The 143,364-nt window shown below is 47.2% G+C and overlaps 2 protein-coding genes and 1 long non-coding RNA gene across 4 annotated transcripts; 2 read left to right on the plus strand and 1 right to left on the minus strand.

Moving 5' to 3' along the window:
* Window positions 1–42,107: 42,107 nt before the first annotated feature.
* On the plus strand, window positions 42,108–95,811 carry BOD1L1 (biorientation of chromosomes in cell division 1 like 1). 2 transcript variants are annotated; one of them, XM_058723076.1, is made up of 27 exons: window positions 42,108–42,466; window positions 48,696–48,820; window positions 53,722–53,912; window positions 54,395–55,009; window positions 55,198–55,347; window positions 57,461–57,627; window positions 59,453–59,564; window positions 60,225–60,363; window positions 61,048–61,120; window positions 63,319–69,304; window positions 71,564–71,628; window positions 72,490–72,574; window positions 76,472–76,515; window positions 78,023–78,083; window positions 79,626–79,696; window positions 80,317–80,389; window positions 81,631–81,704; window positions 83,335–83,419; window positions 83,784–83,857; window positions 84,824–84,899; window positions 85,112–85,146; window positions 86,206–86,251; window positions 88,098–88,147; window positions 88,245–88,329; window positions 88,743–88,896; window positions 91,510–91,650; window positions 94,512–95,811. In XM_058723076.1, exons 1-27 carry the CDS (start codon window positions 42,236–42,238, stop codon window positions 94,627–94,629), a joined length of 9,126 nt encoding a protein of 3,041 aa, XP_058579059.1. In that variant the 5' UTR covers window positions 42,108–42,235; the 3' UTR covers window positions 94,630–95,811. The 2 variants fall into 2 exon arrangements, with proteins under 2 accessions (XP_058579059.1, XP_058579060.1); XM_058723077.1 differs by lacking the exon at window positions 91,510–91,650.
* Window positions 45,569–47,686, minus strand: LOC131507814 (uncharacterized). The gene is made up of 3 exons (XR_009259725.1): window positions 47,621–47,686; window positions 46,534–46,628; window positions 45,569–45,900 (listed from the first exon to the last, which is right to left on the minus strand). It is a non-coding gene; the product is annotated as an uncharacterized LOC131507814 (long non-coding RNA).
* Window positions 95,812–115,065: 19,254 nt separating the features above from the next.
* Window positions 115,066–118,320, plus strand: NKX3-2 (NK3 homeobox 2). Its single transcript, XM_058723078.1, has 2 exons — window positions 115,066–116,135; window positions 117,657–118,320. The coding sequence occupies exons 1-2, from the start codon at window positions 115,670–115,672 to the stop codon at window positions 118,193–118,195; spliced, it is 1,005 nt and encodes a 334-aa protein (XP_058579061.1). The 5' UTR covers window positions 115,066–115,669; the 3' UTR covers window positions 118,196–118,320.
* Window positions 118,321–143,364: the final 25,044 nt, after the last annotated feature.

Raw genomic sequence — 143,364 nt, forward strand, 5'->3', positions numbered from 1 at the left:
GGCAGCACCAAGCCCCAAAACTCCACCCTGGCCAGAGTCCCGGGCTTCACTGCAAAGATGAGAATTCAGCCACACTGTGGCAATAAGGAAGAGTCTGGGATCCCTTGTCTCTTGAGTCTCAGCATTTGCTCTTTGCAGACCCCGTCACACCTCTACTTCCTTGAACCTTTTCTCTCTCCCCAGGTGGAGTGACTTCTCTTTGAACGCCCATTTTCCTACCAGGCTCAGTGGCATTTAAGTTAATTTCTTTTATATATATATATACGTATATATATATATATATATATATATACGTATATATATATGTATATGTATATAATATAATTTATTGTCCCAGTTCAACTTGGCGTTATCCTGGCTGATGCTTCTAGCAGAGGCTTTAGGAGAATGAATTGGAAGCCGTTAGCCCTGTTCTTTGACGTCTTTGGATAGGCACGTACTGTTTGTTTCTAGGTTTGGCCAAGCCAAGGGCACTGACAGGTTGGTCAGTGGGGTTGCTGCATAAGCAAGGATGAAGGCAAATTTGCATAAGGCTCTATTAAAAAAAAATCTAACTACAAGACACTCAACAGCCAAACTATGCTGTGAGTAGATATCACCTAATAACAGAAACTTCAGAGCAGGAGACCCACCTGGCCATGGAACTGGCCCCAGGGGATTGTGTTAACCAGTTTCTGCTTGGATCATGGGCATCTTGGGATCCTTGTTCTAATGTCTTCCCATTCTTAGGGAGGAGAGGGCTGGTTAAAAAAAATACACACACACACACACACACAACCACACTTTTTCTCAATCGGCTAAATTATAAGGTGTATTAGCAATTATCCATTTAACACTTTTTAGGCAAATACACCTACACATTAATGAATAATTTGGAGTTAAGAAATATTATTTATCTTTAGTTGGGACGTGCATTCTCAAAATAAAAAACAAAAATTAAACCAAAACCCTTTTTTGAAACATAAGGATCTATGAGCTACTTTGTTGGTTTCATTACTACACAATTTCTGCAAACCTGAGAAGCGTTGCTTCCAAAAACCTGGAAGAACAAGTCATACAAATGCCCAGGTTGGTGTCTCTGATCAATAGACAATCTCTTTGGCAGGGAGTGTCCTCACCGTGAATCAAGCTGTATTTTCCTTTACAGGTTGGGGGCTGCAGATTCTCAGTTTATTCGCAGAGAAGTAAAGTGTCCCAAAATCGTAGATGAAAAGCAGATGTACCGTGAGAGAGGGGAGGATGGGAACAGTGGAGGAGACTTTAGTTTTATTTCCTGAAAGTGGCAGAGCTTCATTCCCTGCTCTTGAACTTGGTCCTGTGGCAACCTCAAGTCGGCCACTTTCTGGGACAGCCCATAGCCCTAGAGAATCAATCTGCCTGACTGAATTTTTCCTCACTAAACAAAAACAAAAAACAAAAAAAACAAAAAAACACCACCCACTTTCTCTCTTGAAACCTCTTACAGCCAAGTGACATAATTTGTCTCTCGCTCTGGAGTCTTTGCTCTGCCAGATAGCTAAAGGCGGTTGAGGTGTCTGCCTCTGGATCTTTGGCCAAGTTCAGATCATATCCCATTCTTCTTCATTCATCATAAATCAGTTCTTCTGGTCTTTTAACCACCCTGTTGTTGTGTTCTAAACTGGCTCCAGGGCAAAAAATCAATGAGGAAAAGTTTGTAAAGTGCTTTAAAAAGTAGGAAATGTAAACATTAAAAATAATAATAATAATAAAAGGGGGTGCCTGGGTGGCTCAGTCGGTTAAGCATCTGACTTCGGCTCAGGTCATGATTTCGCCATTGGTGAGTTCAAGCCCCACACTGGGCTCTGCGCTGACAGCTCAGAGCCTGGAGCCTGCTTCGGATTCTGTGTCTACCTCTCTGCCCCTGCACCACCTGTGCTCGGTCTCTCTTTCTCTCTTTCTCAAGAATAAATAAACATTAAAAAAAATTTTTTTTAAAAGAAAGTAGAAAGCGTGGATGAGCTCATCCCATTACAGAAACAGGGCAGTGCACTTACCCGTGAATCTGGTGGTCTAGGTGTGGCCTTTGCGTGCACAGGAGCTTACTTCTAATAAATTTCACCGTAATCTTCCTGAAGTGGATTGATTCATTTCCCCTTTGACATGTCTCTTATTTTTGAGAAGCAAAACCAAATCATATTTCTCTGAGATATTTGTTTGGGTTGAAGGATAAGGACAGCCCTATTTTTACAGAGGGAGAGATTGTATTTGGATATGAACCTTCTGATGGCTGAAGGAGAAAAAGAAGTAGTCATCAACAAAACAAGACTGGAGATTCCATCAATGGAAATCTTCAGGAAAACAAACAAGCAAAAAGAGAGCATGCTTGAATTAAGACCAAGGAGAGCAAACAGGCCTCGAGTTAAGTTGAATTCTGATCAGTTCTGATCAATTGGTAGCAGCTGTCTATAAAAATGGTTGTAAAAGAATGTGGAGGCAATGTCCAGGGTCGGTGGGAAAGTGTCACGATCAATTAGCAATGTCTTCCCTGAGCATAGAGGAGAAAGACAGAGCCTTGCATGGTACCTACCTGCCTTTAGATGTTAAGAAACCTGGAGGTAGGATTTATAGGTACTCCCCTGACACAAGACACACATTCTCCTGCTGTAGAAGACTCCACATTTTGATTAAAACAGCATTGCATAGGCTCCACGTTCCATACAGAATATGTGGCCCATCAGCTAACATGAACTGCATGACTGTTCCATACAGAGATCTTTGCTAAGCTCCTGGAGATGGTGAGCAAATGCCTTCCACTTGTATTGCACTGAAGTTTACAAACATTTAACATCTATGTTTTCTTTATTTCACACTCCTTTCATTTTTCAACAAGTGTATCTTGTGCCTCCTAGGAGTCAGTTAGTATACTATAAGCTGGACACATTGCTGCCTTGAAAATAAAATATAGGCCCTGCCTCTTGATTTCACATGTTCATAAAGGATAGGAGGGAGGAAGACATAGATATGGAACCCAATTTGGAGATGGGAAAACTGATATTCAAATAGCATATGTAACTCATAAATTGTAATTTTTTAAAAGTTTTTCATGTTTATTTACTTCTGAGAGACACACACCCAGCGTGAGCAGGGCAGGGGCAGAGAGAGAGGAGACACAGAATCCAAAGCAGGCTACAGGCTCTGAGATGTCAACACGGAGCCTGATGCGGGGCTTGAACTCACGAGCTGTGAGATCATGACCTGAGCTAAAGTCAGATGCTTAACCTGCTGAGCCACCCAGGCACCCCAAATAACTCATAAATTTAAAAAGAAGAGGAAAGGAAAGGAAAGGAAAGGAAAGGAAAGGAAAGGAAAGGAAAGGAAAGGAAAGGAAAGGAAAGGAAAGGAAAGGGACATGTGGAAGAATAGGACTCTAGGCAAAATCTCCCAGTGTCATTTCTTTCCATCTACTCCTGGGCTTCTGCTTCCTTGTCTTGTGTAACCCTGATCCCAGAGCTGGCGGCCTCCTGCTTCCCCTGCTCTGGCAACACTGAGGACTGCTTATCTCCTGGGCAACGCTGACATTCTGGGGCTTCTCCAGTGACACCCTCAATGCCACAGATCCCTGATGGCTCCTTCAGAGAATGGGGCCCTAGGTCTGGAAGGCAGAAGAGGGCTTTGCAAGCAAAGCACTTCATCCTCACAGCAACTGCTTGAGTGAGGAAGGCAGACGTCTCCCCTCATTACACATGGGTGACTAATCCTTGTTGCTGGTCAGTGACGTGCCTAAGGTCACAGATTGGTAAGTGGCAGAGTCGGGATTCATACCCACCTCTTCCCCTCCCCACTGCCGAGCTCCCCCAGCTGAAAGCACGGATGGTGAGCTCATGGTGAGTTTCATGGTGAAGCGTGCAAGGTCCTCAGGCACAAGTGGGTGAGGCCAGGGGAAAGAGTGAAAGCAGACGTCAAACCAGGCTAGAGAGAACACAGGCAGACCAGTCTGACAGTCTGACACTGTTTGCTGTCTGCTAGTTTGACAATGTGACCGTGACCCACCCATGCCTGGTCCGTGATGTGTTCGGGGGAAATGGGACACAGCTCTCCGTCAACAAACCCAAGCCTTGTCTGCCATGAAAAGGAATCCTTGACTGTTTCTACTTTGAGGAATGTTAAAAAACCTAGAGCTGAACTCCTCACATGTCCTCTATTACCTCCTGCTGCCTTCTCTTTATGGCCAAAGCCCTCGCTGCCCCTTTGCCTCTTGCTGAAGACACAGCTGGTTGACGTCTCCATAGGGACCCCTCTCCCTCCTCTTTCCTGCCGACACTGGGATTCACTCCTTTGCATCCCATCCTCCTCTGTAAGGCCACGTGCCTCAGATGTACCCCGGCCTCAGCGGGTGACTCCTGCTTAACCTCAGCCAGTCACAGCGGCCCTATTCCCCTTACCTATGTGGACTTAGGAGTATGTCATGCAACTGGGCCGATGACATATGAGGATGAGTGTGCTTGGAAGCTTCTGGGAGATGGTTCTTCACTCTCAAGGGGACACAAGGAGGAAATGCCCTCTACTTCTTCTGGATTTTCTTGTTAATCTAGATGCGATACCTCGAACTGTGGCAGACGTGTTGCAAACATAACGGGACCAGGACGGACCAAGGTCACAGACTAGTTAGTGGCAGAGCCAGGATTCACACCAATCTAACGACACTGCTCTTACCTGCTCTTGACTGACATGTGATGTGTTGAAAGGAAGATGGTTCCTTGTGCTGATTCCCCATCATGACAGTGTGTTTCTTGGGGCGGGGGGACGGGCGGAAGACAAATAAGAGGTTCAGAAAAGGGAGTATGGTCTATAGGGGAATGAGACAGAAAAAAACATAGGAAGAAGAATCACTTTAGTTACTAAATGGGTACCATACAACATCCTCTGAGAGGAAGGAAGAAATAATAGAACTTCTGAAAATTTTTTTGGTGGTTGAACTATGTTTCTTGAATAGAAACCACTCAGAAACTAGACCACAGCGATCATAGCTTCAGTAGCATGAACACAGGCCTAAAGGAAATGAGTCACTGCCCAGGAGGCCACTGTCATGTGCACATTTGTTGATTTTGCCTGCTCTTCATTGTAGAACAGGGGTCGGCTAAGTGCAGCCCTGTGACCAAGTCAAGCCAGCCCCCCGTTTTTATAAATAAAGTTTTGTTGGGACACAGCCAAAGCCACTTGTTTACATGCTGTCCATGGCTGTCTTTGTGCTAAAATGTCAGAGGCGGGTAATTGCAGGAGACGCCGTATGGCTCATAAAGCTGAAAGCACTTTCTATCTGGCCCTTTACAGAAAGTTTGCCACCCCTGATGTAGAAGGAGGAGAACTGATTGGACAGGCTGTGTACAAATTATATATATATATATATATATCATCTACAAATAAGATTTGGTAGCTGACTGCCTTGCTATAGCAAGGACAGGATAAAGAGCCTTTGCTTTTTGCATCTGGCTGATCTCTGTTGATTTCCACAGAACTTAGAGTCGATTTAATTTTAATGAAAATTAAAAATTAAAGAGGTAGAGTCCTTGCCCACGGTAGCTCACAGGTTACATATACTTTAACGGTGAGATTATTGCCATTGTATATATATCATGTACAAATATAGACACATACATGGCCAACCAAATGTAAAACTGACTCACATAAACCCATATGAATTCTGACCCACAATCCACAGCAGCCATCTCAAGAAACCAATCCATGACCTATAATAACCAGCTCAGGAAACCAACCTGTTACTACAAGTCAGGCTTGTGGGAGGGGAGACCATCGTCTCCAGCACCCAGGCCAGGCCAAACAATAAATCCTATAACAATCAACCCTAGTCAGGGCTTGATGAACGACGGACAGCTTTCCTAATGTTCATCCTCACTTGCAACAAAGGACAAGAAAAAGCCAAATACACATCCCATCCAATCACACAGGGTGCCTGGCTTCTAAATATCCTGCCTGCAGCTTCCCTGGGCCCACAGCCTACAATCAGGACATACCTGAAGCCTTCCCTGTTTTCCACTAAAACGCTTTCCCTGCCTGCCTTTCAGTCTTTGCCAAAACCCAAGTGATGGTGGCTGACTTTTTTGCTATCCCAAGTTCAGAATAAATAGCCTTTGCTTTCCCCATTTGATCTCTGTTTATTTGGCTGATCTCTGTTTATTTCTGCAGGGCTTGGAATCAAAGAATCGGAGTTTTAATCCTGGATCTTCCACTCATTCCATACATGACATTGAATAACTTGCCTCACCAGTTAAAAAAAAAAAAAAGAAAGACGAGGCGCCTAGGTGGCTCAGTCGGTTAGGCGTCCAACTTCGGCTCAGGTCATGATCTCACCGTTCGTGAATTCAAACTTCATGTCGGCTTCTGGACTGACACCTCAGAGCCTGGAGCCTGCTTTGGATTCTGTGTTCCCCTCTCTCTCTGCCCCTCCTCTGCTCGCACTCTGTCTGTCTCTCTCTCAAAAATAGGGCACCCATTGGGATGACCACTGGGTATTCTATGGAAACCAATTTGACAATAAATTTCATTTAATAAATAAATAAATAAGTAAACATTTTTAAAAATTAAAAAAAAAAAATAAGGAGGCGGCATCCCTACCCATAGTAGCCGATAGGCTACAAATATTTTAAGGGTGAGATTATTGCCATGCTAAAAGTATGTATAAAGGACAGAGGTAGCTCTGAAGAAGGAGTGACAGGTTGTATCTGGGTCATATATCTAGTAATTGCCCGGCATTGATTAATCAATAATCATTGTTATCTTTGGCCACTATTAATATAGTCATTGTGAAAATATCAATCCCCTAAATTCACACATTTCTTCCTTTCCAAGCAAAACTGTAAGCCACTCATTTCAAAATATGGTGTAGTCATTTGTTTGAAAATCCAATTTCATAAATGGCTCATCTGTTAAAGGAATATTTTAATGGATCTTGATTCAAACCTCACTCAAACCCTCTTTTCTAGGGTTGCCATTAGTGGAATCAGGTGAGTTTGTCCAAAGCACTGTCGGTTTGTTCTGTGGGTGCTTAGAAATTTCCACAAATAATACACTTCTGAGTATCTTGGATGTCTTTAATCTTTTGTAGAATACCTACCTACTCGATGTATGGTGTACAAAACACAAGACCAATCGTACAGAACCTCCACTAAGATCTCATCAAGGGCCTTAAGTCATATTATCATAGTTTCATTTTCCATGAGCCTTCTATGAATGTCCTTAAAAAATGTTCATTGTTAAAAGAGGCTTTTAAAGACACAGTTTCCACTAGTTAAAAAAAGCAATACATGAATATTTATTTGGATTTTTCAGCTTTAGCGTGAATGTTACGTGACATATAAGCAAAGCCTAGCTTGGAAAATATCCCGGTTTTTCCTACTATATGCAAATGGAAAAGTACACTGGACACGTATGGGGAGTCCTGGTAACCAGTCTGAAATCTACCCCTGACTAAGCTCTAGAGAGTAACATTACAACTTTGGATCACTATTTCCTGTCTTCTAGGCTATCACAAAGGTCCTCTTCAAGACTAAACAGCTATCATCAGTCAGCTCCATGAATTTTAAGAAATACTAGCAGAAAATGACATTGTCCAGACACTCAACAGGATGGTTTCCATCAGGTGGAAGCTTAACCTCACAAAATTTCAACAATGTTCTCCCTAAGGAGCATTGGATTCAAAGTGGAACCTGGGACGATTTCTGTCCAGGTGGTGTTCCCAGATGGAACAACACATAGCAGCATCAGCATGGATGATTGAAAAGGTCGATGTGGGAAAGGCCTTGACTCAGCCACTCATAGAGCAAGGGCTGAGCTAAGTTCTAGGGATTTGGGAGTAAGCAAGACACTGCCCCTCGAGATGCCACAGCAAGTGAGGAGAGAAATGGTTTGCAGATGAAGAGAGACCATTGACTTGGCTCTGATTTCATTGTGAGACCCATTTAGTAAAGAAATGGATGATTCTTGTTATCATCCCACGCAGTATGGTGGTTACCAGTAATAAGTCTAGAACCATGCTTCCAGGGTTCAAATCCCTCCTTTGCCAGGGTCCAACTGTGTGATCTTGAGAATTACCTAAAAGTCCTCTGCCTCAGATTTTTCCTTATCCATAAAGCATGTGCAATAGTAATTAATACCTACCTCATGGAGTTTTCTGGGGATTAATTAGGTAGTATACATAAAGCACTTCATATGATACCTAATTGTAAGCACTTTGCAAGTATTGGTAGGTTTTAGTTCCCATTTTATTGAGCATTGTCTGAACAGTGGACATGCATGATGACATTTAGTCCTCACTAGGGTAGGTTCTAGTATTCTCACTTTATAAAGAAAGTGAGGGAGGGAGGAAGGATTAAAAAAAAAAAAAACTTCTGGAATTTTGCAATCTGCCAATAAGACCTGAAGAAAAGGATATTCTCTTAATTTTTTAAAAGTATTTCCTCCCAACGTCTAGGGTCTAGTCCGGACTATTCTCTTTTCTCTTTTCACTGGAGCTCATAAACTCTATGAGGTCATGTTCAACCTTAAAGGAGAAATCTCATCTGGCTCTCTCATACAATTCTGTCATTTCTACTTCACCAGCCAATTAATAACTCATAATTAGGTCCAGAGCTGAAATTCCTTAGTCACTGCCCCCTGTGAGGGGCAGTTGTCCGCAAAACAAGACAAAAATATGGCACACTTCTCCACTCTCAGCCAGATAAAGCTCGCAGCAGTTATCTGGAGCGGTGATGTGAGCCCCCATTACTACAACAGCCTACCTCTGAGCACTTTGTGACCTGGGTGAGAGAGACATCTGGTCACTTCCTTCGAGATTCACATGGCTCTTATTACACCTGTACCAGCAGCCCTTCCATGCATCTTTATTTATAGCCTCACCCTATTCTCTGCTGACCTGTTTTCCCTCTCATGCCCTCATTTCCATCAGTATGTCTATGGGTTTTTTTTTTAACACAATTACCTCCTCACATAATAGGTATATTACTCATTTTAGTATGTACCAATATTGAATTCCAGCTCAAGTCTTGATGATTCTAAAATATCACATTGACCGCATTTTGTCATTAGTTTCTTTTCTTTCTTATAATCTGCCAATTTGTATGGAGATTCTGAGACCCTAATTCCCACCTCCTTTAAAATCGTTTCTTCCCATAAGTCCCCAGACACATTCTGCATCTCCATTCTTCTCTCTGACTCATACTTGTTATCGGCCAAAGCAATTATTTCCATGAACGTTTCTCCCTTCCCATCTGTATTAGTTTCCTAGGGCTGCCTTATCAAAGTTCCACAAACCCGGTGGCTTAAAATGACAGAAATGCATTGCCTTACAGTTCTAGAGGTTAGAAACACAGAATCAAGATGTCCACAAGGTCGCTTCTTTCCGCAAGTTCTACGGGACAATCCGTCCTGTGCATCTCTTCTAGAATCTGGTGTTTGCCAGAAATCCATGGTGTTCCATGGCTTGTAGAGACATCACTCCAATCTCTGTGTCTTCACATGGCCACCGTCTTTGAAGGGTACCAATCACTGGGATGAGGGATACCCTAACTCAGTATGGCCTCATCTTAACTAATTATATCTGCAAAGATCCTATTGCCAAATAAAGTCATGTTCACAGGTACTGGGGTAAAGACTTCAACATATGTTTTTGAGGAAACACAATTCAATGGAGAACATCATTGCTACTCACTTCAGATCCTTGTGCTTCAGTCGGCTGAACTACAGAACAAATAGCCTATTCTTCATCCCCAGGGATGGAGTCAGCCCAAGGAGTCATCACCATCTCCTCCTGAGCTCAGGATGCCAATCCCATGATGGAACCCCATGTACACAGCCAGCAGTGCCCTTCCCAAAACTGCCACTCCCTTCCAAGATCGAAATACCTATCTGAAAAAATAATGAAACGCTGCCTATATTCTCCACCTTCCTGGAAACCCTTCCCTGCCGATGCTGTTTTTCCAGACCAAATTAAGAGGAGCTGATAATGAGGTACAGCACGCCCTTGACCACCACCTAAACATACCCATCATGAAGACAACCGGTTGCCTTCAGCCAGATTGGATGGTAAGAATGAAGACTTTTATCAGACAGACCTGGTTGTAGGTAAATCTTGGCTCTGCCATTTACCAGCTTAACTCCAAGTACCACAGAGTGTGACCATGTTTGGAGGGGGGCCTATAAATGGTGATTAAGTACAAAATAGAGATTAAAGGGGGCCTTTAAATAGTGATTAAGTACAGATTGGTGGGCCCGAACCAATCTGACTGGTGTTCTTATAAAAAGCAGAAATTCAGAGGCACAGAGAGACATGCACACAGAGAAATGCCCTGTGAGAACAGAGCACAAGACGGGCATCTGTAAACCAGGAGCCCCTGCCCACACCTTGATCTCAGACATCCAGTCTCCAGAACTGTGAGAAAAATACATTTCTGTTGTTTAAGCCACCCAGGAGCCTGTGGTATTTGGCGGGTTTTTTGTGTGTGTGTGAGGTAAACTTGACAAATAAAAATTGAATGTATTTAAAGCGTATCCTGTGATGTTTTGATATATGTATATATACTGTGAAACAGTTATCATGATCGAGCTAATTAACATACCCGTCGCTTCACATAGTCACCACCTTTCTTGTGTGGTGAGAGCACTTCCGATCTACTCTCTTAACAAACGTCATGTGTACAATACGGCATTATTAACTGAAGGCACTGTATTGCACATTGGATCTCCAGAACTTATGCATCTTCCATAACTGAAACTTTATACCCTTTTACCAACATCTCCCCATTTTCCCTACGCCCCAACCTCTGGAAACCACCGTTCTGCTCTCTGCTATTATGAGTCTGGCATTTATCAATTCCACATGTTGGTGAGATCTGTGATTGTGTAGCACTTGTCTTTCTGTGTCTGGCTTATTTCACTTAGCATAATAACCTCCAGGCTCATCCATATTGACATGAATGGCAAGACTTCTTTCTTTTTTAAGGTGAATAATATTCCGTTGTGTGTATATATATATATATATATATATACACACATACATATATACATATATATATACATACATATATACATATTTATGTGTGTGTGTGTATATATATATATATATATATGCATACAAATACCACATTGTCTTTATCCATTCATCCATCGACAGACACTTAGGTCATTTTCATATCTTGCCTATTGCAAATAATACCGCAATGAATCTGGGGATGCAGATATTGAGATGGTGATTTCATTTCACACACATATATATACACATGCATATATATATCTACACCTAGAAGTGAGACCGTTTTTTGATTTTTTGACAATCCCGCCCCCCCTACTGTTTTCCATAGTGGCTATACTAATTGACATTCCCACCAACATTCCAGTTTCTCCACATCCTCGCCAGCATTTATCATCTTTTGCCTTTTTTGATAAGGGCCATTGTAACAGGGGAGGTGATATGTCACTGTAGTTTTGATTTGCAGTTCCCTGATGATTAGTAATGTTGTGCACCTTTTCATATACACACTGGCCATTTGTATTTCTTTTCTGGGAAAATGTTTATTCACATCTTTTGTGCATTTTTAAAATCATGTTTACTGTTTTGAGGCTCGTGGGTGGCTCAGTCCGTTAAGCGTCCAACCTCGGCTCAGGTCACGATCTCGCGGTTCATGAGTTCAAGCCCCGCATCAGGCTCTGTGCTGATGGCTCAGAGCCTGGAGCCTGCTTCAGATTCTGTGTCTCCCTCTCTCTCTGCCCCTCCCCTGCTCACACTCTGTCTCTCTATGTCTCTCAAAAAAACAAAAAACAAAAAACGTTAAAAAACATCATGTGCATTGTTTTTATTTTTTAAACTGTTAAGTTGTTTGAGTTGCTTCCATGTTTGGGATACTAAGCCCTTGTCAGATACATGGCTTGCTGTGCTTTTGCCTTCTTCCCCCATCAATCAAACTCCAGTGTCTTTCAAACCTTGGCTAAAATTCTGCCTCCTTGATAAAACTTCCAGTGACAGTCATCGGCCCTTTCTCTGCCACATCCCACAGGCCGGGAAACAGTCTGGATCCCCCTCAGCTTGGCTTCTCTGAGTTGCTGAGAGCAAGGCCCCACTGATAAATCCTGTTTGAACTGAAGGAAAGTAAACATGAATCTGCAGCCTGGAGTAGAGATGAGGTGTGCCAGGACATTGTCTACTTAGGAAACAGCTTTATGTTGGAAACGTGGGCAAAATTCAAAACAGGAAACCCTTACAACTGGAATTCCACATCCAATTGCATTCATGGGGAAGGAATTCTACCAACCCCTCTAAGAAACATGAATCCCCAAGGGCACGGTGAGGGAAAAGCCTTCTTGTCCGGTCCCCAGACTCTCAGCCTCTCCTGAGTGAAGACATGAGTGGCCTTTCTAGGGAACCACAGAGAAACTACAGTCCCAATTGTCCCCGCGGGACTGAAGACCCAAGGCTTAAATGACTCTGAAGGGTAATTCAAGTGAAATTGAAGAAAGTCTAAGTGTTTCAAGAGACAAGTCGCACAAGGCGAAACTTCAGCGTGCACTGCCCGCAACACACACAGAGGTACTGGGGACCCAACTCTGAGGCAGGGCAGCCAGCAATGGGCATCATGGACAAGAACTGGACCTCATAACCACGTGGCCCCACTGTTTACTGACAGTGCAACTTTGGACAAGTTACTCAAACTTTCTGGACTTCACTTTCCACTTATCCAAAAATAGAGCCACGTAAGTTAACGTTGAATTCTTAACCACACCTGGATAGACACTGTGCCAATTGCTTTCCATGCAGTAACAGGATTGAATGAGTTAACGTGTTTAAAGGTCCTGGTTCAGAACGTGACACTGGGTAAGCGCTTATAACAGTGGATGGTGGCCATTGTTGCCGTGAAGACAGATATTATCTCTATAGTCTATGATCAGATGGATTGGTAGATTTTCCTTTTCTCAGAAAGTTCAAGCACTGGCTTTGTCCCCTGCCAGCTGTATGGCCTTGGCTAAACTTCTGAAGCTTTTCAACCTCCCTGTCTCTGATCTTCCAAATGTGCCTAACAGTCTCTGCTTCCCAAGGTCTTCGGGATACCCAGGTGGGATCTGGATGTGAAGGGTCTTGAAACAATGTATTGTGTGCATGGATGAAATTATTGTGATTACCACCCCCACCAATCTGCCCAACCTCACAGAAAGTGGCTGTGACTTAATGCTTAAGGGAAGAGAATATGTAGACCAGACCTCTCCATGGGGAAGTGCACAGTGGCAAGCTGTGACTCCATGCTATATCATCCTAGAGCTCTCAGCCCTCTAAATTTAAAGGCCATCGATAGGCCACACCCTAGCACGATCAACAGAGCAACAAGGGGGCCAATGCATTTGGCCAATCTCTCTGTCCTCCCCATACTTGTCACACCACTCTGGCTGCAAGGAGGGCCAGTCTACTTAAAGGTAATTATGATGATGATGAATGGCAGGATAGCCTCACCAAACGATGGTAGGGTGAAAGTGGAGCAATTAGAAAAAGAATTATGGGATGCCCGGGGGGCTCAGTCGGTTGAGCGTCCGACTTCAGCTCAGGTCACGATCTCGCGGTCCATGAGTTCAAGCCCCGGATCGGGCTCTGTGCTGACAGCTCAGAGCCTGGAGCCTGTTTCAGATCCTGTGTCTCCCTCTCTCTCTACCCCTCTCCCACTCATGCTCTGTCTGTCTCTCTCTCTCCGTCAAAAATAAATAAACATTGAAAGAAAGAAAAGGAATTATAGATTTTAGGGACACACAAGAAATGTGCACTTCCAGCCCCTGCTTAAGCCGTTCCCCTGTAGTCTTTCCTGATCATGCTGTCTAAAATATCCTACCTCTCCCCACGACTTTCTCGCTCTGCGCCTCAGTCTCCCTTTATTAAAGGAAGGTAATAATTATACCTCTTTTAGGATGACAGTAAGGGTTAAATGCACCATGCAGGTAAATGTTCGCAACAGGTATGCTACGTGGTCTTTCATAAATGTTAGCTTTCATCAATAGTATTAGTATTTTCATCTAATTGCTATTTGATTCTAGCCGGTATATTCTGAAAGCATTATCTTGGCTTTCCACCTCTTCTATGTGGTCGTTACCTGACTTCCCCACTAGGTCTTAACCTTTACAAGAAGGGGCCGAGGCCATCTGTGCACTAGGTGCCTAATAAATATCAGTTGGTTGGACGAGTAAATGATTTAATGAGTGAATGAATAGACAGGCAACCCCCACACTCACCAAACTCATCTCTCATATCCTGACAACATATTTGTAGAATGCAGTTTCTTATGTAAAGTTTAGGCATGAAGAACCAGTGACTCTGAAAAATCGATTTGTCCACATAGGAAGGTGGGTGAGCAGTTGGCTGCAAGACCCACCGATTGATCACTGATTGATTTATCCAGACTTGTGGTCATTTGTTCCACAAATATATCTTAAGTCCCTGCCCCGCACCATGCAATGGGCTCCCCAGCCCCATCCGCAAGGGAAGATGTCTTTAAATCAGGGCTGCACCCTGGTTTTATTTTTTTTTTAATGTTTTTTTATTTATTTTTGAAGGAGAGAGAGAGACAGAGCATGAGCAGGGGAGGAACAGAGAGAAAGGGAGACACAGAATCCGAAGCAGGCTCCAGGCTCCGAGCTGTCAGCACAGAGCCCGATGCGGGGCTCGAACCCACGAACTGTGAGATCATGACCTGAGCTGAAGTCGGACGCTTAACCGACTGAGCCACCCAGGTGCCCCTGCACCCCAGTTTTATAATCTCAGTATACACATAGGAAAGCAAGACTCAGAACAAATCTCACAGTGAAGAGGAGACAAGGGGCCACAGTCCCCCAGGGCACCCCCTCCCCCTCGCAGCATCTGAAGCACAGCTGAGTCTTTTCTCCCTGTGACACCTGATTTCCTCATCGATGACTGTCCTAGCCAGAGCTACATCATCCCAAGGACAAGGCCATCAGGGTTCAGCTTCATGAGCCTGCAAGTGTAGCTTTGTTTGTTCTGGTGGGGGCGGGGGAGGATGTTGATAAGCATCACCACCATCCATGGCTTACCGTTCATTTCCTAATCAGTCATCACATTTTGTTCAAGCTCAGTGCCGACCTATCGTATTTAACGCCATGTTCCGCAGCAAAAAGCTACTGCTTGGGATTACTTAGCAAAACCCACCAGCTTCTGTCCTTGGCTGCTGCAGCAAGCAAAAGAAACTTAGGTTTTCAGGATATTTTCCCCCTTGCGGTCTAGGGGTTTTCATTTTGTTCAGACACTATGTCCCCCTCCTATTCCTTCTTTCCCTCCATGGTGTGAAGACAAGTCAAATTACTTAAAGCAGGGCTACCTTTGGCTACTGTCTGGACCTGCTCTCCCTGCTAAAGCCACCCCTCATGGCACGCACACACGCACCCACGTTATTAGTCAACAGAACCGTGGGACCTTGGGCCTACATTTCATTTCTCAGCCTACATTTCATCAACTATAACATGGGGAGATCGGACTAGGTCATCCCTTCCTGTTCTGAAATTACACAATTCCAATTTTGCCATGATTCTCAAATGATGACGATAGAGTCCCAAATTGTCTGAGATGGAAGATATGTTTAGAAATAATCCAATATGGGAGCGCCTGGGTGGCTTAGTTAAGAATTAAACTTCGGTGCAGGTCTTGATCTCGAAGCTTGTAAGTTCCAGCCTCCATCAGGCTCTGTGCTGACAATGGGGAGCCTGCTTGGGATTCTCTCTCTCTCTCTGTCTCTCTCTCTCTCCCTCTCAAAATAAACAAACATTAAAAAAGAAAGAAAGAAAGAAAGAAAGAAAGAAAGAAAGAAAGAAAGAAAAGAAAGAAAGAAGGAAAGAAAGAGAAGAAGGAAGAAAGAGAGAAAGAAAGACTCCATGGGGCACCTGGGTGGCTCAGTTGGTTGAGTATCCAACTTCGGCTCAGGTCATGATCTGGCAGTTTGTGAGTTCCAGCCTTGCACCGGGCTTTGTGCTGACAGCTCAGAGCCTGGAACCTGTTTCGATTCTGTGTCTCCCTCTTTCTCTGCCCCTCCCCCGCTCGTGCTCTCTGTCTCTCAAAAACAAACATTAAAAACAAGAAAAAGAAAAAAAAGAATCCAATATGGCATCCTTGTACTTCAATCATTTTAGTGCCGTTTCATTATTTGCCACATCTGCATACCACCTATCCTATGATTTACCCAACTATTTTTCTTCAAGTTGACTTTATTTCTTAAAGGCACATATTTTAAAGGGACAACTTACCACTACCATAGACCGAAAACCGTAATCCCTTGCTGTAAATAGAATCATAACTAAAGGAAAGTAAAACAAGCAAAGAAAATTCTAGCTGGGTATGATTGCCCGCCCAAGGACACCAGCCAGTCGCGTACACCTCTCCGTTGAAATGGCAGCATGGCTAGTGTCGAAAGGTTACTGACGTCATGCTTGCACAAAGGGCCATTTCTCCTGGCCCTGCTCCGCCTCGAAAAGGGCCACAGCTCTCTCCCAAGCTGTGCTGGTGTACTATTCATCACAGAGCCTGGACGCCGCACCACCCAAGATCAATCTCACGTACTTCACTTTGGGTAAAATGTCTTCACTTTTGGTCTTTGCCCACCATTACACTTAGTTCGTGCAACGTTCCAAGGCGTCTGTGTCTGCGACTCGCCCACCTCCTTCACCTGCGGGCACTGCCAGGGAGCAGGGATAAGGAAGCAGAAGCAGTTCAAAACACGCACGAGCACGAAACGCTCCACAACAGGTTGCAAACGGTGCACCGCCTTCTCTGGCGCTTCCCCAAGTCCGAGGCTCCGGGGGTCTCTGACCTTGGGCCGTTCAACGTTGCTGCCTTTTTGAAAGGAATCGCCGCCAGTGCACCACCAAGAACAGCTTCCACTGAGTATCTGGGGAGCCCCTGGGGTGGCTTCCCTTTCCCCCTTTCCTCTTTCTAGAGACACCACGAGGAGGAGGGACAACAGGATAGAGACTGGGGGGCAGAGGCAGTAAGGAGAACACAGGGGAGGCACTGCCTTCATTTATTTAGATGGTGCGGGGGAAAAGACACTCCGGTGTTTCCTCCTTGGACGCAGTCTGGCATCCGCTTCCGGTTCTATCATTTCTCGGCAGCGTAGACTTGGGTAAGTTTCTCCCTCCAGAGCTTTGATCTCCTTTTTTGCAAAATGGCTCTGAACGCACATACTTCTGTGGCGAAGACGTCAGGAGTTCTGGCAGGTACGGGGCCAGGCAGGCACACAGATAAACACTCGTTCTGTTCCTCTTTCCGTTATTCTAACTTTGGCACCATTTCTGGAGATGCAAAACGCGCCCTGTCTATATCGGTTTGTTTGTTTTGCCTTCCAAATCCTGGGTCTCGTCTACAAAGTAAAACAAAGTGAGAGACAGAGAGAGAGCACGTGCTGTGCATTCTCATAATTTAAGGGTTTTCTCCTACGGCCTGATGATGGAAAGGGATGGGTGGGGGCCAAGTGGCTCGACAAGGGAGCAGAGAAGAGGGAAGAAAGACTTTACACCAGCAAGCCCAATAATCAGTCAGCCCCGTTTGAATAATCAGCAGCAGCCTGCTGGAAGCTCCAAGCCCCCAAAAGGTTTTCGGGATGAGAGAGTAACACCATGAATCTAGAAAATGTGGTGCGTTTTGTGCATAGATTTGAATTAGAGGATTCGCGGTTGGTTTTGCATCTCAAGTCGGGGAGGTGGATGGAGGCATAAAGAAAAACAGAGAAACACTGCCCCCTGCTGTCGATACGGTAAATAGCATAGATGTAAAAAATTTCCACTCACGCCCTAAATGTTTGCAAAGGATTCTCTACGTGCGGATATTTGAATTTTACGGAATGCCTTCTCCCATCTGAAGCTATCCCTCAAAGGTTGCAAAAGTGATCATAGGACAGAGGCCTGCTTTCTTTCCAATGATTATATTTTCACCGGACATTTTGCTGTTTCTTGATCTGAACAGGAAACGCATTGACATGATTTTTAAATCAGAACACTATAAAGAAAAGTTATAAATTGAAAAAGTCCCCATCTTGTGGATGCCCTCCTTACCCATGCCCAGATGCTTTTATTCGCTCTTTTATGAAAATATAAGCAAGCGTAGCTGTATAATCTTTTCTTCCTTCTTTCTCATACAATAGGTACCTACTCACCACTATTCCGCATACTGCTTTTGTCACTGAACACCATATCTCAGAGATGTAAGCTTCCTTGTTCTTTTTCTCACTAAGCATTTCAAATATGGGGAGAGAAAACACACACTGCCAGTTGGCAAACCATACACGTTGGTAGAATTACTGCAAAATGTGAGTGATTTAAAATGGTTGGTATAGACATAACCTTCGGCCCACATCACCCACAGGCGAACACGGTCCATATTGTCCTTGGTAATAAACTTGTCGCCTGCTTAGATTTGCATCCTGGTGCTCCTGCCAATGAGCGCCTCTCACCTTGGTGCCCACTGTGTTCCACGCCAGAAGAGAGCTTTGTCGCTACTGAACTTTACAAGCTGGCGCTCAGAACTGAAACGGCTTTATGCACCAAGATTTCTATTAAAAACCCAGGGTGAAGAAGAAAGCCTTTCGCTTCAGCTGAAAGGCTCTCATAAAGGGCAAAATGGGAAATACAAACACCACTGCCTTTTTGCTGGTTGGATACCACGGCCATCAGCACCTCCTGAACGTAGCAGTGGCAGCCGGCTTTGGCTTGTCGTGTTCAAAACAGAAAACGGTGCCTCCAGCACAGACAGCAAGGCAGTGAGACTGTCAAGGTCAAAGAAAAACCCAGTTATCTATAACAAACACTGACCGTACAATTAAATTATACTGGTCGGAAAAACGTTTGATCCCCTACAACTGGCCTTTCTAGAAAATGCACCCGCAGATCAGTCTGTGCAACTGATCAGCATCCAGCCGACCAATTTCCTTTTGTCATCCTGCATCCTGCAACATGTCACTAGTAAATTCGTTGGTGCCCACCTACATTTCCTTGGTCCCACCCCGGAGGCCACCGGCAGCTTCATTGGGAGTTCCCACGTGCACATGGATATCTTATCATCAAGGAATTGCTTCTCTCCACCCAAGGGCTTTTTCTGGCTACAGAAGTGTGCCCTGGACAGTCCAGGCACGCAAAGCAGGACAGAAGTGCCAGGACGTTAGGGTCCCCATACAGCAACGCTCAACCAATGACAGATGGAAATTGGGAGATACATACCATAAATATCCAGCCCCCTTGCCTCTTGCTCGAGCAATGCTCAAGCGTGTGGTACCCAGACTCTCAGAGAGACACCAGTACACTTGAGCCCCAAGTGCCCACAATAGTGAGCCACTCGTTAACACATCCTTTATTGGCTTTTTTCCTTCTCCATTCTCTTGCTTTCTTCCTAGGATCACCTCCTATGACAATCTGGATCCAAACAGGAGACAGAGACCACAAACTAACTCAAACAGAGCACGCTTAGTACAAAGAACCATTAACTGTGATAGAGTAACCGCCAGATACAAGAAAACTCTAGAAAGGCGCCCTGTGGCTTAGGAGGGGTGCCCATGGAAGAACCAAACTTGCGAGGGGTCCAGACATCTTTGGAGGTGTAACTCTGCCCACTGGATAGCAGAGAAGTCTGCTGCTTTGGCCAGGCTGGGGCTGGTCCAGAGGCACTGTAAGTACAAGAGACCACACTCCAGAGAACGTGTGAGAAAGCGGACAACCAGCGACCGACCTTAGGGTGTGGAGTCGGGAAGCCAACAGGGCCAGGAGTCCTTCAGAGAATACGTCTGTCTATGCCCCAGGCTCTGGCTTCTGCATCGAGGGGGCTGCACAAATGTCATCACCACCTTTGCCACATTACCAAAGGACCACATTTTGGCCTGTGGCTGCGGAGGGCCCCACTGAATGTTCTCACACCCCTACAGTTGAGCCCCCTCTGGTACAAAAATGGCAGGAGACCTTCCTCTTCTGCAACAGCCCTCCAGCGCCCTCTACTGAGAAGCTTGACTCCGTGCTCACATAAAATGGAAACACTTAAGGGAATTCCGTTACCACAGAGCATAGATTGAAGGGCTGCCTCAGAGCTGAGAAGCAATAAGTTAATCACACAGCCTCCTCCCAAATAAACTATGTGCATCCATATCCTTGTCTCAGGGTCTGCTCTTAAAAGAGCCCAAATCAGACTTGATTTCGATCTTGGCGCTGTGACCTCCAGGAAGGAACTTAGTGGCTTACGGTCCTCACTTTCCCAATTGGTAAACAGAGGTAATAATAAACAATATCCACCTCACGAGGTGTCGAGAGAATGAAAAAATGAACCACGTGCAACTCATCCGAAACAAAACAAGGGCTCAAAGATGTCATTATCTGTCTTCCTCCTTTTCAATCCAAATTGCAGCCCTAAGGTTTCTTCTTAGTTGTCAGGATGCTCAGAGATGCCCAGCCCAAGACGTTTTTGTTCATGAATGTGCCTCAAGACAGCTTTCGTGGGGAAAGGATTAGAAGGACTGGAAAAGGAATTTTTTTTAATGTGTATTCATTTTTGAGAGACAGAGCAAGGGTGGGGGGGGAGGGCAGAGAGAGGGAGACACAGAATCTGAAGCAGGCTCCAGGCTCCGAGCTGTCAGCCCAGAGCCCGATGCGGGGCTTGAACTCACAAACTTCGAGATCATGACCTGAGCCAAAATCAGACGCTTAACCAACTGAGCCACCCAGCTGCCACCCAGAATTCTCTTGAGAGAATCCTAAGCAGGGCTTAGCGTTTGAATCCAATGCCAATTCTCTAGTTCCAACCCTGAGATCATGACCTGAGCTGAAATCAAGAGACAGGTGCTTAACCCACTGGGCCACCCAGGGACCCCAAGGTAAATGTTATTTTTAATCTCAACTTCCCAAATGATGAAACAGAAACTCAGAAAGATGAAGCAATTTGCCTAAGATCAGAACTAGGATTTGAACCCAAGTCGACTTGACTCAAAGACCCAGCTCCAGCCACAACTGTGGACAGAATCTTCATTTAGACCAAGGAGTCACAAGACTGTGGTCCACGCCTAGCTTCCAAGTCCCTGTATGATCGGGGGCAGTTCTTCCTTTCCCAAGATTTCCCCATCTGTAAAATGAGGGTGTTGAATGAGAACCGTGGTTCACATGGGGGTAGTCCCAAAGATATTTTGGAAATTTGGGGGGGATGGTTGGTATTGTGATAAGAGGGCCCCCACTGGCATTTCATCGTTGAGGACCACAAAGAGTAGACACTCTATGTGATGCTTGGGACAATCCTATTCAATTCAGAATATGTGTCATGCCACAGAATGTTCCAGTAGTTGATGAAGTTATCTGAACCCAGACCCCAGCTCCATTTTACATAGAGAAAGCATTCTCGCACAGTTTTAATAGACAGTGACTTTTCCAGAACCGATCAAAGGAAGATTGTATTTTCCTTTATTAGAAATATTACCAAGAGCGGGTCACCATTTGGAAAATCACATCACCAACAACAGTGCAATTCAAGGCAGGAGTTAAAAGGCCATCAGACGTCTCTCACTTCATTCTGCATTTGTACTGATCACATGTGTAGTTGTGTCTGTGTGTCTCATTGTGTCCTTCTGAGGCAGTCACCCTCAGGCATTTGTATACTGAAATTCTCATTACCTTACTATGAATTATTTTCTTTTATTTTTTTCCTTTGAAGAATAGTTAGAACATCATATTGATTAAAAAGAACATACATGTGTAGACAAGCTGTAATATCTATGAACTTCATTTCCAGATAAATAAAAAGGCATTATAGAATATTTGTTTTTAGAGGCTCAATTGGTTAAGCATCTGACTTCAGCTCAGGTCATGATCTCGTGGTTCGTGGGTTCAAGCCCCGCATCGGGCTCTGTGCTGAGAGCTCAGAGGCGGGAACCTGCTTCGGATTTTGTGTCTCCCTTTCTCTCTGCCCTCCCCTGCTTGCACTCTCTCCGTCTCAAAAATAAATAAACATTTAATGAATTAATTACTAATTAAATATTTGGTTTAAAGGGGGGGCTCTGGGCAAAGGGAGAGAGGTTCTGACCTCTCTGTTCACTGAAACAGGACAGCCCCAATACAAAGCCAAAAAGCAAAATGCACAATATGTAAATATTTTCATGTATTCAAAGACAACCCATTAGCACCGACTCAAAGCCAGAAACCGCTCTGGGTTCCAGGGTTGCAGCATAGACGGAAAAGACCTAAGCCCGTGACTTTATGGAGCTTCCACTGGAAAAAGCAAAGGCTCATATCGACTGAAGTTAAATAGTCACCCAACCCGTGGTCCAGTAATTCCATTAGTAGTCACACACTCAAGGGAATTAGGGTATATGTTCACCCAAAGACATTATGAGAAAGCTGACAGCAGCTTTATTCATAATAAGCAAAAACTGAAAACAATCCAAATGTCCCTCAAGAGAAGAACAGATAAATAAATTATAATGTTTTTGTACAACGGATAAAAAAAAAAAAGATAAAGTACTAATACGACATGATAAATCTCAGAGACATTATGTTAAAGAAGCAAGACACAAAAGCAAAATTATGAAATGCCATTTTTATGAAAATAAAGAACAGTCAAAATTAATCACTGATGGTAAGTATCAGAATAGTGGTTATCTCTAAGTGAAAAGGTTTTCACTGGGCAAGCACACAAGGGAACCTTCCAGAAAGGTGAGAAAGTTCTGTGCCTTAATCCAAGTGATGGTTATACAAGCTGAACACCTAAGATTAGTGCACCTTGGCAAACCTTAAAGTACTTAATTTTACCTCAGGTTTTTATTTTTTTTTAAGTTTATTTATTTATTTTGAGAGAAACAGAGATGAGGCAAGTGGGGGAGGGGCAGAGAGAGAGAGGAAGAGAGAGAATCCCAGGCGGGTTCTGCACTGGCAGTGCAGAGCCCAACGTGGGGCTTGAACCCGCGAAACCGTGAGACCAGACCTGAGCCGAAACAAAGAGTCAGACGCTTAACCGACCGAGCCACCCAGGCACCCCATTACCTCAGGTTTTTTAAAGGACTCTATTTGAACACCCCAATTTACCAAGTTAGTAACTGCAAATAAAAGGCCTCTGGAATCAGAGAGATCTAGGATCAAATCTCATTTCCACCATTCCCTACATTGTGAGAACTGGAGGCACATACTCGGCTTGGCTGAGCCTTCATTTCCTCATTTATAGAATGAGTACGGGGCGCCTGGGTGGCTCGGTCGGTTAAGCGTCCGACTTCGGCTCAGGTCACGATCTCACGGTCCGTGAGTTCGAGCCCCACGTCGGGCTCTGGGCTGACGGCTCAGAGCCTGGAGCCTGCTTCCGATTCTGTGTCTCCCTCTCTCTCTGCCCCTCCCCTGTTCATGCTCTGTCTCTGTCTCAAAAATAAATAAACGTTAAAAAAATTTTATAAAAAAAAATAGAATGAGGACAATAACTCAATCCTCTCCAGTTTGCTGAGAGGGTTCGAGACATGACACCTGTAAAAGCTCCTACCACTGTCCTTGTGCTCAATAGCTATTCATTTCTTCTCCAGGAATGTTACGCTCCATTAGCTTTGACTTCCCCAAAGGAGAGCTGTGTCAGTGGTGGCACGTGTGGGATGGGCACGTCCCCCACTGTCCCCTCCTGAGCCTGAGGACATGACTAACCAATGACACTCCTGTTCCCTTCTGGGCCCTAAAATCCATCTCCAAGTTTGTCTCTGAAGCTGCAGGTTCCACGAGGGCTGGCACATGAAATAAAACCTATGTGCCGTCCTGACCTAGGTCAAGTTCATCTCTGCTTTGTCTGTAGCATCTAGTACAAAGACTTGTCGAGCTTGCGGAAAATTATAAAAGAACTTTATATCTATTTAACATCTAAAACTCAACAGACTCGGACCAGGGTTATATACATACACGTGGAACCTCTTAAATCCTCACAAAGATTTTGTGAGAGAAGCACGATTCTTGCCGAGTAGTCAAAGAAAGTGATACCCAGGCTTATTGAAGTAAGGAACACCTGTCTCCAGGTCATAGGTGGCTAAGCCAGGTTCAAATCCAGGTCTGCCTGGCCCAACGCCCACGGTGTGTCCACCACGACGTGCCACACTTTGTCAACAGCAGAAAACCAATGCGCGTCTAACATTAGACAACAGACAATCGTGGACGAATCATTCAGAATCCAGAATGAGGAAAATACACACATTATGCCATTAGGAGGGAGTTAAAAAGAGAATATAGGAAATGATTTCGTGACAAGAAGTAGGTAAAAAATAAGTGAGCTCTGGTGGTATAAAGGAGCAGCACAGAATCAATGGTCTGCAACACTAACAATTCATTGGCTGCTGTTTGCGCAGACTCGCTTTTGGAAACAGGAGGGCCTGAGGTATTCTGCTAATGGAGCAGAGAGCCCCTTGGCTAATCTCAGGTGAAGCACAGCTACACAACTCTCCACAACACCGCGCCTCTTTTTCTTGCTTTCAGTTGGGTCTGCTTTCCTGCCAGTTTCATGTGTCTCATCAGAGACGGAGGTGGGACAACAGAGCTGACTCCTGACGAAACAGAGCTCTTGGCTGGGGAAGATGGAGAAGAGCCACCCAGCACAGTTTTGAATCTGGAAATGCATAATGTAATGCCCTCTCTCCTGGAGAGGCAGAGGAGACAGGAGAAAAGACGGGGAGGGGTGAGAACGTCAGAACGTCAGAGCCAGGAAGACCTGCAGAGGCCATTTTGCCCATTCCAAATATCAGTCATGACCGCCATATTCCTATGGCATCGGTACTATCTTTGGCTTATTCTCTTCCTTCAAATAAGTCTGCTTACTTGACTACATTTACCCTCATCTTGGACGATAAACAGTGAAATTAGACACTTCATGTGCTCGTTATATTTTTCCTTACAGATATTAAAATAAACATGGTAACCAGGAAAGCTAAAAATGTTCATCCAAAAACATGATGAGATACCACCTCACACCTGTTAGAATGGCTATTACCAGAAAGACAAGAAATAAGAGCGGGCAAGGATGTGGAGAAAAGGAAACCCTTGTGCACTACAGGTGGGAATGCAAATTGGTGCAGCCACTATGGAAAATGTATGAAGGATCCCCCAAAAATTAAAACTAGTGGGGCACCTGGGTGGTTCAGTCGGTTAAGTGTCTGACTTCTGCTCAGGTCGTGATCTCAGGTTCGTGACTTCGAGCCTCCTCTGTCAGCACAGAGCCCTCTTTGGAACCTCTCTCTCCTCTCTTTCTCTGCCCCTCCCCCACGTGTGCTCTCTCTCAAACATAAACATTAAAAAAATAGTAAGACACACTTATCATGATAAGCATTGAGTAATGTATTGAAGTGTTGAATCACTATATTATACATCTGAAACTGACATAACACTATATGTTAATTATACTTCAACTGAAAAAAAGAAAGAAAACATCAAATATAGAACTACAATACTATCCACCAACTCCATTTCTGGATACTTATCTGAAGGAATCAAAACCACCATCTCACCAAGGTATTTTTACCTTCATGTTCATTGCAGCATTATTTACAAGAGTGAAGATGTGGAAATAACCCTACTGTCCACTGATGGCCAAACCAGAAAATGTGGTAGGTATATACAATAGAATATTATTCAGTCATAAAAAAAGAACAAAATCCTGCCAATTGTGACAACATGGATGAATCACGAAGGCAGTACGCTAAGTGAAATAAGTCAGAGAATGACAAATACCGTACGATCTCATTCATAGGTGGTATCTAAACAACACGGAACTCATAGATAGATTATATTGGTGGCTGCTAGAGGCAGCATATGCGGGATGGGACAAATAAGTAAAGGTGGTTCCAAGGTCCAAACTATCAGATATGAAATAGATAAGCCCCGGGGATGTAATGTACAGCATGGTGACTGTAGTTGATATGAAAGGTGCTAAGAAGAAAATACATCTTAGAGGTGCTCATCACAAGAAAAAAAACTATGATCATTGGGATAACGGATGGTAACGAGACTTACGTGTGGATCATTCTGCAATCCACACAGTATCAGATCATAATGCTGTGGACCTGAAACTAATAGAAGATTATGTGCCAAGTGGATCTCCAAAAAAAAAAAAAAAAAAAAAAAGTCAGCCATCTAACACATGAGGTCAACATGTATCCCTCTAGTGGGGCATGCACCACACACATATGGACAAAATATTGATAAAATTGGTTGGATTCTAGCCTTTTTTTTTCCTCCAGTAGCAGAAATTTAGTGGTACTAGGGGCCCCTGGCTGGTTCAGTTAGTAGAGCATTTGATTCTTTATCTCGGGGTCGTGAGTTCAAGCACTTTGGGCATAGAGCTCACTAAAAATAAATAAATAAATAAATAAATAAATACTCCAAGTTAGAGAAGCAAAGAAATTCCGTGGTAAGAGGGGAGTTTAAGGGACCCCAGCCTGTCCTGTACATAGCACAGAGCCACTCGGAGGACAGTGGCCAGGAAGCCAGCCCTTTAAGTATCCACATTGCTGCCACCCTGTCCCAAGCCCCTGGCCGCCCCTTAGAGATCATGCAGTGTGCAACGAGCAGCATTTGAAACATTGCTCTAGCCCTGGCCTCTTGTTGGACAGAGGCGGAAACTGAGGCACAGGGAAGAGAGCGGATGACAAAAGATTGCATGTGAAGTTACTGCAGAAAAGAGTTTGAGCCCAAGGCCTCTGACACACATCTGACAAAGATCTGGAGATCTTTGTGCTACCCCGTGCCCTGGAAAAACTTCCACCCTGGGTCAGAGATGACACATGGCCTGCCTCCTCCTCCTCTCTCTCCACAACTTCTGGTCTGGAACAACCTTTGAAGTGAGAGAAGAGGCAATCTGGGCCAGGAAGAAAGGCAGCAAGGTGGCGTTCTGACAACCACGGCCAGGGTGATAGTGCTCCGAAAGCTCTTTGCACTGAGAATGTAACGCTGATGCAGGGCACTTGAGGGGAGCAGACACAACTCAAACGCAACTTGGGTCCCCTGTTCTCCCTTCACAGACATTTCAGTTGATTGAAGCATCTACAAACACACCCACAAGCAAACCCCAATCCTACTCCAGAATCACTGAAGAATAATTTGGGACAGCTTCCACGCCTCTGCCTCTTTCCTCCGTCCCCTCCCTGTTTCTTCTCACCCCATTCCTATCGGGCCATGCCCCTCCAGCATCCTTTCTCAGGATCTTTCTTTCTCAGGGGATCTCCAATCTTTTGCCTGGAGAGCACTCCAGCCCCTGCAGATCTCCCCACTCGTCAAGCTGCTCCACAGAAAACAGGCAGCACAACCCACACCTGTTGGCGATAGAGTCATCCTTCCCCTGAAGGCTGGAGGTGGGATCATAAATGAGGAAATTTTGAACAATCTTGTTCTGTCCACCAGATTTTAGCTCAATGTAAGGACTCATTTTCCAGAACCAGAGATGGAGACAGCAAATAACACAGCACCCATAGCCTGCATTTCAGTGAAGAGCCCCATCACTCTTCATGTGGCTTCCCTCACTGGTGATACTGTGAGAACCTAGGGTCATGGAGTCATACTGGTCAGGGGCTGGGACCACTACACTGACCACTGCATGGGTTGTAAGAGGAGGGGAGATAAGTCCGTCACCGGGTGCTCACTGTCCAAAGGGGCAACTCTGATTAGATGCCGATTAGCATAACTAACTAGTAACAGAGATAACAATAAGACATTACAAGTTGCTCTTTCCACATCCTTTTCTCAACCACCCTGCGAGGTTGCCATTCACATCAACCCCATTTACATGAAATGGGTTGCCCGGAAGAGACTGAATCCTAAAATTGGTTGAAACTAACAAAACTACCATCTGGGCTGTGTTCTGTGGTTTCTCATGGTAAAAATTTGAACTTTCATTTGGGGCAAGTAGTCCTTTGTCTTGGAAATGACCATTTCAATAATTCCTCTGAGTTATACATATGCAAAGTAAGTGCAGTCCTGCCCACCAATATTGGGAAAGGGGCTGCTTTAGTGGAGAGGAGGCTTGGAAGGAGCTTATGTTTAGAAGAGAGAGGCTGATAAGTGATCATGGATCCTCTCTCCTACATTTATATATATATATATATATATACACATACATATGAATCTACTCGGTGGGCCAAGAATCTTTCTGGGAGCAGAAGGTGGCCATTTAGCCACTAATTACATTTATTAGAACGCATCTGATGGACAAGGGTGGACCCATCTGAGGCCAGAGAGCGAGATGAAAAAGAAAGATCTCCAAGAGGAAATTCATCAAGAGGGAGAAATATGGACTGAGCAACCACTGCATAGGTTGTTGGAACAGATTGTCCCGCTCTGAGCAGTGAGTGAACGATGTTGTCACTCATGACACCACTCTCTGGTTACGGGGCTGTGCCCTAGAAAACGTGGTTGCTCCTGTGTGACATGGAAGACCTGACATCTGATGGGCGTGGTCCTGGCGACCCAGGGCAAATATAGGGGAGTATCCGTAACCAAAGGTAAACCAAGAGAAGGACCATGGTCCATTGTTCTGAGCAACCACCGCAGCATTTCTGCTGCCCACAGGGCCTGCCCAGCTTCAGCATGGGGATAAGGATGCCAATTATCGTTCTTCTCCCCTGCAGAGCACCAATGGGGAGTCTTGGGTGCCTCATGAAAGGCCCCTGAAGACAAGGGGTGGGGGCAGGTGAACAGACTGCACTGCCTGCTAATCTGAACAGGTGGAGGACTGCAGTCACAAAGTGACCGTTCCCGAAGGGAGCTCGTTTTGCACTTCTATGAGCTGCTGAGGTCCAGGGACTTCCAGGTTATGAGGACATGGGCCAACTGAGGCTTAGACAGGCTTACTAAGAGGATCTCAGCAATTCTCCACCTTCACTGCTCACAGAATTGTCCGGGAGCTTCTAAGACGGACTGATGCCAGGGCTGAAACCCAGTCCAATTGAATGAGTCTTTTGGAGTGGAGCCAAGGAAGCGGTGATTTCCGAAAAGCTCCCTAAATAGGTCAATCTAATGCGTGGCCGGGTTGTGAAGTACAGGACTAACCCAAGATCGAGGAATACATGATAGAAAGGGGGAGAGAGACCCCCATTTTATGGATTAGGAAGCTGAGGGCCAGAAATTCAGATGAGTAGCCCAAGGTCATTCAGCCAGTCAGGAGCAGAATCATATATCAAATTTGGGTCTGTCCGATTGCTGATCCCACATTGATTTTACTCTATCATGTCACCTTCAGACTCTGGAGAATGAGGAAAAAAAGGGACCAAGACAGACAAAATAGAACAGAAACACCCTCCAAAACTTCAGCTTCCTGCCTGTTAAAAATATCTTTGCGGCACTGCTAGGAATTTACCCAAGGGATACAGGAGTGCTGATGCACAGGGGCACTTGTACCCCAATGTTTATAGCAGCACTCTCAACAATAGCCAAATTATGGAAAGAGCCTAAATGTCCATCAGCTAACGAATGGATAAAGAAATTGTGGTTTATATACACAATGGAGTACTACGTGGCAATGAGAAAGAATGAAATATGGCCATTTGTAGCAACGTGGATGGAACTGGAGAGTGTTAGGCTAAGTGAAATAAGCCATGCAGAGAAAGACAGATACCATATGTTTTCACTCTTATGTGGATCCTGAGAAACTTAACAGAAACCCATGGGGGAGGGGAAGGAAAAAAAAAGAGGTTAGAGTGGGAGAGAGCCAAAGCATAGAGACTCTTGAAAACTGAGAACAAAATGAGGGTTGATGGGGGTGGGGGAGAGAAGAAAGTGGGTGACGGGCATTGAGGAGGGCACCTGTTGGGATGAGCACTGGGTGTTGTATGGAAACCAATTTGACAATAAATTATATTTAATATAAAAAAGAAAGAAAGAAAATAAAAACATCCTTGCATTGAGTAAAAGGCGGATTTTTGCACTGTGACACAAAATACTCCTGTATATCAATGAAAAGCCATCCGGGCCAAAGCATCAACATATTTCAAGAAAGGTTTCTTTCTACCCATTTCTCTGTAGCTGAACAGGTTGTCAAGCCAGGAACACTAGAGGTATCCCTGGGGGTGGGTACTGAATGAAAGGGTATGTGGCTGGGGCGGCTTGAAGTACCCCAGAGTCACGCCCGTGCCTGGGCTCCCAGCCACACGGTGCACAGGCAGGCAGAGACTGCCACCTGCTGGAAGAGATGGCACAAGCCAGGCTGGTTCCAGGGTTGCAGACCTCGCCAGAGATGGCGGGGAGGGGTGGCCTCTGGGAACTAGCACTTTACAAGCGTTTCCAGGGCAGGGGGTCCCTGAGTGTCTGTGAATACCTGGTGAATTTCAATTAGAGCTTCATTTAGAATTTCAATTAGAGCTATCATATACTGAAAGCTTACAATGCACCAAGTTCTAAGCAAAACCTTCCATGGACACCCTTTATTACCCACCCCCCCAACCCCAAATGTCACACGCAAACCTTGGGGTTGGCAGTATTCTCTTCCTTATAGTGACGAGGAGACAGGCCTAGAGATGTGGATAGTTGACTAGCTCAAGCCACAGGGCAAGTGGCAATTAGCTGGGTTCAACCCTGGGGCCAGGGAGTGGGGGTGGGGGCTGATATTGACACTCATTTGCTCTTAGGAATGTGGGGTCTGTTTGACTAAGGAACTCCTGGCAGAGTATGTGATGGGGGATAATGCAGAAAGGAAATGAATGCCAGCCAAAAACCTGTCCTGGCAACTGTCCCACTGTCTTTCCGTGTCCTCTCCTTGGTCTGTAACCAGTCGGAAAACAAGGGTGAACCAAAAGGCACTTGAGTGACATACTGGTAAATATTTAAACACTGGTTCCGGCGGGGGGGGAGGGGCAGGGAGAAATACCCTCATTTGTGGCATTTTCCAACTTCTGGTATAAACACTTCACTGTGACCAATTTCAATCTACCAACTTGGCATCAACTACTTCGCAAAATTACCTGAAAATTTAACATGAGCTTGTTGTTTGAACTGGCTCCAGGACACCTATGGAAGCAATTCCATTCTAAGAAAATATTTGTTAGTTAGAAGTAGGGACTCTTCCATCCACCAGTCCAAAATCATCCAGAGTGTCTTAGCATCCCTCAATGATCTCATCCAGGTTTCTTCTCACGAGGGCTAATGCGTAATTTACTTCAGTCTGGCAGACCCACATTGCACACAGAACACTAATGACTTCAAGCTCTGGGTTCCATGGACTGAAAATTCAAGCAAGGGACGTTCTAGACCAGAATAGGTTTCATGAGTCAAACTGGAGAAAAAATCCATCCAAGACAAGATTGGGTTCAGTTAGTGAAGGAACAAATTTTCTTACAAATGAAAAGCAGAGTGGGAATAGAGGTGAACTACATATACCCTATGTCTATGAAATATACATATGTATAGTATATACGTATAAATATATATGCATGTATTGTGTGTATATACACCACCTATGTGGGGGAGAGGAGGTCACAATGAATCAGTCTTTGAAAATCAATATAAACTTAAATCATATTGGGATTTCAATAAAAGAAAAAGGAGTATGGAAACCAGGGATCATCCTTTCCCTTGGGCTCAGATGTGCTTTGCTGCTTCTTAGAACTCTGGGTTAAGTTTGGTGTTTCTGGGAAGAAGTACGTGGAGTGCCTACCTGTGCAGGCTTTCGGAAGCAATCTGTGGCATTGATCAAGTTACTTAACATTTGTAAGCCTCAGTTTCCTTGACTGTAGAATGGTGATATTTGTGATAGCTTCAAAACAGTTTCTCAGATGAATTGTGTGAACATTTATCCACATTTTATTTCATTGTTAGGGGCGAGAGAAAAGACGTCGGAAAAACCAGTTCCAAGGTTTTATTTGGAGAGGAAACAAGTGTGATTTAAAGAACACTATCCGACTAGAGGTTTAAAAGATGAATGTGTGGCTTACAGATTACTAGGATAGCATCTGGCTTAAAAGAGCATTCTACCTTTGAATATCTGGTTAAAAGATATTGGGTGCCTCGAAAGAATGAGAGTTAGCGGAATGGAGTCAAACTAAGTCCCCAGAAGGACTCTAAATTGAATCGAAGTCCATCAGAAAAAAAAAAAAAAAACAAAACACCAGTGCTTTATCAGGAATGCTAGATCCTTCCCAAAGGGGCCGAAAATCACATCAACCCACCACGTTCTGCCCCGGATAAAATTTGGAATGATTTCCTTTCATGGTAACCATCACATTGGGCTGGCATGAGGATTAAATGAAATCGTAATAGCAGTTAACAAATACTGAATGTTTAGCCTGTGCCAGGACCGGTGGTGAGCCCTGTACATCCATTAGGAAATCATGTCATTTACTGGTTTAAAATTCTCCAGGGGCTTTTCCATGCACTTAAGACAGAACACATTTCCTATCCTTGATGTCAAAGCCCTACATGATCTGATTCGATCCGCTACCCCTCTACCCCTTGCCTAATATCCTCTAGCCCCAATGACACTATTTCTTCTCCTCAAACACATTAAAGCTGATTCCTGCCCCAGGACCTTTACATGAACTGTTCTCCCTGCCAGGACTGCTCCTCTTCATGTTCTTATTGCTGACTTCACTAGGACATTCAGGTCTGAGAAAGACTGGACCTAAGCTGCTCTTCCCTCACCCTCTAGCCTATGGCTCTACTTAATCTGCAGGGCACATATCTCTGCCTGATATTTTACTCATGTATTTGTTTGTTTGTTGACCAGACCAAAGGTTTGTCTGTCTTGCTTATCTGCTTTCTCTTGCATATCAAGAACATTTCCTGGCATGTAGCAGGAGCCCAAAACATACTTGTGGAATGAATGAATGACCTCACTCAATCTTCTCCCAAGCCCTACGGTAGCTCTCTTATTCTATTTAACAAATAAGAAAACAAGGCACAGAAAGGTGGAACAATTTGCCCACAGTCATGAAGCTTGAAAACAGTGAAGCTGAAATGCACACCCAGATGTGGCTCCAAAGCCCCCAGGCTCTACCCCTTCATCGTCATGCCTGTAAATATAAGCTTCTTCACTTGTATATTGTGATACATATTACAGTTAGTCTAGAACTCTGCCCTTGCTTTAAATTGGTTCCCCTGCTTTCTTTTTAGATGTTTATTCCTTTTTGGAGAGAAACACAGAGCATGGGCAGGGGAGGGGCAGAGAGAAAGGGAGACACAGAATCTGAAGCAGGCTCCAGGCCCTGAGCTGTCAGCACAGAACCCAAAGTGGGGCTCGAAACCACAAACCGTGAGATCACGACCTGAGCCAAAGTTGGACACTTAACCGACTGAGCCACCCAGGTGCCCGTGGCTCCCTGCTTTCATTAGTCAAAGGGCTAATGTACTATTTTATGTAAATCAAAATTAAGGAAAATGCCCACTTCAGGAGTGAATAGGCCTATAATTTTATGACTACACTGTTTCTGTGCCTGACCTTGAAAATTAGGCTGCTTAACAACTTACTCAGGCCTTCCAGCCCCTCCCCCTGCCCATCCAGTGTCTGTTGTCTCTTTTAAAACCAGGTTCAAGGCTGCTTTCCTACAGAGTGTTTCATGGATTAACTGAGCCCAGCCCAGCACTGTTCCATATATGTACACATCCATTTCTTCCATTTTGCCCTCATTTTTACATGATCCAACTGCACTGATTTTATTTCAAATATGTATTATAATTTAAATCAAGGCTTTAAATATATGCACTGTATGTGCATGACAAGCACATTTTGTCTTTACAATGAGCACTCCGGCTCTCTGAGAATGGAACCCATGCCCACTGGGCTTCCTATCTTAGGCAAATCCACATTGGGCCAACAACCCAGTAGAGAACAGGTGTTCAGGTGCCTATTGGCAGAAAATGTGAATATATAAATAAAAATGCACTTTCTTCTCCATTCCTTGTTGACATGTCCAGATTTGGGGAACACCACAAACGCTTTATTACAAAATTCACTGTTTAACCAGCATTGTAATTTGTTCAACATGTTTACCACATCAAAGTATTTATTTCCAATAACCTAAAGTAGTAGAAATTCAAGTTTATGTTCAAGCAAAAACAATCTTGACAGCTACTCAGGCTTTTATTATTATTTTTTTTTAAACGGTTACCAGAGTCTCACCTGTTAATCACGATCTCATCCTTGTCACAGAAAGAGCGTGTAAAACACCCGGACGATCGCCAGACTTACATCCAAAGAAGCGTAATTGTTGGTTTGGTATTGTCGAAATAATTGCTGATGAATATTTTTATGCCCTTTTCTTTTAAGAAGTGCGCATTTGTCTTCTCTTGTCCCAACTAACTTTGATTATCTCTTGAGGCATATGGTTCAACCCCACGGAAATCAGTCTTCAGTCAGATCTTTGTAGCAAGAGACTTCCTGCCTTTAAAGAGATGTCCCCACCCGATCCACGGCCCCCCTGAGTAACTGCGGCCCTGAAGTGAAAAGAACAATTTGTCTGGCTGGCAGATCACATTTGTACGGACGCCTCGATGCTTGCCAGCAGCAAGGAGCAGGAAGTGCCGGGCTCAGGTTGTTTACAAAGGGGTGAACACTGACCGATGCTGGTGTTCATGGGTTCCCACTCACATGCTACCATTTTGCACCAGCCCTTCCCATTCTCGGTCTCTCCCGTGACCACAGAAAGGCATGCTCCATATTAAACAACAGGACTTTTCTTAGGATGTATTTTGGAGTTTGTTTTACATCATCAAATGATGAATAAGGACAAGTATAATTGGGCTGCAGGAACGTGGTGGATGCAGGCTGGGCCTTTGTGTTCTCTGTGCTTTCCTCTGTAGGTTAGCAAGATTTTTTTCCCCCCAGAGACCGGCTCTGACCATGTGCGAGATGATCTGGTGGTTGACTACTCCAGACATGTGTTTACCGTGTGGCCACCAGGAAGGGATACCAAAAGGGACTTCAAAAGTCCCAAAGATGGTTCTAATTAGTGCAGCTCGAATCAGGGGCTTATCTCTAGATTGTTAGCTGTTGTCGATAAACTTCTAGATTTTCCTCCTTGTCTACAAAGAACACGAGTCACCACTGTAATCAGTGCCACTTGAATTTAAAACCAATAAAATTGGCCAATAAAATTGGAGGTGACCTGAGATAGGCCAGTGGCCACCCATACTGCCCAAGGCAATGACTCAGTTCCTTCACCACAGTGTGGGCCCTGCCTTCAGGCTTGCAAGGTCAGAAGGTGAGTATCAGTACTTAAATAATGGATCTGGACCCCAGATAGTTTCACAAGTAAACCAAGCTCTTAGAGCTTTATGCATAAAAATCATTCAGAGGACTGGAATTAAAATAAAAACTTGGAAAAAAAAAAAAAACACCTTGAAATCATTCATGGGGAGAGACATAACCAAGTCAAGAGCTTCCCATATTTGCTGAACAAATAGGAAGCTAAATATGTGTCCCAAAGGTTGCCTAAGGATCAGAGTCTAAGAGGAACAGCTAAGATCATTTAATTGATCTTTTTTTTAATGTTTTATATATTTTTTCAGTTTTTATTTATTTTGAGATAGAGAGCATAAGCAGTGGAGGGGCAGGGAGAAAGGGAGAGAGACTCCAGGGCTCGAACCCACAAACGACGAGATCATGACCTGAGCAGAAACCAAGAGCTGGATGCTTGAACCGACTGAGCCACCCAGGCGCCCCAAGATTCTCTAATTGATCCTAATGGCTGATACCTAAAGGCTGAGGGGGTTCAGAAGAAGCGTCTCCAAAATATGTCCCTTTGGCATGAGGATTATCTTAGATTTACTTATTATTATTATTATTATTTTAAAGTTTATTGTCAAGTTAGCTAACATACAGTGTATAGAGTGTGCTCTTGGTTTCTGGGGTAGAGTCCCCGTGATTCATCGGTGACACACACACCCAGTGCTCACCCCAACAAGTGCCCTCCGACATGAGGATTATCTTGAACTAAATTTAGGTAGCCAAAACCCAGCAGATTTAGGAAAAGCTCTTTATCTCCACCTCAGCTGCCTAAATTTACACTGGAAAGGGAGCCTATACCAGGAAGAGAACAATTACCAGAAGACATTTATTTTTTGATGTTTATTTATTTTTGAGAGAGAGAGAAATGGAGCACAAGCAGGGAAGGGACAGAGAGAGAGGGAAGCACAGAATCCGAAGCAGGCTCCAGGCTCTGAAGGTGTCAGCACAGAGCCCGCCCAGATGGGGCTCGAACTCACAAACTGCGAGACCATGACCTGAGCTGAAGTCGGACGCTTAACTGACCGAGCCACCCAGGCGCCCCAGAAGACACTTTTTTGAATTCAGCTTTTTATTGAACACGTTACAAAACAGGTTTGGTCAAAAAGAGCAAAGCCCATCTCGCCATCAGACTCCTCAGATTCTTCTTTCTTTGCTTCCACTTTCTTCTCTTCAGCTGGGGTAGCAGTGGTAGAGGGGGAGGGGGCTCCTGCTGGTGCAGCACCAGCTGCTGGGGCTGGTCCCCCAGCCCCTACACTGCAGCTGAGGCTCCCGATGTTGACATTGGCCAGGGCCACTGCAAATAAGCCTAGCCAGAAAGGTTCAACGTCTATACCGGCTGCTCTACTGAGGGCATTGGTCTTCTCTGTGGGGGTCATCTCCCCACCTTGCAGATTAAGGACGGAGTGCAGGCAGGTAAGCATGGCCTCAGCTTCCTCGGAAGGACCGATCACTTTAGTGCCAGCTGAGGAAAGGGGCTAGAAGATCCCTTCTTACCTAAGAAACTTCCCTGGATAACAGGGCAAGCTTTGTTCTCCAAACGTCTCTCCCCTTCCCGTGAATAGCCTTCCTTCCCTTTGTATCCCCAGACCCCTACCAGCCTCTTTAGCTAGGATGTTACAGAAGCCTGTTACCTGGCTGTCCTTTAGGTGTCACAGGTTTGCGGCCCCCGGATGTGCAGAATTACACTAGTTTTTCTCCTGTTAATCCTGTGCAATCTCCATTTGGTTGTTTGACCAGCCAAATAACCTAGTGGGGAGGAAGGGAAAATTCTTCTGTCCCGACACAGCAAATATATACTCTCCACGGAGACAATGCTGATTCCAGACACTGTAAATCCCTCCTTTTCAGAAACTTTGTCTGTCATCTCCCCTCTGAAAATATTCCTTTTCCAGAGGTAGAATATTCTCATTACTTAAGTATACAATTTCTTGCTTATCATTACTATTTTCTCCTCCTCCTCAGAATTTCTAACTAGAATTTCTCCCTAGATTCCACTTAGACCTGGATTGGATTTAGGGTATTCAGATAATATCACATAATTTCTACAGATCTTCCTTTCATTTCTGCGTTTCCTCGTTTCATTCCTGGAGGTGTGACTTTTCATGTTCAGGGCACCATGTACCTTCTAGAATATTCAAGGAACATATACACAAACTAAAGCTATTTTAAAAATAAAGAGAGTCTTCTTGACGACTAACTCACAAATGCAAAGTTCCTTTCCATCTTTATAAGCACATAAAGGAATATTTTTTATTTCAAGCCATCTGCTATGTTACCCCAATTGTCAAAACAGCCAGCAACTCAGTAACATTAACAGATACTGGCTTCTTAACTTCATAATAAATCTTACTTTTGTTAATCTGATTACTGTCATTACCAGAAGTTTAAATCTTAAAAGCAAAGAAATATGAAAAAAGTGACGTTACATGCATTAAAGGAGTATTTTCTTATAAAAAAAAAAAGTGTTCAAACTAGAAAGCAAGGAATAAAAATATGACAAAAAGGCTATCGCTTAAGGGAAAGATAAATGGCCATCAGAGTTCACAAATGTAGATGAGACAATTCCTATTTTAGAGTTCTAGGTTGGTATACCCAGCACCTCCCTCCTTCAAGACCAACAGCAATTTCCTCACAAAGTAGCAAATCTCCATGTGTGTTAATGGACAGTTTAATGTTAACTGATGGGCTACATCACAGAATATTTCTAACAGAAATGAAATAAATATCCCATAATAAATGAACACCTGTTACATCCATAGTGTGTGCCCAGCACCATACTAGAGACCTGGTTTTCTACCTTGATTATATTCTCAGTTATGGAGTGACTGGAGACTGAAACAAAGGCACACTCTGACTCTTTTCCTTTAGAGCGTGTCCTTTCCTCAACAAGGCATAGCTTCCCCTTTCTCTCTCTATCCAAACTTCTTCCATTTTGTTTTGTTTTGTTTTGTTTTGTGTTTTTACAGAGAAAGCACACCCACTGGGGCACGAGCAGGGGAGAGGAGCAGAGGGAAAGAGAGAAGCTTAGGCAGGCTCCATTGGCGGAGCCCTGGGTAGGGCTCAATCCCATGACCCTGGGATCCTGACCTGAGCAGAAATCAAGAGTCGGACACTCAGTCGACTGAGCCACCCGGACTCTCCAAAACTCCACCCATTCTTAATTAATTCACTTCATCTGGGCTGCACAGTACAAACCACGGTCATTTATAAGACTTGGCTTCCCTGCTAAGTAGGCATTATCTCCTCTGTTGGGAGAAGTACCTTGTTACCTAGTGAATGGCAGAAGTTCTGGAATACAGGCTTCCCAAATGGAAAGCTTCACCACTGCACCTTTGCGGCCTCCTTCCAGCCCAGGGGTTTGGCAGACGTTTTCTATGAAGGGCCACATGGTAACTAGTCTCAGCTTTCCCAACCGCACAGTCTCCATCTCAACTCCAACCTTGCAGTGAAAGCAGCCAGACATTGGAAACCAAGCAAACCCAGTGGGCGTGGCTAGGTTCCAGAGAATACTTAATAAGGACAGGTAAATGGGACTAGGCCTGTGGTTTGTCTATCCAGTGTTTCTCAGACGGTGATCCATCAGCATTTGTTGCAAACACGAGTCTCAGGCCCTGTCCCAGACCTACCAGATTAGACTCTGGGCCTGGATGGGGCCAGCACTGTGTGCTCACCAGGCCTCCAGGAGATTCTGGTGCATGCTCAAGTTTGAGCACCACTGCTAATCTTCCTGACTACCCACACAGGATTCTCCTATCACGTAAAGTATGAGTAACTAAAGTGATGGGTACATCCTACTTCACCAGAAAGTGTCCCTTCCCAGCTCTCCCCACCACACCCCACATCATGATTTCTCTCCTCTGGAGTTCCTGCCCCAGTATCCCAGGGCCCAGCCCTGGTTCTCAGTTGCCATCACTGCTATCTTGCTGTGCTAGTCCCACCCTCCACTGTCCTACCAGCTAGGACTCAGCGACCTTCTCGAACTCTGCAGCTCCAGCATATGCTCCCACAGCCACCGTTGCCAAAGCACCTCTACTCTTGAGCACTCCCAGACTGGCAAGGAACAAGGAAGTTTCCAGCGCCTGCCAGCCAAATGCTGCCCTGGACAACCAGCCCTCTACCTGACCGTCTCCCCTCTGACACCCCATCTCCAGGTCCTGACTCTGGAGCAAGGGGCAATTCTTTGAAGTTCCTTCCAGAGAAGAAAGCACCCCCTGCCCCCCGCTTCTCACATTCACGTTTTATAACGCTCTGTGCAACGGCCACTTCTGTCTTTACTGGGTATTTTATATACTACAGCCGAAATGGAGGGCTGGCTGTGACTGCGGAGCTTGCTGCGGGGAGGCAAGCCACACATCCTTTCCTCTCCCCACAACCTGACAAAAACTGTTACAAAAACTTCGTGGGTGGGGCCCCTGGGGGGCTCCCATCATGATCTCATGATCTCACAGTTCGTGAGAGTTCAAGCCCCCGAGTCGGGCTCCGTGCTGACAGCTCAGAGCCCGCAGCCTGCTTTGGATTCTGTGTCTCCCTCTCTCTCTGCCCCTCCCCTGCTTGCACTCTATCTTTCTCTGTCTCTGTCTCAAAAACAAATAAACTAAAAAAAAAATACAATAAAAAAAAAAAAAAAAAACTTAATGGGCATTTGAACCCCATCTAAAAACGTGTTCTAGTGTCATTGAAAAAGTGAACTTTCAGGGTTTTAACTGGGCTTTGGGTGGGTGGAGGGTCATTTAAGAAATGATACTGGTCTTTTTGGATCATCTGTTTAAATTATAATCAGTTCTTACATAGAAAATATTTAGGATTTTCTAAAATGTTCACAAAACAAAAAATTTAGTAGCCAATGAACTAATTTATTTTTAGTAGCAAAAATGCCTTATTATTATTTTTTTTTTAGGTTTGATCACTATGACTGACTATATTCATGGAGTTTTGCTGAATTTTTATGGATGATTCGTACTTAGTTATTCCCCTAAAGCTGAATAAGTTTGGTGATACAAGCACCCATACATACCAAATGCCATGCCTTTTATCATACTAGACACACTTAATAAATAATATAAATATATTTAGCAAATTATATTGCACTGTTGATAACTAAGGGAAACATATTTGCATCTTATTTTCACTAATTTTGAAAATGGATAAAACAATTGTGTCTTACGCTATTTTAATCTTTATTGCTTTTAGTAAATCTTTTACAATTCATTCAATGACTTTTTCTCTCCGCAGTCTTCATTACAATCCTCAAAATGCAAGACACTTTATTTAAACTGAAACAAGGAAGTCAAAGTGTTTCTCACGGAAAACTAAATCCAATTTGGCTGGTTCGATGGTGAAAACGGGTGCTATTAATTAGGGTATATGACAAATATTTTCCATGCTTGACAAAGTTTCAACTGGAATGAGCTGTATAATTAGCTGCAAAGTCTTGACAAAACAAAACCGAGCTATCCGATAACAAAACAAAATTTAAAAAAAAATTTATCTGCAGCCACTTATGAAAATGAACAATGTCTAGATTTTCCCCAAATTTTGAGCGTGTCAGGTTAAACAAGATACATCTCACTGAAAAAAAAAAAAAGTCTAATTCATAGTCATTTGATATGTTGTTAAGCCTATTTGTTATATTTCCCAGAAACTGAAAAAGTGGAACAATAAGGACTAGATACACAAATTCTTTGGCAAGTCGGGTGGCTTTCAATTCTTTGCTTTCAACAAAATTGAAGGAGGCTGAATTGAGTAAGTGAACTCATAAGTCATCAACTCTAATTTCTTGAGATCAAGAATTGAGTGACATTGCTATAGTAAGACTCCATTCACAGGTATGTACTTGTTTATATGAACACGGCTTTTCAGGGCGTAGAGCTATAAAAACTAGAAATAACAACAGAAGTCATGCTCAGCCTTCCTCCTTCCAACAATGAAGCGTGTTCATCCACAGACAAATGAATTTGTAAAAACAACGGTATCCGCTTAACCAAGATGTATTTTCCAATAAATTTTGCATTCTACTAAATAATTACGAAAATTTGTTAATACTAATTTCAATTTGTGTACTAATAATTTTAAAAAATAGATTAGTCTAGAATCGGGCGATTTGCTTGCTGTGTAACCTTAGGCAATTTACTTAACGTCTCAAGGGCCTCCGTTTCCTGATTTGCAGACCGATGACAGTACTAAGACCTAGTAGCTTAGTGTCGTTCCAAAGACTGAACTAATTACTGCATATAAGAAGCTTTCAGGGCCATGCGGGGCACACAGTGCTGCATGAGAGCTACAGGAGCGTTACCTGTTCCTATCAAAGTAATCCATAACAAACCGTTAAAACTAAAAGCCTGGGGGCTTGTCTTCACGGGCAGGAAGGTGCTGTTGGGATGGAGCGAGTTCCAGACCACAGGCACATTCGGAGTAAGAGGGGGACGCCCACGGAAAAACCGGAGGGAGAGAGGGGAAGAAAGACAGGAGGCGGCTGGAGCTACCTGCTTGGAAGAAAACTGGGCCGGATCGTAGGCTGAGCGAAGACGGTTGGGAGAGTTTAGAGAAGCACTTCCACCTACGGTTCGCATTACAAACGACTATGGATCTCGACTGCTCCGTGCAAGAGAAGCAAGGGCGTCAGGCCTAAATGCCACCGCGCAGGGAACCCGGCCGGCGCCGCGCGGGCGCCCAGTCGGCCCCCTGGCCCGGAGAGTCGCGTGGCTCGCACGCCCGACCACCCCGGATTCCTGACCTTGGCCTTTGGCCCCGACGCCGCGGCTCGCAGCGCCTGGTCGCCGCCGCTTCCGCCGCAAGCGCGCCTCGCGAGGGCGCCCGCGGGCGGCCGGAAATGGCCCCTCGCGGCTCCCGTCGCCAAGCCTCCGTTGCTATTGTCACCTCCTTCCTCTCTTCCCCTGGTTCCCTTTCACTTCCGGGGTTGCTCTGGATCCGCTGGTTCCGTAACAACATCCCGTTGGCTTCCCTCAGGCGGCGGGACCGGTGCAGCCGCCGCCTCCCAGGAGCGCCCGCCCGCCCGGGCCCGCGCCTTCCCCGGCCCAGGCCTCCATGGCCACCAACCCGCAGCCGCAGCCGCCTCCTCCGGCGCCGCCGCCTCCCCCGCCGCAGCCGCAGCCGCCGCCGCCGCCGCCGGGCCCCGGGGCTGGCCCGGGTGCGGCGGGCGGCGCGGGGGCCGGCGCCGGGGACCCGCAGCTCGTGGCCATGATCGTGAACCACCTCAAGAGCCAGGGGCTCTTCGACCAGTTCCGCAGGGACTGCCTGGCCGACGTGGACACCAAGGTTCGGGGCGCACGGGGGCTGCGGGGGGAGGACCCCGAGGGCCGCCCTCTGGGGCAGTGTCCCGCACTCGTCCGTCGGCCGGCTGCGCCTCGACTTCCCCAGCTGGGGCCCCTGCTGAGCGCGCCTCTCCCTCCCCAGGTTCCCTGGGCAGCCGCTTCCTCTTTGAGCGGCTGCTAGGGGCCGGGCACTGTGTGAGGCTCGGTGCGTTCATTCATTCGCCGATCCTGTCGTTCGTTTAACGGGCTCGTGTTAATCACCTGCCCTGCTTAGACGCGGGGAGTATGGTGGTGAGCAAGACTAAGTCATGGTTCTTCGAGAGACTCGTCTGGAAACACTAATGCTAACAGGGCTTTCATCTCTGGTCTTTTTTTTTTTTTTTTTTTTTTCGTGGTTTGCTTTGTATCCAAGTTATTTTTGCGTGCTCTCTTGAAGATTTTTGGGCGGGAAGGGTCATGTCTGTGTCCTTTGGAGGAATTCAGTGATTATGAATCAAATTATTAGCATTGTGCATTGCTGGTCACTGTGTGCGTGGGTGCAGAGGTAAGGAGGCAGAGCCGGTCGGTGGAAAGGTGGGCTAGAGAGACTGAGACTCTTGTTTCCACCGCTGACTGCCTGATTAAGGTGGCTCAGGCCAAATCACTTCTCTGAAGTGACAGGGGCCGGGGGATAGGGAGAACCAAGCCATTCAGTGAGGAAAGGTTGGAGGAGAGGTGACAGCAGGTATTGATTGAAGTGGAAGAAGGACAGGAAAGAAGAGAGTTCTGGAGAGTAATGGGAAGAGGGGAAAGGTCAGCAAGGTGCTTCCTTGTATGGAAAGAGTTAGGGGCTGGGAAGGGGAAGGATTTTGTACCAAATGTCAGAGTGAAAGGGGGTGGTGGCGGGAGTGAGTACACTTTGCTGGTTCTGCAAAGAATGAGCAGTGGACAACCAGGATAGAGCAATCAGTGAGGAGGATGGAACACAGAGTCTGGAATTCTGGAAATGATTGAAGCAGGAAGCTTCAGTTGGAAACAGTTAAGAAATTGGGGTATTTGGCTTATATCTGGTTGGGTCCCTCAGATTGGAGTTTGCACGGGGTAAGGGTTTTCTCAACACATTCCTCACATTTTCTGAGGAACCTCATGTCTTTGAGACAAGGAGTGTTTGCATTCTTACACGGATTTTTCCTTGTGACTCTGTCCACCAGGATTTGATGGAAACTGCACACGATTCTGCTGTCTTCCCTGGGAAAACCCTCTGGAGAATCTGGGGATCTCTGATCCACCATGTGGACCAGAAGTAGAATGTGCTTTTTCGGGGTGTTGGGGTTTTTACACCACAGAGAATTCAAGATACTTGGAGATGTTCATCTGTGTAGGAAGTATATAGTTTTCTCACTTTGTTTTAGGGAATATGCACAGCCATCTTTTTGAAAATAATGTCTGTTGCCCTTTTTTAAAAAAAAAAAAAAATGGGAGATGAGACAGATCCAGGTACGTGTTATGTAGATGACGCTGGTTATTTGTATCGGGCAAATAGAGATTTCACTCTGCTGTTCTGAGAAACCACATCTCTATGTTACCCTTGTGCAGGCACATTGGAAACTTGACTATGCTAAAGGGGGCGCTGCAACACCTAAGGCTCAAATTTTTCTTCATCCCCCATCGCCACTAAATGTTATTGTTATGTGTTTGTAATGCCCCTGCCAGATCCTCTCAAAGTGGAGCCTGAAAACCTTTCTTGGTGGGAAGGAAGGGAGGACGGTTGCTCGGACAATCTAATGAAGCCAGGACCTTCTCCCAAGAAAAAATGTACATGTGCATATTAAAGTACAACTTTTGTCATTCAGAAACGGTCGACTGTAGGCAGTTACATGTGGCTCAGCCTAATACCCAGTTGCAAGGAGTTCGGGGGCCGCAGAACAAGGTCCCTTGTTTTAATGTTGGAAACTAGAGAACTGAAATAATACCCCTTCCCTGACGGAAAAGGATGCCTGTGTGCAGCGGAAATTCTTTCCTCACCCCTCCTGTGCTTGCTTTCTCCCTCTGTCTTCACTCCTGATGCCTCCCCTCCTCTCTTTTTCCTCCTTGTCTTCTACCTCTGTGCCTCCTGGTTCTGGTTCTCTTTCCTCTTTCCGCCATGAGTGTCTCCCTCTTCCTGTTCCTTAGCTTTACTAACGATTATGCAGATTTTAATCTGATTTAAAGTGTTTCTTCTTGTTGTGTAGCATTTTATATCCTTTTTCATATATATGTATATACATATACATACATATGACTTAAGTTTGAAAGTCTCAAAAATCCTACAGAAGCCAAGGTTTTCTTTTGAGCCTAACATTCCTCTCCATGTGATGAGTGGGTCAGAACAGACGTAAGATCCCCTGTTCATGCAAAGGAGCATCACTTTTAGGGAACCGTCGAATCTGCTCTGTAAGAACAACTTGTAATTGAGACCATTTGTGGTATGGTGCTTTTGATAATTGAACCCTGAAGACTGACCTGCTTTATGTCAAACTCTGACCTGCAGTACAGAATCTATAGGGTTATAGCAGTAACTGGCTTGTCAGTCGCATGCATATTTAAGAATCAAGACATTTGACACCTATCAGGAGCTCTCCAAGAGCAAAGCCACCATCCAGCCCAGTGTGGTTAAAGCAAGATGAGGAGTACGAAAGTCCGCTGGCATTCCTGCGGGCCCGAAAACCCTCCAGACTGCCCTGGGGTTATTGATGGCCTCTAACCAACCAAGAGAGGGATCTGACCTTAGCAAACCAATCAGCCCTCCTACCCAAAGAATGAGAACCTTAGTCATCCCAAGATCTAACTAAGGCTGAGGCTCCTCTGCTGTAGATTCCTAGTTCTCAGATCCCTGCCGTTTCTGACCCCTTGGCTCTGAGGTCACCCTGGAGAGTGTGAAGAGGGAAGATCAAGAGAGGCCTGTCCTTCTGTCCCAGGCAGAGAACTCACCAACCAAATAAATATGGCACCTTTCTCCCCAGGTAATAAAGGCCAAGTTTTGTATACTTTCTCGGTTACAAGTGGCTCCTGGTCACTGTGACTATTGCCTCTTTTTTTTTTTTTTTTTTCTTTTTAGATTTGAAAGGAATATTGAAGACAGAGTATATAAACTTACTCACCCAACACATATTCAGTATGTACAAAGCACTGTTCAGATGCTAGGATACAGCAGTGAACAAAACCTCCCTGCTTTTATGGAGCTTGCATCCCAGCAGCGAAAAGCAGACAGGGGATAACGTGTAATAGGTTCTGTGGAAGAAATAAAGCAGGGTGAGGGTGGAAAGGGTTGCTGATTTGTTTTCAGTAAGTTGTCCGGGGAAGATTTCAAGGTGTTACTTGAGCTGTCCCTGAAGGAACCGAAGAGACCATCCATCCAGCTGTGTGGGGCTCAGTGCTCTAAGTAGAGACCACAGCCAGTGGGAAGGCCTGAGGCAGGACCTGGTGAGGGAGAAAGTGACAGAAGATAGGAGTGGCCCTCCGTCCCCCCTCCCTTCATGGATCTGGCAGGCCTTGGACGCCATTGTAAGAAATTGGCTTTTACTGGAGCTGAGAAGCCATTGGCACCTTCTGAGCCTAAGGACATGGTCTGACTCCCCTTTTAGATGGGTTGGGTTTAGGTGAGTAATTATTAAGGGTGTCCCCTTCACACTCAGTCATGATGTAGTTTGGACAATAAATATATGATTACCCTAATTTTGGAAGATTAACCTGAGCCACTGTGTGAAAAATAGACTTCAGGTGGGCAAGTGGTCAGAAGTAGGGAGATGGGTTGGGAATCGAGAGAGGAGATGAGAGCACCTTGGACCAGAGGGGTGGCGGTAAAGGGGGTGGAAAGTGGTCAGATTCTGAGTGTATTTTGATGCCACTGCGGACAGAATTTGCCAAAGGTTTGGAGGTGGGGTGGAAGAGAAAGGGAGGAATCAAGGATGACTCCAAGGCTTTTGAGCAGAGCACTGGAAAAGGAAGAAAAGAGGAAAAGGAAAGCTTCTCAGAGGAGTAATGGGATCCAAAATATTGCTGAAGTCACTAGGCTTTTTACTGAAAGGAGAATGTGGCAACAAGGAGACTTACCTGTTGTAGTTCAGATTGGAGCTTGTTTGGGGCAGCTAGAGTGCTGAATGCTTTGTGATGATGTTTGAGTCCAGTGGTTCTGGGATTGGGGGATACTGGAGACAAGAATTATGTTTTAGAGTCAGTGGGGAGAAAGAATTCGTTTTAGTTCACGTTGATTTTGGATAAATGGAGAGGGATGTGAGACGGGATCTTGAGTGTCTCTTGTAGGACAGGAAATAGGAATCAGCAAAAGTCTGGAAATTGGGAGGGATGAGGGGGCATCACAAAGGGATGAAGTCTTACCATCTGTGCCTGAGATAGGTATCTGGCCATCTCCGCGGACAGCTACTTTTTTAATTGCTTATCTGCCAAGCAGTGTGAGAAGCTATGTGGAAACAAAGATGAAGGGAATGTGAGGACCCGGCTTCCTCTTCAGTGGAGAGATAAATACCCCCCTCCCCAAAATACAGTACAGGGCAAGCATTGTTGGAAAGGGGGTATGTACACAGGATGGGAGGAACATGGGGGAAAGCCAGGGGTGACATCACAGACGAGGGTGAGCTCTGAAGGCGAGAAGTTTGCCAAATAGAGAGTAGAGGGAATGGTAGGTACAGAAGATTGAAGGCGTGAGAATGTTTCACTGGACTACAGGCTTTGAAGGGTAAGGTTAGGAGCCACAAACAGCAGATGAAGCCATATGGCCATTCAGGGACTCTCACTCCACTACGTGAAAAGCCACGTGACAGACCGCGAGTGGTGGGGGTGGGGGGGCAGGCTCTAGGAAGGAGGGGTGCAGTCCTGATTGGGTGGTCAAGCACTCCTAGGCATGTCCTTTTAAGAAGTGACATACGGGGATGTCACAGTCACTTAAGTCTGTGCCTGGATGGCACAGTCACTTAAGCGTCCGACTCTTGATGTTGGCTCAGGTCACGATCTCACGGTTCTCTCGCGGGTTGCACGTTGGAGTCCAGCATCGGGCTCTGTGCTGACAGTGGAGCCTGCTTGGGATTCTCTGTCTTCCTCTCTCTGCCCCTCCCCTGTTCTCTCTCTCTCTTTCTCTCTTTCTCAAAAATAAATAAACTTAAAAAAAAAAAAAGTGACATACCATGTGTTCTCTCTCCTGCTTCCCTTAACTTAGGGGTTCTCAGCCTCAGCACCGTTGACATTCTGGGCTGGAACGTTCTTTGTTGTTCGGGTTTACCTGTGCACTCTAGGGCACTCAGCGGCATCCCTGCCATCAACGCACAAGATGCCAGTGGCAGCTCCCTGAGTCGTGGCCACCGAAACTGTCTCCAGACATTGTCTAAAGTGCCCTGGGGTGGGGGTGGTGGAGGCAGAATCGCTCTTGGTTGAGGACCACTGCTTACGTTAGGTCGAATGCCTGGTTGCAGTGTTGGTTCAGCCCGGTTCCACTCCCCCGGTACACATCTTCATCACCGTAGTTACTGCCTCCTTTCCGAAGTACATCGTGTGTCTCTTTACTCTCTCCCTGTCGGAAGATTACTGGGCAGAAAGCTCAGCCATAGCGTATCCCTCTGCTCACGTGCAGTGGGTTCCTGTCCTCAACCCCATAATCCCAGACGTCTACACGTCTGGGATGCCCTCCAGCCCGTGGCTGCAGGCTGTCTGCAACCTCGTATCTCTGCTTTTTTATATTCTCTTCCCCCACCAACTTGGAGCTCCCAGATGCTCCTGACCCCACATTTTCTCATCCACTTGTACTGCTTCTGTTGTTGGCTGTATGTGCAAGGCCTGCCTCTCCGATGACCAGCTGCTTTGTGAAACTCGGAGGGTCCAACCCAAATGCCATGTCCTCAGCAAAAACTTATTCCTCTGCTCCCCTCCCTTTCTTGGCTCCAGATCATCTGAAGCTAATCTAACCCAGATAGTTCCTTGTATCTGATTTTCGAGTCCTTTGTCTGTAGATGAGAGGTATGTCTTTCTTCTTTGTGTCCTCCTATCTCCAAACATCTTGGCTTTAACAAAATAAGCAGTATTTGCATGTCTCAGTTATCCTGAAGCAGGATGGTCCTAAGCTGAGAAACTTCGTGGCCACATTGATGCTGTAATCTAAAAAACGTTAACACTGTTAAGCATCCTCAAATTCCTGAGACTTAGAAATATTGATATTATGTAACACTTGTGATTTATAACATTTGTCTTTCCCCCCCACTTCCCAGCCTGCCTATCAGAACCTGAGACAACGGGTTGACAGCTTTGTTGCGAACCACTTGGCAACTCATACATGGAGTCCTCACCTCAATAAGAACCAGCTGAGAAACAACATTAGACAGCAGGTGCTCAAGTAAGTCTTCCAGACCCAGAGACCCTAGGCAGGCTTGAAGGCGTCAGTCTGCTCTGTGGAAGGCAGAGACCATTTTGTGGAAGCTAGATGTCGTTTTATCACGTCTGGTTGGCTGTTTCGAGGATGGCGCAGTGCAGTTTAGAGGGGGCTCAAATCGCTTCACGTTTCCCCATGAATTTTAGCAGTCTGACTTCTGCAGACCTTTGGAAATACCTGAAGGACCAGGATGCCAATGTGACTCCAGAAACAAAATACTAGGGTATAATGTTAATTGCTGGTAAGTGCCAGAATACCCCATAAAGATCAGGCTTTATTATTCTGCTTTGATAAGTAAAAAAGGCATTCTAGATCACGGCAGTTAAAATAATTTCCCCTAATTTGAGGCCATGTCTCCTATCTTCTAATACGACTCCCCTCTTTTTTTTTTTCTTTTGCACTTTACTGTGACTTTTAAGTCTGCTTCTTAGTGATGATATAGCCAAAAAAAAAAAAAAAAGCAGGAAAGTGTGTTTGGACCTGTCAGAGCCATTTTGGGTAAGATAAAGAGAATGAGAAGAGCTGGAGTGTTTAGAGGGACCTTTAAAAAAAATCATATTTGTTCCCAGAAAAGCAGATTTACAATACCATCTTGTTCTTGAATATAAATATTTGCCAAGACAGGAAGACCCGGACCTCGTATCCCTGCGTCACCCTCCCCGCGGAAGGGGTGACTGAGTTATTTAAAGAGTGCCCAGTCTTCCTTTCTTGACAAATATTTACGTTCAGGCTCATCTTTTAGAAGGAAATGTGACTTTTAAACAGTTAAACAAATTCATCTTCTACCTCCCACCTCTTCAAACCCTCTAGTCCGGTAGGAACCCTGCAAGCCTACCTGGTGTGCAGGCCCCGGGGAAGCCCCACAAACAAAGCTTCACACTCTGACTCAAAGACCCATTTAGCCACACGTAATACTAGACACCTGGAACCTGGGGGCCCTGACTGTCTCCTACTGAATAAGAGAAGAGGGAAATTTAACAATAGCTTTGTTGTCTGCATTTTAAAGGATGTTTGCGAAACCTATAAAACAGTCCCCGAGAGGGCAAAAGACGCCAGGGAAGGCTGCAGAGTTAATACCTGATGGGAAAAGCCAAAGACTTTCCTGAAAACCCGAGGGTCTGTGGCTGCCGACATTTCCAGGCTTTTCCGACGAGGAGCCGGAATAGCAGGGGGTGGGGGTGGGGCAAACCTCGGGGCAAGGTCGGGGCCTGCCCTCCCTTCTACAGAGCACTCCCCGATTACAGAGGGTGGAGCTGCCCCCCTTTTCAAACCAGCCATTACATCCCTTTGAAAGCATAGAGTTTTTACTGGGGGGGTGTGGGGGAGGTGCATTCTTTTTTTTCATACGTTGAGCCACCGAAGTCATAGGCAGATTTCCTGGCATTGTATTTACCCCTCAGCAGGCAAAACCTATCAAGGAGGGAAGCAGTCCTTCATTCTTTTCTCACCCCTGTAAAATCGAAAGCACTTAACAAGTCGTAATAGCCCCCTTATAAGACATTTTCACAGAATCCTGCTTAGTGAGGGGTTGCTGTACATTTCAGTAAAGGGTTCTTGTGACCACCAGCCTGGGTCTTGGGAACTATCTTCTAGAGACACTTAAATTTCTTTTTTTAATGTTTATTCAGTTTTTGGGAGAGAGAGAGACAGAGAGCGCACGCAAGCAGGGGAGGAGCAGAGAGAGGGAGACACAGAATCTGAAGCAGGCTCCGGGCTCTGAGCCGTCAGCACAGATCCCGACGAGGGGCTCAAACTCACAAGCCCTGAATTGTGACCTGAGCCGAAGTCTGGCGCTTAACCGACTGAGCCACCCACGCACCCGTCTTCTAGAGACATTTCATAACAGGACAAACAGCTTCCCTTGGATAATTTAGGAATTGCTCTTCATAGACTAACATCTGTAAATTCTCTGCTAGCTATGTTATTTATTATTTTTTTTTTAAATGTTTATTTGAGAGAGTAAGAGAGCATGAGCTGGGGAAGGGCAGAGAGAGAGGGAGAGAGGGAATCCCAAGCAGGCTCCACGCTGTCAGCACAGAGCCCGATGCGGGGCTCGAACTCACAAACTATGAGATCATGACCTGAGCCGAAATCAAGAGTCAGATGCTCAACCAACAGAACTACCCAGATGCCCCATTAATTAAAATATTCTCTTACTGAGTAAAGTTACATATCACTTGAGTATATCATTTTCAAGCTTCCTTAAGGAAAGATACCACAGTATTTAGTTGTCCAGCTATTGTTGTAGAGAGGGACCAGCCCCTATACATAAAATTTCAAACAGTTTTTCCTACAAAGACTTTGAGAAATATTCAATTGACCATTAGCCTGAACCATCTACAATTCCCATTTTTGTAGGACAAAAATACGGCAATTTCAAATGGTTCAACTTAATAATTGATCTTCGGACTCAGTGGTATTTTTTTTTAATGTTTATTTATTTTGAGAGATTGCGAGTGGGAGAGGGCAGAGAGAGAGAGAGAGAGAGAGAATATCCCAGGCAGGCTTCATGCTCAGTGCAGAGCCCGACGTGGGACTCGATCTCACAACCGTGACATCATGACCTGAGCCCAAATCAAGAGTCAGAAGCTTAACCCACTGAGCCACCCAGGCACCTCTCAGTAGTGTTCTTTTTATGCATTCGTTTGAACAACAGAATCTAAAATGCCAGATAGCTCTAAATAATGATCTTAACTGAATAGAATTTGAAAGGAAAAGGAAGTAGCTTTAATCAGGAAAATACTACCTACTGGCATTTCGGCTTTGCCCTTGAGTCCAAGGCTGTAGCATCTCCCTCTGGTGAGGCTGCTGTGACCACACCATACTAGAGTGGGCCCACTAAGAGCGGTGTGTTCATTAGGATGGCCCCCACTTTGATTTAAGATCAGAGCTGACCTCGCGGGAGACTAGACTGAAATAGACGAGGGCCTGGAATAGAGGCAGAGAAACATCGGCTGCAGCAGTGATGTTAGGGTGAGTGGGTTTTATTTTTTTTAAATTTTTTTTTCAACGTTTTTTATTTATTTTTGGGACAGAGAGAGACAGAGCATGAACGGGGGAGGGGCAGAGAGAGAGGGAGACACAGAATCGGAAACAGGCTCCAGGCTCCGAGCCATCAGCCCAGAGCCCGACGCGGGGCTCGAACTCACGGACCGCGAGATCGTGACCTGGCTGAAGTCGGACGCTTAACCGACTGCGCCACCCAGGCGCCCCTGAAAACATTTTTAAGATTGCTTGTCCTTGTTTCTTTTACACCTGCTACATGTTAAAGGCACCTCTAAGGTGTAACGATGTGTGCAGGATTTGCATTTTTTTTTTATCTTAGAACTTTAAAAAGCAGGTTACCTACTTTGTCCGGTGTTGACTCATTTTTCTCTATGGCCCACATAAGTAGAATTATAGTATCACAAGGCTGCAAGGTACCTCAGGAAATGGAAATCAAATCCATCCTCCACTCAGAAAGAGCTGCACTCAAAAATAGCATTGTCAAGTGTAAGGAGAGATGGCTCCCCCGTTCTGCGGAGAGAGCCGAGGCCTAGAATCTGGAAGAGACAGCCCCCGGCTCATCCAATACTGTCCAGAAACATTGGCTCCTCGGGTGGTTGGTTTTGTTTTGTTTTGTTTTAGCAAGAAACGAGGTGTAAGTGCGTTTCTTAAAACAAATCCACATCCTCTTATTTTACTCACGCTTTTGTGATTTTCTGCACATTTCAGTCTGTGTCGCCCCCTTTGCTCCTCCCGTCTCTTGCGTGTATTTCTCTCAGCTCTTTCCTCCTCTTTGCTTCTATGGAAATCAAGGCTCAGTGGAAGTATCTTCTCTTTGTGAAGCATTCCCAGATCACCTTAAACATATTTAATACTTCTCCATTCCCCTCTTTCCTAGAGTAGACGGTGTCTTATAGTGCCTGCCCTCTGGTATTTTAATCATGTCTGTCTCTCCCGCCAGACCAGAAACCAGGTCTGATTTGTAACAGACCGATCCCCAGCATGGTGCCTGTTATGGAGAAGACACTCGTAACCTGATTGTTGAATGAATAAATCATCAGTTTTTACAGCAGGAAGATAATGTAATAAAAAGAAAACGAGAAGTCTTAAGTTTTTCTTTATTTTTCTGAAGTTTGCTTTCTTTTCTTTGTTTTATAAGCTTGTTGAAATTACACTCTGTATATGTTCTTCAGTTTTCCTGGAGATTCTCATATTTCTAAAAGGCTTACATTTTTCTGCTAAAAAAAAAAAATTGTGGAGTCCATAGATTTATACCCAGAAGTCAGCTGTAGTGATCATTTATTCCCATATGCCCTGGCCAGGGTTGGGGTAAGGTAAGCATCACCTGGAAGTGTGGGCTCTAGATAATGTATTGTGTCTAGTTCTTTTTTTTTTTTTATTATTGAGAGAGAGAGACAGAGCATGAGCATGGGAGGGGCAGAGAGAGGAGGAGACACAGAATCTGAAGGAGGCTCCCAGCTCTGAGCTGTCAGCACAGAGCCCGATGTGGGGCAGGAACTCACAAACCCAGTGAGATCATGACCTGCGCTGAAGTCAGACGTTTAACCAACTGAGCCACCCAGGCGCCCCGTATTGTGTCTAGTTCTAAAGGTGTTTTGTTTCTTGTTTTGCCTGCTTTAGCGTTTCCACTAGCGACACCGCTGGTAGAAAGTATACAGTCTTTCTTGCAGTGTGATCGACCTAAATGCTGCCTGGTGTGAAACTTCCCATTGCCTATTCTTTCCATATATTGAGATGAGTGGATTGGGTAATTTCAGGTTGAACATATATGTGACAAGTACAATTTTATTTAAAAGCAATTAATGTAAATCATATGAAATTGTGTTTTACCTTTCTGTAAAACTTATTTTGTGTTTCAGATCAGGAATGTTGGAGTCTGGTATTGACCGAATTATTTCTCAGGTTGTGGATCCAAAGATCAACCACACGTTCAGACCTCAGGTGGAGAAAGCTGTGCATGAGTTTTTGGCCACCCTAAACCACAAAGAGGAAGCAAGTGGCAGCACAGCCCCCGATGATGAGAAACCAGACTCTTCTGTCATCACACAAGGTGCTTTGCTTTTACTCTTGGTCAGTTCCTTTGCTTTGCTTCTTGAACTGAGTATCAAGCTAGGGATATAATTATCAATTTTGTTCCTTGGCTACTCTAGTGAAATTATATTTATTTCAAATATCACATTCCTCAACTGATAGAACATTTCTTTTTGAGATTAATGCAAAATGGTAGACATTTTCCTGACGTGTTGGCTGTGTGTACGTGTGTGTGTTTCAACTGAGGGAATAATTAATATAACCGAAGAGAATTAGACTATTCTCAGATTTGCATGGTGCCTTTCCTATGACACAGTGTTAGAACAGTAGAGGATTTAGAATGTGCTCGGTGTTAGCATTGGTATCCGAAAGTCTAAAAGAGTATGAATGGTCCGCACAGCATACGTGTCTTATAAAGATGAGAGCGTCTTGTAGCATCGATTCATCAGAGGGGCTTACCTTCTGCATAAGTTTTTTCTAACGCTCATCTTTCCCTCAAAGGTGTCCCAGTGCCTGGACCCAGCGCTAATGTAGCCAATGACGCCATGTCAATCTTGGAAACCATAACTTCTCTTAACCAAGAAGCTAGTGCAGCCAGAGCTTCAACAGAAACATCAAACACCAAAACCAGTGAGAGAGTGTCCAAAAAACTCCCATCTCAGCCCAGCACTGACACTAGTACCGAGAAAGAGAGAACTTCAGAGGACATGGCTGACAAAGAAAAGTCTACACCCGACTCTGCAGGGGAAGGACAGGAAACAGCCCCCAAGTCTGAAGAATTAAATGATCTCCCTTGTCCAGTTGAGGAAATTAAAAATCACACAAAAGAGAGTAGTAGTTCAATTCTGCTAAATAAGGATGTTCAACAGGAAAGCATTGACCAAAAAAATAAATCAACGGACAAAGGTGAAAAGAAACCAGAGAGCAATGACAAAGGAGAAAGAAAGAAAGAAAAGAAGGAAAAGACCGAAAAGAAGTTTGACCACACAAAAAGGAGTGAGGACCTACAAAAAGCGAAAGAAGAAAAGCAAGCAAAGGAAAAAGATGTAGAGTGTTCAAAACTCCCGTCAGAAAAGAATAGTAATAAAGCTAAAACCATTGAAGGGACAAAAGAAGGTATATAAAAACTTGCAAAAATCTACAACAGTTTACAGATCAAAGAGTGTCAGTTGCGGGGGGGGGGGGGGTTCCACATTTTTTTGACCTGTATTTAATGCAGAGTATTTTAAACGTAATTTAGGAATTGGGTGCTGAGTTTGTTCTTATAACATGACTTATCTTTGTGTTTTATTTCCTTCTCGAAGATTGCTCTTTAATAGATTCTGATGTGGATGGACTTACAGACATCACAGTTAGCTCTGTCCATACCAGTGACCTTTCATCTTTTGAAGAAGACACCGAGGAGGAAGTTGTAATGTCTGATAGCATGGAAGAAGGAGAGATTACGTCAGACGGTAAAGCATTTTACTTAATAACGCCTCTGGGAAGCTTCCTGTCGAGCATTGTTTGTATATTCACATGGCTATATCGTGAAAGACAGTGTGGTATACTGGCAAGAGCATGGGACTTTGTAGTTGGAAGATGTGTTTCTGAGTCCCAGCTCCGAGGTTGTCTGTCTGAGCAAGCTTGGTAAGTTACTCCACAAGCCTTGGTTCTCCATCCTTGAACTCCATCCCGCAGGTTTATTAGAAGATGTAGAGGAGACAGTGTATATGACGGTGCTGTGGGTGTGGGTGTCTGTGGATTTGTGTGGGCGTTGTTGGGGGAGCACAGTCCCCAAGGCTGCTCTCACTTCTGACACCATTTGCAAAGTTGAGGTCTCCAAGCCTACCCTTAGGTTTGACGATTCTCTAGGAGGACTCCTAGAACTCACTGAAAGCTTTACAGTTCATGGTGGTGGTTTATTACAGTGAAGGGACACACATTCAGATCAGCCAAGGGAAGAGGCACACAGGCCAGAGTCCATGGAGCTTCCGGAAGCCCTTTCCCTGCGGGGTCACAGAGAGCATTACCTTCCTGGCATTGATGTCAGAAATATGTATGTGGCTAATCGCCAACCAGGGAAGCTCACAGAAACCTTGATGTCCAAAATTTCTACTGGGGCTCCATCATGTAGACATAGCGTCAGATCTTAATCTCCAGCCCCTCCAGAGGTCAAGCTGATATGCCATGGCCCAAAGCTACTGACCCAGATCATACCGTGAGTTGATTTAGCTTGACCCAAGACCCCCAGGCAGACAAACACTCGTGTCAGACATGACATTCCACAGACTTAGAGATTACCTCCCAGAAGCTACGGGCAAGACCATACTTCTCTGTAGAGTTTGTTTTTCACCCAGCCCTTACTAAGCACTTACTGTGTTCCAGGCACTGTATACTCTTCTGTGTCCTAGCTCCTGTAATCCTTAGCAATCCTGAGAAGTAGGTCCAGGTGAGGAAAGAGAGTCACCAAGAGAAGGTGTCCTGTCTAGGGTCACGCAGCTATTGAGCTCCGGTGTCAGTTTCAACCCTGGTCTGGGCTTCTGACCAACACTTTGTGCTACTCTGTATCACGTGATTAAGTTCTGCTTACGACCTTTGTTAAAAATCAAATATTATTTGCAACTACTTGTAAGCAGCATTTTGTAAATTTGCCGTGGGCTTTTGGATAGGACACCTAGAGAGAAAATCCTAGAGGAGAAAAAGTAGAAGCTTTTAATTCCACCTTTTAATTTCAGTCCATCCCAGTTTGCGTCCTTAGTATCCCCCTGAAAACGAAATGACCAGCCCAGAAAACATCAGGTATGCTTTTCATACCTCGTTGTGAGGTCAGTTCCGTAGGCCCTGTGTGTATGATGGATATCACTCATCCTGTGTACCCCACTTTCTGAAGCCTGACTAAAATTCTCATCCTAGGTGCTTTTGTGGGGCTTTCCACGTTTTTTCCTGGACAGGACTAGGTTTTATATGTCTGAGATCCAAGAAGGAAGAAGGTGACTGTTTGGAGAGTACTAAGTGGTAGAAATGAAGACCTTGTTTACAGGTTTCTACTTCACTTGCTGTGTTGTGGGAAACATACCCACCTTCCTAGGGTAGGGGGCTTTTAGTACATCCTTGGTGTGGGCCAGTTATTGACTCTTGCCTCTTGTGTAGTGAGAGACTCTCGGGTGGTCATTAAAATCTCAAAATTAAAAAAAAAAAAATCTCAAGCCTACTTTAAAGTGTGGGTTCAAGTGAACTTGTTCCGTTTCACAGTGGCAAAGCCACGTCCGTACCAAGTCTACTGACGTACTAATGAGAATTAAGTATTTGTCAGGGAACCCTGAATGGTGACAGGGTCTAATTTTTTTTTCGCCTTCTTTATGTGTGAGAAGCTCATTGGAAGAAGTAAATTTTGATATGGATGGGATGATGGCCTTTAAAAATGTTTATTTCTGATTTTTTTGCATCCTGATATTTTCCATTGGGCTGACAAATGCACTTGAACTATATCGATAACTGCTTTTGTTGCTTGATGTTGATCAGGCATGGTGTCGACTTCATTGGTAATTCACAGAAGCACTCCTCTTTCTATTGGCTTTCTTCCAGATGAGGAGAAGAACAAGCAGAACAAAACAAAAACTCAAAACAGCGACCCCAGTGAAGGAAAAGCAAAAAGCGTGCGGCATGCTTATGTTCACAAACCATATCTTTACTCAAAGTATTACAGCGACTCTGATGATGAACTTACCGTAGAACAACGACGCCAGTCTATCGTAAGTCAGATTCCATCTGTCGCTATTTTAACCTGTCACATCAGGTTGACAAACCTGGCTAGTCTGTGTGCAAGGTACTGGGCAGCAGACAGAACCATGACATGGAGGTTCTGCCTTCAGCAGCCTGTCATTTAGGCAGAACAGACATAAACGTGTAACGTAGGTGTTTGTGTCATTATGCTTAATAGTGAAAACCGGGCAACAAGTGTTTCACAGTATGGAAATGTTTGAATCAAGTGTGGATCCAGCCCATACAAAGAGAGGATGTGCAGCCATTAACATAAGATTAAGAGGGAAGTGCAGGTGGGTGGTTGAGTTGGTTAAGTGTCAGACTTCAGCTCGGGTCACGATCTCGCTGCTTGTGGGTTCGAGCCCTATGTCAGGCTTTGTGCTTGGAGTCTGGAGCTTGCTTCACGTTCTGTCTCTCTCTGCCCCTCCCTCGCTCATGCGCTCGCTCGCTCTCTTAGAAGTAAATAAACATTAAAAAATTTTATTTCAAAAAGAGAAGTGCAGTCTACAAATGTCCTAGGTACAAGATGTGTCATTGGATTAACAGCTTCTTAGAGAAAAAAATTTGCTACCTTATCATAGGTGTACGTCAGTTTTAAGATGACTTATGGTTTTAGAAACATTAAAATATGGAGCTGCACATCTTAGAGCGAGGAAATGCTGTTACCTACGATGGTCATTTGAAGGAGGTGGAAATGCTGATAGTTGCTTGTCTCTGAGAAGTTTGCTTCATCGGAGGTTATACCAATGCTTAGGGTTTTTAGCCCTCTAAGACTTGGAGTTCTGGCTGGAAAAGGGTGGGGGGCGTAACCCACGATGACCAGATTCTTGTTTTTTTATTTTATTTTATTTTATTTTATTTTATTTTATTTTATTTTATTTTATTTTATTTTATTTCTTTTTTTATTTTTTATACTTGACAGAGAGAAAGACACATCATGAGCGAGGGAGGGGCAGAGGGAGAGAGAGAGAGACACAGAATCTGAAGCAGGCTCCAGGCTCTGAGCTGTCCACACAGAGCCCGATGTGGGGCTCAAACCCAAAAGCCATGAGATCATGACCTGAGCCAAAGTCGGATGCTCAGCCGACTGAGCCACCCAGGCGCCCCTTGTTTTTTTAACATAGGATAGCAGAAAGTCCCATGTCCAAAACCTGGGTCCCAAGGGCATAACCCACAAGTCATATTTGTTGTAGAACTAGCCTGTCTCTTGATCTGCACTTCAGTTTCTCCTTTAAGAATAATTTAAAAATTTGAGGTGCCCGGGTGGCTCAGTCGGTTAAGCGTCTGACTTCGGCTCAGGTCGTGATCTTGCAGTTTTTGAGTTAAAGCCCCGCGTCGGACTCTATGCTGACAGCTCAGAGCCTGGAGCCTGCTTTGGATTCTGTGACTCCCTTTCCCTCTGCCTCTTCCCCGCTCACTGTCTCTCAAAAAGTAAATGAAAGTTTAAAAAAAAATTTTTTTAAGAATAATTTAAAAATTATTGTATACAGGAGATTTGCCTGTGTACATATGATGTACATTGATGTTCATATATATTTTCACAGCCAGCCTTTTAATTGAAGTAACTGGTTTATTAAACCACCATTTCCCAAAATGATACCTTTCCTATTCCTTAAACTAATGGCAATCTGAAAGAGTAATGGAAAATTTTCTGATCTGTCTCTTCTGGTAGCTTCCAAATTATATAATGTGTATGCACCTTTGCAAAGCCCATTATTTTGTAAGAATATTTGAAGGGTAAACATACTTGTTTTCATTGTTTTTGCTTTTGCCTAATAGTTGGTCAGGATAATTGTGAGTATTTTGTGGTTTTAGGCTAAAGAAAAAGAAGAGAGGCTTTTAAGAAGGCAAATTAATAGAGAGAAACTTGAAGAAAAACGAAAGCAGAAGGCAGAAAAGACAAAGTCTTCAAAAGCTAAGAGTCAAGGTATAGGAGGTGTTAACTTTAATATTTTAAATTATCTTGTATACTCCGTTATTTTCTAGATATTCATATTACTTATGAGATGATATAAAATGATCTAAATTGCATCTCAATAAAGCTGTTGTATTAAAAAAATTATTCTTAAATATGGAAGGTTTTTTTTTTTTATTCTGATGTATCACTTTTGAAATTATATTGCTGTATCTAAGTTATACATTCTGTCAGGTACCAGCTTATACAGCCCTCATTAGCAATTTATTTTCCAGCCATTGTGGAATGAATTATCACTGGAAAATGGATTGTTTGCATGTGAGTAATCAAGCCTTGCTGGTGATATTAGTGGAATTAATCTGTGCTTTTTTGTTTACTAAAGTGTCAAACATTTATCTGGAATATTTCATTGAACAAAATTGAACTTTCTCTGGGCACTGATCCTTTGTAGCATACAAAAAAAAAAAAAAAAATACATACACATAAGCATTTGAAATAAAAAAGCTAAGACTTGTCCATCTAAAATATTACTTTTCTTCTAGTACAACTTAAGGATATTAAAGCACATTCAGCACTTTTACATTGATCAGAAATTCTCAATGAAAAATAAATATTACACTGTTTATAAATTCCATTCTAAAGTACAGCTTATTGATATTGCTTCTTTCCTAGGCAAAAATAGTGTGGACTTAGAAGAATCATCAACAAAGACTTTGGAACTGAAAACCCCCAGAATTAAAGAAGTCCTTAAAGAGCGGAAAGTATTAGAGAAAAAGGTAGCCTTAAGCAAAAGAAGAAAGAAAGATTCAAGGTACATGTTGTATCTGGCAGTGTTCCCATTATAACTTTCCCCTGGCATACTTTCAGAAGGGAGGCATTGACAGTGACAGTAAAGAACCTTACCTTGAAAGTGTGTGTTATTGTTGCACATTTGTGAACCATGGGGGCTCAGAACTCTTTATATCCTCATTCCTTGTGTTAGTATCTCTACTGTAAAGTAGTGTGTTTTAATGTTTTTGGGAGAGGGGGGCCCGGAACTTTTTCATAATCTGATGGCAGTTTCGGATCTCCCCAGAAAAATGCGTGTGTATAAACACACAGTTGTTTTGAGAATTTCAGAGTTTATGGACCCTCTAGAATACTCAGGAAGTATCCCTATAGTAGCCACTTAACCACTTATTTATAGTGACTGCATCCATTTTCTAGTCTTGCTAGGCATTCCCTTCAACAGTGTCTCATGCCTCTCCCCGTAAACCAGGGGGCTGAACCAAATGCTTATCTGTCATTACATTGTCATAGTGAATTCTATAAGAATTAGAAAGCCAAAGAGACTCTGAAAGTGGCCTGAAGGCCCATGAGCCATAGGCTACAGTCAAGTTGTATTATATACATTTGTCACAGACTTGGATGTAGCTGAACCAGTAACTAATCTTACTGAGAAATTCTTATATTTTATTCAAATTAAGCTCATATATGACTTTTTCTTCCCACTTAGGAATGTTGAAGAGAATTCTAAAAAGAAACAGCAATCTGAAGAAGATTCCAAAGAAACTCTGAAGACAAGTGAGGTGTGTCTGAATTAATAAAACCCATTTTAAATGTTCTTTTGTTAGATAAAGGCCATTCAGTCCTTCGGAGTAAAACTTGGAATGCAATTTGATCTTTTCCAAGTTAGATAAAAAATGTATCACCTTCAGCATTCTTGAACCCCCATCTTATCATGACCTGAATTCCTCATTTTGACCAAGTTGATTCACGTGATCTTTTATTCAAGTAATAGCTACTTTTCTACTTTCCTTTCCCTCATTCCCCAGCCCCCCACTCTCATTTGTTATATTAGCAATAGCAAAATTGCCAGTAATGATAATGGAAAAGAAAGAGGGTAGCTAGAATCCCTTCTCCAGGGCAGATTATTCACTTCATTCTCCTATATTCCTCCACAAATGTACATAATTTTGTAGAGTGGGTGCAATCTTGCAAAATGATTTTAACATTCCCTCTTGCTCATTTCATGTTACCTTGTAAGTTTCTAGTTATTATATTTAATGACTGCATAGGGTTGTATTGAATAGATAGACTGTAACTTAAGCATTCCCTTATAGTTGAGCACTTAGATTACTTCCAAGATCTGACCAATGTAAGTACTGAAAGTATGTTTAATGAATACATTTTTTCCCCCTGTTTGGATTATTTTCTTGGGATAAACTTTTGCTTTCACTGGATTCAGATCCTTATTTACCCTGCCATATTTATAATTCTATAGCCAAACTATCTTTTTTTTTTTTTTGAGCAGACTCCACGCCCAACCTAGGGCTCAAACTCACGACCCTGAGATCAGGAGTTTCATGCTCTACTGTCTGAGCCAGCCAAGCACCCCTATACCGAAACTATCTTCACATTTCCAAGGGAAAACTAATAATTTAGTGATTATTCATAGCCAGTAAATAATTTTGATTTCTTTATTCAGAAATTAGAGGCATATTTATAAGTATATCCTGATGTTTTAATGGCATACTTTAAAATATTTAACTTGGGGCGCCTGGGTGGCGCAGTCGGTTAAGCGTCCGACTTCAGCCAGGTCACGATCTCGCGGTCTGTGAGTTCGAGCCCCGCGTCAGGCTCTGGGCTGATGGCTCGGAGCCTGGAGCCTGTTTCCGATTCTGTGTCTCCCTCTCTCTCTGCCTCTCCCCCGTTCATGCTCTGTCTCTCTCTGTCCCAAAAATAAATAAAAAAAAAAAAAAAGTTGATAAAATATTTAACTTCATTTTGTGATAAATTTCTTTTAAAAATGACTTCATAAAATTTTGTTCATATAAACTGGTTGAAGCTTACTGTAAAATTAGGCGATAAAATCCTTGTTAGTTCTTTGAGGAATTTCACTTTAAAGTGTTTTTTTAAGATCTTTCTATGTCCTACTCCTGAATCTGTAGAAGTGCATTAATCTTTGTGTTAAATTGTAAGAAGTTGCAGTGATAAACTAACCCAGAGACACAGGTCCTTCTGAGAACTTCAGCTCATTATTTGAATGAGAAATTATAGGTAGTGGTCAATGAGACTGTAGTATGTGTGGTCTGCGTTCACTGACTAACATTAATAATGTACTCGGTGCCATACTGTGGGACAGGGAGGAAGGGTCGGTCCATCGTTGTCTTCCTTCGGATACATAAACATACACGTGCTTGATATGTGATAAGGTTACTGTTACAGTGAGGTTTTGCGTGCATTTGAAACTTCCTAACTAGAATGTCCTTTAAGGAGCCTGAATTCATGAGGTTTCCACAAATCATTCAGGCTCCTAAATTAAAATGTAAGAAACCTTCATTTCAGTATAGAATTTTTAAATTGTCTTCATCATGTTTTGGAACTGAAAAGAACATTGAGCTCTCATTCATGCAGCTTATATTTATTAGTGGCTGCTGGGTGTTAGTGAGCTTTAACGGTTTGGAGTTCAAGGAGGCCTCCGAAATGCAGGGACAGGTCTCAGGAGAGATAGCTGGTCTCTGCACAGATCTCTGCGGTGCAGTGGGAAGAGCCCTAGACTGCGAATGAATTCATCTGAAGTCGTTGGCCTGGGGACAAGGTCATCAAGTCCCACTGAGCTTCGGTTTCCCGATGCACCAAGTGGGGTCACCAGTACCTACCACAGGCTGCTGGCGAGCTTAAGTGACATGTAACACGTGACGGCACTCAGCGTATCGGGGGTACCCAAATGCTAAGTTTGATTTTAGTATTGCTCATATTTTACCTTTTTTTTTTTTTTTTACAGCATGGCGAAAAGGAAAAAGTGTCCTCTTCAAAGGACCTGAAGCATGTTCACGCAAAAAGCGAACCAAGTAAACCTGCCCGGAGACTTTCCGAGTCGTTGCATTCAGCTGATGAAAACAAAAATGAGTCCAAGATAGAGAGAGAACACAGAAGACGCACATCCACCCCTGTCGTGGAGGAAGGGGCACAGGAAGAGGCTGACGCAAGAGATGGGAAGAGGCAGGCAGAACGGTCAGAGGTTGGCACCGAAGAGCCCCAGAAACAGAAGAGCACACTTAAAAATGAAAAGCATCTAAAGAAAGATGATTCTGAAACACCACATGTGAAAAGCCTACCTAAGAAAGAGGCAAAGTCCTCAAAGGACAAGCCTGAAAAAGAGAAGACTCTGTCAGAAGACAAAGTGTCTATGAAACATAAATATAAAGGTGACGGTCTGCATAAAACGAGTGAGGAGACGGAGCTTCACTCTTCTGAGAAAAGCTTAAAAGTGGATGAAAATACTCAAAAGCAAAGTCAACAACCAAAACTGGCTTCGGATGATAAAACTGAACGAAAAAGTAAACATAAGAATGAGAGGAAATTATCAATTTTAGGCAAAGACGGGAAGCCAGTTTCTGAGTATATTATAAAAACAGATGAGAATGTTCGTAAAGAAAACAACAAAAAAGAGAGACATGTTTCAGCCGAGAAAACTAAGGCAGAACACAAATCAAGAAGATCAAGTGATTCTAAAGTTCAGAAAGATTCTCTGAGTTCAAAGCAACACGGAATCCCATTGCAGAGAAGAAGTGACAGTTATTCAGAGGACAAGTGTGATATGGACCCAACTAATGTAGATAGTAATTCGAAACCAGAAGAGATGGTTCACAAGGAGAAGCGAAGAACAAAGAGCCTTCTGGAAGAGAAGCTTTTGTTAAAGTCGAAACCGAAAAGTCAAGGCAAGCAGTTAAAAGTAGTTGAACCGGAATTACAAGAAAGCGTCGCGAAACAGGTGACCACTCCAAAACCAGATAAGGAGAAGAACACAGAAGAGATCAACCCAGATAGACAGCGAAAGTCTAAAGTTGAAGACAGACCTTCTGAGGAAACTGGTGTGGAAGCTGTATCGGACAGTGCCGCTTCTTCACACGGGGTACAGAAGGACTCTTCGAGTCACAGAGCCAAGTTACCATTAGCGAAGGAGAAATATAAGGCTGAAAAAGATTCAGGCCCCTCCAGACCGGACAGGAAGTTATCAGATGGGCACAAAAGCAGAAGCTTAAAGCATAGCAGTAAGGAAGTGAGAAAAAGGGAAGAAAATAAATCAGATGACAAAGATGGTAAAGAAGGTGACAGTAATCACGACAAGGCCAGAGGGAATAGTTCGGTTACAGAGAGGAAACTGAGTAGGAAGTTGTGTGAAAACCGAAGAGGAAGCTTATCCCAAGAAATGACCAAAGGAGAAGAAAGATCAGCAAACACCTTGGGCACCACCAGTAGTTCCCCCATTCAGAGACCAAAAAGGAGTGGTGATACCACATTAATGCCTGAACAAGAGCCAATGGAAATTGATTCCGAGCCAGCTGTTGAAAATGTGTCTGAAGCATCTAAAACCCAAGACAACAGCAATGCTATTTCTCAACAAGACGTTGACTCTGAAAATGTTACGAAACAAAAAACCGCAGCCCCGGTTCTGAAGGATGAATTAAGAACTTCCACAGTAGACTCAAAAACAGCAGCTCCAGCCTGTAAATCAGGACGTGGAACAGGAGTTGTTAGTAATTCTGAAAAGCACGCTGACCATAAAAGCACCCTGACCAAGAAAGTGCATATCCAAAGTGCTGTGTCCAAACTGAACCCTGGGGAGAAAGAACCCATTCACCAGGGAACTCATGAAACAAATACAGACTCCGAAACTAGTCCCACACCGTTTCCTCGAGCCCCGTCCGACAATGACAGGGCACAAAAGAATTTGAAAAATACAACCAGACCCCCTGAAGAACATGCTGCCCAAGGAGATGCTGATCGTGTACATTCCCCAAATTTAGATCCTTCACCATCCTTAAGTTCAGTAACTGTCGTGCCTCCAAAACAGTCTCCTGATTCGGACGTAATTCCTTTGGTTGACGGGAGGACTGTTTTAGAAGGCGACCCAGCCAGCCCCTCACTTGTGGAGCGCTCTGGTATTCCTAACACAAGTTTGACTGCTAGGGAATCACAAGTCCTTATGACAGGTGACAGCAAAGAAAGTGTGGCAGTTTCCACAGTAGACACACCGGCAAAAGCAAGCGTGGATAGCAAAAGGCACATTCCAGAAGGTTACCAGCCCACTGTGTTGCACAGTAAGCAGGGACAAGTAAACATGCCTGTTGGTGGCAAGTTAACTGACGCGAGGATGGAAAATGAGAGTGTTAACACAGAAGATGGCTTGATGGACATGGCCAGGAAAGAAAGTGACTTAAGCACAGAGCCCAGTTCAAAGCAGATAGTGAGAGCTGTGCAAGAAAATGGCAAAAAGCATGGCGTCACCGTTGACCCAGTGCTCGGCACGCGGACAGACAAAGCTGCCGAGACAGTTGTGCTCAAGTGTAGTAGTGGCCCAGGTGAAATAGAAAACACATCAGTTGATGTTGAAAGAAGGGCTGAAAACAGCGAGGTGGACACCAGTGTTGGATGTAATGCCGCTTCCCCAGTTTTGCAGCAAAGGAGTGGAAATGCTGAGGGTGTGACCGCCGGGCCTGGCAGAGCAGAAAAGTCTTCTTTTGCCACCAGTTCCGAAGGGAAGGGCGAAGGTGTTCCCTTCAATACCGTGAAGGCGGGGGATGCTACAACCACGTCCTCAGAAACAGGACAGGGTGAGGTGGCTGTGCCCTGCATGAGCATTGAGGCAGACGAAGGCTTCGTAGCAGGTGTCTGCTCTGGAAACAGCCCCCTTCGCGTTGGGGCAGAAGCCAGCGAATGCACTGTCTTCGCGGCGGCCGAAGAAGGCGGAGGCGTTGTCACAGAAGGGTTTGCCGAGAGCGAAACCTTCCTCACAAGCACCAAGGAGGGAGAGAGTGCAGAGTGTGCTATGGCTGAATCCGAAGAAAGGGCAGCAGACCCCGTGACTGCTCACGCAGTAACAATTGAAGACAATGTCAATAGTGGGGTGACAGAAGAGAAAGATGATGCTGTCACCAGCGCCGGCTCTGAAGAGAAGTGTGACGGTTCTTCACGTAGCACGTTGGAAATGGCGGAGAGAACTGTCACCTTTATCGGTGAGGTTGAAAGCGATGGTGCGGTGACAAGTGCCGGGACAGAAGTAAGGGAGGGCTCCTTAAGCAGTGAGGAGGTGGATGGGTTCCAGAGACATGTGACGAGAACGGGCCCCAAGAAAGAAACCGAGGGGACTGTGACCTGCACCGGAGCGGAAAGGAGAAGCGCTGCTTTCGTCATGTGCTCCGTCACAGGCGCAGAGCAACAGGAGGAGCGTGTGGTTACAGGCGCAGCTGTGGCCCTGGCGGGGAGTGACGCGCCACCAGGAAGCAGCGCCCCCCAGGACGGAGACGCTTCTGTGAATGACGGCGCGGAAGGTGAGAGTGCCGTCACCAGCACTGGGATAACAGAAGAAGATGGAGAGGGGCCAGCGAGCTGCACAGGCTCGGAAGAGGGCAGCGAGGGCTTTGCTCTGAGCTCTGAATCAGAAGAAAATGGAGAGAGCGCAATGGACAGCACGGTAGCCAAAGAAGCCACTAACGTGCCATTGGTCGCTGCTGGCCCATGTGACGACGAAGGCATTGTAACGAGCACCGGCGCGAAAGAGGAGGACGAAGAAGGTGAAGGTGTGGTGACCAGCACCGGAAGGGGGAATGAAATCGGGCACGCGTCCACCTGCACCGGGGCAGAGGAGGAAAGCGAGGGGGTATCGATCTGCGGAAGTGCCGAAGAAGGGGACGGTCAGATTGGTACTGCGGCAGGGTGCGTGGGAGCTGAGGCCGGAGCCACCGTCACCAACGCCAACGAGAGCAGTGTTGACAGCTTGAGCGGTGCGGAGAAGGGCATGAAAGATCCGGAGATCTGCTCCAGCGCCAAAGGCGTCGTAGAAAGCAGCGTGACCAGTGCGGCTTCAGGGAAGGGTGACGTGGCCCCAGTTCCCGGAGGTTGCGAGGCTCCCATGACCAGTGCAGCTTCAGATCACAGTGACAGTCCGCTCACCAGGAAAGAAAAAGTGGACGACACCACTACTTCCACTGGCTTGGTGGGGGGCAGTTACGAGGCACTCGGGTCGGGTGCGGGCCCACAATGTGAAGCTGGGCACATGTCGCCTGGTGGGAAGGAAGACGAAGGAATCATCACCTCTGGGGAAAATGAAGAGTGTGATGGCCTTCTGGCCACTACAGCCAGTGACACCGTTTCCAACCCAGCTGCCGTAGCTGGGGGCAAAAGTCCAGGCAAAGGCTTGCTGATTTCCACCAGCACGACAAACGACTGCACCCCTCAGCTGAGCACAGTTGCCGATGTACAGGAGGGTCATTCAAGCGCACTGAGAGGTGGGGCAGATCGGGAAGGTGCCGGCATAAACGGGGAAGAATTTGAGGCCCCCATGCCCAGTGCGGTGTCAGGTGAGAGCCAGCTGGCTGCCGTGAGAAATGAGGACAAAGACGAGTGTGCCATGATTTCCACGAGCATCGGCGAAGAGTTCGAGGTGCCGATTTCCAGCGCGACGACCCTCGCGTGTGCCGAGAGTCAGCCGCCGGCGGCCGCGGCGGAGGAGAGTGCCAAAGGCGCCGGCTCGGCGAGCGCCGACGACTTCGAGGTGCCCATGCCCAGCGCGCCCACGCAAGCTGAAAGCCCCCTTGCCTCGACCAGCAAGGAGGAGAAGGACGAGTGTGCGCTCATCTCCACCAGCATAGCGGAGGAGCGCGAGGCCTCCGTGGCAGGCGCGCGGCCCACCACCGCCCTGGAAGAGAAGGACGGCAGTGCCATCATCTCCACCAGCTCGGGGGAGGACTGCGAGGGCCCCGTGTCCAGCGCCGCCCCGCGGGAGGAAGGCCACCCCTCGGCCGTGCGGGCAGAGGAGGTCGGCGACGCCGCCATGATTTCCACGAGCACCTCCGAAGGCCGCGAGGCAGTCATGCGGGGCGCTGTCCCACGGGACGATGAGCGGCCCGCCGCTGCAAGGACAGAGGACTCCAGCGACACGGCCATCATCTCCACCAGCACGGCCGAGTGCGTGCTGCTGCCTGCCGGCCTCGACAGGCATGAGGAGAGCCCGCTGACCGCCAGCGTCGCCGACAGAAGAGACCCCTCGGCCGCCAGGAGGAGCCGGGGCGAGGCCCCGACACCCAGCCCGATGGCCGTGAACAGCCCTCCACACCCAGCACCGCCGCCAGGGGCCAGAGCCACAGGCCCCAAGGACCGTCCCTGCGAGGTGCCACCGACAGTGACAGAACGCAGCGAGAGCCCTTCGCCCCTCGTCGGCGTGGCAGAGAGGAGCACGTGGCCGAGCTCCGTTCAGAGAGGGCGGGGGGGCCAGGGGGCCGCCGCGGCAGGGCATGACACCTGTTGGGCAGGGAGGGGCGAGCAGAGGGGAGCGGGCGCACCCGAGGATGGACAGGGGTGGACGGCCGGGGACGCCTCCCTCGGGAGCCGCTGTTTGCCGGCAGTGAGTCCCGGTGCCGGGAGGGCCGACAACGTGCCTCCTGTCCCAGACGCTGCAGCGCGGCCGCCCTCTCCGGGGCACTGTGGGCCGGCTGACCCCGGGAAAACCACCACCAGTGAATGTGTTAATGGCCGAGAGTCAGAAACTGGTCCTTCCCACGGGGCGCCCCTTCCAGCTGCCTGCGCTGTAGCTCCGTCGGCTCCAAGACGTGAGCAGGACTTGACCGTGACAAGCGACCACAACGGCGGACGGACAATCCAAGGGTCCAGTGAGAAAGCGGCAGACGGTAGTGGCATGAGGAAATCATTGCAGGAGGAAAGAGTCCTCAAGGTCATTGTTCCTCCTGAGGAGAATTTGCACGATATAGGTGAGACTCGCCCTAATTGTACATACTAGCGTTTTGCAAAGGCGATTGCAGTAGGGTATGTTTAAAACCATCTTTCAAAAGGTGGTTTTGCTTCCAGGATGTCACAAAATAACTTCTCAAGTAGGAAGATTGAGCTCAGAACCATGGGTTTAAAAACTTAAAACCTTAGACCCGTTTCTCATGTGGCAGGAGAGCAGAGGCAAGAAGCTGGGGGAGGGGAGGTCAGCCACCCGTGTGTGATTTGCATGACTGCTGCAAGCTACTAAACCTCGAAGCCTCGGGTTTTTGTCACAATGAACACTACCTTACAACAGCCCTGTGAAGTGAGCATTTTTTTATCACTCCATTTACACATGAGAAAATAGGTTCAGAGAGTTTAAATAACTTGCATGGTACTTAGGGCCCTTTAGAAAAAAATTACTTCCGAGCCTTAGTTTTCCATTGTATAAAACGGGGAATAATAGTGCAAAAACAAACACGATTCAGCCCTCATCTAACATCCTATAGATTTGCGATGAGTGTCAGTTCAGTCCGGCTGGCTACTTGTCATCAGGGGAGCACTGTATTTTTTAACGGAGTTTTTCATTCAGGTAAAGTGAGCTTCTGGTTTGGAATTTGAAAGACAAAAAGAAACGTGTTCCCTCCTGACAGATTTCAGAGAGTAGATGTTGGTAGAAACAGTTGGTAACTTTCAAAGGGGTAACCTTTAGGCTCAGTCATTCACTGTGCCATCCAACTTGGGACACCCTGTGCCAGCCACGACTGTGCTGGGCTTTGGGGAAGGGGAGCAGCTGTGAATCCGGCTTTGCATTTTAAGTAGGCAGGGACGCTCTGATGGCAGGCGCTGTGGGAACTCAAAGGGACGTCATGGGCTGGACCTGAGGGAGTCAGGGACGTCGACTTCTTTTCTGTGGGTGTGTGAATTAGAGTGTTCTGGACTTTTAAACTGCAACAGCCCTTAGATGTCATCAAATACAGCCTCAGGAAGCTGAGGCCAATAGATTGAGTCCTGTTCATTTTAGGGACTTAAGGGGCATTAAGAAGTGTTCCAAGGGTTGAAATAAGGGACTTGAAATTTTTCCATTGCTTTTTGCCTGGGAAAATTGAGTGTTCTGCCAATTTTGTTTATTTTTGACAGAGAGACAGAGAATGAGTGGGGGAGGGGCAGAGAGAGAGGGGGACACAGAATCAGAAGCGGGCTCCAGGCTCCAGGCTGTCAGCACAGAGCTCGACAAGGGGCTTGAACCCACAGGCCATGAGATCATGACCTGAGCCGAAGTCAGACACTCAACTGACTGAGCCACCCATGCGCCCCAAGTGTTCTGCAACTTTTTATGCATTAACCATTGCTACAGTCTGCTACTCCTTTCTCCCCTGCTTTGTTTCCCTGAAGGAACAAGATAGAACAGGTTTGGGGCGCCTGGGTGGCTCAGTCAGTTGAGCGTCCGACTTCGGCTCAGGTCATGATCTCACGGTTCGTGGGTTCGAGCCCCGAGTCGGACTCTGTGCTGACAGCTCGGAGCCTGGAGCCCGCTTCGGATTCTGTGTCTCCCTGTCTTTCTGCCCCTCCCCGCTTGTGCTCTGTCTCTGTGAAAAGTGAATAAACGTTAAAAAGAAAAAAAAATAGAAGAGATTTTAGCAAGGAAAAGCCCGCATCCTCTTAGAGAAAGGAAGGGTTTTCTTTGGAGGCTTCTGTGTGGGTGGATGAAAGAACTGAGGCCACAGTCACAGAGGGATGAGGGCAAGAGAAAGGAAGGATCACAACAGGGGGAGGACTGAGTCTTACCAGAGAAAATGCCATTTTCTTTCTGTCTGCCTCCTGGTTTCGTAACTTTATTTTCAACTCTGCTGTGTCAGGGTGAAGCAAGAAAAGTGAATCTGTTCATAAACATGTTCTTTGTTGAGAATATAGCTCAGTGGCCCAGAGTTTTTTTCTTTTAGGGCCAAACTTGATTTAGAACACTGTAGAAAAATATTTGGAAATATCACGTCTCCAGAAATAATCTGTTATTCTTTCTGGGCAGCCATCTTAACAGCGAGAAACAATTTCACCCCCGAACTTAGTAAACGACTCCTGCCTTTCAGCCACGATTTTTCACACGTCCTCCTTTTGTTGTTTTCTACCGACAGCAAAATAAAACAGCGGAGGAAGGGGTCACGGCAGGCTAGGGAACAACATTGTTACCTTTTGATTCAGCATGGTTTTTTTTTTTTTTGCAAGCAAATTCTTAAATTGGCTAATGGTTTGGCTTTCTTTAGGCACTGAAGAATCTCCGTCGAGTGTTTTGGGAGGATGGGCACTGAAAGGCAGCTTGAAAACTGAGGTATGGCTGACAGTTCAGTTACACTGGGCTGCACGTGGTGTAAGTGCTATGTCACCACGCGTAGACGTGTGCACCCTTCAGCATCACACGGCTCCTGTTCCCACTGTACTTCGGACGTTTACACGTTGTCATGGTCGTGTCCTATGCAAGGAAAGCTAATCTCAACACGTAGTGCCATCATCAGTTCCGTGTACTCAAACCAGGAGTCACCCGCAGTCTCTCGGTGTCACCCTACATTTAAGCCATTGCCAGTTCCTACGCGTTCCATGTCCAAAATGTGACTTGAATCTCTGCAGCCGGATCTCACGGCCCCCTCTGAGTGTGTGAGACAAGGTAGCAGTAAGCACGGGAACGATGCACCGTGCAGAGGAGGGTCAGCTTACCAGCAGGAGCAATGGTGCGCAGGCAGGAGGGCTTGCCAAGAAGACATTTGAGTGGTGGTTCACAAGCAGAGTAGGGATTTACCAGAGGGGAACGAAACGGAAAAGAGCCTTGCAGGCAAAGAAGTATGTTCTGGACGTGGAGCAGGAGGGCAGTTGTGAGCCCCAGACCCCGCAGCGGGGCAGGAACGGAGGCCTGACGAGAGAGGGGACGTGATGGGGGCGGGGGGTCGTCTTGTGTGTCGTATTACGGTGGCGTTTCACTTTTAAGGGGACGGGGCAACCACTGATGGATGAAATATGAGATTAGACTGACTTTCGTTTTCAAAGTTTGGCATGTGTTCGCTTTCAATTCTGCACAGACTTGAACGTGGTCTTTTATATTGTTGCAAGATGCCTTCATTACCTTGAGGTTAGTCTTGCCTTCTTGTCACCAGAACCTCAGTTAACTTAGTGTTTTATGGTGCTTTGGACTTTTTAGACATTTGTACCATCAGAGGAAGAGAAAACCCAGGAAATTCTAGCAGCACCAGAAAGTCTGTATGGGAGACAGCCAAGTGGAGCAGGTAAGCCCTTTTTAGTGGTTGTCCACATTACTGTTTTCCTGGTCTGCGGTTTGACTTTCTGTTGCAGCTTAAAATCAATAGCTGGTTCATAATTATAAAACACAGGCTATATGAATTTTCCTCTCACTTTTTAAAATAGGTTGGAGAGAGTTCTTTCCTATTTCATTTTTAGCATATACTCTTTCTTAGCATACACAGTTTCTCATCAAACTGACTCTTTGTCAGTTTCATATAAGGTAATTGTTTAAATCTCTTCTTACCAAGTAAGTGTGCAAGGAAGCAAACTGCTCTGGAGCAAACTCTTGCTCTTTCCCCAGCACGTGGCTCCCTGCACCTTCCTGCCATAGAAGATGCTGTCACCGGTCCTTTCCAAAAGCTGGAAAGCCCGTGCATCCCTTCAAAGCTCTGCTTGTTGTCCCTTGGACTCTGGCTGGGCCCCAGCGAGCACAGAGCTGCTCCCGGCACGCACAGGCTCCTCCCGGTCTCTGCACCGTCTCCAGGGTCCACTGCAGGCTTCGTAGGAGAGAGCCCCAGGATTTACAGCAGCTCCCAAACTCTGGTCTCGGGACCCCTTTCCATTCTTAAAAATTATTGAGGATCCCAGACAGCTTTTGTTACGTGGATGATACCCATTGGCATTTATCAAATAAGAAACTAGAACTGAGTTAATATCACCAGCTCACTATAGGTTAAGCACAAGTAACATTTTTTTCATGAAAAATAGCACATTTTCCAAAACGGCAAAATGTACCAAGAAAAGTGACGTTGTTCTGCATTTTTGCAAATCTCTGTAAGTCTGGCTTTAATAGAAAGCAGTTGGTTACTCGGGGCTGTTTCTTTATTCAGCGTATTGCTGATGCTGTCTTGATTGAAGTATATGAAGAAAACCCAGCATCACACTTAAATGGTTGGCTTTTAATAGCATTTTCAGATAATTCTGGGAACATTACATGGCCTCTAGAAAACTCCATTGTGGACTCATGAATTTAAAAAGTTAATAACATCTTAGTGTGTTGACAATAGTTTGGACCTTGTGGACCCCTTGATGGAAAATCTCAGGAGTCCTAGGAGTCCTGGGACCACACTTCAAGAATCACTGGGTTAGGGAAATAGAAATGAGAATGGTGACAATGGGCAATTATTTCTGGTTTGTTTCTAATCAGTACTGTAGCATCTTTTCTGGTTTGCACATCAACCAGGTTTTCCCTAGGAACTTGAGAGTATGTGACCAAATTTAAGTCTGTTCTTTTTTGTTTGTTTTTAAATGTTGGAATGTCCATATAAGCCACGTAGAACGGTCAAGGCGATTTTGGTTCAAGTAACAGAAACCCTACCAATGTTTATGGGGAATATATGTGCTCAGCATCTTAGGCAGTTCAGCTGCTAGAACAGAATTCCATAGACTGAGTGTTGAAGCGACATATTTATTTTTCATGGTTCTGGAGGCTGGAGGTCCAAGTTCAGGGTGCCAGCGTGGTCAGGTTCTTGGTAAGGGCTCTCTTTCTGGTTATGTTCTCACATGTATGCATGCAGAGAAGGAGATTTCCTACCTCCTCTGCTCTCCACAAGGACTCCACTCCCATCACAGTATTCCACCTTCATGATATTGAAACCTCCCAAAAGCCTCACCTCCAAATACTATCTACACTGGGGACTAGGGTTTCAATATATGAATTTGGGGGGGGACTCAAACATCCAGTCCATAGTATTCACACAACCGCAAAGTTCAGGCAGAGCAAGATCTCAGAGCATGATGAGGTCCCCAAAGACCCAATTTCTTCCCTTTCCCTCAGCCCCCAACAGAGATAATTGCTTTCTCATTTGTGAGCCTTTGGAGAAATATCTTTGTCCTGTCATTCCTGGCCAAAATCCTGAGACTTACTCTGATTTCAGCTTACATACCTTTGTCCACTCTAAACTAACTGCTATGACCAGATGAATATGATTTGCTGGTTGACTCAAAGTGAATCAAGTGCTGTCTGTTCCTGGGGTAAGAGTAGAGTTAGTGTCTTTGGAAGCACGTAGTATCCGAGACCACGGTCTGAGTTCTTGGAGAAGGGGCTAGGAGAGCAGCTATTATATTTACTATGATGACCTTGGCTCTTTAAATTACTCCCCCGACAAACATTAGTAAGCGGGGTTCCTTGTGAGTACCAAGGAAATGGAGGTGGAGAATGTGGTTCCTGTGCTCAGGGAGTGAAGTAACTGCCAGTGAGGAAGGTTCTCTGTGTAAGACAGATACATGCATGACCGGTGGGGCTAGCTCTGCTGGGAGGGCCTTGGGGAGGGCCTGGCTTTAAGCTGAACCAGTCTCTCTCTCTCCCCTTTAATTATAGAAAGTAAGATACATAGAAGTGCATAGCAAGGTTTCCCACATTTCACGATACCCACCTTAAATACAATTCTGTATTTAAACAAAGATGAAATCATAGCATTTGTAGTGTTCTGTAATTTCTTTTTTTTTTTAACTCGGTGTTAGCATATACAGATTGACTTCATTTGTTTTAACAGCTGAAAGTAGTCTGTAACGCATTTTCCCATTTGTTAGAGCTTTAGTGGTCTCCAGTTTTTATGGTTTTTACTATTACAAATAAAGCTGCGATGAACTTTCATAGGCATATAGTTCTGTGTTTCCCCCAAGTATTTCCATGAAAGAGAATCGGAGGGTCAAAGAATATAGAAGGTTTAAATTTCCGTAAGTGCTGGTCACTCCCCCTAAGTTGGAGCCAAATTATGGAAGGATGAGCAGGTGTGCATTAGGTAGACAAGGCGACGGAGGAGGATGGTGTGTAGGGAGCGGTGTATGTGGATCCTCACCCAGGACTGTCCAGAGTGGTCAGAACAGGGACCCTCCAAGGCAAAACCATCTGAAGGCACAGCCTCCAGAGTATGTGATCTCAAGAGCCTTATAAGCAGAAGTATCAAATAGTTCTCAGGGATCACCCCAAGACCTGAGAAGCCATTCATGGTGACATGTTAAAAACAGTGACTGGGGCGCCTGGGTGGCTCAGTCGGTTGAGCGTCCGACTTCGGTTCAGGTCATGATGTCACAGCTTGTGGGTTCGAGCCCCGCGTCGGGCTCTGTGCTGACAGCTCAGCGCCCAGAGCCTGCTTCAGAATCTATGCCTCCCTCTCTCACTCTTTGTCCCTCCCCGGCTCATGCTCTGTCTCTCTCTCTCCCTCTCTCTCTCTCTCAAAAATAAATAAACGTTAAAAAAAAACAGTGACTAATTTATCCAAAACCTAGATGCGTTAGTTAAAATTGGTCTGTATGTGTTAGAGTACAAATAATTAACATCCCCTTGTTAATTGTCAAGGTGACGTTTTTGGATTCTGAAGTCTTTTTTCCCACAGTATAATCCAGATGACTTCACTGTGTTTAGGTACGATTCAATAAGAGATCTACTTACGTAAAAGGAAGTTGTTTAAAAGAAAAATGTGTGTTCTGTCATTGTTGAGTAGAAACAGTAGACCTTGTACTTCAAGTTTCCAGAGAATATAAATAGACCGTTGCTTTTGAAGGGATAGAATCTGACTTTTTGCTCGATGACATTATTTTTAAATGAACCCGTGTCACTTTGCACCTAAACCCGTGTCACTTTGCAAAGGTCTCCCTTTCTTCTAAGCTTCAGATCACCAACATAGTGAAATAGCTGCAGCGATTTGATGGACCACTGCCATTATTATAAAAATGCAGACAACAATAATTCCTGTTTTTCTGGCATAATGGCAGACACGAATTGTAGAAAACAATTGGTCAGAATCTCATAGTTCACAAGGCAGCTAGGCCACTTAGCGGCATAGCCCCTACCTTACCTTAGAAAGTTCTCAATTTGTTTCTCTGTGGTTCAGAAACCGTATTCGGTTTCCTTATTTCTCATTTTTGTTTTTGAACAGCTGGACCACAGGGGGAGCCTTTCTCAGTGAATGAATCACTTAACGTAAGTCACCGTCACGGTTTGGGTTTTGTCTCGGGGTCTGGTGTCCTGAGAGCAAATGTATAGGGGCGTCTTGCAGAAGGGCAGTCTTGTGCATTCTTCAGGAGACAGGAGGCTGCTTGTAATGTGCTCTCCACTCGAGAGCAGCACACTGACTGCTCTCGCTGCACTGACTGCCAGCCAGCGTTCCACTGTGTCCCCTGAAGTTGTGAAATTTAGTTGCTTTCCTCAGAAGGAAAGGGTCTCCCTGAATTCAGCAGTACCGCGTGCTAGTGACTCCTTAGACCAGTGTCTTGAAGCATTTAAGGAAACCGAAGAAGGCCTGCGTACCTCAGACTAGGAAACTCACCTGGTGATTACTGATGCAATCCTTCAAAGAACTATGAACTTTCTATTTTTTATGAATGGTAGCAAGTTTGATCATTGGATTGCGGCGTCTGAAATTATCCTGGTGCTGTGGACAAAACCGTTTGAAAACTACAGGGCGTTTTATGTTTGGGGAAAGCTTTTCTGAAGATACTCAACTGTGATTGTCATGCATACGTATTCTTTCCCAGCGGTGGCTGTCATAATCCCTTTTGTGCTGGGAAGAAATTTTATATCTCTCTTAACGCACAAGGGACCTGATATCTTACCAGGAGAGAACATTTTGTAAAATGCTTGCAAGTTGCAAAGAGACACGTTCTTTCCGGTGCCCCAGAGAACTGGGGGAGCTCTGCACCAGCAGATATCAGAGGGCTAACTTCACCCCTTTGAAACATCCTGTATGGCAGCTGGAAACTCCTCCACAGTCAGCTGAGTGAGAAGGAAGAGAAAAAAGCCCACTGGGTTTGGTTCAGCTTTATCCTCCAAAGGGATTCCAAATGTGGAGGCCTCTACCCCGCCTCATTTCCCTGAGCCCCCCCCCCCGGCAGCTGCCTTTCCCCAGTCAGGGCATCACTGTCCTTTCCAAGTATTCATAAAGTTCTGTAACTAAGATTTCAAGTGTTGTAGGGTATTCTAAGACTTCCCTCAGCTAAAAAAATAAAAGCACAATTGACAAGATTTGCCAGAGAGAGATGATGACAGAATGACAGAATCCTTCAACATTTTTAAATAAAGAGGGGGAAAAAGGTCACGAGGGATCACTGGATGGGAAGAGAATTCATAGAAATCAGAAAATTCTTCTTACCTCTTACACTTTTACCATAACCATTTTAAAGACAAGGAGAGTAAACACAGTGGGATGATAATTTGTTAAACCAAAACAACTTCAAAAGCACTCTGCTCTTCTGCCTCGGGGTGAAATTTATTTTTTAAACTTTTTTTTTTTTTCTGGGTGAAATTTAGTTTTTGAACTTTTTTTTTTTTTTTTTTTTATCCCCTGGGTGAAATTTGCGCATGTGTTCTAGTCCATTTCAGCATTCCCACAGACTACCAGATTGTGCCCACTATCTTCCTTATTTGTTTTCTCTGCCTTTAAGACTTTGGTGACACAATCCATAAATAACCTTTCCTATGGTATGTTTAGGTCAAAAATTCAGGCTCCAGAACAAATGAAGAAATTCATGGCAAATCTCATAACCAAGAAGGTAAGTTAATGAATTTCGTACTATTGACGTTAGTATTAATTGTGGTTACCATTTGTCGAGGGCCTTCTGTCTGTCAGGCCCTATGCTGATTACTTCACAAAGTCGCTCTTACTCAAGTCATATCATTTGGTAGGTGTTAGCAGCATCACTTCTGTAGCTGAGGAAACTGAGGCTTGGAGAAGTCCAGTGTTTGTTCAAGGCCCTCTAGCAGATAAGTGAGTGGTGGCTTGCCGTAAATAGCTACTAGAACTTTGCCGGTAACTTCACAGTGGACTTAAATCCGGCGGGAACACAAAACGCATAGTTCCCCGTGGTCTGTACTGTAAGAGCAGTTCTAAGTACTTGTGCTCAGTACTTGTGCTAAGTACCTGTGTTGCCTTCAGACAGACAGTCCCAGTTTGGTAGATCAGGGTTATCACGGTTATATGGCTCTTCCCTGGGAGTCAGGCCTCCACGAAACCTATGGAGGCTGCCAATTGCAGAGGGATAGTTCTCCTCTCAAGCAGAACATAGACTTTAGTCGATTCCTGCTGTGGGCACCTTACTCCAAGAATGGGAAAGAGGTATTTTTGTAACATGTTATGTACCATGTTTCAAACCAAAGTAAAGCAGAGGTAATTCTACACACTCAAATACTCAGCACCTAGTTTTGTCATATCTTAAAATTTGGTATATCTGCTCTATCGGCTTTTTGGAAAAAAAAATGTTACAGATAGAATTGAAACCACATTGTATGCCTCCCTGATCCCAATCCCTCTCTGTCAACCCACTCCAAAGGGAACCGCTCTTCTACAATCGCTGTATGTATTTCCCCAGAAAATTGTAGCCTGATGTTGCATACACGGAGAAGCTGACCCCCCACTCCCCCGCCTTACTTGGAGGCCATTCATTCGGCATCACGTCCTGAAGCTCTGTCGTGTTGACGTGTGTAACTCCAGTTACTTGGTTTCGGGTGCTGTTTAGTATTCCACCGTGGGACTAGACCACCTTCATCCTGTTTTGCTTTGGTTGGTGGACGTTTGGGTTCTAGCAACTTTTCCCAATGACGAAGAGTGCTGCCGTGCGTGATCTTGTACCTGTTTCCCAACGCGTAGTCGTGTGGCTGTGACTTGGGTGTGCAGTTGCTGAGCGGCTGGCTGCCTCCTCTGCTTCACAGACTGTGCCCAGCTGTCCCCAGGTGGTGTACCAATTACAGCTCCACATCGTCTCCTATATTTAGTATTATCAGACTCAGGAATGTTCGCTAATCGGAGGACTGTGAAACAAGGACTTGTTTTCCTTGGATACGTCTTCACAAGATGTTGCTACATGGGCTGGAGGAAAATGGCGCTACTCTGTGTAGAGTCCAGTGACCATCCTTCCACAAACCCATTTACTCACATTTTACAAATGGAAATCACGGAGCTTACCTGACGTAGTTGCCGTGAGGACCCCGTCACAAAGATTTATGAAGTGTCCTTCCCCCTGCCACGCACGCCCCTCAAATAAGTACCGGAATGAATAATTTAACCTTTTTTTTCTTTTTTGTTGTTTATTAATCAGAGATGTCCAATGGCAGAAAAGACAACACAGAAGCCTTAAGAGATCACAGTGTTGAAGCAAATCCTAAAGAGGTGAGTTTTCATAAGAAACTCAAGTATTTCACGGTTTGTACCTAGTGTTTTCACCGGTGCACGGAGAAAGGCTTCCCTTTTTTGTATGTATTAAAAATTAAATGAATCTCTGTATCCCTTTTATCTGTTTATGCTCTTGTGTTGTGTAAGTAGTTATTGGGATGTGTCCACGTTGTACAGTCAGGAAGGTTAAGTGTTACTTCATACCCTACCTTTCCTTGGCTCTTTGCTGGGCCACTGAGGAGGAAAAGAGCCCTACCGATTCATTTATGACATGCCATTGATTGTAAGACATAGCTGGACTTCAGGGATGGTAAAAAGGAGAAATACTTCTTTAGGAACATATTTTAGAGTTGTTGGATTACAGTATTTAACCAGAAACAGATTTAGATGTTTCGTATGGATTTACATTCAGATCCAAAAAAGAAAAAGACTCAGGCTCACAAAATAAGTCTCATCCAAATCTAGATGCCAAAAATGCTATCCTAGATTAAAAAAAAAAAAAAAAAAAATTGCATGAAAATTTATTTCAAAGGCTAGAAGCTAATATAATGTGCTGTCGTTTCAATGGATGTGGTCCCAGATTGTATTGCCTTTAATATAGTCATTCTTCATCCCAGGTTGAAGAGGAAGAAAGGCAGATGCCTAAAAGAAAAAGAAAGAAGCATTACCCCTCTTCAGAAGATGAACTGGGTATGTAGAATATATATGTTCCTCTTTTAGACATCTTTGAAGATCATATTATTTTTACATCCAAAATACTGGGCAAACATCCTAGAAAATTTTTGAGGGTGATAATTACTTACTTCACAACTCTTGAGTCCAGTTTGCGTCCAGACTGGCTTGGCACTTCAAGGATTTTTCTGGACTTGATCTAGAAACTACATGCAGAAGACCCAATCACTGGGACCGACATAAACCCTGGGTTTTATGGGTCCCTCTGTAACCTGTGCCTGGACCCTGCCAGGGGCCACCAGTTTCCTTATTTTCTATCATAAACAGATGCCCCACAGAGCTCGTGAAGTGTGTTAGTGAAGCATAAATGCAGTAGCCCTTCTGTGTTTCATATTGTTGACTTTCCCATGGTCTGTAACAGTGCCATCCAATAGAACTTGTTGCAGGCGTGGAAATATTCTGCATTTGTTTTGTCTAGTACAGTACCCAGAGCCACGTGTGGCTTGCTGTTGAGCAGTAAAATGCCGTCAGTGTAGACGGAAGGCTGGATTTATAATTTCATTCGATTTTAATTTAAATTTCAACTGCCACATGTCGCTAATGGCTACCGTATTGGATGGTACAGAGACTGATACCTGACACAAAATAGAAATGCAATAAATGCTTATTAAATAATATGTGAGAAAGAATATGTGAAAAAGAATTTCCTTTTTTGGTTAGGAGCATGTAATTATTTTTTAATTCTCGAGTTCATATTTTAGGCACCATTCATGTTATTTTATACACGTTCATAATAACTGTGTGAGTTAGGCATCATCACCATTTTGTAAATGAATTTGTAAATGAAGGTTTGGCGAGACGATGACTTCATTCCCACCAAGTAAATCTGATTCCCAAGCCCGTGGTCTTAATCCCTAAGCTACACCTTCTAGGTGGTAACTCATTGAGGGTGCTAACGTATCTCCAGGAACTCCGTGTGCCCTAAGCCCTTTCCATGGAACCTGCTGCTTTTTTGGTGTCATCTGAGCACCTGTGGATTTCTTGTTTTATTTTTTATATTTTACTTTCTTGGTTTTGCCAGGGCCACCGTCAGTGTTCAGTGCTCAAGTCACGTGACATAAATACATTTAGAGTAACTTTTGGCTTCACTATATCACAAGACTAAAAAAGAAGCCTTAAAGTGTCTTAAAATAGAACTATGCATTTCATTTTTCATTTAGCTTTTATCCCTTTGTGATTCTGTCCAAACTGATTTACAGATGAAAATCCAGACGTCCTAGATTCCAGAATAGAAACAGCACAGTGTTCTGAAACTGAGCCGCAAGATACAAAGGTATTTTTTCCACATATTAATGTTAGGTTTGGGGGCAACCTAATTACATCACCGTGAATACTTTTTATGATATTCTTTCTCATTCTCGTATCCTTTTTACTTCATGTATCTCTAATAGTCGCTTTATCATAAAAGGTATATTTTTTAGGATCCTGCAAAACAACAAATACTGCACTTTATCATTTTAAGCTGTAAGGGCAGTAACATCACAGTTTATATGTAACCATTGCTTAGGTTTCTGTTCAGTCATATTCACTGACTTCAGGTTTCTAGGTGTTTTCTTCCAAAGTGTCATAGGCTACCCATGTGCTTGCACCAAAACATTGAAATACAGTGACACATCATGTTATTTTAAAAATTCGATATTCTGCCTTCTACTTTACTTCCTGGACTTAAAATAGAAGTAGTCCAAGGCTTGGCCTCACCCACTGCCTCTCGTTCACATGGTCTTATTCTCCCCTGAGGACTCGGGGAGGCGGCTCACAAATTTGTATTTCTGCCCTTGCTCTCCAGGCCCCCGTTTCTGCATTTCCTGGCGACACCTCTTCCTGGGCACGCTTCCATTTCTGAGACTCAGTACTGCTTATTGTCTCTCCCAAACTAGTTCCGTCTCCCTGTTCTCTCTTTCCCTAATTTATTTTTTCCACTTTGTTCCCGAAGTATTGAAGTCAGCTTATATCCATACATGCAGTTGAATTCTAGCTTAGTAAAACCAGTTCAGAGTCTCTCTTTTCTCCCAGTGACCGATGAACTAAATAAAAAGTAGTGGCAGAATTTTAACAACCAGAGAGGGAGCCATGTAACGTCATGAATTTCAATTGGTCCTGGTGAAGGAAAGAAAGAGGATTTTAACCGCATCCCTCCCCCTGCCCTGTGCTGAACAAGAATCCTGAGACAGTACACCTAGATTTGGAGAGACCAGATTGAAGGGGTACCTTTATATTTTCCCTTCAATTTCACGTAAGTTTTTTCATGTTAAATTTAGGTCAAAGATACCAACCATTTTCACTAAAAGAATCACATACCGATAATATTTTCAATGTCGTAAGACAGAATTCTCATTTTATATTTTAATTGATGTGGTTTTGTTTACGTACTATGTTAGTATTACAGTATAGCATTTCAGTGTTTCTTGCTCAAAACTTTTTTGCCCCTAAGGGATGACTTCATGTGTTGCGAGACCATTGCTCTAAATCAGCCCAGCTGGATCCCCCCAGATTCTCGCAGGCACTTTCCCCTTTATCCCTCCCCACCCCACCCCCCACCCCCTCCTCCACCTCCCAACGAACAAAAGAAATCTGTTGCAAACTCCTATCAGTTCTTCTCTGGAGTTTCTCTCAAAAAGACAAAATCCAGCCTGAGGGAGGAGGAGTGATTTCTGTTTTGCAGGGGAAAAAAGAATGGCCTTGTTGCTGTAGAGTCTAGCCTTATCTCCTGTGGGTCTACCTTGGGAATTTCTATCTTTTGGTATAGCCTCACTAGCAGCAAAAACAGTTACTTTTTAAAAATTGTGCAACAAACTTCTACAAAAACTCCTAGGAAATACGCTTTGAAACAGAAAGGAAAACTTTGGGAAGGACAAAAGGAGGCAGGGTGAGGAAGCTTCTGGTCTTGTTCAACCTCTCCATAGGAGGAGAACGCAGGAGATCTGGAAGAATTATCTAAAATGATCTCTAAGACGAACAGCACTGCCTCACGGGCCACGGACGAAAAAGGTGAGTGATACACAGACTTAGATACGTTGTTGGGAGAGACTAATCCTTCCGAGTGCCAGCGTCTCTGTCCCCAGGCTTCGCTGGCCAAAGCTGCACATGACTCAGCTGTCCTTCCCGGAGAATCCAGTGGCTCACACTTCATAGCCCCAGGGCTTGGGAATCGTTTTGAATTTGGATCTTAACTCTACCCAAAGTATGCTTATCAGTTAGCCAGACTCCAGTGCCTTAACTTGGGCGGCATAGGCCTGGGGATGGCGTGTGTGCGCCTCGGTGACTGGGACCGCGTAGGCCACTTGGACGGGTGTGGTGGCGACGCGGCTGCCCAGGGTCCCCAGCAGTGAACTGAGCTGTGCTCTTTCTGCAGACGAATACAGTGGCGGGGAAGCTGCTGGCGAAAAGACGGAGCAGAATGACGATGACACGGTGAAATCTCAGGAGGTAAGCAGTATCCTTCCTGTCTTCTTGTTCAGGTACGCGAGTGCTAACGAGAAATAGAGTGCATTGAAGGCGATTACCGAAAGTTTTTGCCAGGTGCCTTTGAGGTCGTTCGTTTTTTCAGCGCGCTGGGCCACCGTTTCACGCCGCGCATCGTATCATCGGTGTCGTTGTGGTTAATCTTGTTCTCTTCATTTTCACTTCATTTCATCAGAACATTTTAAGAGACCTATTTCTGTCACGACCATGTAGGATCAGCCCAGAGCTGTACCTCAGTGTTTAGGTCAGAGAGCAGGACTGCTGAGCCCTGGAGTCTAGACAGGACGAAACGGGGACAGCACAGCCGGGTGCACAGAAGGCCCACAGCGAGTGCTGAATGGGACCCACTTTTAGGAGGGCAGGCCGACCTGCAGCCACATCCCCCTCTACTCTGGGGGATGTGCAGAGCCTTGGAGTGGGGGAGGCGGTGGAGGCAGAATCCCGCTGGCCTGAGACAGGCCCATAAATCAAGGGAAACAACCTATACACCAGCCACATCCAGATGACTGTGACCAAGTTTGCCTGACTTGATACAACTTCTGAATAGTTCTCTTTGTTTTCTCACACTTGTGTATGAGAAGATCAGTGGCCTACTTTATTTTTTTTATAAGGGATAACATTTGGTCACAAGTGACTAGGACTGAATCCATATTTAAGTGCACACATATGTCGACTGCAGAAGTAAAAGCTGACACTAAGCACTCACTTCCGTTAGCTCATCACCTAATCCCCAGGACTCGTGAATTAGTAGTACAGCTCTCCGTGTTTACAAGGTGACAGAATGCACGACTGGGAATGAAGCCCTGGGCCAGGTATTTTTTTTTAAGTGACAGAGCTGGGATCTGAGACCTACGTCTTAGGAGAGAACTCTGAATCTCATTTGGAGACAACGACAAAATTTTATTGCTCTCTATTTCCTTCCCCCCTTAGGAGGATCAGCCAGTAATTATTAAAAGGAAAAGAGGAAGACCCCGTAAATACCCCGTGGAAACAGCGTTAAAAACAAGTAGGTATTTATTTTCATGTGTTCTCGGTTCACAGGAAAGACGTTTCCAGGAGGGCGTGGTTGGCTCAGTCGTTAGATTCTTGATCTCAGGGTTGTGAGTTTGAGGCCCACATCGGGCATAGAGTTTATGTAAAAAAAAAAAAAAAAAAAAAAAAAAAAAAATATTTTCAAACTGATTTTCTAAGTGAGATTTTTATTTTTGTATTTTTTAGAAGAAGATTGCAAAACAGATCCTGGTGTTGTCACTGTGAGTAATTGCAGCGCATGAGAAATCTGGGAGCATTTGCTCTGGACCTGGATAGTATATACTGCAGGATTCGTGTTCTGAACCACTTTACTTTTTTTTAATATTTGGAAAGCATTGAACGAGTTCCTCAAATAGAATCCTGAATAACCATTTAAATAACATTTCAGTTACCAGTAACTTTACGTAAACATACTGTTTTTCAGTCCGATCCCACCCTCACGTGTGAGTTTGGTTATATAGAAATTACGTAGGGACTTACCTTCTTGTCATCCTTGATTAAGATGTAGAAAATGGCTGTCGTATGTGATTTTTAGATAATGGCTTCTTTACGGAAACCCTCCCTGTGTCTCACCTGTTACTACTCCCTATGGAGTTCCCTTCGTGATAAAATGCACCCTGATATCAGTGCAGGAAAATCCTCAGCGATACTTTATCTTTTCTTTGTCTTTGGCCCTGACATGTACCGTCCAACAAAATCATTGCGTCAAGACTTCACTGCATGAGTTTCAAGGGCAGCATTATTAGAAGGACAAACACGTCCAGTGTTCTGACAAAACCAAATGGAACTGGAGTCTCCACTCTGCCACTTACTGCCAGAGCTGTGCACTAGGCTAGTGATGTGAGCCTCTAGAGACTCCCGTGTCTTTGGATGTAAAGAACCGTAACAGTACCTTTCGTGCTTCTCTCAGTAGAGTTATTAGAAGACAGCAGGACCGAGGAGCCACGTGTGAATGCACTTTACAACGTGTAAGATGGTTTGCCCGAGTTGGGGAATATTAACAGTGGGCCATGCCACGTCCCCTCCAGTGCTCCTCTCCCAGCATAGCAGCAGAGCGGCCGGGGACGAGGCTCGTGGCAGCCCCGGTCCTCCTGTGGAAAGACCATGCGTTCACAAGCACGGCATCCATGTTCTCTTGGTAGACCTAGCCAATGGCAGGAGACAGGTTCCACAGATTCTGCCTACGTCGTAGCGATCTTGAACCTTCCTTACGTAATTGCTGACTTTCTTGGTGGTGACAACTAACTGCTGACTTCAGTTTTTTCTTTGTTTAAATTTAGGTAGAACAGTCTCCACCTGGCAGCAAACCAAAATTAACACAAGCAGGTATGCCTCGAGCGTTGCTCTGCACGGGCTCTAGGGACAGAGCGGAGGCGGCCGCCTATGGGGGAAGGTTTCAGAGTTTCATTGTTTCTCAGTGAAGTGGGTTTCAACAGTTGCCCTCGTAGCCCTGGGAGACTCTTGCTACTGGCCTTTCTTGTGACAGGAGCCCTTCTTGGCTTCAGGCTTCTTGAGGAAGCCTCCAGAGAGGAGGGTGAAGGCAACCAAAAGTAAAATAGGGGCGACACTGCCATGTCCAAACCATAATTTACTAGGTATGTTTAAGGGAGAGACGGGTCAGGCTGGGGACTGGGCACTCGTACCAGGAAGATAGGAATTGATATTCAAAAGCCTATTGTTCTCACACAGTTTTGAAAGTAGCCTGTGCAGTTCTAGAGGCAGAGTGCAAGAGATAAAATTGCTTCCGTTATTTTGGTCCTCGTTCCAAGGAGAAAAATACTCCAAAATGTTGACAATGATTGGCCCGGGGTGGTGGGATCATGGGAACATTCCGTGTTCTTTTCGTTACCTGCATTTTCCAGAATTTGTACAATGTGTATATATTACTTTCATGGTTTAAAACTTTGTACTTAAAACCACCAAGACCCATCGGTGGGTTTTAAAGGATTGGCACAGGCAAAAAGATGAATGTGACCACGATTTGGGATCAAATAAATAGCTGGTTAGATCAGAAAAGTACATGTTCTCAGCAAGGTAAAGCAAATACGTGATTTAAAAACTTCTCCACATTTAACTGATCACATTTGATCTTGTGATCAAATTCCAGTTTTTCTTGTCTCTTGGAAAATTAAGGTTGGCTGATTATTATTATTTTTTTTTTATTTATTTATTTTTTTACAAAGGGGACTTCTTATGTTTGGTTTTTAACCAGTTTTTATTCATAATTTTATAATATTTTGAATCCATATAACAAGAAACTTGTTATAACTTGAATCCCCTCTAAAGAGTCTAACCTGAGCTGCGTGATCAGTGGTTTGGCAGCGATTTTCTGAGTCTGGGTAACGATGGCCAGTTGAGGCAGGCTTCTCCACTGCCAGCCTTCTTGACGTGACTGTTCCATCTACATCAGTGAGCGATGCAGGGAAGGGTGACCACACGGTCCTCACCCAAGTGTCTAGTGAGCTCCCCCATAACTTTAATAACTTCAGACAGCTCCTTAAACTAAACTTCAGATACACCATCAGAAAGCTGTAACATCTACAGGAAGCATGTATGTAAAGAGCAGGCACACACAATCTAAAATCGGCCTCTAATATGTGCTTTTCTCATTGCTCCGATATAACTGTTTACAGTCAGAGCATTCCAGCTAGCATGCACTTGTGATGTGCCTCCGAACAAATTACTCACATCAAGTTACCTGGGCCTCATTTTTCCTAACTGTAAAATGGGGATTATAACAGAGAGGGAGCTACACTGAGGTCTCTGTGAGGTCTCTCGTCCTGATGCGCAGCTCCCGGTGTGTCCCGAGGTGTCCCAGATGTCCCTTTCCTCCTCCTTTTCTGGGTTCAGGGCATTCGAGCTGAAAGGGTGGGCTAAGCCAGGTCCTCAGCTTACAGGTGAAACACTGAGGCTTGGGGAATTTAAATAATTTTCCCAGATGGCGCAGGTGACCTCTGACGGGTCTGAAGCACAGATTTGGAGGTCTCGACTTGGATTCAGATGTACTTTCTGCTGGGTATTCTGACTTGAGCTCCGCTTGCCTGAAACAAGATGGTGACAGCTGGGGTAACAGGGCATTAATCAGCACTGGTACATTCGGAGACAACAAGCCAGACTGTTGAAAATTGATTTTACACCAAGTATTAATGCAGAGATTTTCCTTTTCTTAAAGATGAGTCCAGTAAAGAAACCACTACCCCACAAGAAAGAAGTACAAGCAATGTAAGTGTTAATTTTCTCATCGAGGTACATCCTTTAGGAATAAACTCAGTAAATGTTCAGTTAACCACCCTTTTCACTTTATCGTTACTGCTTCTAGGATGATGGTGAAGAAAAAGCAGTAGCGAGCGTGCGTCGGAGAGGAAGAAAGCCCAAGCGCTCGCTCACTCTGTCAGACGACGCTGGTATGTTTCTGGCACGTTCTTAATTGCGGAGTCTTACCGTTTCAAAATCACCTTTTTAAGAGTTTTTCTCTGGATGAGGGAAAATCCAGTGGGGCACAGCTAGTATTAATATTACATAAATATGTGTGAAATGGCTCTAATCCCATGTCAGAAATGGTACATCCCAGATGCTTTTCTGAGTACATGTGGATTTTTCGTGAATGCTGGCTGTGAACTGCCTAAGTAAACTATCCCAAATGTGTTTGAGATTAAGTTAAACAGTTCTGAGTTGCAAGTGCTGAAACAAAAGGAAATGGAAAACCGCTTCTTCTGCCTCCAAGTCCCTCATATCCTACGCTCTAAGCGCCATGACTCTCCTCTGGAAGTGTCTCGGGGAATTGTAGAATCCAGGTGTTACCCTTCTGTTTGAGCAGAATCTTCAGAGCCAGAAAGGAAACGCCAGAAATCAGTGTCTGAAGCCACCGAGGACAAGAAAGACCCGGAGTCTGAGGAGGACGAGGAAGAGGAGGAAGAGGATGAGCCCTCGGGAGCCACCACGAGGTCCACCACCAGATCCGAGGCTCAGAGGTAACGGGGGCAGAGAGCTTCCAAAGGCCTTCACCAGCTTCTCCCATCAGAAAGCAGCTTCGGGTTTCACGGGATTCTCTTTTCATTGACCCCCTCGTGCCGCGGCGTAAGCTGTGTCCTTTCCTTGTATCTTGAGCAGACGTGCTCTCAGCCCTCGCACCCTGCAGTTCTCGGAGAAACCCGCCTTCCACCCTCACATTCGAGTCTTTGCCAGGGTCCCAAAGCCTGTTCGGTGGAACCCGTTCGGTCCCGGTACAGCTCCTTACTGAGCGTCACCCGGTGTCTCGGATTCCGTGCTGGGCCCGTGGGGGAAGGGAGGCGCGCGCACAGGCCCCGCCTGCAGCCGGCTCAGCTCCAGCGAGAGAGGAGGCAGGCGCACCCGGCACTGGTGAGGCGCGTGCAGCCGGTGGCACGGACCAGGTTGACCGTGGGAAATTGCCCGCACGCGACCATTTTTTCCTCACATAAGTTAACTTCATGTTTCCCAGAGTTCATTCTCCCAGGCCCTGGGTCAGCCAGAAGCCTCTGGAAGACAGAGTGCCGTGGACAAATGAGTTTTGGGAGTGCCAGTGAATTCTTTGTCCTTCAGGAGTCCCCGTGCACATGAGAATATCAAGGGCTTGGCGTGGTCCTAGAGGAAAGAAACTGTTGAACTTTGAACAGACATTATTCGCCAGTTATCCCCCCACCCGCACGTGTTAGTATCAGTCGGTGTTCTTTTCCCCAGGGCACATTTTGAGACCTGTTGCATCACTTTATGGTTTATTAACCTACTAAAGCGAGAGTATTTTCCATGTTTAAGGTGATTCACAAGCCGCTAATTGTGGTATCATCTTCTGTCCTTTCATTACCGAAGATTCAGCAAAAAGTTCAGGAACATTTATTTCAAGAGTATCACTTGATTATATCTGTCACCGTCGTATAGCAGTAATAGTGACGTGTGTTTACGTGAAGACTTAAAATCAACCTATTTCTTTTAGGTTTCTTTTTTTTTTTTTAATGCTTATTTATTTTTGAGGTAGAGAGCGAGCAAGCAGGGAAGGGGCAGAGGGGGAGAGAGAGAGAGAGAGAATCAGTGCAGAGCCCAGCACAGGGCTGGAACCCACGAACCGTGAGATCGTGACCCGAGCCCAAATCAAGAGTCGGACGCTCCGCCGCCTGAACCAGCCAGGTGCTCCGAAATCACCGTTTCTGGTCACTCCGCACTTAACTCATCAGCAGCCACTGGCGCCACAGTTTGGTTTCTCCAAGAATCCGATTTCAGAGCCACAAGACTTCAGGAGCTCGCATGGTGAAGAGAGGGGGCGGGTGGCCTCGTACTTGGTTTTTAGCTGCAGCAGCTCAGATAAGCAGAAGAGCCAGAGTCTGGTCCCCTGCGCGTGGGAGAGGGCGGGGAAGTGGAGCGCAGTCCCCTGCATCGGGCTCAGAACCGCTGCAGGGCCACCGCCTCCGCGGGGACAGTCGGGCCCGCCTCACGGCCAGTCTGTGGGCCTTCTTGTGGTCTCTGAGTGAGCGTCTGCAGGTAGCGGTCAGGCATTTCGAATTCATTCTTTGAAAACAAACCTGACTTGACTTCGGATTCCATGATCGCCTAGGTTGTCAGCGCTCTCCTTAACGTGCCTGCAGGGCTCCTGACTTACAAAGGGATTCTCTTGTCTTAGTTTCGATTCCTTGGCATCCGTTGATTGGTTCCAGGGCCCTGGCTCTGGTTAATTCCAGATGCTGGGGGTTGGCCGGGGTCTCCATGTAAGGTTAGTGCTGCTAACCTGTTGTGCCCACGGCTCCTCTCGGAAGGCCTTCCCGCAGCGGGGTCCTCGGGGGCGGGGAAGCCACCCCTGCTTGGCATTCTATTCCTTGTGCGCAGTAGGAGCTGGCCTCCCAGAGGCGTCTGCCCTTGTTCTGGATCTGCTCCAGGGGCTTCTCTCCAGCGTTTCCCTAAACGCTTGTGGGCAACTTCTAGGTGTCCTCTTACTTTGAACCCCCTCATCATCCATGTGTTCCCCAGAGTTTCTGTGTCACTCCGGAGCACTTGCTCTGCACACGTGTCCTGCACAACGTGTGGGCTAAGGAACCCGGGAGAGGATCGCCCCACCTTATCTCGTAGGGACGCCCTGCAGCCAGCCGTGCACCCGGCTCTCCGTTCTCCACCAGAGCCGCACAGCAGCTCACACGAGCTTTCTCTCCCGGGCTTCCTGGCGAGCCAGCTCTCTGGTCCCCTGTTACCTGTGCAGACCGTTACTCGGCCCAGTCCCAGGGCCTCATCCGTTAGCCTTGTGACTTGTACTTCTGTGACTCTGGGCCCTTACTCTCCGGCGGGGAGCACTGTGGGGATTGCTGTCTTGTCAGCCAGTGTATTTGTTATTATCACAGATTCCTCTTCCTCTAAATCATGGGAAAACCTCCCACACAATCAAAGCAAATCCAGAGCCGTGCGGGCAGTTCGTGGTAGACGACATCAGGTCCCCTTTTTACCATCGGTCCGGAAAACCAACCATTTTCTGCTTTTAGTCCCCATTCTCTGACTCACCCACGAGGAGCCTTGTCCTTTCGGGACAGGCCCCGGGACTGAATGCTGAGGGTACCACTGCCCGGTGTTTCTGTAATCTGTTTCAGAAAGCATCCTAGCAAGCCATCGGCACCTGCAGCATCCAAACATGGCAGCCCAGAGACAGTTTCTTCTAGAAATCGCCAAAAATTAGCAAAAGAGAAGTTATCTGCCAGCGAGAAAGTTAGTAACTCTCCCCCATTAGGAAGGTAAGTCCCTGCTTACACTCCAAGTCTTTTTAAATGCCCTGAGCCTATTTTTGGTACGATAATGTTTTCTTCCCAAGTTCCTTTAAGATCTGTCTTTTGGGATCATTGGTTTCCCAAATGGAAACCTCCTCCAGAAGGAATTGGAGTGGCTGTGGAAGGAATGTCGGCCCTCCTACATGGACTTGCCCTTGACCCTTGTGCGCCTTCCCTGCTGGCTCCCGTCCACCAGGGCCGAGGGCAAGGCGTGTTTCTTCCCAGGTGGCCACGGGTCTGAGTGCTTGGCTAACCCAGCACAGCATGGTCGGGCATCTCATAGCCCAGAACCGTTTGTGTTTTAGCCGGAGCGTTGGCGAGGCGATGGGGTAACGAGCAAAACGGCCGCTTCTGGCTCAGCCCCCACCGTCCAAAGCCCCCTTCGTCCTGCCGCTTCCCACAGGCTGCGCCGAGGCCTCCTTTTTGGCTTTGGCTTGTGCTGGGTCTCCAGAGCCCTTGCCACCAGCCCCCAGTAAGCCAGGCACTGCCATCCTGACTCTCCCTCCTCAGGAGGCCCCCCCCCCCCCGCCCCCCGCTGCTTCGGTGTCTTTGCTGTCCTTCCTGCCTCACCTCTCGCCTGCTGTGCGGAGGATGGCAGTGGGTCCCCCTCTGGACTGTAAGCTTCTTCCTTGAGATGCGGGGCGTGTCTTACTTTCCGTACATCATAGCACCGAAAGATAGAAGATTCTTCACGCTGTACAAAAGCTGTCGCAACCTGTCCTACGACAGTTTGCTTCTCACAGCATACGGGTGTGTATAATGTGTACATGCGCTGATATCCCCACGTCCTGGAAAGGGAAGCGGACTAAAGGGCCAGGCGCCTTTCACATAGATTCTCCATTTAATCCTCATTATGTGGAATGTAGTATTTATCCTTATTTCATCAGGGAGGGGATGAATCTCAGGAAAGGCTGGTCCGTATTTCCCAAAGCGGAACTGCAGACCAATCATGGACACTCTCGCTAGGAAGAAGATTGCCATTCTGCAGGGTGGGGGGGCCAAGAGTCTGCGTTGCCAACAGCCCCAGGTGATGCTGGTGCCGCTGGTCACAGACCACATCCTGGGGGTCCCACCCAGCCCCCCCCGGCCGGGAAGAAGCACCCTGACCAAGAGCTGCTGTTCCCCACCACATGGCATGGGGCACAGGCCCGACATACACCAGCTGCTCTGCAAATAGGTGTTCACTTAGTGGCCGGCGGCTTCCCCGACTTGGCTCGAGGTGGACGTTAGCTCATGCGGGCCCGCCGGAACCGCGTCCTGTACAAGCGCAGCCGACTCCGTTTGAGTTCTGTTCCTGTGCCGTCAGAAGGACGATAGAGCCGACTCCGTTTGAGTTCTGTCCCTGTGCCGTCAGAAGAACGATAGAGCAAACGCATTCTCCTGTCGGTGTGGCCCCACTGGTCCGCCCCTGCAGACTTGGCTTCCGCGGTGTTCTCCTTCCCGGGTAGCACACGGACAGGCGCGGACACGTGCCTGCGTACCCGGTACTGGACCCAGCAGCCGCCCTGGAGAAGCAGCCTAGCGGACGCAGACGCGTGGACGTGATTTTCAACTTTCCTTGGCCCCAACCGCACCAAAACGGTTTTGCAGCATCACCTGTGTTCACATTCTGCCTCTATCACCGAAACAAAATTTTCGTGAACGAAATTTAATAGAAGCAATGCCGGTGGCATTTCCTATTTGCCGGAGGTCTGTTCATATGTCGTTCTAGAACGATGACTGTATCCTCTGGTTGGAAGAGAGCAGCTCGCTCTGTGATGACGACGGCTTCCCGGAAGGAGTTGCTTTTGAACTGGGGCCTAAAAACGCGCACATTTGCTAGACGGGAGGTGTGGGTGATTCTCCAAGAATTCACATGTCAAAGCACGAAAACGTAAAGGAATGTCGTGTTTGGGAACGGCAGGACTTCGGCAGGACCGTAGTCCAGGGTGGTGTAGAAGTCAAGGGCTAACTGTAAAGGACTTTTGAATTCTCGGGATGACTTTATCTTGAAAGCCATCAGATAGTCAACAGGGACATCCATATAATACTAAACAGGACAGTGACACGATTCGTTGGGGTTTCCAACAGATCATGGTCACAGCAGACAGGAGAGCGAGGAGATTGGCCAGAATGCTCTTAGGAAATTCCAGTGCCTTTTTTTTTTTTTTTTTAAAAAACGTTTATTCATTTTTGAGAGAGAGAGACAGAGCATGAGCAGGTGAGGGGCAGAGAAAGAGGGAGACACAGAATCTAAAGCAGGCTCCGGGCTCCGAGTTGTCAGCTCAGAGCCCGATGGGGGGCTCGAACCCATGAACTGTGATGTGAGCCAAAGTTGGACACTTAACTGAGCCACCCATGTGCGCCTCCCCCACCTGCCCCGAACTCCCCCTCCGGTGCCTTTTCTACTATTGCCAGCCCTTCTCTGTAAACTGGCCCGCGAAACACGATCAGGCCCTCGCCCAGACGTAGCGGACAGCCCTGCTGGGGTCCCACTGGCCGTCTCAACTCGGGGCAGTGCGTGGAGGAGGTTACTTTGTAGACAGAAGAACTAGGACCCAGAGAAGAAGGTGCTTGGACCCAGGCGGGCACCCGGAGCGTGAGGGAGCTGGAAGCAGATTACAGGCGTCCGAGCTGCCCTCGTGCCGTTTGTATGAGGTGGTCAGCGGATGACCAGTCAGCACTCCCCCCCCCCCCCCCCCCAGATCCACCTCTTCCTGCGGAAACGTGACCCGGGCTTTCTCCTCCTGGCTCTAAAGTCCAAAACCTCCCCTTGTTTAAAGAACTCCCAAGTTACTGAAGCCGTTCCCTTCAGCTCTCATCACTGCCTTGACTTTTCTTTCCTGCAGATCGAAGGCCCAGCTCTCCCCTCCTAGCAAGCGCAAGAGGGAGGCCAGCCCCCCCGGAGCCCGAACTAGAGGCCAGCAGAGGGTGGAAGAAGCCCCTTCGAAGAAGGCCAAGCGGTGATCCTGGCCACCGCCGCCCCTGGCTTGTGGGGGACACCGCGGAGAGAGGAGGGACGAGCCTCGGGGCCATAAGCTTTTTTTTTTTTTTTTTTTTTAAACCAGGGAAAGGACATGCATGTGCTCTGAGTTTCTAGGTGCAAGCTTTTTCTTGTTCTGTTTTAAACAGCTTTATAAACTACTGTTCATAGAAGATATTATGTACATTTATTTCAGATAAAGGAAAATAAGTTTACTTTGTATCTGAACTCAAAACAAAGTAGTTGTATATTTTAACATGTGAAATTGGGATTTCCCGATGGGACACGTCACTAATGCGAACCCTTCCAGCCCATCAGACACCAGGCTGCCTACTGGTAATCTGTGTACAGTATATAAACATGTAAAAATAGGTTGTATTTTACTCTATGTATGATGCTAATCAATGAACACTTTATTTATTTTACAGAGAAAACTTATCTGTGAACTTTACTATATATCTGTTTATTTTATTTTATTATTTTTTTTTTATAAAAAAAAAAGGGGGTGGGATGGGTTTCAATGCTATGCAGTCATCAGTAGAGATGTTTTAGGACGCTGCCTGCCTTGTAACTATATGAATATGACCCGGCAGGAAATACAGAATCTTCTCGCATGTATCCCAGTAAAGTAGTTTAGCTCCAGAAAGGGTCTGCATTGCTTTTCTGTTCACAGCTGTGACTGTTTTTAAGAATGTACCTTGTTTTTAGATTATGCTCGCCTCTGTGGCTCTCCTTCCAGCCCCGCTGGCGTGCGAGGTCCTACATCCCATCAGCTGCAGCAAAAACCTCTCTGTCGGTGTTCGTTCCTCCCCTCTGTGCTACTCCGAGGCTTCTACCCATTTTCTTTCCATATTGTCCTTTCTCAGTGACGAGAAATGCATTGAGATTAGGTCACTCCTGTCTATCGAGCTTCAGGATTTTATGTTGTTTTATACACGGTGATTTCAAGATAGAAACTGGCTTTATCGCCAGGTTCTTTTTTAAACATGTTTTAACTCCCATATGAACAAACTGTCCAACCTAAGTTTTTTCATAAGATTAAATTTTTCTTAAGATCAAATTTGTCTCTAGCAATGGATGTGATGAGTTGCCAAATAATTGAGATTATTTTAAAATGTTTTGTTCATATTGTTTTATAATTAAAATTTACATTCAGTGTGTGTGAATTTTTTTTTGATTCTTAATGTAAGGTGGATATTTCTGTCATTTTACATGGTTTCTTACAAGATTTTATATATAAATTATAAGATGTTTCCAAAACTTGAGCGGTAAGATTTTTTTTTTTCCGTATTTTAAATGTTCTTCCTGTGAAAAACACTTCTTCTCTTCAAATACTTGGTGTTGGAGATACTGTTCCATTTTCACTTTCAAATATGAGTCCGTGGTGGCCTCTCGGTAGAACTGAATGTTGGATCTGGAAGGGACCTTGGACACAAGAACAAGAGAGTTACTCGTTTTCATGTAAGTGGATGAATTTAACCAAAGCTCAGAAATGGAAAGTGGCTTTTCTTAGTCAAGGGAAGAAGCCAGAGTTGGTTCCAAGGCCCCAAAGTCCTGGAGCCACAGTCTCTGCACTGTGGGGGTTAGATTGGATTACCAGAAACACCTCAAACTGTGTTCTCAGTGCGAAACCTGCGTATGCGGTTGGGTCACAGCCGTTCTGGGCATGGCCTGACAGCGACAGAGTCGTCGGACCAGGAGGAAGTGCTGCCTCTTTATAAAGTTGGAGCTAAATATCGGCACTGGGAAATGCAATTGGCCATTGTGGCTTCCAGTTGTTCTAAAAGTCAGGTAGGGAGGGGACACCGTCCCATGGGGCACCGGAACTACAGGGGAGCAGTTCTCGGTCATCACGATGATTCAGTCCTGCTGGCGTTTAGTAGAAGGGAGGAGATCAGAACGCTGAACGTTCTTCAGGGGACGAGACCGCCCTCGCCTCCACAGAAACGTCTGCGCCAAATGCCTGTAGCTTCCCCCTGGAGACCCGCACAGACCATCTCCGTGTTTGCCATCCCCTGGTCTCCGCCCAGCTACCACTGTCCCCACCACTCTCTGCCCCTCTGCGAGCAACATGAACACCAGCACATCGCAGAGCTGAGACAGGGCTGGAATAAGCCGGCAAGACTTCCCAAAGGGGCAGAAAAATCCCCTGGTGGAAAGTGATGTGGCTAATTCCTCTTGAGCTAAAGCTGGTCGTGCATGACCACAGTCCTTCCCTGCCTACTTGAGGCCTCTGCACGTTATGCCCCCCCCACCACCACCACCTAGGCTTTTTAAAGACTACAACCTACTAACGATGTCCTGCCCTAAGCACCCCAATTAGGAATGGCCATCTAGTGTTCCTCTTCCCGGCGAGATCTCAAAGTGGGTTGGTGGCAAAGTTGGGACTCAACTCTCCTAACCCCCAGGTCGGGGTTCTCCGTGCCAGGCCCCGTGGGAGGGGGCCACTGATGGAATTCGACAGCAGGCCCACTGACCTCAGGACCATCCTGTAGTGGAGCCCAGACATCGAGCGACTGGTCAACCTACTAACCGATTTGAGACTGGCGGTTGACGATTCGAACTCAAATGCCGAAAGGTTTGCTTGCTTTCTGTGATTTTCCTGTCTTCTATTCATCCTATGTGTAAGAGCACTTTACATTTCCCCGAATTACTACTTAGCCATCATTATGATGAAGTCAAGAATAAGGCGTTCTTCACCATCCACTGACACCTCCTTGAGGCGAAGGAAATCGAGGGCCTGTCTTCCCATCGAAGCCACCGTGCTGGGGAATATGTATCTGACAAGCTCCTGCACCAGGCCTGGCACCAGGGATTCAAGTCTGAACCCAGGTGTTGAAGGGTGACATCAGTGAAACAGCTGTGCTGCACAGAGATTGCTGTCCAGGCACAGGACCCGGCAGGGGGAAGAGGGAAGCCAGATGAAGGACTAACTCCTGACAGACCAGAGGAAGAGGTCGTTATTTGCTTTCTTTTAAGTATAAGGCGAGTTTTCAGCAAGGTTAGAACCTAGAGAAGAGAACATTCTAGAAGCTGACGAGCAGGGAGAACTGGAGGCCATGATGGGTGCCATCTTTACCACCAGGTCAACTTTCCAGAAAGTTCCTGGAGGCAATAACTGTTTCAATAGCTTCACATCACACAAAGCACTAGTTCCAGGAGAGGCTTCCTCACCCTGCAGCCCTTCTGGAAAGTTCACTGGATGTATCAGCAGCGCACATAAATTTCCAAGAAATTAGGTTAGTTTATTTAACCCGGAAGTTACTAAACCTAAAACCCGTTTCCTCACCCCAACGCACACACACACACCTGCACACCCAGAAACGTAATTCAACATCCACAGAAACTGATGAGGTTCAAAACAAAACTCCACTCGGTTCTTAGCCCTGTGAAGATATGACATCGGCCCCCCTGTTCTATGGCAAGGAGAGGCGACACTCAGGTTGTATCACTGACTTCTAAGGACACACACACTACGTGTTGCTGGGACTGAAACCGAGATGCCGTGAGCCTCGTCAGCATCCACAAGTGTGGCCGTGACCGTCTGCTGTGGCAGGAGCCAGGTGACCCGCGGACACACATAGGCTGGAGCGTCCTCGCTCCCTCTTAGTTGTATGCTTGACCTTTTTAAACAAATGATATAAAACCTGAATTTTGTTAAATAGTAGTATTTTTGTTCTAAAAGTAATGTCTTGGTTGTGGAAAAAATTAAAAACAAAACCAAGCAGGGGCACCTGGGTGGCTCAGTCAGTTAAGTCTCCCAACTCTTAATTTCAGCTAAGGTCATGATCTCATGGTTTGTGGCATCGAGCCCCTCAAACGGAGCCTGCTTGGGATTCTCTCCCTCTTTCTCTGCCCCTCTCCACTTGCACTTTTTCTCTCTCTCTCTCTCTCCCTCCCGCGCCTCTCAAAAATAAATAAACATTTTAAAAAACAGGAGGCAGAGATGGAAAAAAAAAAACAACAACCAAACTACTCATAAGCCCACAAGTCAGATATGTTATTACTTTGATTGATACACAATTCCTCCAGACTTTTCTTTTTACGTACATATAAAACTCATATGCCATATTTCATGAAATCTAAGATGCTATTGACTATAAAATGCATCATCATTACTTTATAAACTAAGAAAGAATAAACTGAGAGTGTGACACTCATCATAGTCTCACCAGAGGCATGAATCCGTCATACCCACTTGTTGCTTTGAAATGAAAGGGATTGATGATTTCCTCCCACCGTTAGCTGTGTGCCTGGGAATGCACCACATAATCCTTTGCACATAGCTCAGGAACAGGATGGAACAGCCTCACCTGCTCTGGGATATCTTCCTTTCTCGTCTCACACGGAACTTGGTGGTTACTTTGCAAGAAAAGATGAAATCACAGGTATTTTTCCCCCAACACAGCATCTGCCTCCCTGATACGTCAGGTATTTCTTGCTGCCAGGTTCCTGGGACTTTCTGAATACACACTACCTCTGTTTTATTGCCAAATCATGATGCAATCTTTGAAAAGACACTTTAAATGATGTTTAAAATCAAAGCACACAGAATCAATGATGCACATCATTCACAGCAGTATCAATAGTTAGAAACGAGAACACATGACGATAACTGTAGCCTAACTGCCACTTGATCAGTACAATTTTAAGATACTTCCTGGGGTGCCGGCGTGACTCAACAGGTTAAGCAGCTGACTCTTGATTTCGGCTCAGGTCATGATCTCACAGTTTGGGAGATGGAGCCTCAAGTCGGGCTCCGCACTGACAGTGTGGAGCCTGCTTGGGATTCTCTTTCTTTCCGTCGCTCTGTCTCTCTCAAAATAAATAAATACACTTGAAAAAAAAAGATACTTTCTAATTCCAGAGGTGTTAAAACATGGGAGGCAAAAGTGTGCCTTTGAATTAATGAAATAGGTAGATAGATTTTTTACGAAAATGAGATTTTACATTATCTACATTTTTATACTCTTAAAATATTACGTATTTATGGAATATTTATTATAATCAAAAGGATAGAGAGCTTTTATATATACATATATAAAATATATGTACATACATATATATACAAGTATATAATAAGAATATCATATGTCTTAGATAATATACATAATATGTAAGTATGGATATATGTATATACATATGCTATAAGATTATATATATAATGTATATGTGTGTATATACATATATATGATGTATCCACATATGCTATAAAGAATTTTTTTAATTTTTTTAATGTTTATTTATTTTTGAGAGAGAGAGAAAGCACAAGTGGAAGGAGGAGAGAGAGGGGGACAGAGGATCCAAAGTGGGCTCCATGCTGACAGCAATGAGCCCAATGTGGGTCTCGAACTCACAAACTGCGAGACCATGACCTGAGCCAAAGTCAGACACTCAACCGACTAAGCCACCCAGGCGCCCATGAATGGGTTTGTTTATGTACGTATATATGTATTTTCGAACGAGAGAGAGTGTGCACAAGTGAAGGAGGGGCAGAGAGAGGGAGGGAGAGAATCTTGAGCAGACTCCATTGACAGAATTGTTCTTTAAAATCTCATTTACTCACCCTTCAGCTTGAGACACAGAATCATAAATACCAACACCTCCTGGAAGTTCCCAGCATGCCCACAAAGTTACCATGACCATTATAAATACAAGTTTATCATTTTACTACATGCGCATACGACCCTAAACAACATTGCAAGTTGTGAACATTTTTACACTTTACATAAAGAGAATTTTTTTTTAATTTTTTTAATGTTTATTTATTTTTGAGAGGGAGAGAAAGACAGTGTGTCAGCGGGGGAGAGCCGGAGAGAGAGGGAGACACGAATCCGAAGCAGGCTCCAGGCTGCGAGCTGTCAGCACAGAGCCCGTCGCGGGGCTCGAACCCACAGACCGCGAGATCATGACCTGAACTGAGGTCGGCCGCTCAACCGACTGAGCGGTGCCCCTCACACCAGGGGCACAGCTGCTAACCTCTAAGGTAAGCATGTCTTCAGCTTTGCGAGGTAAGGTCCAAGTGTTTCCCAAACGGGTTTACCACCTGTCCTCCCGTTGTGCGCTTCCCTCTCTTGACCTTTTAGTTGAGGACTTTGTGATTTTTGCCTATTTGGTGGAGGTAAAATATCTCACTGGGGTTTTTATTTGCACTGGTTTCCAGAAGGTGGAAGGAGTATCTTTCCATGGGTTTATTTTCCGTCTCATTTCCTCTTCTGCGAAATGCCTGTTCATGCCTTTTGTCCATCTTCCCATTCGGTTCTTTGTGTTTTGCTTATTGATTTGTGAGAGGTCTTTATATATTTTATATAAAGATACAAACATAGGATGCCTGGGTGGCTCAGTCAGCTAAGCATCCGACTTCGGCTCAGGTCATGATCTCACGGTTCATAAATTCGAGCCCCGCGTCAGACTCTGTGCTGACTGCTCAGAGCCTGGCACCTGCTTCGGATTCTGTGTCTCCCTCTTGCTCTCTCTGTCTCTGTCTCTCTCTCTCTCTGCCCTTCCTCTGCTCGTGTTCTGTCTCTCTCTCTCAAAAATAAGTGAACGTTAAAACATTTTTTTAAGATGTAAATATATAGTTCTAGTACTGGGGGCAATAATCTTTGTGTATATGTGTCACAAACACCACACTCTCAAACACACACACACACACACACACACACACACACGTGCACATATCATGTAGATTATCTTTTCATTTCTTGCGCTACTTTCGGTGAATGGTTTTTAATTTTAATGTCACTGAATATAAGTTTCATTTTGTAGTTAGCTAGTGTCTTGAGATTCGAGATCAAATAGCTATTCTTCTACAAGTTTTATGTTTTGCGTCTCACATTGGGGGTGCGGAGAGGAAAGCAAGGGCTGTGTTCGTGTGAGATCCAGGCAAGCCAAGTACCCAAAGAAATCTGGCCAAGTTCTCCCAGTCTAAAGCCGGAAGGTATCTTGCCAAAAACAGCTCTCTACCAATCAGTCTTTTGAGTTACACTTCTCCAGTGTGGACTGGCAGCCCTCACGTCCTGGGGTCCTCTAACCACTGCCCTGGGGATGCCCTTCACCGCTCTCGTCCCTCGGATCCCCTAAGACCTGTATCACACACCTTCATCATATTTTGACAAAGCCCCGGTAACATTCTGAAAAATTTCTTCTGTAAGAACACAAAGGACCAACTGTCAGGTCAGACTCATGCTAAATGGGAGCTCTCACCCAGCGTCAAGGGTTGTAACAACGTCAAGCACACGCATAGCTGCTGGGCACAACTCAAACGTGGAGGTCTGGGCCAGGACACGTACGTACCCACGTTGGCAGATAAGGTCTCTAAAAACTACCTGCAGCTCCATCGCTTACACAGAAGAAAGACGTTTCAGTCATGGCACATCCCTCCCCGGATGGCGACACAGCCTGTGTGACATTTTCCAGGGAGCTATGCCCATAAATCACAGATTCCACGGGGTGGGGGTCGTTTGTTTGCTGTGTTGTTGCTACAAGCGATCCTGGAGGGCCCAGGTACATCCCGATAAAAGCATTCTGTGAGTATCAAGTCTCTAGCAAAAGCCATCACTTGTTTGCCTAGAAATTTCTAGCTCCAGGTCACCTAATCCCTTTCTCAGGGCATCTCTCAGTATTGGATTAAAGGCCTGATGGTAATCATATTCTTCATATTACATTATAGCAAATCATTTTATTTTTTAATTTTACTTATAAATTTAAGTTAGTTAACATACCGTGAAATATTGGTCTCAGGAGTAGAATTCAGTGGTTCATCACTGACCTATAACACCCTGTGCTCATCCCAAGTGCTCTTCGAATGCCCATCCCCCATCCAGCTCACTCCCCACCCACCCCCACCCCCATCAACCCTCAGTTTGTTCTCTGTATCGAAGAGGCTCTTATGGTTTGCCTCCCTCTCTGTTTTTACCTTATCGTTTCCTTCCCTTCCCCTGTGTTCATCTGTTTTGTTTCTTAAATTCCCCATGAGTGAAATCATACTATATTTACCTCTTTCTGACTTACTTCGCTTCGCATAATACACTCTAGTTCCATCGACATTGTTGCAAATGGCAAGATTCCATTCTTCTTGATCGCCAAGTAATATTCCGTTGTATATATAGACCACATCTTCTTTTTTTTTTTCTTTTTTAGAGAGAGAATCCCAAGTAGGCTCTACGCTGTCAGCATGAGACGAACTCATGAACTGTGAGATCATGACCTGAGTCGAAATCAAGAGTTAGACACTTAGCCGACTGAGCCACCGGGGGTGGGGGTAGGGAGGGGGGTCCCGATACCACATCAGTCGAGGGACATTTGGGCTCTTTCCATAATTTGGCAACTGTCGATAGAGCTGCTATAAACATTGGGGTGCATGTGCCTCTTTGAGTCAGCATTTTGGTATCCTTTGGATAAATACCCAGTAGTGCAATTGCTGGGTCCCCAGGGAGTTCTGTTTTTAATTTTTTGAGGAACCTCCATACTGTTTTCCAGAGTGGCTGCACCAGTTCGCATTCCCACCAGCAGTATAGCAAATCATTTTAGACCTGTTTCATCACGGTCCAGTCGGATATGAGAACCCACATCAGTTATTGTAATAAATCATTTAATATAGGGAACTGGCTTTGACTAACAAGCTCAAGGGGGACACACAGACGTAATACAGAGTAACTTCAGAAAGCAACCGTCACCCCAGCGTGGCTTGGGGGAACGTAAAGACAAGACTGAGTGTGGCAGGAGACGGAGGGGAAGCCCTGCAGAGCTCAGGGACTCAGACTCAGCAGCAATGCTATCCAGGTGGTGCTGGCATGCCCGACACAGGACAGGGGAGGCTTGTTCCGGGAGACTGAGGAAAAATCGGACACTGAAGCCAACGGTGACCCATCAGCTGCCACCGCTGCAGCGAAGAACCGTTGCAAGGGTGACACTAACAAAAGAGGGAGCCAACAGGAAGCAGCAAATCCCTTCCCCGGCTTCGGCCTCAGTCTCTTTTTAGTGCCTCCAGCTGACAGACGGTGGAGAGCCAGCGGCCCAGGGAGAAACCGGGGCTGCAGACGGCCGGTCCCGATGCCACGAAGCAGCATCGAGAGGCGTGGCTCCGGGATGAAGAAACAGTAGCTTAGTAATTGGCACACGCCACACTCCTGACGACTCACCCTCCACACCCTGCTCTGCACCCAGGAACAACGGGCGGCTTGTACATTTCCCTCGTTCTCCAGCAATCTCAGCAATGCACTTGACGTCTGCTTGCACTTGACGTCTGCAATCCCGGTATGTAATTCATCTAGCATCTGGGCGTTTCGTTGCAGTAGGGCTGTGCTAAATTCCTTCTGTGCTATGGTTCCTAAAGCAGAAACTCCAAATACATTTTTCAAAGCCTCTGCAGAAGTCTGTGTCCTCATTGACTCAGTTTATATCTCCTGACGGATCAGCCTCTCCGCTCGCTTTTAATAAATGTGTTTCCTATGACCACTCGCGGAATCCATGCAATGCTTTTTTTTTTTTTTGTCATCTTTTCAAAATGAGTTTATCATCAAAACTCAGAGTTGTTTTTATTTGCGGAAACCAATTTGTCAGTCTTCCGCAAGGCTTACTTGAAATAGTCAACAGTTTTTCAACCGAAAAGAAGTATTCAACAAGACCTTGCCTTTTCCTATTTTTGGCTCACGCGTCCCTGTTTGCCCTCAAACACCGTTGTTCATTTCACCCCCGTCATTGTGGGGGCCCTCTGGTCCTTTAAAAAATTCTTTCCCCGGTAAACATGATTGGCATTTGAAAGGATACACTTAGTTGTTTTGGGTTCTTGAAATTAAAAAAAAGCAAATCTAACCTTTAAGTGAAATCCATGTCTCAATAAATGTGTCCCCCCTCAATCCCCGGAACCCTACTTCCTTCCGGCCTGAATCTGGACTGACTGCAGAGTCATAGCTTAGACAGAAGATACCACTGCTTTGCCTTTGTGTACTTCACTAAGAATCCTTTCTGACCTACAAGAAGCACGTGTCTCCAGCCCAGGTCACCTGCGCTTGTGCAGGGATTTCTCCAAAGCCTCCTCGAGCTTATTCCTTTGACAGTTCCCAGGACAGCTCAGGCCCATCTGTTCATCTGACATTCCATGAAGTCCACGTGCTACCACGACATCCTGTTTTCGCCCTTCCTGTTCCTCGCCACGCTTACTCAGACAGAATGACAGTTCGCTGTAATTCTTTGACATAAATCTCCCCAGTGAGCTTTCTCCCCCACCCTACACCCCTTTCTCTGAAAGCACAGCCTTCTGGCCCTTTCCCTTTCAAAGCCCGGTCCAAAATATCTCATAATGGAAATAAACATCTCCAAGTTGGGCCTCAGAAGATGATTTAACAACAACAAAAGAAACTGAAATATGTTATTTGTGTTAAAAAGCTAGGGGAAGAGCTATGTAACTGAGGATGATGGAGAACTAACCCGTTTACAGAGCAGGCATCCCAATGCAGTGGCCATGCTCTGGATGACCTTGAATAAACCACTTGGCTCCTCTGAGTCTCAGGTTCCTCATCTGTAACTAGAAATTCTGATTCCTGTCCCACCAGTCTCATTGTGTTGTATGAGGATCAAACGAGACCATACACTCAATAAATATTTGCCAAGGGACTATGATGTGCCAGACACCCCCACCCCCCCACCTCCGGGCACTGGGGGTGCGACAGGGTGTCATTTAAAACACTGTGTTTAAGTCACTGAAGGTAAGGGAACTATCGGGACTTCATCAAGATAAAAAGCTTCTGCACAGTAAAGGAAACAATCAACAAAACTAAAAGGCAGCCTATGGGATGGGAGAAGATACTCGCAAATGACACATCCGATAAAGGGTTAGAATCCAAAATCTATAAAGAACTTATCTAACTCAACACCCAAAACACAAACAACCCAGTAAAGAAATGGGCAGAAGACATGAATATATATATATATATATATATATATATATATATATATATACACACACACACACACACACACACACACACACACGCGCGCGCGCGCGTATATATGAATATTACTCAGCCATCAAAGAGAATGAAATTTTTCCATTTGCAATGACATGGATAGACCTAGAATGAATTATGCTAAGCAAAATAAGCCAGAGAAAGGTAAATTCCACATGATTTCACTCATATGTGGAATTTAAGAAACAAACAGATGAACATATGGAAAGTGGGGGGAAAGAAGAGGGAAACAAATCACAAGACTCTTAACTATAGAGAACAAACCCAGATTTGATGGAGGGACATGGGTGGAGGATGGTCTAGATGGGTGATGGGCATTCAGGAGGGCACTTGTTGGGATGAGCACTGGGTGTTGTATGGAAGTGATGAATCACTGAATTCTCCTCCTAAATGCAATATTGCATTGTATGATAACTAAAATTTAAATTTAAAAAAAAGGAAAGGAAAGAAAAACAAACAAACAAACATTGTGTTTATGAGATTCATCCCCGTGGCTGCCTGTGGCTGTAGACTGGTGATTTTCATTGCTGCATAGAATCCTATTCTGGGATTACATCATACGTGATTTATCCATGATATTCTGAATGGGCATTTGAGTGGTTTCCAGGCTTTTGGAAACTAGAACACGAGGCTATGGACATTCTGGCACATGTCTTTGGAGAACGTACCTGCACATTTCTGTTGGGTCAACTCCCTTTTCTTTTTCATTAGGTCAGAGAGAGAGTCTCAGGTTGACTCCTGTACGTTGTATTGTCTCTCCAGCACACGACGAGCTGCTCCTGTAAGAGAGCCAACCTCAGGCCCCCAGTCTTCGGCATCCCATTCTACCCAGCTAGTTTACTAATGCTGTTTTTTTGGCATTCCATGTTTTTTCAGATTATACTTGGCAAGAGGTTCCCAGTGCCCCATTTATTTACATACTTATATCCAAATACATGCTCTTTCTACAAAGGTTCTTTTGAAAATAAATCTTTTCGGGGTGCCTGGGTGGCTCAGTCGGTTAAGCAGCCGACTTCAGCTCAGGTCATGATCTCAGGGTCCGTGAGTTCGAGCCCCGCATCGGGCTCTGTGCTGATAGCTCAGAGCCTGGAGCCTGTTTCAGATTCTGTGTCTCCCTCTCTCTGACCCTCCTCCATTCATGCTCTGTCTCTCTCTGTCTCAAAAATAAATAAACGTTAAAAAAAAAAATTTAAAAAAAAGAAAATAAATCTTTTTCAAGTTTATTTTTTTTAATTTTTTTAAATGTTTATTTTTGAGAGAGAGACAGAGCATGAGTGGGGGAGGGGCAGAGAGAGAGAGGGAGACACAGAACCAGAACCAGGCTCCAGGCTGTGAGCTGTCAGCACAGAGCCCGGTACGGGGCTCGAACTCACGAACCGTGAGATCATGACCTGAGCTGAAGTCGGACGCTTGCTGACTGAGCCACCCAGGCGCCCATTTCAAGTTTAAAAAGTAGTCATTTAGGGGCACCTGGGTGGCTCAGTCGGTTAATCATCTGACTCTTGACTTGGGTTCACGTCATGATCTCACGGTTTGTGAGTTTGAGTCCCCTGATAGGCTCTGCACCTGTAGCATGGAGCCTGCTTGGGATTCTTTCTCCCTCTCTTTGCCCCTCCCCAGCTCTCTCTCTTAAAATAAATAAATAAACCCAAAAAAAAAAGAGTTTTTAAAAGTAGTCATTTAAATAAATCTATTAAGCAACTAATGATGACAGGTGGCTACAGATGGTAAAAAAAAAAATGTGAAAAGGGTATCAAATACTGTAATGTAGGAAACGCTATTCTAAAAAAGCCACACTTTCGAATGAAATATCTTTGTTAATCATCGCTGGGCGGCAGTTTGCCCAGATGAGTTGCTCTAATTAAAGACAAAGTGCTCAGGTCAGGTGTCCCAGCAAATCATTCCAAAGCACTGGGTTTCCTCTTTTCCGGGAGGGAAAGGTCACAACAGGTACGGGTGGGAGAGGAGCAGAAGGACTCCGAACTAAAGCAATACGTGAGCTGAGCTTGGCAGGTGGAGGACAGTATCTTTGAAAAAAAAAAAAAAAAGTACATTTTCCTGCTTCCGTGTTCTATGCCAACTTTGTGGGTCAGTGGGATCTCCACCATGAGGAATAGGGCAGATGGCGGGTAGGTGGAAGAAACAGGAGCCAAGGTTGGAGGGTTTTGTGGGAACATCACGGCAGACATAAGAAATGAGAAATATTGGGGGAAATAAGGCCGGAGAGCACCCTCAGTGATCAACGCCTCCACCGGACGCCTTCACCCTTGACCTCGGTGTCACTGACAACTTGAGTACCTGTGAAGTCTTGACTAATTTCCCCAATCTGTGACTACGGCTCTTTCCAACTCATATTCCTGATACGCATGCTCCAGCACGCATCTTACTCTTCCAGAACTTCTAAGCCGTCGATCTTAAATCTATCCATCACCTTCCTCGTGTCATCATTTTGCCCTGATCCAGCTTCGACTCCTTGGCTCCGAGCCTGAAATCCCCAGCTGTCTTGTTCTCTGTTCACAGCCCCGCCACACCCCAACCTCGGGAAGCCCAACTGTTTACCAGTCTACCTGTTTGGTTTTTTCTTTTCATTCTTTGGCTTTCGGGTTTGTTTTGTTTTGTTTTGTTTTGTTTTACCCAGAGCCGGGGAATGTAGCTGGACAGGACACATCTGTGCTAACCGGTCACACTTTCGGTGTAGGCATGTGAGTCTCAAAGACTCCCTCAATCCTGCCCAGCTGTTCTACCTTACCCTGGAAACTTCCTTCCCCGTTGTCCAAAATGACCATTTCTCACCTCCTCTCCCCTGCTTATACTCAGCCTCTCTCTCTCTCAAAAATAAATAAACATTAAAAAAGTTAAGGAAAAAACCAAAACAAAACCAACCACTTCAATAATGGGCAAAGGACGAGAACAGTCCGTCTCCAAAGAAGATACTCAGACAGCTAATAAGCATATGAAAACAAGCTCAATGTCCCTAATCACTGGGGAAATGAGAATCAAAACCCCAGTGAAATGCCACTTCTTGCCCATTAGCATGGCTACTAGCAAAAACAACACAACAAGAAATAAAAGTGTCGCCAACAATGTGAAGAAACTGGAACTGTGGCCACTGTGCATGGGAATGTAAAATGGTGCGGCCATTATGGAAAACAGCATTGGGATTCCTCAAAAAATTAAACACAAGTTACCGTATGATCCAGCAATTTTATTTCTGGGTGTATACCCAAAAGAACTGAAACCAGGGTCTTGAAGAGATGTTTGTAAGCCCATGTTTATATCAGCAGTATTCACAATGGTGCCAATGTATGGATGCAACTCAAGTGTCCACTGAGGGATGAATGAATTGTTTAATATGGGGTATATATGCATACAATGGGGTATTATTCAGTCTTAACAAAGAAAAGAAATTTTGACATATGCTACAACATGGATGAAACATGAGGCCATTATGCTAATGAAATAAGCCAGTGAAATATGCTAGTGAAATAAGCCAGTCGCCAAAGGACAAGTAGTGAAGGATTCCGTTTACAGGAAGAAATTAACGTAGTCAAATGCGTAGAGACAGAAAGAATGGAGGCTACCGAGGAATGGGAGCTTGTTTCACGGGTTCAGTTCAAGGAGCTTCAGTTCTGCAAGAAGAATGCATTCTGCAGATGGGTGGGGGTCATGGTCCCCCGGCAACGTAAATGTACGGAAATGCCACTGAGCTGCAGACTTCAAAACGGCTAAGGTGGTACATTGTCTGTTATACTCATTTTACCATGCCTTTTTAAAAGAAATCAGTAAAAGGAACATACTCCTGTGGTACTTGGCTGGTTCAGTCAGTGGAGCAGGTGACTCTAGATCTTGGGGTCGTAAGTTCGAGCCCCACATTGGATGTAGAGGTTACTTAAAAATAAAACCTATTAAAAAACAGACTACCAGAACAGATGCCAAATCTGGCTTTTCCCTCCATCTCTTCTTCTATCTCTACCACCACCTAAGGGACTCACTAGCCTCTAGCTGGTCTCCCCAATTCTCCATTCGCCACCGCCTGAATCTTTAGGTTGCAGAACAGCCAGATACAACTCATATTCAGTTAGCTCTGGGCCTCCGATCTTCCTGTGGCTTCCAATCATGCTTCGAATAAAGGTCACCCCCTTGACTGTGGCTTATAAAGTTCTGTGCTGTCTGGTCTCTGACCACTCTGCCCCTCCCCCCTCACTCTGGCCACAGGAGTGTCGTGTCCGGGGCCTTGAGCTCTCCGACTCTCCCCACCACGTGCCCTGCGCACTAGTTTTTCCCTCTAAAAATCTCTTCCTCCATATCTCTTTCGGCTTCGAATCTCACGCCCAATGACTGAGCTGAAGTCGGATGCCCAACCAACTGAGCCACCCAGGCGGCCCCGAAGATTTTGTATTTTTTAATTTTTTAAACATTTATTTATTTTTTGAGAGACAGAGATAGAGCATGAGCAGGAAGGGGCAGAAAGAGAGGGAGACACAGAATCCGAAGCAGGATCCGGGCTCCAGCTGTCAGCACAGAGCCCGACGCCGGGCTCGAACCCAGGAACCGTGAGATCGTGGACCTGAGCCGAAGTTGGATGCTTAACCGACCCAGCCACCCCGGCGCCCCAGAAGACTTTGTATTTTACAAGCATCTCAGACTCGACCAAGCAGCAGCACATAACATCTTCCTCTTTATCTACTCAAACCTGCTCCTGTGACTTAACCTCCCCACTCCTCAGATTATCACCATCATCATCCACCGCCCAACCGACAACCCAAATGAGAAAATACAACCTGAGGGACAAGATGGGTTCGTTTTAATGCCTGAACTTTCCGATGTTTAGGGCGAAATATCCCCAATTAGCCTGAAGAAATTGGTTTCCGAAGAAACAGAAAAACCTTCCTACCGCACCATTTAAACACACTGAGAGCGTGTGCTCTATATGACCATCCATCAGGAGCCTGGAGCCAGCACTCTGGAGAGGCAGCCCGCGGAGCCAGCACAGAGGATGGAGGGGCTGTTAGGCCAGGAGGTGTCTGGGCTCTCCCCACTGCAACCACTTCGATTCTGAAACTGGTCCGTGTACGTCCCTCCAGGCTCCAATCTTCCCCTGGCCTGGAGTGGGAAAGTCTCCAGTGGGGGGTCCCGAACGCGTCTGCGTGAGTTTTTAAAATGGAACACCCCCGCTACTACATCACGGACAACGTGAGGCTCTGGAAACAGAAAACTAGGAGCAAAGACATCCCGTTTTGTGAAGCCAACATTTTCTTCCTGCCTAAGCTGCTTATCCCGGCTCGTCTCTACACGGGTACGCCGCACATCCCTCAGGGGCGCCCGCTAGGTGGCGCCCGTCCTCCACTGTACCCGGGCGGGTTCGGGAGTCCGCCCAGGGCTTTTCGACAGGAGAGGTGATCTCCAGTCCCGACTTTTTACAGGTAGGAAAACGAAGTTCCAAAGTGTCTTTCGTGAGGTCGTATCACTGCATCCCAGAGCCGCGAGCAAACACAGGTCCCCCTATTTCTGAACCCAACCAACTTCCATCACCTGGCTGTCTCCCTCTACGCACGGTTTAGTTTGTTGATTATAATGATAATGCTGTGTTTCTTTCTTTGTATACAACAAGGTTTAGGTTCAGATGTGCAGGCCTTAGCGTCCTTTATTTCCAAATGCCCGGAACAGAAAAAATCGTTAGACTTGCCTGCCTGGATTCTTTCTTTGATTTCCTGAAGTTCTGAGCTCCTTTTCTGATGAATGAGTAGCATAGAAATGCGTAGGGAAGGCCATGGAAAACGTTTAATGAGAATAAATGTGAAGGTTTGAGAAGACAACGGTTAGAGTAGAAAACCCAACCAGATTGGCTTTTGACAACGTCAGAACTGAATCCTGATTTCGCCACTTTTAAACCCCGTCTCAGTTTACTGACCTATAAAATGGGGATAATAATGTTTTCTACTAACCACACCCCCAGGGTTGTGTAGGTTAAATAACACAATAGGCCATGGCTGCTGGTACACGTTGGTAAACAACACTTGTTTAAATGTAAAACTCCCTTGGTCCACAGTAAAGCTGCTGTCTTCAGACTGATACATCCGGGCCACGTTTGTGAAAAGCCCTGACGCGGGAGGCCAGGAGCTGAGGTCTGCTGGCAGGAAAGCGGCATAGAGCTTGGGGCTGTGGGTGCTGCGGGTGCTTCAAGTGCCCTCAGAAGCCTGGGGGAGGTGGAGGTGGACAAGTGCGGGTGGAGACAGGCGGTCAGTCCCCGGCGCAGCCTCTACCTAGACCTGGCTCCGCGGGCCTGCGCGCTTCCCCCATCCCGCCTGCTCACCAGTTCGCGCCGTTCCGCAGCGGCCTCGTAGGGCACCGGATACAAGCCCTCGTTTTAAAGGATTGGAAACCTTGGCCTAGAGAAAGCAGGTGACTTCAGTCAAGGTCATCGGCGTCTGAGGGCCGAGTGCCGCGTGGCCTCCCACTCCCTCGGGCCACTCCGGGCACAGAAGGCGGTCTCTTCCCCCGGAAACCGAGGCCGGACAGGGGCGCAGGTGGAGGGCGGCAGGGGCGCGCCCCCGGTGGCCCCGCGGGAAAATGCCGGCGGACTCAGGTCCGGGGGAGCGCCGGGACGTGCGCGTCAGCTTTCGGTGCGCGCGGCAGAGCCGGGCCCCCCCCCTCCCCGGCCCCCACGTCTCCCGCACCCCCCTCCCACCCTGCGCCCGCGGCCCGCGCAGGCTTCGCCGCCCAGCAGCGCTGCGGAGCAGTGCAGTGCCCGGGGCGGGAGGGCGCAGCTGGGCAGGGGGCGCGCAAGAACCCAACTGCGGAGGAGGGAGCGGAGAGCGGGGTGGGAGGGGGGAAGAAGGAGGGGAGGACTAGAAGAGAGCCGGGCGAGGGGCCGGGGAGGAGGGCTCGGGCGCGGAGATCCCCGGCCGCCTCCTCGAAGGCTGGCCGGCTGCCGGGGCTCCCGGCTCCGCCGATCCGCGGGGCCGGCCCAGGCCAGAGCACGGCGCCGACGGAAGGTCAGGCGCGGTCAGGCAGCCGCGGGGTTCCAGGAGCTCGCGGCCGCGCCCGGGACCCACCGCCCTCCGAGCTCCGGAAGCGGGGCCCTGCGCCCGCGCGGCCGCGCCCCTTCCCCGCCGACCCGCGGCCCTTACGCGCGCTGACCTGCGGCGCCGTGGCCACACGCCCCCACTCACCGGCCTGGACTCTGCACGTATCCCGGGCAACCTCTGCCTACTGCTACGTCTGCTCACCGTCCCCCAAAGCCTTTTCACCCGCCTGCCAACGCCTTACCAGGAGCAGCTTCTGGTTGTAGGTCGAGACCGGTGTACTTTTACCCACCTCCCGGCCCAGCCTGCAGACACTCACCAGACCTTCAGGTCCTCAGCCGCCGCAGTTGCCCGGAGGTGACACGAGTCTCTGTCGCTTTCGCCTGCTGAAGTCTCGGAATGCGGCCACTTTCCTGCGCTCCGGGCACGCACGAAAAACGGACGACTCAAAATCACCGAACTGCCTCTTTAACGCCTTGTCAGCCTCTGCCGTAGACTGGCAAAGGGCAGATCCTGCTGTGATTTGGGTTTCTTTAAAAAAAAAAAAAATCATAAATACGTGTGAGGGGCAAGGAAATAGTAGTTACTATTTTCAAGTAAGTCTTGGTGCAGCCCCCAAACTTACCCTGATACTAGGTCATTCGACCTCCAAAACATCTCGGTTGCCTGTGGGTGCGGAACTCTATTGTTTGTCCACACCAAGTCCTGGCCCCACAAACGCATAGCTGTTCTGGGACGCACAGTTCACACCTGCCCATCTCTCACCTTCTGGGCGACCTGTGTCAATCTCCTCCTGGATGCGCTCCCCAGAGAATAACAGGATGGTGGGGGAGGGAGGTCATTTACAGAGTAAATAAAGGTCAGCGGGAGGGAGGAAAGGACACGCTTTCTTTTGAAACCTCACGAGCATTCTGTTCTGTTCCCCTCCCGGCCTGAAGAGCGGCCGTTTCTTACACTGGCCAGATGCTAACACCAAATTCAAGCACCTTTCCCTTAAAAGTGATGTAATCCTAAAGAGCTGTAAAGGGCAATGATCTCTTCAAGTGCGAATTTTTCACCCAAGCACACTAACGGATCTGCACCGCCGTGTGTGGGATGCAACAAAGCATCATGTAGCTGAAGTGCTGGAAAATGTAGACACGGCAAAGCCCTCCCAAACGTACACCCTGAGCCCGAAAACTATGAATAGTGCATGTATTTCACCCTGCGGTGCGCAACAAGAAACAGCAACAACAGGGGGAAATGTTATTTATTTTAGTGACACCAACAACACCAATCCCAGCATTTACTAAACTAAACTCACGGTTCTCTAAACATACTCAGTGGTTCAAGCTGTGTCTCTGGCGTTGTTACACCTTCGGTAAAATGTATGGAAGACAGTAACACATGTCACTTGAGCAAATTTTTTTATTTAGAAATAAATAACGTAAATAAGTAACAAATGTTTTCATGCCACAATATTTGTGTTTCTTAGCTTGGTTCCTTCTGTTATGTAAAACAATCCAGGACTTATCTTTTTAAGAGAATTTCATGTCAAGTCAAGATCATTGCTACAGTAATTTCTATACAGTCCTTTAAGCAAACACATATCTTTTCTAATCTCATTCAACTCACAAGTAAAAGAATATGTAAAGAACAAATGGAAAGATTTTTTTTTCTCCTCCATCCTGGTGCAAAATGTAACAAGCTCCAATTAAGTTCAGTATTAACCGTCCAGGGAAATGACCGCGCGATTTCCAGACACTCTCCCAAAGATGCCTTCTCATTTCTCGCCTGACTTTAGTCCTCTAACTGTACCACCTTTTTTTTTTCTTTATTGCTCTACAGTAATCGAATCAAATAAAGTAAGGTGAAGAAGGAAAAACAATATTTCTAATGATTTTAATTAACTGATTATTTCAGCGGAAAGAATTAGCAATGAGGAAGCCACGAAACTGTAACATAGAGGTTTTAAACAAAAGCAGCAGCATTCTGTTCTTCTCTTAGGACCTTCCTAGAGAACGGAAAACTGCGCGCGCGATTTACCGAACTGCGTTATTTTGGATTTCCCCCCTCCCCACACTCCCGCCGCCAGATTTCGACTATTAAATATCGTGATCCCTAAAAGCGCTGGAATAGGCGGATCCTTCCGCAGCGGTAAGACACGTGGTTTCTCGGCCAGAGTGTGTGGGTGGGTGAGCCTCCCAGTCGCCGGAGGATGCTTCGAGGACGGGGGCTTGGGAGGAAAGGGGTTAAGTCAGACCCTGGCTTTCTCGGCGCAACGTGCCCAGTTTTGTCTGTTAAAGTCAACGTCGCCCAGCTGGAGCCAGCCAATAGGCGGCCGGGAGGGCCCGGGACGGCCCAGTGAAGGGGCGTGGCGCGAGGCTGTCACTCAGCGGTGAGGAATGACACCCGGGCGGGAGGGGGGGATAAGGCGGAACGCCGGGGAAGGAAAGAGAGAAGAAACAGATAAAACCAGAGCAGGGGGTAAAAAGGTGCCCCGCGCCTCTCGGAATCCAGAGGCCGCCGTCGTCGCCGCCGCCGCTGGGGGTGGGCTCCGGAAGAGCCCGACCAACGGGGAGGGAAAGGACGGGCCAGGAGCGAAATCCTGCAGCCCGGGAAGAGACCGAGGCGCAAAGAAAAAAGTGACTCGGGCCGTGCGCCCCGGAGGCGCCCAGAAGGGGACTGCGGCCGCGGCGGGGGCCCCGCCGATCCGCCCTCCGCATCCTCGGAGGGGGCAGACCCCGGCCCGCCCCTAAGGGCGCGCGAGGCGATGAGATAATCCAGCTGAGCTGCGAAAGGAGAGCGTCTGGCGCTGGATTGGGGGGGAGGGGGTCTCCGCGCGGGGTGGGCCTCGGAAGTGGGGGTGAGGGTCGGCGCTGATCCCGGGCCAGAGGGGGGCGGGGGCTGCTGGGCCGCGCAGGAGTGGGCTGCAGGGGCCTCGCGCGCCCGGCTCACTCGCGCTGCGGCGGCCCGCGCGCTCCGTCCAGCTCGGAGCTGCCCCGCGCCCCAGCCGCCCGGCCGGCCGGCCGCTCCGGCCCGCGGCGCAGATGGCTGTGCGCGGCGCCAACACCTTGACGCCCTTCTCCATCCAGGCAATCCTCAACAAGAAAGAGGAGCGCGGCGGGCTGCCCGCGCCAGAGGGGCGCCCGGTGCCCGGGGGCACCGCGGTGCCAGTGGCTGAGGCTCCCGCTGTCTGCTGCTGGCGACTCTTCGGGGAGACAGACGCGGGCGCTCTGGGGGGCGCGGAGGACTCTCTGCTGGCGTCGCCGGCGGGGACCAGAACGGCTGCAGGGCGGACCGCGGAGAGCCTGGTTGCTTGGGACTCGGACTCGGCGCTGAGCGAGGAGAACGAGGGCGGGCGGCGCTGTGCGGACGCGCCGGGGGCCAGCGGGGCCGGCCGCGCAGGGGGGACGCTGGGCCTCGGCCAGCCGGTCTGCGAGCTGCCCGCCGCCAAGGACCTGGAGGAGGAAGCCGCAGGCCGGAGCGACAGCGAGATGTCGGCCAGCGTCTCAGGTCTGCCTGGGCTTCGCGGGGAAGGGGGCCGGGCCGGGCGTAGTGGGGGTGGAGGGGTCGGGCGAGGAGGGCAAACACGCCGAGTGGGGTGGGCCTGCTGTGTGCACCCTGCGCTCTGGGGCCCCGTGGCTGGTCGGGGACCGAAGCTATTGGCGCTGGCGCGGACTGCTCTGATCCTCCGGGAACTGAGCCCGAGAGAGAACCGAGAAACTCCGCAGGGCTCTGCGTCCTGCGGTGAGGCCTGAGAGGTCCAGGGACAAATGTGCCCTAGCCTGGGCTTGGAAAAAAACGCCGCGCCCTGGCTTTAAGTGCGTCGCCAGTGCTTCGGCCGTGTCTGGGTCCAGATCCCCCGAATCAGCGGCAGGGAAGAGCCGGGGCCCAGAGACCTCGGGTAGCCAGTGCCCTGGCCCCTGGCCCATAAAGCAGAAACGCCCAGGGCCCGGCCCTCAGCTCAAGGATAGGTGGTGAGGGCGACCCCTAAGTGGTACCGAGGTCGTCCATCCACCCAGCCTGGGTTTTGGGGGGTGGGGGTGCTTATTTACCTCTCCCAGACCCCAGGGTCAGGAGAGCTGGGAAGGGCGGAGGAGCGAAGACCTTGGCCACAAACCCTGCAGCTAGCTGAAGACAGAAGGGCTTGGTGTGGGTCACCCCAAAGGTAGCAGGGAGAGGGACAGCCTCAGCTAGGGCTGGCAGGTCATTTGGTCGGAAAGACCCCCGTTCCTATCCCTGTCGGCCGGACGCCGCTGTAGGCCTCATGCTGGCTCCAAGTAAATAGTGTTTGCCAGAGGCCGGAGCTCTGGACCTCTCTGCTAGGGGGCTGTGTGGAGATCCAGGAGGAAACTGAGGAGCTGGCGTCGGATTGGGGTTCAGGGACCCCAAGCGGGGGCACCTCCCTCTCTTCACCCTCGTTCCCTAGCCCTCCGCTCATTTGCCTGCAATAAGAGAGATAGAGAGAAGCCCACTAAGGCTTTGGAGCAGCCTGTTGCCACGGCCGCCGCAGAATTCCGGGTGCTTGGGGGTAGGTGGGTGGGTGGGTTAGGTCCCGAATACTTCTGTCCCGGGGATTCGGGCCCCCACCATCCCCTTGTGTGCAGTGGACGCCTGTGTGCTGAGACTGTGTGTGTAAGCGTGAGTGCGGGGAGGCCGGGGAACCCAGGGAGGGGAGTAGTCTAGAACCCTAGGGCTCAGCGCCGAGAACGGAGGAGGTGCTCAGACCCCAGTGCCCCACGATCCCGAGCGGAGCCTGGGGCCCAGAGAAGGCAAGGAGCTGGATGTCGGCCACGCAGCGTGGATGAGGCGGCTGAGTCCGTTTCCCTCGCAGGACAGGCCTAAACGCGAGAAACTATGGGACAGGGTTCCGAGACTGCTTGCCGGGGACCCGCGGCTTACACACCCTCCCCAAGCGTTCTTCGGGGATCAAAGTGTACTTCCGTACCCTACCCCACCCCCACGGTCGAGGCCCGACCTCGCTTCTCTGCGGCGCTGACGGTCTGTTGTTTCTGTTCCCCCTGGGATCCGCAGGCGACCGCAGCCCGAGGGCCGAGGACGACGCTGTGGGCCCCGGAAGCGCACGCGTCCCGGCGCTGTGCGGCCGAGGCGGCGGCGGCGGCGGCGGCGGCGGACCGGCGGGCGGCGCGGAGGAGGAGGAGGAGCCCGCGGCGCCCAAGCCGCGCAAGAAACGCTCGCGGGCCGCCTTCTCCCACGCGCAGGTCTTCGAGCTGGAGCGCCGCTTCAACCACCAGCGCTACCTGTCCGGGCCGGAGCGCGCCGACCTGGCCGCGTCGCTGAAGCTCACCGAGACGCAAGTGAAGATCTGGTTCCAGAACCGTCGCTACAAGACCAAGCGCCGGCAGATGGCCGCCGACCTGCTGGCGTCAGCGCCCGCCGCCAAGAAGGTGGCGGTGAAAGTGCTCGTACGCGACGACCAGAGACAGTACTTGCCCGGCGAGGTGCTGCGGCCACCCTCGCTGCTGCCGCTGCAGCCCTCCTACTATTACCCTTACTACTGCCTCCCCGGCTGGGCACTCTCCACGTGTGCAGCCGCCGCGGGCACCCAGTGAGCCGGCCTGGGGCGAGGCAGCAAATGATCCCTGCGCCCCGGTTCCGGACGGCCGCGGACGGCTGTGCAGGTTGTGCTCTGCACAGGGGCGCCCCGCGGAGGGGGCAAGTGGAGGATGAAATCCAGCCTGGGCTCAGACTTCCAGGAGTGCGCCCTGGCAGCGGCACTGAGTCTGTCCAGAGAGGGCGCCTTTTTCTAATTCGAACAGAGGCACCCTATGGCCTAGGGGCCTTGCTCCCCTGTCGCCCGCCTGGAAGCTCTGGGACATTATTTATTATCACAACAAAGTTGGATGTGGATTGTACCTGCCAGGAGACCACGTTTCCCTGGAGCGGAAAGAACTCCTGGAGATCACTTAGCCTGAATCCCCAGAATTTCAGGCTAGCCGGGAGCTTCGTGCGCTAGGCCACAATAGTTCATGGTATCCATGCTACCAATCTATGTGTATCGACGTATCTATTTTTTTTTGGAAATTGCATTTGTATCAAAGAGGTGCGGAACCCTGGCAGCCCCAAGGAGCCCCAAGCCATGGGGTTGATTTGAACCGTGAAAGGTTTGGTTTTCCTGCCCTCTGCCCCACCGCTCCCCATGTCAGAGCTCGGGTGGGGATGCCCTATTGGGTGCTGAATGTAAAGACGGGAGCCTCTGAGCACAGGGCAGGGCATAGATCCCCTCCGGAATCTTTCCCCTGCGAAGTCCAGGGCCGCCACCAACTGGGGAGCTTCCTGGGAACCCCAAACCAGGAGACAGCAAACCCAGCAGCCCTTCACAGAAACTTTCCTGTATTTCTTTTTATTTTTTTAAAGGAGGTTAAAACTTGTAGCACTTTTCAGTTGTTTGTATTCAAATAACGGTTATTTTTGTATTCAATGTGAATATCCCTGACCAGCCTTTCCATGGCATCCCTCGCTGTTCAGCCACCTGGCCCTCTGTCCCTACCGACCATCCTCCGAGATTCTTGCGTTCTGACCCAGGATTCTGTCATCCCTCTCCCTGCCCCGAAGACAGATGATCCTGTCAACCTCGTCGCTTTTTGCCTCCTTAAGGGCACTGTGCACTCATCTAGAATATTAACTTTAAAAAGATTTGTGAAGTTTGGAAGCTCTATTCGCTTTATCTTTTTTTTCCTTTAATTTATAAACTTTTAGTTTAACATGCCCTCTTGGACGCCGTGTTTTCTCTGAGCCTCTCTCCGTCTGGCTTTGGGGAATCCAGTACCGTGAAAATGTCTGGGGCTCATTTTCCCAACCACTTTTCGGTCCTGGACCAAGAATGCCTCTCCCCTCGAGGAAGCGGCCGTATTTCCAGCCCCTCAGAAAGTGCTTAAACCCATGTAGTTCAGGGAATGGCGATTTAGGAGATTTTGCAGAAGTCACAGATGAATCCCACTAAATCGGGAGCAAATGCCTAGGATTCCCTTTTATTATTATTTTTTTCCGTGGGACTGGTTTCTGAGTCTGGAAATCGTTCATAACTGAACCTGCACCCAGCTTCAACCCCCTCCTAACCTGCTGACTTCTGCACCTGCCCATGTCCTCTCTGCTTTCGACTTTCCGAGCGTTTCTGTAAGTGACCCTGTCTTCATTTCGTTTGGAGAATAGGCTAGCAAGAAGCTGAAATTCTAAAGCGACTAGGGGCAAACAAGGCTATAATGAGGGGACCCCCTGGGAGGGCCAACTGAGCTTTGACCCAGGCAGGGTGCAAATGGCCCTCTACCTTGTTCCAGAGCGATTCCACTCTCTGTGACACGGTGTCATCTGATCCACACAGAAGCCTAAGACGGAAGCAGAGAATGAGTGGGGAGAGGGTTATTTATTATTTACCTTTTACAGATGAACACAACCCTTCCCTCCCCCCTCCCCCAGGCCCCGTTCAGACTCCCCAGGCTGTCAAGGACTGGCCAGAGCAAAATGCTCACCGCTGCACTCCCCTCCTGCCGGGTCCGCGTCGAGCAAGGAAGAGTTAATGCCACATTGGAGGCTCTGAGGCCTTGGGGCTGCCGGCCGGCCGCCGGAGCGGGGAAACGCCAAACCCAGGCCCCAGCTACTTTCAATTTTACCAGGCGCGGAAAGGCCGATCCGCCCTCCTCCCAGGCCGTGACCTTTTCCAGCCTCAAGACCCCTAGGCCTTTGTAGCCCAAAGTCCTTGGCCAGGGGTCTGCAGGCCGCTCGGCCCAGCAGGCAGCGGGGTGGACAGTCGCGACTTGGGCTTTACCAAACCGATTCCTGTTTGTGGACACAGCAAACCGCAAAGGGAAAGGCACAGGCCCTCGGGATATGCACACCCTTGTCCCCGAGTCCAACTACCTTCTAAGTGGTTCCTGCAATCATTTTGTTCCTTTTTGGCATGTTTAAAAATTCCATTTTAACCTCATAATTAATCATGAATGCATTTTCCTTGTAGAAAGAAAATTTTTGATAATGCCAGAGTCTCTGCCCTTCCTCTCCGCAGAGATCGCCACAACTGAGAGATTTCCCCGGCGGGGGTGGGGTGGGTGGAGAGGGTCGATTACTTCCCTCTGGGAAAATGTCAGATACTTGTGACTGGGGCCCAGGGGGGGTAAGTTTGTCTTCCACCCTTGCAGCTCTGGAGTTGACAGGACTGGGGATTTTCTTTCGAGTAGGCCCTGGCGGCGCCTGCTCCCTTCGCGTCCCCTCTCCGCTCCCCGCCTGGGCCAGTGCTGCCGGGCTGGCTCCAGACGCCTGGGGAAAATGACCCAAACGAATTCAGTTTGCCCCGGGTTGTGGCAGTTTCCCTCTGACCTCCCCCGCGGCTGGCCCTGCCACCAGCGCCTTGTGATCTGATTCGTGGAGTCGGAGTCAGCCTGCGGGTCCAGCTGGGCTTGGGGAGGTTTCCCAACGCACTTGGGAGACCCAAGACCGGCATCTTTACCTGGGCCCCTGGCCGTGGACGTGGGACCTGTTGGAAACAGGCGGTATTACTTTCTGAGTTTCCTTTTCCTTCTCCACTCTCACCCCCGCCTTAAAAAAAAAAAAAAAAATGGGAGGAAACAGTCAGTCCTGCTGCCTGTCCACCTTGACGGAGGGGACCTTAGTCCACTCACTCTCTGCGCCCCTGGCGTGCCCTGTTCTCTGTCGGTTTCCTTGGGGCCTGATTTCCCAGAGGAGCTGCAGCTGAGCCCAATGTTGGGGGGGGGGGTACCTTTTCGTCTTTCTCAATCCTTTGGGGCCCGTAGTGAATCTCAGCGCTGGCCTTCGGTATAGTTGGGAACGACGTGCACACTTACAGGGGTAAACTATAGCGGGAGAAATGGCTGGGAAGGGGGGCGAACAGCTGTACCTGCACTGAAATCGGCCCCAAGGATTCAGGCTCAGCCCACAATGATTCTTGGGCTCTGGGCAGCAAATTTGGGATGACAGGCTGTCAAATGTCTCGTGTGTGTGTGTGTGTGTGTGTGTGTGTGTGTGTGTGTTTAACTCCAACCCCTGGCCTGTTGGCCTTGGCTCTCCCAACCTTCCTCTAACTCCAAGCAACTAGGTTTGAGGGGCTCACTGACGCGAGGGCGTATCTCGGTAGAGCTGGGCCAAACCGGGGAGCTTAGGAATGAGTTCCATTTCAGAAAATAAATGGCTTCCGGGCCGCAGAGAATCCGCACCCACCCGCCAGTCCTCCGCGCTAGGGAAAGGGACAGGTTGACTTCGTTCGAGAAGGTCCAAGGAAGGCTCCCACAAGATCTCCCTTTTTCTCTGAGAGCCCAGTCTGGATCCCCGGACCCCGAGGGGCTGCGCCCCTAGAGGGGCGGCGTCTGAGGGCAGCCCGGAGTGGGGAGCTTTTGCTGACCCAGAAAGTGGCAAGCGTGGGAGCGCCGCACCGAGCATCGCACAGAGGCCAGACCTCCTCCGAGGCCTGCAGAGGTCCCACCGCGCGGGGATCCTGCGACTCTGCGGCCGCCGGAGCTCCATCCTGGCCAGGCCGACCCTCCACTCACGTTTCGTCGGTGTTTGCCAGGAAAAGGTAGTCTCCGGCCTCTGCCTCCGGGGAAGCTGCCGCCGGCCGAGCCTGAGCAGCGGAGAAAATTAGACATCTCCCCGCAACCCGAACACTGGCGGAGGAGCTCCTGGTCTGCAAAGCACGAGGAGGGATCGAGGCAGACTTGTGCGAGGCGGAAGGGGGAAGGGGGGCTGGGAGGCGCCCTGCCCAGGCGCTGCAGGGCTCCAGTCTTGCGGGCCACCAACCTCACCGTGCTAGCAATCTTAATTGGGAATCACACCGAGCTGCGTGAGGACCGCGGGACACAGCAAATGCTTGAAAGCGCTTCGTAAGTTGAAAAGCGCTGCGGGCGGTAGCGGCTGGGAGTTACGCACGCGTGGCTACTGCACAAGCCCTGGCTGAGAGTGAAGGCCGCGCCCAGACCCGCCAAGGAAGCGGGAGCTGAGCGCTCCATAATCCGAGGGAGGCCCGGGCGAGCAGTCAAACAATACATAATAACAACCCCAAACATCGGTAACTACGGTCTGGTCTGTTGTCAGGGACCTTACACCTGAAAAAGTGCTTCCGTACCCTGGTGCGCAGCGTTTTCCTGTGGCCGCCTTAGCTGCGTGGGCTTGGTCTCCATTTTACAGACGAGGAAACTGAGGCTCAAAGAGGCAATGTGACTTGACCGAAGTTAGAGGCCATAACGAGGCCTTTCGGGGTCACTCAAAGCTCAGAAGCATATTTTAGTATTTGAGGCTGGCAGTGTGGATAGATGGTCCTTTAGAGCAACATCTCCCAGGTTTGGCTTTGGGTGATTGGATGCGTGTGCTTTGTAAACCATTAAGCACGGTACAACCAGTGTGGACTCGCTACTACTGTGGCCATTATTATTATTATTATTATGAACTTCTGGGCAATGCTCGTAGGCAGATCTGAAACAGTCTCCCTGAACTCCTGCACCCTTCAGGGTTTTCCAAGTGACCTGGATGTGCTCAGCGAAGGGTCCCTTAGAGGTGTAGGGACTCTGGGGCTTGGCCAGTTTTCAAGTCTCCTGATCAATATGTTGTTGTTGTTTTTTTTAAATGAAGAAATGCCAAAGCAGGATGCAAAAAAAAAAAAAAGTTATACTGTAAATGGTTACATCATGTAATAAATTAATTTTTTTCTGTAGTTACACATAGAAATTATTCAACATAAATTTGGTTGCCCAAATCATTAAAACGTTTATAAAAGAAGATTGATTCCCAAGGCCCCTCAAGCTGGGGTGGTCCGGTATGGAGTCCAGGTTAAGTTGAACGATGAACTTCTTTCCAACCTGTTGGGTGTATAGGAGGCTGTGGGGGGAACGTCAAACGTCCATATTTGGGGCAGTTTGCGGATGTGACAAATGAGCAGATGGCCCCACCGCCCCGCACCCCGCCGGGAACGCTGCTGTTACGGTTACTTTTTGCCGCGGAGCGGGAGGGGGCGGATAGGGGGGATGGGGGGCAGGCGCCCTCCTTCTGCGGATCCGGAGCCGACCCAGAATCGGCAGAACAAGCAAATGAAAGTTTTTGTTGGAATGTCAAGTTCAAAGGGAAGACGCAGTAGCTGCGGGAGGCAGGGCAACACCTTCCCCGGAGTGTCTGGCTAGGTGCGCTAGATCTTGGGCTCAAAGCTTTCCTCCTTGCCCGCAGGAGAGTGCGTGTCCGGCTGTCTCCTCCCCCACCCCGGCCTCCACGCCCGGAGCCTGCGCACTCCAAACCCTCCCTCCCAGAAACACCCGCATTTTCTCCGGGGGTGCCCCGCCCACAGGCCCCGGTGGAGACCCCGGACCCCAGCGGTTAGTGCGCCCGGGAGTTCAGAGCGCGTGATCTGGGCCTAGGCCTCGGTGCCTACATCACTCCTTACTGTTTCTGCAACAGCAACTACAGTTCCAGGCATAAGGGGGGCTTCTGGTGGCTTCTCGGTGAGTCCTTCCACTCCCTGGCCTGGCCCGCTTCCTGTCGCCACACTCAGGCATCCCGACTGAGCTCCGCGCCTAAGACTTGGGGGTGTGCCCTATCCTTTTAGGGGAGTGCGGCCCTGGACATCTGAGATGTCCAGGTGAGAGCTTCTCTCTCCAGCCTGCACAAATCGGACTCCATGGCCCCATAGATCCATAGAGTGCTTCTGCCTCGGGCCTGAGTCTACAGGCAGGAGTCAGCTCTGCCACTGACTTGATGAATTGGAGGCAATTAACTTCTCTTCTCCGCACCTATATTTAAAAAAACAAAAAAGGTTGTGACATGCGCTTTAAATCTGGGTAATGTTTGGAGTCCACACTCACCTCTGGCTTGGAGTGGAGGTAAAAGACAAAGCCTTTCTGCTTTAAATAATGAGCCGCGCCCTTCCTGAGCAGTCTTTTGGAGGGAGAGTTGTTTTGTGTTATTTTTTAAAAAGGAGCTAGGTCCCCCAAGTTGCTGCACCGTGGGTCTCCCCAAGGCCTTTATCTCTGGGCCTCCTCTGTCCACTTCCCAAGCCTGGGTGGTCAGCCGGGTTGGAAAGTCCAGCTTTTCCTCGGCTTGGGCTTCTCCCCACCCACCGCGCTCTGGAGTGGGGGAGACCTGAGGCTATTCCGCCTCTGTGGCCGCACTGAGCTTTGGAGAGTCCCCTGTCCTTGGACGGAAAACACGTTAAAAAAAAAAAAATTAATGCCACTGGTGCCTTCTCTCCCATGGTCCACCAGAAAGCAAGGGTGGGCAGCAGGCTGTAAAACGAGCCAGTAAAGCCGATTATTTTAATAAGCTTATTAACATTTTTGAATGGCTCCCCTTGTGCGCGCCAAGGCCTCCCTTGGCGGTGCGGCCAAGCAATGCGGGGGCATTTTTTACGCAAAGACGAGCTGCTGCCCTGGGCGCAGGGGGGCCTGGCTGGGCTGGGGCTGCGGGGGTGGGTGTGGGGGTGTCCACAGTGTTCTCTCAGGGACCTCGGTGTCCCCCTCTGGTCCATGCCTTGCTGTGCACAGCCCAGCCCGACAGACTGCGTCCATTGAAGGATGCGGGACTGCTAGGTTAGAGGTCGCCAAGGAGCTGGAGTCACCTGATGTGGCCCCAAAGCGTGCCCACGGCTTCGAGGAACCCGCAGGTCTGGCCTTTTGTTCCCGCCCTGCTACAGTTTTGCTTGTGTTTTTGCAACGATCGATTGTCAATGAAAGTGGCACCTCTCCCTGAAGATCGAAAAACTAAATTGTAAAATCTCGCTCGTGTGCAGGTGTGAGGGCGGGCCGACAGGGGCTTGGTCCGCCCGCACGCGAGACCTGGAGCTGGAGTGTCGCTAGGCTGACTGACTTCTGGGAATCCCTCCCTCTAGGGGAAGCTGAACAACTGGTCCTCCTTCCCCCCACCCCCACCCCGCCTTCACCAACTGCGTTGGAAAGGAAGCTACACACGGTATATATAGGGTGATGAGAAAGAGTAGACAGACCTCCTAGGACACAGAGCAGGTGAAAGAAAAAGTCGGCTAAAGGGAAGACCTAGCCTGACCAAGTTCATGGTGGCCCTTCAGGCCTCAACATACAGGTCTCAGACCTTCCCTGAGTCGACCCTCCCGGCAGATTTCAATTAAACGTCCCCCCTGAGGCTGTCCCACTGTCCGGTTCCTTATCACTTGCTGCAGTGATAAGTAATATTGGGTTCAGTATCGTGCTCTGGCGTCATCTGACCTGGCCTTCCAACATCCAGGAAGACAGGGTCCCAGGGTCCCGAGGGCTTGCCCCTGAAGTGGCCCTAAATGCCTCGCACGGAGTCTGTTGCTCTTTGACGTGGTGTTCATACTTGAAGGACTCTTGAATGACGATCAGGATCCTTAAAGCTTTGTCCCTGTCTGTCCCCACTCCATCCTGCCCCTCGGCCCGAGTGCGTATCCACAGGCCGGCCTTGAGGCCGGCTGCACTTTCCCCAACCCCACCAAAGTCTTGTTCTCCCAGCTGGGCTCAGGGAGGAGCCTCGAGGGTCTCCGGGTCAGGCTTCCAGGCCTGGGGCTCAAATTCTTCCTGGCGCTCTGGCAGCCACCTTAGCTGTGAGCAAACTGGATAAAGCCTCTCACCATCTCATACTTCATCATATTGAAATGTACACAGTAGGGGCACCTGGGTGGCTCAGTCAGTTAAGTGTCCAATTTCGGCTCAGGTCACAATCTCACGGTCTGTGAGTTCAAGCCCTGCGTCGGGCTCTGTACTGACAGCTCAGAGCCTGGAGTCTGCTTCAGATTCTGTCTCTCTCTCTCTCTCTCTGACCATCTCCCACTCATGCTTTGTCTCTGTCCCTGTCTCTCAAAAATAAACATTACAAACATTTTTTAAAAATGTACACAGTACCTGACCAACTAAGGACTGAAAAAACCATGGTCCTGAATAATATTGTGCTTCCGGTTTTTATGGGAGGGGGACTTGGGGTGGGGTGGGACACTGGTCCAATTTCAAAATTGGACAGGGGCTATGGTGGAGAGTGTCAGCTGGCCCACTGAGTGCAGAGCCAGGCCAATGGATGGGGACACCCTGGGAGAGCTATTTTGGTGGATCCGGTGGTGGGCCTTAGCTGGGGGGGGGGGGGGGGGCTCATTGGCCTTGGGCACAACGGCCTCATCTAGAGGCCTTGAGATGAACTGGGTCTCCCGTCCCCGGGGAGCAGACTTGTGATCACCACCTAAAGGCTGTGCTGTTAGTTGGGACCACTGCTTTTGAGCAACTCTCTGGATTGTCAACTCAGGGCCTGGCACTCACATGTTTTAGATGAAAGATTCCTACTGTCCAGCGGCTTGTGTTTCATGAACAGATTCTCCCGGCCCATTTCTGTTCAATGTCGGTGGCAAGCAGTTTTGGTTCCATGAGTAGCCTCAAGGAGGGAGAAGCTGGTGCCTGCAGAAAGTTCACAGACAGAAATGCTGAACCCAGGAATCCAAGTACATCTTTTTGATTCTCCAGGAGGGAAGGCGTTAAGAGCTTCCTCCTGAAAAACCCCATGGGAACAGAGACTTGGAACTAGACGGTTGATGAAGACCCACATGGAGCTGCTCTGCTGAAAATAGAGATAATTACCCCCCCCCAACCTCCGCAAAGATGGGGTAGTCTAAGAACGGAGTGCTTCATGAACAATAGGTACCATGAAATGCTCACAGCCTAACTGATAATATTTTTTGCCCAGTTAAATAAAGACATTTACCAGTTAAAGAAACGTATTTACGGAGATGGGTAGGGGTGGACAAGAGATGTTGAGTGATTGTAAAAAGCAAGCAAAACGTTGCGAACAGTCAACCCGCACTGCAAACCCTGCAGGCAACAGGTCCTGTGTATTTTTGCAACTGCAAAGATGCTTTTAAAATAAATTCAGTGTGTAGACTTTTAAGGTTTAAAGAAGACGTACATCAACGGCTTTCCAGTTGATTCCTTCTTTTTTTCTTTTTAAGATTTTATTTTGTTATGTAATCTCTACCCCCAAAGGTGGGGGTTGGGGCTCGAACCTACAACCCCGAGATCTGGAGTCGCAAGCTCCACGACTGAGCCAGCCAAGCGCCCCTCCAGTTGTTTCCTTCCATCCACAAGAACTGGCAGAAAAGTTTCTTAAAATAATTGTTTTCTAAGATGCGTATTATTTATTTGATTTCCGCTAATCCTTCTGTGCAATGCTGCCTACGGGGAAGCACTCCCCCACCTCCATGTTGCTGCTGCTCGTGTCTGCGGGAGGCTCCTGTCCTGCTTTATCATTCGGTCTGGAGAAGGCAACTCCAGAACACCCTTGGAAAGACAGCCACAGGATAGGATAGCAGGGAGGAGAGCTGGGGTCTCACCCTTCACAGGTGTAGGTCAAGGGGAGACCTCAATAGAGCTGGGAGGGGAATTACAGAGAGGGTGTTTTTCCCTTTCTTTCTTTCTTTTTCTTTCTTTGCTTTTTTTTCTTTAGAGAAACCTCCTTTTGTGGAACTGCTGACAGTCCCTCTTTCCTCTTTCATTCATTTGTTTGTCCAGATATCCAGCAATATTTGTTGGGCGGCTACTCTGTGCCAGGGGTGCAGAGGAGAGAGGCCCCATCCTAGTGGGGTTTACCGTCTATTGGGAGGCAGGGATGCGAGTGCCGAAAGGAAAATAAAGCAGGCCGTGGGGCAGCGCGCGGCGCGCAAGGGGTATCATTTGCGAGGTTAGTCCGGGAAGGTCACTGGAATGTCAACCGTGTGTTAACAGCGCTTTCAGTGCCTGCCGTTCGCTAGGGCTGAGTCTCCGCCTGGCTCCACCAGGAGGTCCCTTTTCGGGCCAAGTCCCTGCCCCGTGGTGTCCCTTCCTTCAACCCCGTCTTTGAGTCTTCCCTATTCTGAGAGCGTGGGGGCGGAGAAAAGGCCGGGAGCTCCCAGCGCGGGCCGCTCCTGCCTTCCTCCCGTTTGAACAACTTCCTTCACCTCGCAGAGGCCTGCGGGAGGGCCCAGGAGGCGCAGCCCCGTGACCCAGGAGCTCTCGGAACCGATCTCCAGGGCTGGGAGCGGCTGAAACGCTGAGAAGTTTCCGGAGGGGGCTGGGGCCAGCCTCTCCTCCCCAGACAGCAGCCGTCCAAGCCTGCGCGGGCCAACCGCCACCCTGGTAATCAGTGCTTTATTTAGCGCTTACTCTGTTTCCCTGAGTGCTTTCCTTGAATTATTTCATTCATTCCTCCTGGCAGCTCCATTCCTGTTACCCCACTTTGGGGATCGACCCTGCGCTGCGGCTACTGCTGGCGGAGATGGGGTTCGAACTAGACTGTCTGGCTCCAAACTACTTAGCGCTGGCCATATTTCCGCTCTGTTCCCCACCGCAGAGCCGCGGCCACCGGCATCCCATTTACGGAGGAGAAGAATGAGGCTTGGGAAGAGTGCGCTGGGTCAGGCACCGAACTGAACGTTTCAGTTTCGTAGCTCATTTCATTTCCACCACTTCTGGGCGAGGCGAGATTCCCCACCCCGTAGCAAGAGACTCAGATGAAGGAGGGCCTCGGCCGCATCGCGGGGTTAAGGCTCTGGAGCCTGGGCGCGCTTGGCTGTCACTTCTCCCGGCTTCTGTGGCCCCTGGGCGAGTTCCCTAACCTCTGACCCTCAGCTTCCTCATAGGAAGGAACTCTGGAGACCTAGGTGTGGTGGGAGATAATGGGAGAAAATGTGGGCAAAGCCCACAGGACCTGGTGCCTGTACAGAGCAAGCTCTCCGAGGTGACAAGGGTCCAAGGCAGGACAGGAACCAGCCTTCTTTCACTCACAATGGTCTTCCCCCACCCCCCCACTCACACTGGTCTTCCCCCCCCCCGCCCCCCCGCAGCAGAAGGAGGGGGATTTTCCCCAAACTCCCTACAGAGGAGAGCAGGGGATAGTAAAATGCCTTTTTCATCTGGGCAGGGGACTGAGAGGGCTGCCCGTAAAGGAAGATTTCTTACTCTTGGTTCCCTTTACCATTTACTTCTCCTTGGTGACAGTGTGGTGTCCCATGACACCACAGATCCCTCTGGGCTGGTGGCTGGGGCACCCAGGGAGGCACAGTGGAGGACCCGGCGCTCTGTTTCTTTGGCAATGTGATGGGGAAGTGGGTACGAGGTCTACCCAAGGCACACGGGTTGCTCTGAGTTTATCCCTCCGTGATTTTCAGAGATTCTGACTTCGTTTCTCAGGGCCTGATTGGCAAGGGCGTCTCAGCTGCGGCTACCCAACCCTAATCTCCAACCCTTCCCAGCACAAAGACAGGGCCTGTCACCAGGGCCCCAGTGCAGAGGAGGGTGCTCCTACAAGGCAAAAGGCATCTCTCAGGTCTGAGGGTTTCTGGTGCTCGTTGGTGACCAAATCTGATCTCATTTAATCCTCAGGAGAACCCCATGAAGTGGGTGGGATTATCTCTCCTTTGCAGATGAGGGAGCCAAGTTCAGGAGGGGTCAAGTGACTAGGGCAGGGTCACACAACTTCCAAGTGGTGAGCAGAAAACTTACCCCGGGGGCCTGTGAGACTTCAAAGCTTCCAGCTACTGGCCAGGGACACTTCTGTGCCCCACTCCCTCTCCTGGGGTGGGGTCTGGGTGGTGGGGAGAGGTGAGGAATTCCCTGGTGGGGGGCGAGAAAGCGGGTATTAATTCTCTGGGCAGTTTCCTATTAAGAAAACACGGTGCTGTGGCCCGCCTCCTGCCCGGGGCTGCTGCTCGGCGGCCTGAAGGCGAGGCCTGTATATTTGTAGTTTGATTCCGCCCGTCAAGCCTAATTTCTCCCTACAACTTAATGGACTCGGCTTGACATGCGTAATGATTCCTAATCACGAACATTATTTTCGCTAGCGCGGAGACATGTTCCAGTTGTTGTGACAGATCGCGTTTCAGCCATAATGACGGAAAATTACCATTTCTAATTCTCCGGTTTTTGACACCTAAATCCACACACCATATGTGGCAGCGGGAACTGTGGGCCCCACGGTTCTCCCTCCCCGCTGGGGCAAAGAGATCTTGCGGCGGCCCGTGCTTCCCCCACCCCCTCGGCCGCGCCCAAGGTGGGGGGGAGAGCTGGAGGGGCCCCTGGGGTGGGCCCATCTCTGCTGGCTGCTCAGTCTCCTGGCCTCTCCCTCCAACAGGAGGTTCCTCCAACTACCAATGGCAAACACCGGAACTTGGAAGGGACCTCAGAGGCGGATGCATTTTTAGGGACCCCTCCCTTTGCAAATGAGGGCACAGAGGGGCAGAGAGGGGAGTGCATCTTGTCCAAGATGTCAGGGCTGGTCATTGGAGGGGAGGTTCTTCTCAAAACCGTTTCTGGAGTGCTGAGCAGTAAGACTGTTGTGTCCCTCAGCCCGAGAAAGGGAGACCTGGCATGTTCCTTTACTTGCAAGCTTCGGAACGAGGGAGGCAAAGTTTTCTAGAGAACGTTGTGGCGAGAGTTCATGCAGAGGAAGAAGTTGAGGCACAGAGAGGCTAAGTAAGTAATTTGCTCCAAGGGCTGGTACAGATGGAGTCGTGCCCGGAACCCAGGCTCTTGACCACTTTCCAAGGTGGTGCAATTCGCCTTGACCACTCATATCCAGCGCACACACCAGCAGGGTGCAGATTATTATTCCCACCTAGGGTGTGAAGAAATTGAGGCCAGTAGGCAGAAAGCTGAAACTGTGAGTCTCCCGTCCGTGTCTCGGGTGTTGCTTGTTTTTAGAGGCTCGGTGGACCCAGAGGACCTCTCTATTGGCCAACATTCTCCAGTTTGCTTCAAGAGTAGCTTCCCTTGTGCTCCTCGAACTCCCCCCCACGTCAGGCGCGTCTTCGGGAGACCTTGAAGAGAGAGAAATGGAGATACAGCCCCTCCACCAGGGGGTCGCAGTAACAAGGGTTCATCACACAGGCGTGAGGGCCTGATAGTAACTGATGAACTTTGTTCTAGGGAAGCACGAAGGTCCACCGGCCCGGGAGGAGTGTCTGCTCAGAATTGACTACTTGGCCTTGGGAGTTATGTCATAGAACCTCAGATCCATTCTCTGTCCGATGGGGATGAAAACACCCACCTACGAATATGGTTGAGGGAGCGGTAGAGACCTCTTGTCCAGGCACTGGGAAGGCGCCAACCTTCGCTGGGGCTCCATTCCAGCAAAGCCACTGTGCCACTTCCACGGTGGTGGGTGAGGGATGCTCCTGTTGCTAAGGAATGCAACCCAATCTTGAAAGGAAGCCCCGAGCTTCCCTAGAGGGTGTAGGTGCCTCCTAGAGGTTATCTGCTGTCTGTGCAGAGTCCTGAGCCAAGGACTCGAGGGCCCAGAAGAAGAGGAGACCCCGGGTGCTCTCTACAAAGTCTCTTCTGGGAGGGACTGACCACCTGAGTTTGCAGACATCACTCCGATCTAAGTGCGCAGAAGCAGCGTAGACCCAGCAAGTGGCAGACCAGACGCCCACTCTGGAAACAGCTGGAGAAGGGAAACAACGCGTCCCGGTCTGAAAGGGGGGCGGGGTGGCTCTCCGCCTCCACATTGCCCCATCCCCACCACTCCACTGTCCCCGCCCCAGTGCCCTCGGCTCCCTGCCGTCCCTACTGCCTGGCATCTCCCCATGGTTCCCCGCGGGTCTCGCCACGCAGGGCGCCTCTCCCTGCACCCAAGGTCTGCTGTGGACCACACTCAGTCACCGCCGCAGCCTCACTTGTTTTTTCCAGGTGGCCTTAAGCTAACAGATACTTAATCTGCTTGTGCCTTGGTTTCCTGTTATGTAAAATGATTTTTAGAAGATAGATGTAAACATTGATCTCACTGCCTAACAGTAAGAGTTCAATATATTGTTAGCCCTTATTTCTTCTTGGTGTATGAACTGCCCTTACAGACACGTGTGTTCCCAGTATAGAGGAAGATGATATAATCATGCTCTGGTGAGCGCCTGGGTATGACCGCTCAGAGACAAGGACTTTAGGGATTACCTGAGTTCAAGGCTGACCTGACCGCTCACAGTTGGGTGACGCTGTACCCATTACGGCCTCTTGGAGCCAGCTGCCACCTCTCCAAGAAAGACAACAACTTCCATTTAGCAGTGGAAACTCCAGAATTTCCCAACAGGAAGGGCCGGGGAGGCTTGGGTCATCTGGAAGTTAGTCTTAAAGGTGTTCTGCAGAACAATCAGTCTCTTCTTAGATTGGATGCTGTGATCCACTGGAAGGGACCCCGCAGGCCGTGGCACCAGCTGCCCCAGTCCACTGGTAGAGAGCGAAGTGCTGTGCTAATACGCCTATCATAATCCCTCAGGTCTTCGGGTTCCTGCAGACACAATGGATGAAAGTCTGATTGACAGGGCACTTGCTGCCTAGCCCCTCACAAAAGGCCAGCGGAAGGGCCGAATTCATCTGGGGCTCCCCAACTCCTCCTCCGCAGGACAATTGATCAGAAATCCCCTTTACTTGCCAGATCTTAGAAACCACTTTGCGTTTGCCCGTGGGATTTAAAAGGTCCACAGGCTTCAGGACCTATTTTGTAGATTTAGAATTAGAGCATGTGAAAGGTTTGGCAACTTGCCTAGCACACAGTCCCGGAAAAATGGAAGCCCCTATTCCTAAATCAGATCATAAATGCCTGGAATAAAAGGGCCTAAGCGGGACCTTCTGGGACACATTCACAAGAAGCCTCCCGGGGCATTTTTAAGCCTTCCCGGACGAGCCTGCAAGAGGCTTGTGGTGCAACTTCTGTCCATTTCACTGAGGGACATCCCGAAGCCGAGAACTTTCCTGCTAGAATTCTTTCAGACAGGAGGCTATCTAGCAACTCATTTCGGAAGAAGCGAAGCCGGGGGGGGGGGGGGGGGGGGCCTCTTAGCACCTGCCCCTCCGGCTCCCGGGTGCCCAGCGCGGGTGCTCAGGGCGGGTTGGGATGAACCGTGCGCGCGGCTGCACCTGCGCCCGCGGTTTGCTCTGGGGCACCTGGTCCGCGCCGGGTGCCCGGCGCACTGCTGGACCGCCTCGGGCGACCCAGAACCCTGAGGTCTGGGAGAGCGAGCAGGATCTCTGCGCTTCCGGCTCTCCGGCCCTGTTGGCAGGGGCCGAGGGTCGGCATCCGCCGGGCTGGCGGCCGCAGTGCGGGCGTCTCCCTGCGTTCTTCACGTCTGCGCCCCTTCCTTCTGATCCTTGCGGAGAGGTTGCTGTCGAGACTGATGGATAGCACGCTCGCTGCTCTGAAGCAGGATAATGGAAGTGACCGCTAACGATTTGGTGAGCTTTCCACAGGGGTCAGTCTCCATGGCAAGCTACCTATGCCCATTCGATAATTTGCCACATCCGTTCTATGAGAGACGTATTGTTACCCCCATATCGCAGCTACGAGGACTCAAGTGCAAAGAACTGAATTTTTCTGTGGTCCTGTAATTTCCCGAGCAAAAAAGCTGGGTTTGAACCGTGGCACCTCGCATCTCTAACCGCGCCTCTGTGCTGCTTTCCGCAGCGTCTTTCCGGCCCAGAACGGTGCCTGACTACTTGCGGAGAGAGGAAGGCATTGTTCTCCTCTTGTTACTAACGGTGAGCAAGCGGACAGACTTGCTGAGCCAAGCCCGGGGCCCGGAAGGGGTCTGATGCCACGCTGGCGTGTCTTCTCCCCTGCGACCGAGGTGGACTTGAGGAAGGGGGACGGGGCCACCAGCCGGATCCACCCTGCCTTCAATACCTGGGTCTTTCGGTCCCAACCAGAGCAGGGAGTTCTGTGAATTAGGGGCTCTCAGCCCGGCGCGCAGAGGACACTGATTTAGTTTTATTTCCGAGCGCTCCAATCAGAAGGCCACCCCATTTCCGCGGACTAAACGTTCCCTCCACACACCCCCCCCCCCCAAACACTGAGTCCCTCAAGGGTGCTGGAGGCCGAGGATGGAGAGCCAGGAGTGTATGCGTGTGGGTGGGGGGCTGCTCAGGGCGGCTGCGATCTGGATCCTGTCGGTTTCTCCTAGCAAGGCACGCAAAAAGGATGAGGCCAGGAATCCGGTCCCGGTTTGGTGCCTGGGGCAGCCTCGCGGGTGGGAGGGTGAGGGGGCGTAAGCCGGGCCTGAGTGGAGTGTAACCGGGCAGGAGGCGCGGGCCCCCCGCGGGTGGGATGAAACGGCTTAGGGGCCGCAGGGGCAGCTTGAGTTGGGTGCGATGGGGTTGAGGGGTGCAGTCCCCACTCTCACGAAGATGGCCTGGCCCCCACGCACGGACACCTGCCAGACCAGTCCTCCCCTTGCCCCCTCTTGGCGAAAGCCACGCAGGGTGCAGTTGGCCGAACCAGCCTCTGCCCTCAAGCTGGGGGCTCTGTCCCCCGCCCTGGAACTCCCCCCCCCCCCCCCCGCGCCAGCCTCTGGGTCCCGGGGGGCAGGTGGAGGGAGTCGGTACGCAGGAGCAGTGGGAGCCAGGAATCTTCCAGGCCCTAGCAGCCCTGTGCTCCGCCCCACGCAGGGCTCGTGCGGGCATGGCCCCAGCCGCGCAGGGCCGCTGCCCGCGAGGGGCTTTGGGCGCCCCCGCCCCTCTTGGTGCTGTAGGTCCTCCTCCTGTAAGATGGGGTGGTGATGTCTCTCTCGTTGCGAAGCTGAAGATGCTTCTGAAACGCAAAAGCTGAGATCGGCCAGGGCCCAGCAAGCCTCCAACTTCAGCCTGAGTCAAAACTCAGCGGGGAGGATGCTTGCTTTCACGGGGTGAGGGTGGGGCCCCGAGTCCGCGTTTTCTCCCCACGGGTGGTCCTGGTGCACGTGGTCCGGGGACCTCACAGGGAGACTGCCGCCTGCGGCGGGCGGGGTGGCGGGGGGGGGGGGGGGGAGCGGTAGGCGCGTGCAGAGCAGTCCGGCCTGGGCCGGGTCAGCCTGTCCCGACAGCCTGGGTGCCGGGGGCAACGGGGGAGCCAGGGACAGCCAGAGACCCGCCCTCTGGGAGGTGACAGTTTAGCAGTCGAGAGTCCGGCCTGGGACCAGGACTCTGCCTTTGGGCTACTTCCTCCAGCCAGGTCCACGTGCCGCCACCGGCCCCAGTTTCCCGGAGTCGCTTTCGCGCGGCCGGTGTGGTGGCGCACGCGGTGGGGGTCCGGGACGGCACTGGCGTCCCCGGGTCCCGGCAGGGGAGGGAGAGGCCACGCGCTGCAGCTTTCCTGGGGCCCCGAGCGCTTTGGCGGGGGACCCAGCCGACACTCCCTCCGGCGACGAGGCGTTTGCCAACTTGGGGAGAGCGGTCACCAGCTGGGGAGTCTAGGGTCCAGCGTTTCCCAGCTCTGGTCTTGCAGCGGTTTGTGCCGAAGCACTCGAGCAAACTGGGTCCCGCTGCAGCCGACCGGCGGAGGCCTCATTCTCCTCGCAGGGAACAGAAGCGTCGCTTCCTGCCACCCTGGGCGGGGGTCACGTCAGGCTTCCCAAGCAAGCGGGTTTGCGCCCGGCCTTGTGCCAAGGAGAGCCACCTGCGGAGGCCGCGGGCGAATGCCGAGCTGAACCCACACCTGGGAACGCGCCCCTCCCCGGTTCCCTCCTCAAAGCCCTTTCCCGGCCGGTCTGAAATGAAGCGAGAGGTTCTGTCTCCTCCCTTGGGTACAAGGCAATGAGGTTGTCGGGGATTCACAAGCAAACAGTGTTTGCTCGCCTTTACCTATCCAGGTGAATTATTTGCGGTGACTTCAAATTTCCTTCCCCCAAAGAAAACCATGTCCTCCCACCTTTCCACCTTTTTTTTTTTTTCCCTTTAGCTTAAATGCTTATGAAAAATTGATGGAAAAACATCTTCAGTGGCCTTTGGGTTTCTCCTAGAAAAACAGCCCAAACCCACACCTCACTAGTAATAGTGAAAACCTTAAAATTCAGCTCTTTATCCCATGCTTCCCCAGTTTTCAACTGACAACGCAAACATGTTTGCACTTCAAATGCCAAACTTGATATCTGGCTGTTTTACAGAGATGGCTTGGCTGAGAAAGGACACAAAAGGTAACATGTTAATTCTGATAGATGTGGGGACCTTTTGCTTTTCCTAAGCCGGCCATCGGCTTGCTGAGTGACCAAGCTAGTCATTGAAAAGTGTGTGTCAATATATTGGCGGTTTATAGGGAAGAAAAATAAGGTGGAATATTGAGCTAGTGAAACTCAGTAAGAATACCGTTAGAATTTTCCCTTATTCGTCATTCCCCCTTGGTTTCTTTTACATGGAAATCCATATAAAACACAAACTATTTATATAAAAGTTTGCAGAGTGTTGCATTAACCAAAAATACAGGGAATGAAACAATTAAGGAGCACATACAGGCATATTAATTATCCCACCTTGCACATGCAGGTATATGTTCTACATGGCATTTTTCATTACTACATGAGCTGTTAAATGTATAAAGTAGGTACATTTGTGGGCACATTAACACACTATGAGAACTTGAACTTGTTCATTTCCTGGCTTTTATGGGCCTGGTTGGGCTGTATGGGCTTGCTTTACACAGGCTCACATGCCCTGAACTCCCATTGACTTCTGGAGTCCCCACCTCCATGGACAGAGGGAGGCAAGTAGAAAATGGCACCGAAGGGTAAGCTGGCTAAATCTATGTTGTCCTATATGCCCAGCAACAGCCAACAGCCCGCCCCCCCCCCCCCCACCGCAGTGGCTGTGGCTCTGGTCCCAGGGACAGAAGAAAGCTCTTGATCCCTCAGGAAACTGGGCCTGGGTAGTTTCTTCAGTTTGTCTCTTCAGAGATCATTTGGCAAGAACATCATTGTGCTGGAGGGGTGTGTGTGTGTGTGTGTGTGTGTGTGTGTGTGTGTGTGTTTTCCATTGGTGTGCCTGGGCTGTTCTTCCAACTTTACCTTACAAATAGGAAACCCAAACTGAAGCTTCCTTCAATAGATATATTGATAGATAGGTAGATTCCTTGATCCCTTAACAGAGTATCCAGTTTTTCCTCTTTAAAGTAAATGAGTATGAAATAATCCTCACCCCCCTTGCAGACAGCGAGCCACCTGGGCTTTTATCTTGGGTTTCTCTACTCCTTTATTTGTAAACATAAGACTAAAAATATTGATAAGGCAATTAGACTCCCAGTAAAGAACAGGTAGATTGGCATAAACATAAATAATCTTGGGTCCTGATGGGTGTTGCAATTAAGAGAACTAATTTATATTACCTATATTGAAGAAAATTGCTTGTGTATGCAAGAGAACTGAAGGGGAAAAAAAAGTACATACCTCTACCTACCATTCATACAGTTTTTTTTTTTTTTAAGAAATCAAGATTCTAGCAAAAAAAAAAAAACACGTAGTTAATTTGAATCTGGAGTTAGAATAAAGAGCAAGGTTTGAGAACTCGATGGTGGACCATGAAAAGAAATTTCAAAATCAGCTTCAAGACAAATCTTGAAATAAGTGTTTAAAATACAATTTGGTTTACATGCACATGGCAAACGAAGGAACATAGCACCATTGTTTTTAAGATGGTAAAAGCCTTTGAAGAAAAGTGAAACATGCTCTTTGTCACTTTAAGTCTTGTTTACAGAAACAGATAACCAGAGGAGTGCCTGGATGGCTCAGTCAGTAAGTGTCCGACTTCAGCTCAGGTCATGATCTCCTGGTTTGGTTTGTGGGTTCGAGCCCTGGGTGGGGCTCTGCTCTGACAGCTTGGAGCCTGGAGCCTGCTTCGGATTCTGTCTCCCTCTTTCTCTGCCCTTCCCCCACTTGCACTCTGTCTCTCTCTCTCAAATGTAAATAAACATTAAAAAAAGAGAAACAGATAACCAGATATTTTGGAGGGAAAAACCTGACCTACGTGTGTGTGTGTGTGTGTGTGTGTGTGTGAAGTATTTTATGAATGATCCAGGTTTTCACATTTAATCTGGTGTGTATAAGCAGTGTATGATGGGTCAATTGAAATCTGAACTGAATACTGGTAAAGTTTTAAAAGATGTGACTGGCCATTTTTAGTCTAAAACTACTCCATCTAATTTTTAAAAATAATCAGGTTGAGCATGGAGATAACTACCATTAGGGAGGGCTTCCCAGGTGCTAGGCACTACGCTTGATCCCTTACAAACATTATTTCATTTCCTTCTTATGAAAATTTTTGATATGATCCCTAGTTAACAGTTGAAAAGGTGGAGCCTTGCAGGGTACAGTTAACTTTCTTACAGTCATATGGGTAGTAAAGAGTGGACCTGGGATCAGTTGACCTTCAGATGCAAATTTTAGCCACTACTCTAAGCTACTCTCTCCATTGATATGAATAGCCATGTTTCACTGAACAGACATGAATTCACAGAACCTTGTATTAAAAAAAAAATGTTTACTAAATTAAATGGTTCGAGCTGAAATGGAAGAATTGGCTATGAATTTAGACTTTGAGAAAAATTACCTGGCTTTCAAGAAGGTGGTCTTATTTGCTAGGCCTAAAATGTTTTACTTTACTGTTCTGTTTTGAAATGTCATTTTTTGGAACAAAACCAGTGGTAAGGTTCAGAAATGGAAATGCCAATATAAAGGATGAAATGCTGGAACTTTTTCAAGTTGTAAACCGGAGGGGGCTGAGTTGGGGGATTTCATATGCATATCAATTTCGTATCAGACCACTTCATATATCTGATAGATTTCATGTGGCCTCTTTCTGTGAAAAACATTTCTCTTTAACATTTGTTTGCTAAAAAGTGTAACTCCAAGCACCAAATTCCCTGGCTTGTCTACTGAAGATATTCAGCGTTTTGAGTGTTAAGAACTGCGAATTAATCCCCGGGAAAAATTCCTTCCATTTCCAAGTCTGCCAATGCAGGATTTTCAGAAAGGATAGTTGACCAAGGAAATTAAACTCCCTTTTACTATGCAGATGTCAAGAGAGAGCATGCTCTTCAAAGCAAAACTATGAAACAGAAGAATTTTTTCTTCCCTTTGAAATGTATTTTCTTCTTGCTGTTGGTATCTAAATTGAGTTCCCTAGGAAAGGTCTAGTTTCTTCTTGGTTACTGTGTGGCACTTTTTTTTTTTTTTTTTAATCACCCAGCAACAACTTTGTGTAAAGGAAATTTAAAATTTCAATGGCAATATCCAATTCTCTAAAATGGAGAGAGTAAACTGGAATTAACATACATGCCATTGAAGGTTGAAATTTTAAATTTGGTCCTAATTGTCCCAATACTTAGAATTAGCGGAATTATTTTGTGGTTAAAGACTCTTTAATAGTATTTCTAGAATGTGGTACATGCTGATTGAGCAGGTTAATGTGCTGCCTTTTTAATAGGGAGCTCTTGCTACTGGCTTACCTTCCATAAGGCATGCACTTGGAGTTGTTTTCCAGGGCTGTGAGCGCTAATGAAGGCCAATTTAAAGCAATTTTCTTGAAGATTGCTGTTCAGCGCCGTCTGACTTGTAATTCCAACACTTATGCCAGGCAGGAGGGTGTAGCAAGAGGTTAGTAAATACAATTATATTAATATTGGTGTTATTTTAGTTACTAAGAGTTCAGTTATCTTGAAGGCAGCCAGTCAACTAATATAGACCCGGTCTACTCAATGCACGCATTACACCAATAACCCTAGCATTTTAACAGACCTTGAAACTACATGTCTGAGGAAGGGTCAGCATGTAAATACTCATGGTCAGGCTGAGCTTGCTCTGAGCTGATGAATGAGGGGAAAAGATCCTTCTAGAGTGTAGTAGAGTTATGGGCATGTGTTACCTTAGATATGTCACTGCCATGTTTACCGTGGAATGATTACAGCGTCATTTTTTTTTGAGAGGTGAAATGGTTTTGCTCTGTTAGAGATATTATATTTGTTTATATTTTCTGAGCAGGATGCAATCTTTCAGAATGGACGGAATAACACAGAATCAGTGGCTCAGTTGGACATACAGAATTCAGACAGAGGCTAGTTCAGTGATCTTTGCACCATGAAAACTCAGTAGGGTCCCTCTAGCCCAGTGACTTCATTATTAGGAAAATAAAAAAGGGAAAATACGGCTTTTACACATTCTTCTGTCATTTTGCAGCCTCCCAGCCATTTTCAGGTTTCACTTTTCATTTTAAAAACAAAGTTTCATAGGCTCCCTTCCAAACTATTTAATTCACTTCTGGCAACTAAAAGGAAAAATGAGGCATAAGTTGCTTTTGAAAACTGAGAAAGGTACCTGTATTACTGAACATAATATTGTATGTGACTTAATTAGTATAATATTTTATACCTTCAATTCCTTTGAGACTAAAATGAAAAAATGTTCTCTTTGAGGCAAAGTATAAAACTGATTTCAAATACAATGACTAAAATAGGGTTTGTTTTTTTTTTTTGCTCTTTCTTATTTCTAAATTATTCCTCCTTGATTAAGAGAGAATGAAAAGTTCCAGGGAGGAAAGCTTAAGGGTATCTAATATGCGATCAAAACTAGTAGGTTGGTATTTGTACATTCTTTTGCGATTTTTGAGCTGTAGTATACAGATTATTTGATTTATCAAAAACATTTCATGGAATTTCAATGGAAATGAAAATAAATGATGCGTGCTACATAAATTTTGACATTTGAAGAAAATTACTTTTTTTCCCCTCCAAGTATCAGCGTATATTGACATGTAAGAATGTGCCCTTTTATATGAAAGCCACAATTATAGAAATAATTTAAATAAAATTTAAAAGGAGGTCATTTGAATTTCCATTGTTGTCAGTGATTTACATTTAGTTCAATAATTTAACTTTTAATATTTGAATAGTGGCAAGGTAATTCAGGATGAAGTTTCCACTTTGGGCCTTTTTCCCCAGTTTGTGTTTTGACTTGCATACACAACAAATGTATTCTTAAAAAAAAAAAAAAAAAGAAGACGTTGAGGTTGGCATTCAAGGCTTCTTTGAATGTTAAAAAAAGTGAGATATTTACAAGTGTAATGAGAACTTTTTTGGTGCTCACTTCAAAAGAATATCAGATTCATATTGATAGCAAACAATTTTAAGAGATTTTATTACAGTGGCCCTTGTAAAAGTGTGAGAACACATCCTCTCTCTCAGAGTTTCTCTTTGTCTTTCCATTTACGTGGAGAATAAGGAAATGTGTGTAATTTATTACTATTAAGGAACTTTATGAATGGTCTTTCTCATATTTCCCCCTTGGAAGCCATTAGATAATCTGTTTTTGTAATACTGAGTCAAACATTTGGTTTAATATTCTTTTTTCAGAACAGACCACATAATCATAGGATTATTAGACATGTCATAATTTTTAGAGGTGTCTTAAACCCATGCATGGTTATTCCTGTGCTGAGTTTCCTAAAGTTACAATCTTTAATTCTTGTTCTCAAAAGCAAACAAACAAAAAATGTTACCCAAGATGCACATAAAACGTGCATTAAAAGCGTTTCCTACTCTATGTTTTTTTATTATCCCTCTACCTTACCACCCACCAGTGTTGTGGATTTAAGAGAGTCGACATAATTGAGTAAGTAAATTACCAAAAACCTAGGCAGCTGCTGCAGACGCCTAGCAATTGGCTGTTCCTTGGTTCTAATGTTCTCGTATTAGCACATTAAAACAAGCAGAAAGGGGGCTCTTAATTACGCCTTGCTTTATGGGAGCACAATAAATTCCTTTTGTTGACCTTACTGCAGGCTCAATGGTGTTTTTGTGCGGTGTTGAATTAAGAGATATCGAAAGTCATAGATTGAAGGATTATTCTGAGCATTTCAAGAACGTGTAAGTAGGTAGTAATGAACCCCCGGTACAACCCAATCTGCTCGTCTGAATGCGAAAGTACCAGTTATTCAACATTTCACACTGACAGCTTGTAAATGTAAATTTTATTAAATGCACAGCAGTAAAAATTTGTAGGTTTCTGTCACTTTGAATTTTCGTGGCTCAAAATGAGGCCTCGAGCCTTTTAAATCACAGCAGGTAAAAGCAGAGCTCTCAAGCGTTCAGCATTTTCAACCGGGAACCGTTTTCAGGTTTCACGATGTGCATTTGCTCACATAATATCCTTTGCAGGGTTCAAGAATGGATGTGTTATGTCACTTAACAGGCTTGCATTTTCCACTGCCCTTACATCACAGCTCACGAAATGTTTCCCTTGCAACCCAGGAGAGGGAGCGAGATAAGAGAGAAAAAGTGTGTGTGTGGGGGGGGGGGGGGGAGTGGGGGGAGGTTGTTTAAAAGGAAATGAAGAAATTAAAGAGATAAAAAGAAAGATTAAGAAGGTTATAAGAAAGTGTACCGTATTAATGTTTTGCGATGTGAGTTTTTTTAACTTGTCAAGCTCTTTCTCTTGGAGATGTGGAAAATATAAACCTGACGGAAGTCATAGAAGATAAACATAATAGTGAGGAAATATTGTGGGGAATAAAATCTTGGTTAAAATATCCCAAAGACTTGTAAAACCTAGAAGGGAACATCAAAACCATGCATGTATCAAGGCTCAGTCTGTTGGACAAAATAATTGATGTTTCATTTAAGGAAGTCTGATGCCAGATTTAAGTAACAATTGTTTCCTAGGTTCTCACCTTGCTTAGTAACAGAAGTATTTCATTTCTCTACTTGTCCTATGGAGAAGGAGTTTCAACTGATAACCTGACAAACGTCAGAGTTTAAACTAGTACTTGAATAGGCAGTTTGTCAAATAATATTCTTTTACCTTGGTGAATATTGTTGCCAGAAATGACTTTTCTGATGAGACTTACGAAAAGGCATTTGGCCACCTGCAGTTGTTAAATATCCCCCTGGCACTTTTCCTAAGAGTTGAAGTATTACCCCGTGTTTTGGCCACATTCCAGTTTGGGCTAATGGCATTCATCCTTTCGAAGTTTCCTTTGCAGATTTAATTGGGTCTGACCCTTTTCTT

The sequence above is a fragment of the Neofelis nebulosa genome, chromosome 3 (assembly GCF_028018385.1).
Source record: "Neofelis nebulosa isolate mNeoNeb1 chromosome 3, mNeoNeb1.pri, whole genome shotgun sequence".
Taxonomy (NCBI): Eukaryota; Metazoa; Chordata; class Mammalia; order Carnivora; family Felidae; genus Neofelis; species Neofelis nebulosa.

Bases quoted from the DNA above. Each gene is read 5' to 3' on its own strand.
- BOD1L1 (XM_058723076.1), top strand. From the start codon at position 42,236: ATGGCCACCAACCCGCAGCCGCAGCCGCCTCCTCCGGCGCCGCCGCCT. The intron at 79,697-80,316 runs GTGAGTTTTCAT...TCTTCATCCCAG, and splicing joins TTGAAGCAAATCCTAAAGAG to GTTGAAGAGGAAGAAAGGCA. The intron at 84,900-85,111 runs GTAGGTATTTAT...TGTATTTTTTAG, and splicing joins GGAAACAGCGTTAAAAACAA to AAGAAGATTGCAAAACAGAT.
- NKX3-2 (XM_058723078.1), top strand. From the start codon at position 115,670: ATGGCTGTGCGCGGCGCCAACACCTTGACGCCCTTCTCCATCCAGGCA. The intron at 116,136-117,656 runs GTCTGCCTGGGC...TGGGATCCGCAG, and splicing joins GATGTCGGCCAGCGTCTCAG to GCGACCGCAGCCCGAGGGCC.